The sequence below is a fragment of the Pinus tabuliformis genome, chromosome 4_1 (assembly GCF_031772625.1).
Source record: "Pinus tabuliformis cultivar Carrire ecotype Pingquan chromosome 4_1, CPIR1, whole genome shotgun sequence".
In the NCBI taxonomy this organism is placed as follows: domain Eukaryota; kingdom Viridiplantae; phylum Streptophyta; class Pinopsida; order Pinales; family Pinaceae; genus Pinus; species Pinus tabuliformis.
Window position 1 is genome coordinate 655318422 of NC_142303.1, and position 144179 is coordinate 655462600.

At 37.7% G+C, this 144179-nt stretch overlaps 1 protein-coding gene across 2 annotated transcripts; it reads right to left on the minus strand.

Annotated features, from left to right (window-relative positions):
* Window positions 1-8774: 8774 nt before the first annotated feature.
* Window positions 8775-86836, minus strand: LOC149177784 (fruit protein pKIWI502-like). Of its 2 annotated transcripts, XM_089420203.1 has the most exons (6): window positions 86067-86834; window positions 60784-60883; window positions 60551-60646; window positions 60292-60372; window positions 11749-11836; window positions 8775-9385 (listed from the first exon to the last, which is right to left on the minus strand). In XM_089420203.1, exons 1-5 carry the CDS (start codon window positions 86729-86731, stop codon window positions 11774-11776), a joined length of 1005 nt encoding a protein of 334 aa, XP_089276329.1. In that variant the 5' UTR covers window positions 86732-86834; the 3' UTR covers window positions 8775-9385; window positions 11749-11773. The 2 variants fall into 2 exon arrangements, with proteins under 2 accessions (XP_089276329.1, XP_089276330.1); XM_089420204.1 differs by lacking the exon at window positions 11749-11836 and having other exon boundaries at window positions 86067-86836.
* Window positions 86837-144179: the final 57343 nt, after the last annotated feature.

The following is a 144179-nucleotide window of genomic DNA, read 5'->3' on the forward strand; positions in this document are numbered from 1 at the left end:
AAGTGGTACTTCGTGAATTAAACATGACCTTGCAGTTTTGATACTATTTAGGGTGTTTATTGCATTTATTGTTATTTTATTATCATTATTAATTGTTTTAAAAGTTCTAAAGAAATATAGTATTTTTAAATTGAAAATGTTGCATTTTAGTTTACATAATTAAAGTAAATAAAAAAATTTATATTAAATTTTATTTATTTATTTATTTTATGCATTTTTTTCTTAAATTTATAATTATATTAGAGTTAGTTAATAAAACATTTTTTAGTACTATTACAAGTGCATGTTGGAACATTTAGAATAAAATACTCTATACTAAATATACATTCTTAAAAAAACAAAGTAAATTAATTATGTCATATTTAAGATAATCTAACTAATAGATGAAATGATCTTTTTTGCAATTTTACTCAAAATTATGTATAGATTTTTAAAGATCATAAGTTATGTCAAAACTTGGATATTCAACTTCATAAGTTTCTAAATGGAGTAACTTCAAAAAAACTCGTCTTATCAAATATAGCTAGAACTCAATAAAACTTGAGAGGAAAACTAAGTGATGTATTCAGAGTAACTTCAAAAAAAACTTGTCTTATCAAATATAGCTAGAACTCAATAGAACTTGAGAAGAAAACTTAGTGATGTATTCATAAAACTATGCATTCCTAAACCTTCCCCTGGATATCTACCTTTAAATCGTTGCAGATTTGCAAGATTGAATGGTATTGTAGATAATTCTCTCATCATTACTTACAATGTTCATGAATGCAAAGATTATGTAAATGTGTTATTTTCTTTTATATATATAGACAGAATTTTTTGTATTTATTTAAAAATAAACAACATAAGGAATCTTCCCAAGATCATTGCACTTCCAAATCAAGATAAATTTCAATTTAAAATAAAAATATAGTGGAATTAAGCAGAGATTTGTTGGAAAGATTTGTTGGAATCACAAGTTGCCAAGATTTTACAGGTTTGAATTTAACTCACTTTGGAGACTCACCTATGGCAATATGATATTGGGAAATCCTAAATTACCCGGCAATAGAATCCAAATTACTGACAGAATTGTGAAAATAGAGAAAATGGGGAGAGTTATCCATTATTCTAACTAGAAACAAGAGTCAAATCCAAATTACTGACAGAATTGTGAAAATAGAGAAAATAGGGAGAGTTATATAATGTTGATATATGTGGATAAGTTTCCATTATTCTAACTAGAAACAAGAGTCAAATTGGTTTAGGGTTGCCTCTGGAATTTATTGGAAATGAACAATCTTAGGAATTTGTTGAAACCGAAGAAGATGAATCATTCATTAATTTTTAATTATTTTTTTTAACCATGTTGGGGTGGAGAGAGGTAAATTGTTAAATAGGGATTATTAGACATCTTCTTAATTACCATGGTTGAGGAGGTTCACCACTAAAAAAAATTCTATTGTAGACAAACGACTTAAAATTATAGGGCCTTTATTTCATAGATTATATTTGTTTTATGTGAATAATAGAATGTATATAGAGATACATATAATATTGGACCCATTCAGTCTTTTTTAATGGACAATTTCAAATTATTTATCCAGCTTCTTTCCCAAAATCCAAATGTGGTTGTGTTTTATATATGTGGAATTCAAATAAGCATCCTAGTAATGCAATCAGTTTACAAAAGAGGGGATGGCATTGATGTGCTAAAGAGGGGAATGACATTGTTGTGCAATGAGGGCCCTAGTATCATTAAGAAAAATCAAAAGCAAAAAAAAATTGTCAAGTTTATCATGCTAAATTAAGAAAACCTTTGCAGGAAATATCGAATGTTCGGGATTTCCATTGACTGCCAACAAGTTTTCGCCAAGTCCCATGGTCAATTTTTGGGTATTTGGCACTGATGGAGTTCTAGGCAATGAGTTGGGAACAAAGTGCAAGTGCATCATAGGTTGATTGATTTAGGTGGGCTACTACTTTCACCGACATTGTCCTTCAAACCTTGATATCTTAACACAGTTATTCATAGATAATCCTATGTCACAGGGTTCAAATATTTTAGAAAATACAATTTATTATGATAAAACCCTATACCACAGGTTTTGAATGATTTTAAAAAATGCAATGTTTTGAACATTTCGTTGAACCTTTCATTCAATCTCTTATAATGTAAGACTAGAAGTTCTAAAGTGCCCTCTGTGGGTTAATTTCTTTCCAATGTGACATAAAATAGAAATAAGGTTAGCATGTTTAGCAACATGTATAATTACTCTAATCATATGTTGAATCTATGAAATGCCCACACTTAAAGCATTTTCTTTTACTTAAGCTTTAATTACTGATCAAGTTGTCTTCTGCTCAAATTAAACTCCAATGGTACAACCAAACTACCATAACATTGTGTAAACTACATACATTTATATCTCTAAAGGAATGTACCTTGATCATTCCAATGGATCAGATACCTTCAGCCATTACTTCCTAATTATATTCTTTAAAGAATTAGCGCATAAGGGATTAGAATAATAATTTTTGTTCAAGAACTTGAACAGATCACAGTTAGTATCAATTCAAACATTTGAGAGAATTCAAGAAAAAAAATTAAAACACAGATTACGGCAGATTTCATAAAAGAAGTTGTCCATACCAGACTAGAAATATCTTTCCCTGTGTGTGCTACATCATAGGTGGCATCATTTCCCACAAGGGTGCCATATTACAACTTTAATTCCCATTGAACATCTTATGGATTGTAGGCCATATCTACAGCTAGCAGAGCATTTCCTTTAAGTTGAATATGCTTGCTTTTCACTGTTACATTTTGTTATTCTAGAAAAATACGGATTTTTTACCACCTTGTCCCCCAACATACTCTCAAAAAAAAAAATTACTGCATTGACCGATTTCAATGATCTTTAAATTATGTCGAAACGCCTTGAAAGCGCGCTTCACAATTTCTCTCTCCAAGATTTTCCACAATTGAAGCTCGTTTGTCTCTTGCAATAGCGAATGGTTGAGGTATCGTAGTATTGGTGGATTGGGATCTCAAACTCAGTGAGATGTGCAAGGAAACAGGTGCGGGCTTTGGAGGTGTAGTGGCGTGACAATTTAACATATTTGGTGCAGATTCGATTTTGTTCTTCTTCATTTGAGCTTTGAAGGCCCTTCATCTGGTGAGCCTATAATAAGAGTACCTCTACCAACCATAACCCTTACATGACATTGGTGCCTGATTGCTTCTATCCCTTCAAGTTAAAAAAAGTCCATCCACACTCCACCAGTACATCTTCCAGTTGCCACATCCTAAAGAGACCCTGGCAAGTGATTTAACATATAAGATTTTCCCATGGATGATATCACCGTAATTTCTCCTTCCCGATTTATTAGAACTGTATCATACATTCCAAAAGTAATCAAATTTTCCAAAGATAAGTTATCTTCACACCTTAGTTCCAATGGTATATGAAGCTCCTCCTTGAGAGAAAGTAGTCCATTGTTTTCTGCTCGAGCTATTTGGATAGGAACAAGGCAATCAAGGGTGTGAATCCATGTTCCCATAGCCTTAGTTGTCAAACCCATTAGATCTCCAGTTGTTGACAAAGAGATCTCAATACATTCTGAAATGCACACTCGTTACAATTTTGATTGTTGTCTTGAAAAGAACATCCCTCTTATCTTCACTGAACGGGGCAAGACTGGTGACAAATTTGTCAAAAATATGGTATAAGCGAAGACGCTAAGGAGTGTGAAATGATGTATGCAGTGGCATAGCTTTCAAGCCACATCATCGCATAAACCAAACGCACAGGGTAAAATGACGTATGTAGTGACGCAATGGTAGGTCGAGGCATGTGTTGGAGCTTGGCGGAAATGGCGGGTATTACCACCCACATCTCACCCATAACTGAAAACAAATGCCACACGATCTAATTACCACCTGAAATGCATTTCAAATCAATGGCTAAAATTGGCTCTACAAATTCAACGGTGCGGGGCAAAAATGTAGTTGAATGCTTAGTTTGACCAATTTCGAGAAGAGACACCTATCAGCGTACATATAAGCATGTATGTACATATTGTAAATTTATTCCGGTGTAAAGGGAGCGTTTATGAAAAAGAAAAAGAACCAATAAGAAAAAACATGTGCTTAAACTGAATTGTAGAATTATATTAAAAAATATGTAAAAATGAAATTTTATTATCATAAAACTATATTAATATAAATTTTTTAAATTATATAAAAAATGAAATTTTATTAATATAAAACCATATTAATATAATTTTTATTTTAATTTAGAGTCTGAATATTATAATTTGAATAATTTTATATTTATGTGTGAACTACACTTCGAGTTATATACAATATTTTTGAATATATTATTTGCTATAATTTTTTCATATTTTATGTTTTTATATAAATATGATTTGAAATTATCAAAAAATATATATTTGAATGTGAAGTAATCCATATATTCGATATCAAGATGTATAATCAAAATATAGTTGAACATTATATGAAAACTCCACAAAAGTTTTAAATATGAGATTAAATTGATAATCAAATTTTAGCTTTGATATCAAGGCCTCTAGTGCAGCAATATAAAAGCTTTGAATTCAGTATTTACAAAGTATTTGATGCAGCCAATTCGAATTGAATTTTGAAGTAACAAATTTGACTTCAATTTCAATGCAACAAATTTGAACCCACTGCAGTTAGGCCAACTAAGTTCAATGATGTAGCAAAATCAACAATGAAAAAAGTGGTAAAGAAATAGACAAATGATAGGAAGTGAGCACATGATCAAAGTTATTTTTATTAAATTTATTAAAATCAACAAAAAAATACATAATTATCAATTAAATCTCGACCATCCACCTAATAATTATTCATAAATCAATTAGAATTCCACATGTAACTCAAATCCAGTGCATGTGTATCCACTCGGAATTGCAGTTTCAACTTTATTGTTTAGCTGTTTTTTCCTCTCTATTTCCATGGAATGGAATCCTTCCAACTGTAAATCCACATGAAGCCCTCCACATCTTGGAATTGCAATTTCTAATTATTGTTTCACTGCTTTTTTCCTCCCTATTTCCATAGAATGGAATCCTTCAACTATAAATCCACATGAAGACCTCCACATTTTCATGTGCATACGTTCATCTCTTTGTTTGTTGTTGCTTCATTCCACATGAAGACCTCCACATTTTCATGTGCATACGTTCATCTCTTTGTTTGTTGCTGCTTCATTGTAGCTTTGGTTTTTTTCCTCTCTATTTCCATAGAATGGAATCCTTCCAACTATAAATCCACATGAAGACCTCCACATTTTCATGTGCATATGTTCATCTCTTTGTTTGTTGTTGCTTCATTATAGCTTTGGTTTCTCTATTTGTCATCTTTGTTTTGTTGTTGCTTCGTTGTAGCTTTGGTTTCTCTATTTGCCATCCATTTTTTAGATGGACAATCACGGGAGTTCTGGAGGAGGTGAATGGCGACTCTATGTCCTAATCTTTAGAAATGGTTGCAGTCATTTCTTGTTGGACTCTCACGATAATTTAGAGTTGGGCCAGTGGCCTCTGTATATTGCACTACTCATCATTGTTGTCATTGTTGTTTTGGCCCCTGGTTGATGTTGGGAGGCTCTGCATGGGCCAAAAGACACAAGAGGTCTAGCCACTTACCCATCCCAGTCATGTCAATACCACCTTTAATGGCTAATAGTAAAAAGTATTCTATCATGTTTTATGACAATTAATAAGGAAACATGACCTAGAGAAAGATGGAGATGGCATGGAGGGTGTTGACCAATGAAATAATGTCACAAAGGATGCGTCACATGCTTGGTATGTAAACACACAAGTTTAGTTGTGGATATGTCATGGAATGTCAAAACTCAAATTTTTCATAAGTAACATTGTGAAAATATTGTTAGAAAAAGAGCGCTTATATTGAATTTTAAACCATTTCATTGCCAGCTCAATTAACAAATAAATTCAGAAAATTAAAATAAAAAACAAAAACAAAAAAAGGGTGCAAAGGGAATGGAATCCTTCCAACTATAAATCCACATCAAACCCTCCACATTTTCAAATGCATGGGCCCATCTCTTTGTTTGTTGATGCTTCATTGTAGCTTTGGTTTCTCTATTTGCCATTTATGTTTCGTTGTTGCTTTTTTGTAGCTTTGATTTCTCTATTTTCCATCTATTTTGGAGATGGAAAATCACTGCAGTTTTAGAGGTGGCAAATGGTGGCTCTACGCCCTCCTCTTTAGAAATGGTTGCAATCATTCTTGTTGGACTCTCACAATATTTTTGAGTTGGGTCAGTGGCCTATGTATATTACACTACTCATCATCGTTGACATTGTTGTCTAGGCCACCTGGTTGATGACGAGAGGTTGTGCGTGGCCGGAAGAAACATGAGGTCTAGCCACTTACCCATTCTTGGTCATGTCAATATTAACATTAATGGCTAATAGTAAAAATTGCTCTATCATGTTTTGTGACAATTAATAAGGAAACATGACCTAGAGGAAACTGGGGATGGCATGGAGGGTGTTGGCCAATGAAATAATGTTATGAAAGATGTGTCACATGCTTGTTATGTAAACACGCAAGTTTATTTGTTGATATGTCATGGAATGTCAAAACTCCAATTTTTCTCATGTTACATTATGAAAATATTGTTAGAAAAAAAAAAAGCACTTATATTGAATTTTAAACTATTTCATTGCCACCTTGAATAAAAAATAAATTAATTAAAAAAACCGGCTAAAAAAAACCAAAAGATGGGCAAAGGAAGAAGTTTTTCTTGGGTAATTTTTTAATTGCACTTTCAAATGGATTTGGAGTCCTTAAATGCATTAGTAAGGCTCCTATTTTGGTTGATTAGTTATATAAGGAAGAACATTGTTCATTACCACCTTGCCCATAGGCTTCTTTTTGGGTTGAAGTTGTTGAACATTGTAATAATAAAACTCATTAAGTTCCACAATTTGTGATCATGTTGATGATGTGATCTTTTTGCTTATTTTGTAACTGCACTAGGATAGAAGACACTAGGCAAAATGGTTGGAGATGTTTGATTTGGATGACTAGCTTGGTCAAGAACTTCAAATCAGCCAACACATCAAATATTTTTTATATATATCTAACTATAGTTAGAGATGAGAGACAAGTTTAATGATTATCATCAAATTCCACAGTTGTTTAAATTTCTATTAAGATTTACCAGTTCCTGAGAGGTCAAATATGTAAATTCCCTTTAAAAACAAGGAAGCGCCACCTTATAAAACGTGGGAACATATTCAAGCATCCTTGCTAAGAAGTACTTTGAAAAGCTTTATCAAAGCTTCTCACTAATAGAATTACCTAACAGTATTTCATTTAAGCTCTCACATATAATTCCCTTCCTCGTCCCAATTTCCATTGTTGATTTCACTACCTAACACTACTTCATTTAAGTTCTCACATATAATTCCCCTCCTAATCCCAATTTCCATCGTTGATTTAACTTCAAGCTGAATTTTTGTTCTTTCAATTTCCTGGACTTCGAAGTGATTTATTTTTAAAACAAGGTGATATAACCCCATAAAACTTAGAAACAAATGAAGTTCCTCAACTAACAAGCTTTCTAGAGGAGCTTTATCGAAACTTCCCAACAAAGTACCAACCTATGAAGGCTTCCTTTAGAGGAGCTTTATCGAAACTTCCCAACAAAGTACCAACCTATGAAGGCTTCCTTTCTAATTTAAGATAATATTTTCCCAATTACAAATGTTGAAATTTTTCTCTTTCAGTTGTGCCAATTATGCCAATTATGGCTTCAAGCCATTATCTGTATTAAATTTCTTTGTTTAACAAAAACTTTCTTCCCATAGCGAACTGGTAATAGATTTTGTTGAACTTCGGATCTTTTATTTGTCTGATGAGAATTTCTTTCATATAGCACATTGGTAACACAGTTCTCACTCAATTGTATATGAGAACTTATTTGAACTTTATATTTTCTGTAAATTATAAATTACATAAATTTCAAGGGAATACTTGCAAATCTAGCTTTTATTGGTTACGTATGGGTAATAGCTACATATATTTCCAACCTATTATTTCTTGATACTACAGCTGTATCCATTTTCAAGCCACCATCATCTCAAAAACTCTCTGCATTTTCAAGCCACCATTATTTCAAACAAATGTCTTGCTCGAATAATTATTCTTTAAATGCAAAAAAATCAGCCATCATTATTTCAAACAAATGTCTTGCTCAAATAATTATTCTTTAAATGCAAAAGTTCAGCCCATCTTTTTAGTAGGTGCATTAGAATGTGATAATTTCCTATCATATTTCACTATAATACAAAGAATCTAAAATTACTTTCCAACCAAAACCTCAAATGGATATATCAGTTTTCTTGTTCACCTCGAAATGTCACATTGTCTGCACTGATATTATTGCAGTATCACTGGTAAATTCTTGGATTCATTCTTAAACACTCAATTATAAACTGTGTTTCTGTGTGTAACATAATAAAATTAACGATCTCTGGTATGTAGCATACTCATGAAAGACAGCTTTTTATTTGCTTCACAACAAACTCGTTGTTTCAGAATACAGATAACCGCAACAAAATAGTCAACTGAAGTCGAGCAGCGACAAGATGAGCCTGAGAAAGAACTTCACTTGTGACAACATAACTCGTGATTCGGTTTACCATTGTTAGAACTTTAAAAATTGTACGAAGTGCCCTTACAAAGTGTGTCTTACAAAATGAAGCACAAAGACTGATACAATAAGAGCACCGATGCACGTTATTATTACTGAAAACTGAGGTTAGAACAAAATAATTATTAAAAACCGGCATGTTACATCGTGCCAGCTTTTGGCCGAAACTCCATCCAATACATTTTTGCCGAGAACAATGTAACCTCTGATGAAAAAAGATGGTGGAGAACATCAAATCAATGAACAATTCAGAAGAACCAAATGCTTCTGACGTTGGCTGTTGACATACGACATAATAAATTAAAACTAACAGAGACCTAAAACATTGAATAAATTGATCGGGCAAGATGACCAAATAAATCATTTTTCCTGAAAACTAAATGTGGCAGGGCAATTCCGCCCTTCATAAATATGGAAATCAGGTGCTAGAACTAAGCAAAGGATTTTGTGCACAACGGAGGGAGGACATATCCTTCGGTAGACTGCATTATTGTGCTTGAACTGAACTGGTAATAGAACATCTGTAGATTTACATGTCCATTTTTCATTGCTTCAGATCTTTTGGAAGAACATGCACAGCATAATTGCAAAAGAAAGTATTCTTTCCCTGGAGAAGTATCCAAATATTATTTAAAGAATGTATTTAATTCCGAACTGTGACTCCTCAATCTCTGCAAAAGTGCCGAAGTGCAAGCAAGTGAATTAGTGAAAAGACGCACCAAAGCACATTTTCATTATTCAAATGAACTCAATTCTCCATTTATCACTCCCCTTCAACAGAACGGTGTAAATTAAAAATCATAATACATAAAACATGGAAGATATGAAAAGCAAGTAAAAATAAACAAGACTGACTAAAATTTTAACTAAACCAATTCTGCCAGACACCCAGGGTCACATCATCCCAATAACTTTGATCTTTTAGTTTGGTCTTCAAAGCGGTACTCCATGAATTAGAGATAACCTGGCAGTTTTGATACTATTTATGGTGTTTATCGCATTTAGTTCGTTCTGATGGTGGCTTCCCTTCTAGCCCTTTTCTTTTTGTAAATAATAAATATAGACGTGTGTGTACATATTGTTTTATTCAATAGTGTAAAGGAAGCATTTATGGAGGAGGAAAAGAACCAAAAAAAAGACGTGCACAACCAAGCATTTTCCAAAAGATTATCAATTTCAAAAAATCAAGAACTAAATTCTCACATCGCAAATTAAGGAAGAATAGGCAGACCAATATTGAGCACCGTTTGCAACTCTAGAGGATTTTACTAAAGTTCTCATCAAATATTCTCGCATGTATTATTAAATTACAGAATATCTAGTAAACCCATTTATATCTTACAGACACAACTGGCAGTAGCAAGACACTCGGAAAGTTGAGATGAAATTTAAATGAAAGGAGTTTTAATGGTATTAGCGACCTCTTGTGTCTCAAGGGCAACTGCCTATATGCTAGCCGTAAAGACATCCAAAATACAGGCTGCATGGATGTTCTGACAGACCGTCAAGGTGAATTCTTACAGGCCCAGGAAGGGAATAATACTGTGAGATGCAAACCCACAAAATCATGAGGCCAAATAAAGGAGGAACACACTTTGGCAAGCAAGAAGTGGAGCCAACGCAAGAACTCAAGGTTCAAAGTTAAATTTTAACGAACGAAAATTCAAGCAATTAAGAGGAAAAGTTACAGTTAATTTCACAGGAAGACGGAAAGGAGACGATAAGTTCTCGAAGAGAAGGCATGTTAAAAGGAAAATTCAAGCAATTAAGAGGAAAAGTTACAGTTAATTTCACAGGAAGACGGGAAGGAGACAATAAGTTCTCGAAGAGAAGGCATCAAATTAAAAATCAGAGCACAAGCAACAAAGAAAGGAAACTTCCCAGAAGGGTAGGAACAGATGGTGAAAAGTGAGGATTTTTCACCATCGAGTAAAGTTCAATTCTCATGAGGTCTGCTTACTCTGGAAGCCAGGGGGACACCTCGAGGTAGTGGTTAAACATGTGGTTGCACCCAGAGAGATTATATCAATGGTCTTGTGACCCGTGCACACACATGTGGATAAAAGCACACCTCCATGTCCTTCATATAAGTCAAATATCATTAGCGTGATAGGATTTCAAGGGTTTCGATCTGTAAGTTGGCCAAATTTCAAAACTCACTGTGGTCGATAGGAGACACCCAAAAAATCCAGCCATGTTAAGGGTTGGTGTGGCCTAGGCCGGGTGCAGTCCTTAGGCGATTTTGATGGCTTAGCAAAAATCAAATAAAAAACAACAAAATAAAGAATGGCCACAGTTTGAAATAATGCAAACTCCTCTCAAAATCTGGCGTGCGAAGCAAAAAGAAAGTAAAATGCACATGATCCCAACAACTCCTGCAACACTTTAACCAATTCCTGAGAGACCATAGGCATGAATTCCTCAAATTACAAAACCAACTCAAACTTGATAAATTCCAATTGAGGATAAACTGGTTCAAATTAAGTTCTGATTTTGTGTCTATACAACTAAACAAGGTGAGGTATACAAAACCTTGGAAAAATCTGCATAATCGGACGCACATTTCATATTGCATGATACAATGAGAGATTCTAATTAACAAGATAAAGAAAGGCAATAAAAAGATGGTTATTACAAACGATTCAACTTCACTTCAGTATATAATATCAATCACAATCTCTAAACCATCCTAACAGATCCATAAGTTTACTTGAAAAAAAAAATGTGTCATGTGTGCATAAGTTTGGACAATAATAGCCCAGTGGGTTAGAAGAGATCAAGTGGTTGAGTGCTATGATTTACAAGGAGGTTGCACAATCAAGTCCCCATGCTGGCTGCTTCTGTGCATATCCTAGGCCTCACTCGATATCCCTGCCAGGTTAGGTTGCCGGAACTACAACCATCTGGTTTACTCTAGGTAACATCCTTGGAATGAAGGGAAATGCAAGGAGAGTTTCCCAGGGATGTGCATTTTAAAAGGAAAAAAATAATAGAGTGCAGAAAATTATAAGAAATATAGGTGAATGATTATTACCCAAAAATGTGTATCTTGCAAATTACTAAAAGTTTTTCAGGATCCTTTCCTTTGATACACCATTTGATGCAAGAAGGGACGTAACATCCTGCAAATGCCAAAAATGGTACCAATTAGAACCACTTTTCAGAAGGCAACTCCATTCAATCCCAACAGAAGAAAATTCAGTTAGTCATCCTAATTTTAATTATATTCATAGCATCCATGTAACCAATTCAGAATTTGTTTATGGGCAATGTCATTATAGGCTCATTAAAGTGGGGCAATTAAAAGTATGCCAGTTCTCATACCAAATTGATAGACATTAGTTGTTTAAAAACAAGTCTCAGAAAAATACACTCCATGTTCTCAGGAGCAACAGGATGATGAGAAAATATTTGACAGTCAAGAATAATTTTTTCATAAAGGAGGATAGTTGATGCCCACAACCACCCCTGCCCCCTCCAGCTAACACACCCACCTCAAAAAGGCTATCAGATTAGTCATTGGGCAAACCTCAACCAATCGTAAGTTCTGAACCATGTTGATCACAATCTCCCTTCTACCAATGTAGTTGATATACAATTTGTCACTATCTACGTCTGAGCCTATATGTGAAATCACTTAACCAATTTCTGTTTATTGTCTGTGAAATACCCATATTGCTTTTATGGAACGTTATTTAAAGAGGAAGAGATGAATGTTGAGAACATCTGTATCAAAATTCATTACAGAAAACATTGAGAAAACAATGCTCAAATCCATGAGCTATTGTAACACTTTCAGTAGCCATGTTTATTTTTTCATTGATTCTATACCCTGTTGAAGGATTCTACTTAAGTTACCATTTTCAAAATGGTGTAAGCACGTCAATAGAGACTTGGTTTGTTTGTTGATGAAGTAAAGGTGTTCTGTAAGTTTTAATCCTGTACAGTTTATTGCTGCAAATAAATTCTTAATAATACATAAAAGATGCAATGGTGCATACACATTAATACAGAGATTTTACCCTGGAAACTCAAACCAGGAAAACCAGAAAGAGTTTTCATTCTTTTTTACAATATTACAATACAATATATATGTATATATATATATATATATATATATATATCGTGGCATTCACAAACCACCAATTCTTTACCCTGGATTAAAATACAACCATAGTTCCTTAACCAAATTTACAAAACCATGTGCCACAAAATTGCTAAAAGTGAAAACCATGTTGAAAACCGCCAAAAATGGAGGGTAAAAAACTGTCCAAAAATATTTTTCGGGGCACTGCATCTAGCACAATTTACAGCGATTGGAAATTGTCGCACAAATAATATAACACATACCCAACATGTTTCATTTCCCACCACCAAGGTTCAAATCCCCCCATGTACATGTCAGCACTTCATGGGCTGGCATGCACGTGCAAGCAGGCTGCTTAATGGAGTTAGGACCAGGTGCAAGTGCTGCATGACTTTGGCAGAAGAGATAACCCCCCGCTGTGGCTGCTTACCCAAAGTGTAGCTTTCGGGGCACACGAGATGCTTCTGCTCATTGTAATACCTCATATAGGACAGTTGGCACTTGCTTGTGTTGATCAGAAGCCCCTCTCAAGGTGTAAAAATGTAATTCAATGATTAATTTGTTCATTATTTCCCAAGGGATGTGAACATGTATTATCAATGGTTGATGGCTATCCTCATAATATGTGGAGCAGACTCCCTTATACTGACAAAAACTCCTACCCAGTATTTTAACACTTCACATTAACGATGTTTATTATGTCACAGATTCAACACCCTTTTGACAGATTCTACACAAGTTACTGTTTTCAAAAGGGCGTAAACATGTAAATGTGATAACCAATTTGTTCATTATTCCCAAGTGATGTGAACGTGTACAATCAATGTTGATTGTTATACTTATGTGGAGTACAATTCATTATAGTGAAAAATAAGTTGGAAAATGTAAATAGTTTCGGTCTTAATAATTGTCTTTGTACTCATGTCAATATGTATATCTTATGTAACAAGCAAAAGAAGAAAGAAAAATTATTATTTTAGAGCATGGGTTTCAGTTTCTTGTTCATAGTCTTCTACGTAAAAGCATGTTCTTCATGCTTCTAGGGTTTTTTAGGTCATAGGATTTATTTTCACGAGTCAAAAGAGTCAATGTCATGATTATAAGACCCATCTGGGCAAGATGTACCTTGTAAAAGAATTTATTTTGAGTCAAAGAAGTCAAAATAAGCCTCCTAGCACAAGTCAGCCTTGACAGAGACAAGTCAGCCCAGAGAGGGCTATTCGACCCACACAGATGAGTATAAATAGAAGTTGTTTGACCTCATTTTCTCACCAATTCGATCTGCAATCAAGGAGCTCGATCTGAAGTGTGAATTTCAAGAAGAAGGTCAAGAAAGGCAAGGAAGGAGGAAGCAGAAGCTAGAAGGAAGAAAAATTGAAGTTTTGCCCTAGTTTTTCTCTCACACGTGCGAAATCACTGCTGCTGTAGGGGCCGAAGTTGCAGAACTACTGCAGGTCCGAAATCTTGAAGCTGGGGGCCAAAATTCTGAGTTTGGTGCAGTTCTGGAAGGATTTGTCTCTTGTTGACTTGGTTTGACTTTGACCTAATTGGAAGGTCTTCTTGGAGGGATGACTTGGTGCTACGAGGAGGTTTGGGTCTTGGTTTTCTCATTTGAATCAGATTCTACACGGGAAGAGATTTTTTTGGGTTTGCCCTGGCTTGGAGCCTAATTTTTGTGTCCATTGTCTTTACTATTTTTGCTCTTGATAATTGTTTGATGAAGAAGATCTAATAAAGAAACATAATAAGATAAATAAAGTTCACAAGCAATTGTTAAGGTTAAGGAGAAGTTGAATTAATAAGTTGCCATATTGCATTCTCCAACATGGTATCAGAGCTAAGGTGAACAAAGTAGCTAAAAAGATCATCTTGTGGACACAAAGAAGGGTGTGTTTGTCAAGGGGGATCATTTACAGAACGACACAAGGAAAGAAGAAAAAGTACCTATTGAAGATTATGTCAATACATCATCTTGAAAAAGAGGAAAGCATCAAGAAATTTTGGTATCAATCATCACTCTTTGAAGTTGTTGTTGAAGGCATCCTAGAAGCCATCTTTCTAGGGCATCATTGAAGTCTCTTTGGTTAACAAGTATCATATTGTTATTCTATGTATCAATCTACAGGGCATATGGGTTCTTTCTACAAGGAAAGCAATAAGCTCGTTGGTTCATCAAATTTACTTGCATGGAAGAAAAGAATTGACTTGGCATTCATAGAACAAGAGAATGGAATATGTTCTTGGTGAAGTTGTTGAACCTAGCAAAGAAAAGGCTCAAGAGTTAGCAATGTACAAGAAAGGAGAGATAAGGGCACAAATAATCATTGTTGAATCAATTAAGGATCATCTTGTTCCCTTTATTGTTGTTTTGAAGACATCTAAAGTTATGTATGATAAGTTGGTAAAGTTGTACTTTATAAGTACATCAGATGAAAAGATTTCATTGAGGAACCCACTATATAGAATAAGGAAATTGAAGGATGAAGACATGGCCTCCTATCTAATGAATGTTTCACAAATAAGAGATCAGTTACGTAGGCTTTGGGAAACTATTTCTGATTCTAAAATGACCATTTGTGTGCTAAATGCTTTGCCACCTTAATGGAGGAGTTTTGCAACTACCATCTATCCAAAGAAGAATTCTACACTCTGTTACACCGGAACCGCTCCCGAGAGGTGGGAACCCCGTTCCAATGGTTCCTGCGCTTCTGGGAGCTTTGGAACTGTATGGGAAGGTTACCTTTTCAATGGGAGTTGCCATGGGAGTTAGGGAAAGTTCGCGGAGATTTGAAGACTGTTTTTTTGGAGTTCCCTGGGGTTGGGGAATACAAAGCCTATAGAGAAATATGTTGCACTGCCCACAAAACACGAGCCTATGTTGAAACCTTGGCAGGAAGAAAGGCCAAAGACATCCTTAGCACCAATATCCTTAATTGAGAAATTGGAGCAATCTCTTGATGGGTTAAGGAAGCGTTTGGCACCCGAGGTAAGGGCGATATTTGGGATGTCATGCTAATTAGTATTTGTTTTGTTGTTTATGTATATAAATCGCAGAAGATTGTGTGTGCATATTGTATGTGGCAGTCAATGCTTAAGCATTAGAGTTATTTTTTCTCTTAAGAATAACTAGAGAAACATATCAGAGAACTGATAATGAACTTGATATTTTATATATATAAAAGGGAGAGACTCAGAGAAACACCAAGAGAATATATTTATATATAAGAGAGATTCTATATTTATTATTTATATATTTAAATTGATTTGAATATTTGAATATTTTGATTCAATATTGATTTTGATTATTATATAAATTATATAATAAAAAATTAAAAAATTAAATATATATATATATATATATATATTACTGCTCCCAATTAGTCGTTCCCTATAAATTTTGGGGAAACCTCTAGCCGTTTCGGACACTAGTACCCAAGTTCCCAACATTCCCTCGTTCTAGAAACTCATGCAACATAGATTCTACACCTTTCGATGACTCAATGCATCTTGGAAGAAACTAGGATCAAGCTATGAAACCGGATTCGTCCCCCAGGCCCATCGTGTCCCGAATCCGGCGAATTGGACACGATTAGAGCAGATTCGAATCTGAAAATCGGGATTCGTCGTGTCCGACCGGGACACGATCGAATCTGGATCGTGTCCCGATCGGACACGGCGAATCCCGACTTTCGGATTCAAATCCGGAAAAGGGGATGCCGAAAGGAAGTTTGCATATGCAGAGATGACTTTGGATACAAAGGAGGAGGATGTAGCAGAGAAGAGCAATGGTGACCATGATGATGAGGACAATGATGCTGATTTTGATGATGACTATGAGGATTGATGACTCGTGAGTCATGAGCTACCCACTGTCTTGAGGCTTGTATACTTGTAGTTGTTTTGTATTTGCTATTTCTATTTTCCATTGGCATTGCACTACCTACGTAAACAGTAACACATTTTGATTTTGATGACTTAATGAGAAAACTACAATATCTTTATCTTTTTATCTTGTCTTTCTACTATTGGATCATTGATGAATTGAATATGTATTATAATTTATCATTTATGTCACAATTGTATTTGTAATTTTGTGTGCATAATGTTACTTTATAAAACTTACATCGAGATGAAGATCTATGTTTCAATCAATGAATTTGTATCATGAATGAGAATGTGCAAAAATATCTAATTTATATATATATATATATATATATATATCCGAACGTGTCCTGTTCTGGGGGGTCAATGTGTCTGTATCTGACACGTGAATTCCCGTATCCGTCGAATCTCGAATCCCTGTGTCAGGTGACTTAGGGATCAAGGCAAAGGATGACATTGAATCAGATGAAAAATCTCAAGCTTTCACTGCAAGAACTAAAACTGAATAAGGGAAAGTTTGGAAAGTTCAAGAAGAAAGTAGATATGTCCAAGATTCAATGTTTTGGATGCAATGAGTATGGACACTATAAAAGGAATTGTCCTAACAAGCATAACAACAAAAGAAAGGAAAGAAGTGAACCTCACATAGCTGAAGAGAAGGGAGAACCTAAGAAAAAGCCAAAAGGAGAAGATCCAAAAGATCTTTATTATTAAAGGTCTCCACTCTGTCAGGTAGAAGTATTAGAGTCTACTTGATTGAGTTGCTTTGATAAAGAATCATCTAGTTTGCAAGAATGAAAAGGTTAGGACCATTTTGCAAATTACTATTCATCCAAGCATTATCTAACATTAAGTTAGAGGTAGTCATTTTGCTAAGAGGAATCATCAAGATCCTATAAGAACCATCATTTTGGAAGGTTCTTGGAAGAAGCATTATGACAAGGTTGGTATATATTCCATATAGTATGGAAACAATACTCTTGAAGGATGAAGGAATGCAGATGGTCAAGTTGCAGTCTTTTAGAAAGAAACCTATTTTCTATAAGATGCAAGCTCATTTAAGAACAATGGCTAGATGGTTATTTGAAGAAACTCTTCTCTAGGGTAGGATTCATATGTACAAAATCTTGCAAAAGAAGTTGGTCATAAAAATATGTTTGGTGAATCTTCCATATAGTTATATGATGCTTGAAAGAAGAATTTTGATTTTCTCAACATCTCGTATAGTCTATGAAGGAAAGAAAGGGAGTTAATAAGAACAAATCCAAGGAAGAAATTGTAATGTGGTAATCAAGTTCGATCCATGGGCACTCTGATAAATACATGAAGGAAGATTCATGTGGAGATGGGTCATGCAGAGGAATGTTGGTCTCAAAAAACTCAAGTAAGTTGATTTGATGAGAAGGCCATCATGATAAGGTAAGTCTGATATTACTATTTTAATATTAGTTATCTTGTTAACATATTGTTTTGCTACCTAGAAGGATATTGCAAAAATACATGATGGCAGCTAAGGAAAGTTCAACATATGTTTTTGGCAATGTTGTGGTCAAGATGTTTGCATTTTGGGATTAATAGGTAGCAAAGATAACCTGAAATTCGTGTTCGTACAACAAAGGTCACTTTCAGTAGGAGCTATGATTGGCTTGAAGATTGATAAGGCTCAATATAATGACGATAATGAAAGAAAAGTGATATAAAAAGGTCAATGGTCTGAACCCTGTCACAAGATTGAAGGAAGAGGATGCCTCCAAAGATACCAAGGAAGGAAGAAACCATGCAGCGATCTCCACAAAAAACAGGTAGTTGATACTCTTATGAAAACAAGCTAGAAAGATTGTGGTTATGACTTCACAATTGAAATGAAGTGAAAGGATCTCCTCTATGCCTTAGAAGAAGTATGAAGTCTCCTAATATTTGTAAACGAGTTAGCATCTATTCCAAGTGGGAATAGGGATCTCTTCCTTGGTTGAGGAGTGATGATAAACATCACATGTGCATTCTCTTCTTTGTGTGTCATGCACTTAACCAGGACTAACAATTGTAAGTCTAAGTGAAGGCCATGGAGAGAGAATGGTGGAGGATTGAATAAGCATCTACGGTTTCCTTGAGGATAGACAATCCAAGAAAGGAAAGGTACCAACACTCTTTGAGGATAGAACAAGTATCCAAGATAAGAGTGGTCGAAGAGGACCGATATTCTTTGAGGATTAAGGATTGGAAATCCAAGATAAGAATAGTCCTAAAAGTACATGCCCGGTGAACATCCAAATGGGGTATGTGCCTTAGAAGTAGTGTGGTATCTCACGTAAAGCCTCCCAGTATAATGCTCTAGAATGACATTGAGCTTGTCAAGTTAGGCCTCAATAACAGTGTTAATGAATGTTGATGCTTACAAATGACTTATCAATCCAACTCTTCTTATGAGAACTCTTCAGTTTGAGAATGGCGTTGTACTAGTTGTACAATTATAAATACCTCCCTAGTTAAGAGAGAGTGTTGGAAAATGTAACTAGTTTCAATCTTCAAAATTGTCTTTGTACTCATGTCAATATGTATATCTTATGTAACAAGCAAGAGAAGAAAGAAAATTTATTATTTTAGAGCATGGGTTTCATGCCTCTTGTTGATGGTATTCTAGGTAAAAGCGTGTTCTTCATGCTTCTAGGGTTTGTTAGGTCATAGGAGTTATTTTCATGACTCAAAAGAGTCACTGTCATGATTATAAGACCCATTTGGGCAAGATGTACTGTTAAAATTGGAAACTAGGGCCAAACTCCACATGTGTCATCTTATTTATGATGACTAATATTTTTCTTGGATTCCTCTCTCCGAAAGGTGTAGGATTGATCTAAAGATCATCCGATTCTAACATGTACAAATGAAGTTATGCATTTATTTTTATTATGGTCAAATTGTGAAGGTCGGCCAACAAACTTATGTAAGCTCAGAAGCCCAACAGTCACATCTATTCATCCTCAACGTTGCATATAAATAGAAGGTGACTTAGCCTCATTTGGACACACTCATCTTCACACTTCTCTCTATCTCTTCCTCATTGATTGGGTATGGATTTCTGGGCCTCTCTCTCTCCACACGTTCGAAATCTCAGGAGAGCGAAATTTCAAGAGGCCAAAATTTCAGGAGACCGAATTTCTGGACAGTTTGACCAAGAGTTGACCAGCATGCATTGACCTCCTTTCACTGCATTTTTGTGAGGGTTATCTCTGTTTGGGAAGGCCGCATTTTTGGGCACAGAAATCGAGGCTAAACGTTGATTGTTGACCAGCATTGACTGCAGCTAGGGTTGATCAAGGGTTTCCCCACATTGGGGTTTGTCCTTGGTTGTGCCACATCTTGTGTCCTCTTGTCTTGGCTTGTCTTCTACTGTTTATGTTTATGTTCTATCAACATTTTACTTACATGTTTATGTGATTGCTAAACTGAAATTGATGTTGGGCTCATAAAAAAATTGAAGTAAAATTGCTCTAAAGCATAGAACATACCATTGTTGCCTACAATTAACATGGTATTAGAGCTGAGGTGAAGACAAAGCCCAAGCAAGAGTGAAAGAGAAATCACCAAAGACAGTGGGACAAGGACAAAAGGTTGAATGGGTTCCTCATCCTACTTCCCAACCTAAGACAAGCTCCATGATAAATCGGACTATCATGGATGGAATATGTCTCTTGATATGACCTTGGAAGAAAAAGAAGTGATGGATTATGTCCAGGGTAAAATCCTTGAACCTCCTTCAAATGCACCCACTGCTGTGAAGACCAAGTACAATAAGGCTGAAGTCAGAGCGAAGAAGATTATCAGGGATTCCATTGACAAGCATCTGGTGGCCTGTATATTTGAATTGAAGACCTCCAAGGAGATCTACGACAGGTTGGTCAGCATGTTCAAGGTTTGTAATTCTAATCAAATTCTATTTCTCAAATATAAGTTGAAGGCTATTAAGAAGGGAAAGGACGAGGATATTCAATCCTATTTCTTGAGAATCACTGAGATCAAGAATGATCTACTCTAGATTGGAGAAGTCATTCCTGACAGGGAACTTACTCTCACCACCCTTGGAGGACTCCCCCCTGAGTGGTATGTATTTAGAACCACCGTCCTCAACAATGATCGAATTCCAGGGTTTGAAGAATTGATGTCGAGATGCATTCAAGAAAAAACAAGAATGGTGGAGCAAGAAATGCCTTCTAATAGAAACAACCCCACTGCATTCTCCGCTCATGCCAAAAGGAGAAATAATGCAGGGTCTAAAGGTCATTTCCATGGAAAGTTTGGATCTAAGGGAGGTAGGAAGGGCAAGTGCTTTGTTTGCAATAAGTTTGGCCACTATGTAAGGCAGAGTCCAAATAGAAGGGACACATCGCATGAGCCGTGTATGTTCAAAACCAATGCCCTCATCAAGCATTGGACTCCAACACTCCGAAAGAAATGTTCACTGGTAAGAAACCCGATGTCTCTCATTTTAGAATTTTTGGAAGTCTTGTATATTTTCATCTGCCGAAAGAGAAAAAAACAAATTGGGTGCATCTGGGAAGAAAGGAATCTTTGTGGGCTATAATGAAAATTCTAAGGAATATAGAATTTATGTGGCTGGTCAAAAAGAAGTTGAGATAAGTCATGATGTCACCTTCGACGAAGATATGGCCCTCAGGAAGCTAAACAACCTTCCTATCCTAAGGAAGGACAAAGAAGCTGACACCAGAAACCAGGGTGCAAAAGAAGACGAAACGATGCCTGATGTTGATGAACCTATGGATCCTATTGATCCTCCTCCTCATGAGCCCTCATCCTCCACAAGGAGACCCTCATGGCTTAGGGAGACTCTAGAAGATGTCGAGAGACACATTGCATCAAGGGGGACTTTCCGTGAAAGCAAGAAGCAGAATTGATATCAAGGATATTTGACCGCCATGAGCACTATCATTCAAAATGAGCCTTCATCATTCGAAGAAGTCGTGAAGCAACAAGTATGGAAGGATGCTATGAATGAAGAATACGAGTCAATTATGAAGAATGATGTCTGGGATGTGGTCCCTAGACCCCAGGACAAATCAGTTGTCACCTCTAAGTGGCTCTACAAAATCAAGCATGGAGTTGATGGAAGTGCAGAAAAGTTCAAGGCTCGCTTTGTTGCTCGAGGCTTCTCTCAAAAGGAAGGTGTAGATTACGATGAGATATTTGCACCTGTTGCCCGATACAACACCATTCGCTCGATAATAGCCCCGGCTGCCTCGCAAGGATGGAACCTACATCAGATGGATGTCAAGACCGCTTTCTTGGAAGTCTATGTCGAACAACCCGAGGGGTTTCAAATTCATGATCAGGAATCTCATGTATGCAGGTTGAAGAAAGCTCTCTATGGGTTGAAGCAAGCACCCTGGGCACTCTATGGGTATCGTCAACTCATAGGAGAATTGATGTTCTTGGTGAACTCCCGTCCGGACATATGTTTTGTAGTTAACACATTGAGCCAATATGTGGTTGAGCCTCATCATATACATTAGATTGGTGCCAAGAATCTTCCGAGATATCTTTGGGGCACAATCACTCATGGACTGAGATACACTGCCGGAGATGTGAGGCTGCATGGTTATTCTAATGTTGATTGGGCTGGCAGTGTGGTGTATCACAAGAGCACTTCTGGATGTTGTTTTCTTTAGGTTCTGCTTCGATATCCTAGATGAGCAGGAAGCAAAAATTGGTTGCCTTGAGCACCGCCATGGCCGAATACATAGCTGCTAGTATGGCCTCCTGTGAAGTTGTCTAGTTGAGGAAGCTCTTTAGTGCATTGTTTGGACATGTATTGGATACCACCGTGATCCTCTGCGACAACCAGAGTGGGATCTGATTATCAGAGAATCTCGTGTTTCATGATCGCTCCAAGCATATAGATATCAAGTACCACTTTATCCAGGATATGGTACAACGAGGAGCAATAAGGCTCCATCACATTGGGACTGATGAGCAGGTCACCGATATTCTGACAAAGCCCCTAGGGAAGGTCAAGTTCTTGGCCTTCCGAGAACAACTTGGAGTCGTGGAGAGACCCTCTTACGAGGGTCCTGTATGAGATGGACATTGAGCTCTGGGAGCTCCGAGGGGCTTGGGATACTTCTTGAAGCGATGAGCAACCATAGGGTGAGTGGTTCAGCCTTCCCCTAGTGGTTTGTTGTGTACAAGGTGAGTGGTTCAACCTTCCCCTGTGATACCCCTTGGCGACATGTAGGCAAGATGAGTGGTTCATCCTTCTCCTACACAAACATCCTACCCATGCAGTCTAAGACTCGTTGGAAGTACCTCTCATCTGGCCAATGAGTAGAGAAATGAGGACATGGACCATAGTACTACCGATGGACGCATCGTGTAATAACGTACTCCCTGTGCTAGGATGAACGATATTGATCTGGGATCAATTGGAACTAACTTCGGGTCAGTAAGAGTGGTATGAGACACTCTCTTTTGATTGGGACAAACTTCGGGTCAGTAAGAGTGGTATGACACACTCTCCTTTGATTGGGACTGACTTCGGGCCAATAGAGAATGGGATGATACATTCTCGATCACTTCTTCTTCTTCATAGTTTAGCAAAGCAGAGCAGTTGCATTGATGGCAGAGATAGTACAGATTGGCAAATGGATTAGTACATGGAGTTCTCCCTAGTTGACAGGGAGTGTTAAAATTGGCAACTAGGGCCAAACTCCACATGGGTCATCTTATTTATGATCACGGATATTTTTCTTGGATTCCTCTCTCTGAGAAGTGTAGGATTGATCTAAAGATCATCTGATTCTGACATGTACAAATGAAGTTATGCATTTATTTTGATTATGGTCAAATTGTCAAGGTCGGCCAACAAACTTATGTAGGCTCAGAAGCCCAACAGTGACATCTATTCATCCTCAACGTTGCATATAAATAGAAGGTGACTTAGCCTCATTTGGACACCACTCATCTTCACACTTCTATCTCTCTCTCCTCATTGATTGGGTACAGATTTCTGGGCCTCTCTCTCGCCACATGTTCAAACTTTCAAGAGAGCGAAATTTTAGGAGGCCGAAATTTACGGAGAGCAAAATTTTAGGAGGCCGAAATTTTTGGAGACCAGATTTCTGGACAGTTTGACCAAGCATTGACCAGCATGCGTTGACCTACTTTGACTGTGTTTTTGTGAGGGCTATCTCTATTTGGGCAGGGCGCATTTTTGGGCACGGAAATCGAGGCTAAACATTGACTGTTGACCAGAGTTGACAACAGCTAGGGTTGACCGCAAGTGGGTTGTTTGACCAGACTTTGATTGGGCTGAATTTGACTGTTTTGAGGGCTATTTTATCGTTCATGTTTGGAGGCCGAAGTTGATTGAAGTTGACCAATTTGTTGATGGTCAAATCTGCCCTGTTGACCAGCATTGACTTTTCTCGTTAGGGCTCTTTTGCTGATGTTATAAATTATCAAATTTGTAAATTGTACTCTCTCTCTCTCTACTGAACTATTGAAGACTAAAAGAAGATTTGATCAAGGGTTTCCCCATAATAGGGTTTGTCCCTGGCTGGTGCCACATCTTGTGTCCACCTGTCTTGGCTTGTCTTCTACTGTTTATGTTTATGTTCTATCTACATTTTACTATCATGTTGATGTGATTGCTAATCTAAATATTGTTGGGCTAATAAAGAAATTGAAGTAAAATCGATCTAAAGCATAGAACATACGATTGTTGCCTAAAATTAACATGTACCTTGTAAAAGAATTTGTTTTGAGTTAAAGAAGTCAAAATAAGCCTCCTAGCACAAGTTGGCCCTGCTAGAGACAAGTCGGCCCAGAGACTGCTACTCAACCCATACAGATGAGTATAAATAGAAGTTGTTCGACCTCATTTTCTCACCAAATCGATCTGCAATCAAGGAGCTCGAACTCAAGTGAGAATTTCAAAAAGGTCAAGAAAGGCAAGGAAGGAGGAAGTAGAAGCTAGAAGGAAGAAAAATCGAAGTTTTTCCCTAGTTTTCTCTCACACGTGTGAAGTAGTTGTGCTGCTGCAGGAGCTGAAGTTGCAGAACTATTGCAAGTCCGAAATATTGAAGCTGCGGGCCGAAATTCTGAATTTGGTGCTAGGACAAGGTTTTGGTCTTGAGGTTTGGGTCTTGGTTTTCTCATTTGAAGCAGATTCTATAAGAAGAGGAGATTTTACTGGATTTTCCCCTTGGAGGGGTTTTGCCCTAGCTTGGAGCCTAATTTCTGTGTCCATTGCCTTTACTATTTTTGCTCTTGATAATTTTTTGATGAGGAAGATCTAAAAAGAAACATAAAAAGATAAATAAAGCTCACAAGCAATTGTTAAGGTTAAGGAGAAGTTGTTTTTATTGCTTCCATTTGCATTCTCCGACAAAAAAGTTGTCGAAAACTCATACGCATTAAATGATTAAAGTAGTCACTAAGGGTTCTTTAGTTTTTTATTTCCTTTTTTATAGTTCATATTGCATAACTGACCATAAACAAAACAGTTGTCTCTGACTTATAATCAATATCATTATCGACAATGCTAAGCTAATAAATTGTCAATATTTAATAACTGGCAATAGACAAAAGTGGATGTCTGATTTATTATCAAGATCATCGTGTTTACAAAGCTAAGCTAATCTGTACTGTATGAAAATGACTGCATCATTAGCACCACAATACATGTTCCTCAAGGAAATCTCAATAAACATTCCAAAACTGTTGTATTAGAGGAACTATCAACTATACTCTCTTTTTTGGAGACAATTAATAACTGTTACTGCAATGGTTGCTATGACAATCCTGTCCTTTTGATGTGGCTAACTTCCTCATGGCTGTACTTTACAGTTGTTGGTAATGGCAATATTTACTACTTTTGAGGTGATGTTCTATCGTCTACTTAGTGTCGGCCTTTGCCATCAAAAAACTATACTGATGTATCTTCCAAGATGCAGAAGGACCATTCACTACCTTCCTCATGGACCCAATTTATTTATTCAAACTTCAAACATGCCACCTCGAGTTGAGAGGGACACAGGACCAACTGATTCACATCATTTCTCTGGCTGAGTCCCACACCTTTGGTAGGATAAAAAAATCTGTCTGATTATACTTGTAGATCTCCAAAATCAGCTAACAACCAACATCGTATTAGACCCACTCAAAGAGTAGCTAAAGCTTAATGCCATGGAAATCTTAACCAGGGTCTCTCAACAAAGAATTTGGGATGGTTGATGAAATGCATATATAACTAATTTTTCTTCCTTCAGAAGCTTTACCAAATTACTAGAAAAGTACCATTGCTTGAAAAGCTTCTGCATGATGACATCCTTTAAAATTTGATAGGTATTCAAAGAAAACATTTTTGGAGGATGAGAAGATCCCCACTAACAAATATATTGCACTGTGACTTACACAATCTAAATCTCTGCATTTGACTCTGTCCAAATTACATTCTACATCTTCAAATTTAGTTTTCTATGTATTTAACATGATTTCAATGTTGGTCATAAACGAAAACTGATATCATAATATCATGCTTAAGATCTAAGTTGCACAAATGCTGGTACAGAAAAAGTTCACTATGGGTACATGATGGCAGTTCCAAAATTTCAAAAAAACAGGAAACATAGTGATATTAAAAAATAGAAAATATATCTGAAAAAGATAAAGAAAATTATAGCCATCATTATTAATATAATTCATACTTAATACCATGTAAAAGTATGTATAGTTTAGTTGAAAACCCAAATACGTCTTCATATATAAGACAACATGCCAAGTAGAGAAGTTATAAATGACTTATCATGTGGTTTTATCATAAAATTTTGAAAACCCTGCTAACTTCAAACCTAAGTCACATGACTCGGGGACAAGTAAACACATGGACGCAAGTCTCCGACATGGGATACGTAAACCACCCAAAACATGACCTAGGAGACAAATAAATAAATGTGTGCGCACGATTTTAAAAAATAAAATAAAATAACAGAGATAGAATATAGACATAAAGATGTGATTTTTTCAACAATTAGAAAATGGAACTACATCAATCAACTCGAAACAGGGTATTTTGAAATTTTCACACAAGTCAAACACCTTAAGCAACCACTCACACAAACAGATCAAAAATCAGTACCCCAGCATTAGAGTGGTTAAAACCTCAAAAATGGAAACAGTTCATAGCCCCAGCTAACACGACCACTTGGGGAAATAAATGCACAAGGAAAAAAATTATGAGTTTCTCACAATCAATCACCAGAAAATATCTCTCCTTTCTCTTTAAATATAAATCATGGACCAATGGAGTGTTAAGCCACGTATCAACATAGTCATTAGTATCAAGAAGAAGATAACCATTGGAACATTTTATGTCAATAACATATTGTTACCATCAAATTAAATAACTGCAAATGCACACTAATGCACACTAAGGAAACACAAATTCAGGATCTCAATCAATGACAGGAATGGGTCTGCAGCCATGAACCCCAAGTAACTTACCTAGGCATTACAAGAGGCACAAGGACAACTTGGAGCCATAAAGACTTAGTTTCAGGTGAGTCATCCTACTAAGAAGTCCCCCAATTATGCTGCACTGATGTCTTCCATCATTGATGTAGAGCCTTCCATCATTGAAGAAGGCTAATTCAGAGCAAGTGTTGTGAGATGCCATGGCAAAGGAGTGTCACTCTATTTTGCACAATGATGTTTGGGAGATTGTGCCAAGACCAAAGGGGAAGTCAATTATTGATTTCAAGTGGTTGTACAAGGTGAACCATGCAACTAATGGAAGTGTAGAGAGTCCAAGGGCAGAGCCACTACACAAAGGTTCTCCCATAAAGAGAGCTGACTATGACAACATTTGCTCCAATTGCAAGATACACTTTTATCAAGGTAGTTATATCTCTTGCATTTGATATTGGTTGTCTCAATATCAGATGGTTGTAAAAACAACATTTCTGAATGGAAAGATTGATGAGGAAGCTTATACCCATGCATGTAGGTTGAAGAACGTTGGAGATCCTAACCTTTACTATTTGTTTAATAAAATTGATTTGTCAATTTTTGTCCTATATGGGATATTCTAATCCTTACAGCTCGTGTTGAATTTCGTAACTATGGTCGGTCTTCATAATGTACATTTTGGTCCTTAATGTATTTGTAGACATGTTCTTCATGTCGGTTGAAAAAGAAATGAATTCAATTTTTTTAATTTAAATATTTTGACTCCTAAAAACTCAAGTCGGCCCAGCTTCATTGTGGCACCCATTCGGCCCAAGAAAAGACTATAAATATGTGACATTTCGTCCTCCTCCAAGGCCAAGCAACTCGCATCATCTGAGGCAATTCACATCTTTTCTATTCATGGATAATTCGGATGGTCTGAGGCAAGAGAAGAGCAAGGATCATCTTTCAAGGAAGCAATATGAGGGGTTGAGGCATAGTTGCGGGGGAGCACCTCCCCCCCCACCCGATCCCGCTCCCAATCCGCGCTCCAGGCGGGAGCGACTCGGGAGCGGGTAGGGAGCGTGCTCCCTAAAAAAAAATCGCTCCCTGCATTTTTGGGAGCGTTTTCGGGAGCGTTTTGCCTTTTTTGCAATGATGTTCCAAATGCAATTGTTTTTCAAAGAAACAAATGTTAAATTCATGGTAATGTTAAATTCTTAAAGTAAAAGTGACATTCTCTTTAATCTTCATTTTCATCCTTTTACTTAAATTTTTAACATTACCATGAAATGACTTAGGATGTTTGAGAGTGGTTCCAACCTCACTGGATTTCATATGCAAAAAGTAGAATTTTAGATTTCATTCAAAATCCAGCAGACTTATCAGTTTTTCAGGATTTCAGGATTGCATTGTTTCCATTGAATTTTGTCATGTATTAGGGTATGGAACTCGTATTTAATCAAGAGCACCAATCCCTCTATGTACCTTGATGTTAGTGACATTGGTTTTCGAACTCCTCTATCATGACCCTCCTAAAAATGTATGCATCACTCAAACAAAATCTTGACTTGACATGCTATGCTTTATCTATCTTATGTTAATGCTTAGAGGGTGATATTAATGACAAAGATCCCTATACAGATACAGAGGTAATGACAAAGATACCTCTGGATATTAATGCTTAAAGGGTGATATTAATGATAAAGATCCTGATTTTCCAACAAGACTAAAAAATTAGACATTTCTCGTTGTGGCAAGAGGCCCAAGCATAAGCAATAGATAATAGATTTACTTGTCTTTTCTAGTTTCTAGTAGCTTTTATAACTATTGACTCTTTCATATTTATTATGATATTTTTTTAAACAATATAAGACAATTTAAGTTTGAAGTTGGCAATTATAACTCAGTAGTAATGAATTATGAATATGATGCTTCGTGAAAGTTGAAAGTTGTTTCATTTCATGTTAGATATTATTTGTTGTAATGGCTACACTTAGTTTACAAGTACAACTTTGGTGATCAATGATGATAAATGTTATATATTGGATTTTGAAAGCTTGAAACTTTAAGATTGATGAATCATGACTCAATATGTTGTATGTTACTATGTTACTAACTTGTGGACATGGTTGATGAAGATTATAACTTCTAGATGATTGTCGTTATATGGTTCAATCTATGGTTTTTTATGTTTTTTATATCTAATTCATTATTCTACATGTTTTTGTTGACATATATGTATCAAAATATAAAAATATAAAAAACGCTCCGGGATTCGCTCCCAAACCGGGAGCTTTTGAAAATGTCGCTCCCGCACCCGTTTTCACTCCCGCTCCCAAGTAACACTAGGTTGAGGCAAGCATGCGGAGGTCTGAGGCAAGCAAAAGGTCAGCAAAGGATGATAGCACTCTTTGTGATGAAGGTTGAATCTTTGTGGTGTTGAGATTTGGGGTACCTATGGGATGAATTTCCCCATAGGAACCCAACTACCCCAAAGGAAAGCCCATCTTGCCCCAAAGAGAATTTATATTGGATAAAGGAAAATATTATTAATGATGTATTCTTGGCACTCCTTAATGTGACAACTTTACTTGGGCAAGCCATCATCTAAAAGAATTCATATTAATATATTATGTGGCAAATAATAATTTATTGTGGCACATCTTCAAGTCGGCTAGGCTTGTAAAGGCCCTTTGGAGGGCTAGTCGTTGCATCAAGAAAAGGTTACAGGTGTAAATAAAGGTGGATGAGACCTCATTTGAGATTAACCTAGAGAAACATCTCTTATGTGACATCTGCCCAAAGGAAAAGGAGTTAACTTCAGATTGAGCCGCGGGACTAAAGAACAGACAAAGTTGAGAAATGTATGGTCTTTCTTGTGTTAGATTGGAACCTGAGTTTGCTTGGTATATGCGCAGGACTATCCAGAGTTCTCATTGTGATTCACTTAAGTATCTTGTACCCCTTTTGATGAGGTCGAGACCCTAAAAATGGAGGACTATACATAGATCTATATCTCTGTGATTCGCATTGCTTTTCTGAGGCTCGAATTATTTCTCTGTGGCTTGATCTATATCTCTGTAATTCACATTGTGTTTCTGAGGTTTGCTATTTATCTGTGGCTCACTATGAATCTCTGTATCTAATCCTTGTGGCTCGCAACATCTCTGTGGCACACAATAATTACAGTGGCTCGCATTATAATGGCTCACATACATTATTTATCAGTGGCTCACATTAATGATTAATCTATTTATGGCTTGCATCTATGGCTCATTGACAGATTTCAGTGGCTCGCTTTTGTTTTGTGGCTCAGATCATATCTGTGGTGGGTTGCATCTCTTATGGCTCACATCTTTTGTGGTTCACATTATCTATCTGGAGGTTTGTATTAAATCTCAATAGCTCGCATCCTTTCTGTGATTCACATTGCAATCTGTGACTCACATTCTTTAAGGATTGCCTTCCCTGTGGCACGCATTGTCTCTGTGGCTCGCATTGTATCTGTGGGCTTGCATATGTTCCTCTGGATCGCATTTATTCTCTATGGTTCGTAATTTTCTGTGGATCGCATTGGTTCATATTTGTTCTCTATGGCTCACATTTACTTTTCTATGGCTCGCAATCATTTTTCTATTTCTTGCATATCTCTGTGACTCACATACTTTTTGGTATGGCTCGTATTCTCTGTGGTGTGGCTCGCATTCTTTGTACTTCTCTGTATCTATATCTATGGAAGGACAAGATTTATGGCAGTTCTATACATGCTAGCAGTGTTAATTGTGTTTATGGAAAACCTCACAACAGTATGACTGTGATAAAGATATATGGCAAGAATGACCTTGAGTGATAATCTTGATAACAATATGACAGCAGTAATAGCAGTGACCTGTGATATGACAATAACCTTTTACATGGTAGCACATTGACATGGCAGTAACTTTGATATGGCAATAACCCCGATATGACATTTAATGATATGGCAGTGAAACTCTGATATATGCAAGTGTATCTGTGATGTATGGCTTGTCTCTATGACATTGACTTGACAGAGAAATATGTTACTTGGAGATCTACCTCCCTATACTTGTCTGCTGCCAGGTTTGGCCTAAGAGGCCTAATGCGTATTGAATGTTGAAAGATGTGTCTCATGCTGATTGTGCTTTGCATCACAGCTAAACATTTGATGAATATCTAAGAAGAAAAATCTGGTTGGGTTTTTCACCTTGTGGGTTTTGTCCTGATCTCTGACCTAAATCCTGGCGTCTCTATTGTGTATGTTTTTCTTCTATTTTTCCTTATTGTTCCACTGCATTATTATTGTTATTGTTCTCTCTACATAATGGCTAATGATGATATGATATTTTGGGGTGAATATAATGTGAAAATGTTGAAAAAGTTTTAAAAAAATGCAAATATCTACAGCAGAGAACAATCTAGCCCTAAAATTAACATGTGGAAGATTTCTGTTGAAGGACGAATCTGTGTTGAAGGTCGAATCTATCTCTGTGACAGCCTTGATCTTTGTGCTGAACTGAACCTCTGTGAAGAGACTAACTTTTCTGAGGAAGGCAGAAGACCTTATTCCAAGCAGACATGATCAGACACAGTCCTTGAGGGCAGAGGACTTGACTAGGAGGTTATTGGACTAGGTTTGACCAAGTTTCTCTGATGGTCATTTGACCTAGTATTTGAATTGGATGCACCTTCGTGGAACTTAATAATTTCTCTAAGAAGGGTTGTTGGGTTTTCCCCCATGTGGGTTTTCCCAGGATAAAATGTTGTGTTCTTGTGTGGCTGTCTCTTTATGATCCTACTGGCTTCTTGTTTATTGTTGAGATCCTCTGTATAATTTCTTTATGATAAATATAATTGCAAGAAAAAGGGTTAACCTAATAAGATCATAAGAAGTAATTATCAGTTTAAGAGGATGCTTGTAAAAATCAATATGGTACCAGAGCCATGGTGAGAGAGCAGCCCTGAGGAAGAAGTCATGTCTCTTGCCCTAGTTCAAGAATCAAAAATTTGTCCTCCTATTTATAGAAAACCTATATTCTGCCAAAGTCAATACAAGACCGAAATCTGACCTATAGAAAGAATCCCTAATTCTTGAGAAGACCGAAAGTCTCACAAGGCTGAAGAGCCTCAGAAGTAACCTCAAGCCGAAAATCTCAGAGCTTCAGAGGTCTGAATTATCTCCAAGGAAAAGATGGCTGATCATATCATAAATGCAAAGGTTTCAAAATTTAATCTCAGATAGGCCAAAGTCCTTATCTTACCTTAGGAAGTTTGTTTGCAAGGAGTAGGACAACATTTATCTAAACCAAAAGGACTCAAAGATAATCTCAGGACCGAGCCTCATGAGCTTTTCAATGATCAAGAAACCTCAGGAGCCTTAAACTGTGACCAAAAAATGGTGGAAAAGCCAGCCTATAACTGTTTTTGTCACAAGAAGACATTGGATCATTAAGGGATAGGCCGCAGATCCAAAAATAGTTTGTCTCAATATTATTAATGACAAAGAGGTCTCATGAATGACCTCAGAAAATCCTAAGATCGTGGAAAAGCCTGCCTTCAATTTATGTTTTGATTTGTAACTTGTCCTTGTGATTCGTCGAGTCACCGTTTTGATCATGAATCATTAGAGCCTAAGAAAACTGATTCGTCCTCCCCCCCCCCTCTCCCTCCTCGTGTCCTGAATCCCACGTGTTGGACACGGTTCCCGAACACACATGTCTGATTCATGACTCGAGTGTGTTCTAGCACATGGGATTCGATGGGCATGCGAACCCAAATTCGATGGGCCAGCAAGCCCTGATTTCAGGACATGTGCCCCACTGAAAACCGTGTCACATGGCTTTTAAAGCCCGATTTGGACCCATTTTTCACTCATTCTTGAGTGTCTCTCTTGTTGTGGGTGTGCGGGAGCGACTAGCAAAGGGTTTGGGAGCATTTTGGAAGTGATTCAAGCAACAGGTAAGTGCATATTGCTTCTATTCTTTTTGCATTTTTGCTACAACATTTTCCATGTCCATTTTTTTACATGTTTGTGCATTTTTCTTTATTTTTTTACAGCATTCATGGTTCAATCAAGGGCAGCAGGGAAGGGGCAAAGGAAGGGAAAGAATGTCCCCATTGGTGATGCCCCTCTTATTCCAATTTCATCAGGGTCTGCAAGTGTTCCCTCTATTGGAAGTGGGGCTGCAACAGAAATTTCAAATGTTGGGGGCAAAATAAATTTAGAAAGGCAGCAAGCTCAAGAAAGCAAATATCTCTTGTGGAAGTATGTCAGAAGAGATCAAGGGCCAGGCAGCAAGTTGAAGGGAAGAGGCAATGTTTCTTGGAATTTGGAAATGCAACTATTGCAGCAATCATTTCAAGAGCACTTATTTCCGTGTGGAAGCTCATTTGTTGGGCTTACCAGGTTGTGGAATTGGAGCATGTGCAAATGTGTTTGTAGCTAAGAGGAAAGAAATGGGAAAAAAGGCCAATGTTGGTGTGGCAAGGGTGGTTGCATCATCTAAAAAACAAGAATGATGATCCCCTTCCATTCTTGAGAAAAAGCAGCAGCAAATTTCCATTTGAGAGTTTTGGTGGGGGTGTGGGTCAAGCAGCAAAAGGAAAGGCAGTGGCACTTGGTCCAATGGACAAGATTTTTCAGAAAGAGAGACAGGAAGAGCTTGATATCACCATTGACTCTTTTCTATTTGAACTTCATATCCTTTAATGTTGCACACTCACCTTTATTTCTTGAGACGTATCGAGCTCTAACTGAAGGGGCTCCATCAAGGTATATGCCACCTTGTTCAGAGAAGCTTAAAATCACATTGTTGACTAAGAAAAAGAAAGAGGTGGACAAAATGCTTGAGCCTATTAAATCAACATGGCCAACATCCGGGGTTAATATTATTTCTTATGGATGGACATATCCAGTACGCCACCCACCCATCAACTTCATGGTGTCTTCCTTGAATGGACCAGTTTTCTTGAACTCAGTGGATGCACTTGGACAATACAAGGATGCATAATATATTGGTGATTTGTTCATTAAAGTTATTGAAGATGTAGGTGTTGATTATTGTGTGCAAATCATTACAGACAATGCACATGTTTGCAAGGTTGTTGGCATGATTGTGGAAGCTAAATATCCACAAGTATTTTGGACACCCTGGATTGTCCATTCCTTGAATTTAGCACTTAAAACTATTGCTTCTGATGTGCCTTGGATTGGAAGTGTTATTGAGGATGCATAGCATATCCGCAACTTTGTACAAAATCATACAAATGCCCTCACAATATACAAGGAGTACACCCATCTATCATTGTTGAAGATTGCAGATACACGGTTTGCCTCTTCATTCATCATGTTGAAGAGGTTGAGGGAGGTCAAGACCGCTCCTGGGGCCATGGCTATTTCAAAGTTTTGGTCTTTTTGGAGAAAGACACATCAAGCAACCTCAAAAAGAGCCAATGACACAGTGTTAGATGATGCTTGGTGGGAGAGGGTAGACCTCACTATTTAGATCATGGACCCTATCATTGCATTGCTACAATTTGCGGATACAGACCAACCCATCCTAGGAGAGGTTTATGAGGGATGGGATTCCATTATTGAGTCCATGAGGACCATTATTTTACAGAGTGAGTGCCATAAGTATGAGAAATTATTAGAGGCCTTCTTCACCACCATACATGATATTCTTGTCGGCAGATGGGGTAAGAATTGCACACCTTTGCATTGTTTGGCTCACTCATTGAACCCAAACTACTACAGCCATGAGTAGTTGAATGGTGGACCTTCCCACAAATTCCCTCCTCACATGGATGGTGAAATTTCACAAGGGATGAAGGATGCATTGAGGCAGATATTTTAGGATAGAGCATCCATTGATAAGGTGGAAGATGCCTTCACAGAGTTTTCCACTGGCACTGGGCGATTTGCAAGCCATGATGTGATTAGAGACAAGGGAGCTAAGAAGCCCTATTCTTGGTGGGCAACTCATGGGGCAACAAGCCCTCCTCTACAACAGTTAGCCATGAGGATCCTCTCTCAGGTGACTTCATCCTCTTGTTGCGAGAGGAATTGGTGCACATATGGGAATTTGTATAGCATCAAGAAGAGCAGGCTTGAGCAATGCAGGGCAGAGACAATGGTGTATGTGCACACCAACCTTCGTCTTATTTACAGGCAGAGGGATGAGTGGTTGAACGGAAAGACAAAGATGTGGGATGTCTTTCCTAATGATATGGGTTTGTACAGAAGTGTTGAGTTGGGATTGGCCAACTTAGATCTTAATGACCCAGTGCCAGAGCATGTCACTTTTAATGATGGTGATACTCTTGAGAGTTCATCCTCCACACCAGCGGATGCAGAGATTACATTGGATACAGAGGAGAAGGATGCAGCAGAGCAGAGCAGTGGTGACGATGACAGTGATGTTGATTTTGATGATGATGATGATTGATGAGCTACCTACTACCTTGTAGTTGTTTTGCATTTTCTATTTCTATTTGCCATTGTCATTGCTGCTAGCCTACGAACTACCACCTATGTAACACGTTTTGATTTTGATGACTTAATGAGAAAACTGCAGTTTCTTGTCTTTCTCCTATTGGATCATTAATGAACCTGTCACAATTGTATATATATGCATAATGTTACATTGTACAACTTACAAATTTTAAATTTTAAATGTAGAATCTATGTCTATGTCTGAATTTGTATCATGAATGAGAATTTGTGTAAGAAATATCTATTCAGTATTAATTTTTAATAATATATATATATTAATAAAATAATATATAATGTGTCCTATGTGTCATGTTCTGATGGGTCTACGTGCCCCCTGTCGGACACTTGAATTTGTGTGTCATGTCCTGTGTCCCCGTGTCAGGTGACTTAAAAGGAGCCTATTTTGTTTATAAAGACAAATTTGTGATGAAAGATGCACTATCTATCGTGATCATTCTAGAAGTTCAAGCCTTTGAGACTAAGACCGTGAATCTCAACCAGCAAGTCATCCTTATAATCTTTGTGGTATGAAAGACATTGTACAGGAAAGAAAGGGTTTGGACTGACATTTCAGTTTGAAGTGCCTTTCTCTTAAAGTTTTTCCATGGCTACTGAAACTAACATTGTCTAAAAAGTAGAACTAATACTACAATTCAAGTGATGAAGATCTACAGTGATTAGGAATGAAGATCTACAAAAAGACCAGTGAAGTTAATGCTTAAGAGGTACGTATCATTAGTAATTTTTGTCTAAAGTATATTCTTGATCCAAATAATTTTTTGTTAAGGAACTCTGTAAAGACCAAGTATAAGTCTATAGAAAAACTTGGAGCTATTGAGTTTGGTGTATCTTGAAGATTAAGAACTCATTACAATTTAGTCATGGGACTGTTAGGTATTCTTGTAGAATCCCTTACAGATGCGCATTGAAGGAGTCCATTCTTTAATAAATTGACATGGCAAGGAGAAATGACATCATTATTATGGCTCAACATAGTCACATATTTCAACATAGTCACATAAGTGAAATATGTGACTTGTTCTCATGAACTGAAAGATTGGAGTGTGATGATGTTGTATTATGTACAGAAGCAACATATGTCTCTGCATCGTATAGAATTACTAACATGAAATTTTGAAGAACTATATATATATATATATATATATATATTTCATGGACTGTAAACGCTCAACATTGAAAGAAAAGAAAAGGGGATCATTGTCACTAAAGCACACCTTAATAAAAGAAGTTCGCTTCAATGTAAAAGAGGTCGATTCTCTCTTCAAGGTTAAGGATCAAAGTTCAAGTCACATGCAAATCTAACATGCCAAGGATATTGGATTAAATGAACCTATTGTTGCTAAGATATGAGCCTCTTAAAGAATTGATGCCATGTGTGCTCTTATGGAAAACCTTACTACTAGTATAAATACTTGGGTGCATGAATCTATCTTGATAAAATCTCTTAAGACGCTGAGTAACTTGGTTTGGTGAAACCAACAATGATTATTGATTGTTCAAAAAATCAAGCCTAGGGTTTTGGATATTTGGATATCAAGGGTTTGTTAAACCCTAGCAAACTAAAAATGGCTTGAATAACCTAGGGTTTACGAACAAAACCCTAGGAGTGAACATTTCCATTGGAAGAAGAAGACCTAGTTCTTGCAAGAAAGGAACGACACCATAATGATGATGTGGATGAGATTGATAAAGGTGCAAGATTGATGCAAGAAGACTAAAGATCAAGAGGGAGTTGACATTCTTCAAGAGATAAGTATTTTATATCTCTCTTATTTGATTATTACTATTGTTTTTATTTTTACTGATAGTTAGTCTCTTGTCTTTGAATTCTTTGCTTGGTTGTAATTGTTCTTCCATGGCCTCCTAGTGAGGATTGCAGGTACATATTAAACGTTGCCTAGACTTTGGTAGTACGTGGAAGAACAAAGCAAAGTTGTGACAAGGACTCTCCCAGAAATAGGGATTTGTGATGATAGATATTGTACTATATGAGATCTGGACTCAGAGGGAGCAGACAGATCAGCAAGATTAAAATATGCCTCACTCTATACCAGAAAGTAGTCAATGGTGACTTCCAAGACAAAGTATGATTGGATGACAAGAAGTACAAAGCAAAGGATTACCTCAATAAGAGGGAAGAAGACTATGAAAGGACATCTTGTCAAGTACACTTTTGTTAAAATTTATTATCTTTATGATTTCTATTGAAAACTACATCAGATGGATGTAGAGATTGTCTTCCTCAATGAAAGAAGAAGTGTACATAAGAGCTACCTCAAGCTTGTGAGGTACATGAAGAAGTCTTATACTTGTAAGCAGAAAGAAGGCTTTGTACAGGCTCCTCAGATTTGATACACTTGGATCAAGGTTGATCCTATATATGATTTGTTTTCTGACGATAGCAGAAGAAACCATGTGTCAAAGAGAGTAGCTTTGACCAAAAAGATATGTTTTAGAGAGAGCAATCAAGGCTTTCTCAGGAAACCTTGCTTTAGCTTCAGAGGGAGCCAATCTATGGATTCAAAGTGAAGGATTTTGACTAGATAGTCGATGCACTTTAATAGCATCAGTGGCAAAGGGAGCAACCAAGATTGCCATGACAGGATTTGTTCCAGAAAGAACTCCCAATTAGGGTAACCTGAAAGTAGCCAAGATGATGGATCAAGAAAAGGTAGCAAATCAGTCTATGGTTCAACATGTGTAACCAACATGGTACAATTGGTCATGGCACAATCACTTTGAGATATATCTCAAACAGTGAAGTATAGTTGCAGGGATATACAAATTATGACTAGACAGGGAGTGCAAATGACAGGAAGTACTTCAAGAGGATGCCTATTTTGAGCTCTATTATGATTTCTTGGACAAGCAGGAAGCAGAAATTTGTTGCACTCAACACTGTAGAAGCAAAGTATATCGTAGCTCGTGAAGGTTGTACTGACGTAGTGTGGCTTCAGAAGTCGATTGCAGGATTGTTTGATCAAATGAAAATGACAACATGATGACAAGTCAGGGCAACTTGAGATCTAGAGCCAAGACATGGTACAAGAAGAGAACAATATGGCTCTAGTAATATCAAGCAAATTGTCCCAGACAAGCTTGAAGAAATTATGTCTCTCAGCAAGAGGGCATGATGAGACAGCAACATCAGTGGAGAGTCATTCTCCCTAGGTCAAAGATGTTGACCAATTGGGGAAAATGGTCCAGCAGAGGACAATCGTTCTCCCTGTGTCAAAGATGTTGACCAATTGGGGAAAATGGTCCAACAGAGTACAATCATTCTCCCTGTGTCAAAGATATTGACCAGTTGGGGAGAATGGCCTAGGAGCCCAGGATCACTCAATTGAGTGTGTGGCTCTCCGCATCAGGCTCAGTCTCTCCAAATAGTATGAAGAGCTCATTTAACATCAGGCCCAGTTGCTCATGTAGAGTGTGGCCTATGGAGTTTCACCACGAGTCAAAGAGATTGACCAGGATGGTGAACTAAGACTAGTCTAGGTCAGGAGTACTGATCAAGATTATGGTTTAGTGGTACCAACCAAAGTTATCATGACTAGTTGATGCTAAATGCTTTTCCATGTGTCAGGGGTACCGGCCAGAATGGGTCAAGAGTACCAACTAGTTGTGGCAACTTGATTGATGTTGATGATTTACCATATGTCAAAGTTGTTGACAAGATTATGATAATTGGATGATGATGTTATATGTCAGAGTTGTTGACTAAACTATAGATGATGATGATGTTGATGATGTTGATACTGATAATGAACTGTTCTAACCCTTTCTTAGAGAAATTTGTCAACATGACAACATCTTGATAGCCATTATGAATACCTCCCTAGTTAAGAGGGAGGTGTTGAATTTCGTAACTATGGTCGATCTTCATAATGTACATTTTGGTCCTTAATGTATTTGTAGACATGTTCTTCATGTCGGTTGAAAAAAAAAAGAATTCAAAATTTTGAATTTAAAAATTTTGGCTCCTAAAAGGTCAGGTCAGCCTACTCCTAGTCAAGTCAGACCAGCTTCATTGTGGCACCGATTCAGCCCAAGAGAAAAACTATAAATATGTGACATTTCGTCCTCCTCCAAGGCCAAGAAACTTGCATCATTTGAGGCAAATCACATATTTTCTGTTCATGAATAATTCGAATGGTCTAAGGCAAGAGAAGAGCAAGGATCATCTTTCAAGGAAGCAATACGAGGGGTTGAGGCAAGCATGAGGAGGTCCAAGGGAAGCAAGAGGTCAGCGAAGGATGATAGCACTCTCTGTGATGAAGGTCAAATCTTTGTGGAAGATTTATGTTGAAGGATGAATCTATGTTGAAGGTCGAACCTATCTCTATGAAAAAGCCTTGATCTCTGTGTTGAACCGAACCTCTGTGGAGGATCAAATTCTGGGGAAGGCAGAAGGCCTTATTCTAAGCAGACCTAATCAAACACAGACCTTGAGGGCAGATGACTTGACTATGAGGTGATTGGACCAAGTTTGACCAAGTTTCTTTGATGGTCAATTGACCTAGTATTTGACTCGGATGTATCTTTGTTGAACTTAATAATTTCTCTAAGAAGGATTGTTGGGTTTTTCCCCCATGTGGCTTTTCCCAAGGTAAAATGTTGTGTTCTCGTGTGGCTCTCTCTTTATGATCTTACTAGTTTCTTGTTTATTGTTGAGATCCTCTGTATAATTGATTTATGATAAATATAATTGTAAGAAAAAGGATTAACCTAGTAAGATCATAAGAAGTAATTATCAGTTTAAGTGGATGCTTGTAAAAATCAACAGCTCATAGTAAGAAGCCTATGGTATGGTGCAAGAAGTTGGGCCTCCAAGTTTGATATGAAGGACATTTGCCTTTTGCACCTTTTTTTGGGTCTTGAGGTATGGTAAGGTACTAGTGAGATCTTCGTTGGTAAGGGGAAGTACATAGTAGAAATTCTAAAGAGATTTCAAATGATCAATTACAAGCCTTTAGTTACTCCAATGGTTCCAAGTCCTAAGTTGATTGTGGATTCAAATTTAGATTTCATGGATCCTTCAATGTATAAACAATTGATAGGTTCCCTTGTGTATTTGGAAAACACCCAACCTTGTATTTTCTTTGCAATAAATACACTATGCCAATGCACAAAATGAGATGAGGCAAATTCATTGCATTACTGCAAAGCATGTGCAACAATACTTGAAGAGCAAAATTCATTATGGGCTGAGGTATATTGAGGATAGAGAGTTGATGTTGAATGGCTTTGTTGATTCAAACTAGGCAGGTGATGTTAGTGCTAAGAAGAGCACTTTAGGTTTTATTTGAGCTTGAGCTCAATTGTGACATCAATGCACAAAATGAGATGAGGCAAATTCATTGCATTATTGCAAAGCATGTGCAACAATACTTGAAGAGCAAAATTCATTATGGGCTGAGGTATATTGAGGATAGAGAGTTGATGTTGAATGGCTTTGTTGATTCAAACTAGGCAGGTGATGTTAGTGCTAAGAAGAGCACTTTAGGTTTTATATGAGCTTGAGCTCAATTATGACATCATGGTTCAACGAGAAGCAGGCAATAGTGCTATTGAGTTCATTATAGGCATAAGTACATAGCAACTTCTTTTGCTAGTTGTCGATTATATGGCTGCATATGTTGATCATAAAAGTGACAAATTAAATGTTCCTATAATTGAATACTATGACAAAAAAGTCCAATTAGGGTCTCTAAGAATCCAGTGTTTCGTAATCACTCCATGCATATAGGCATTCAATAGGATTCCCTCAAATGCAAATTTCAAAAGGGCATAGTGATTCTTGAGTATGTTCTCCAGAATTCACAGGTGGCAAACATTTTGACTACGACAGAAACAAAGGGGAATTTTGTGATGCTAAGGGAGGGAAGAAGCTTGGTGGAGAACACCTTCCTAGCAAAAAGGGATGTTAGAACATTTTACCTTGTTTTCTCAATAGTCAGTTCTCCTTATTCATGGCATAGCAATGGCAGGAGATTTATACCTGGGTGCAACAAATCTATACATCGAAATGTGTTCATTGATGGGATATGGTGCTCGGCATAGCATTAGATTGCTTTGGGAGGAGCATTATTGTTATGTAGATAGGTTGGTAGAGGTCACATGCACCATTAGTTATAATCTTGATTCAGATTTAGAGAAGGCATAGTGCTATAGGAGCAAATAGCATATTGCATTATGAGATTGATCTATTCTAGGAGGGGCACAAATCCTAGGGTGGTCATGCAACATTTTCCCTTCATTAAGAAGGCTCAATGCATGCATATGATGAATTAGTATTCTCTAATTTGGTGCTTTATTCCTAACGACATTACCCAAGCATGAGGGCATAGTCACCTAGGAGATCAGCCACTATTGTCACCTTAGTAGTTGTTCCCATGTTATTTTGTGGATGGATATTATCCCACAAGAGAGGCTTTCCCAACAAGTCTCAAAGATTAAGTAACCCACGAATTCCCAAGCTAAATACCCTCTAAATACTGTTAATATTGTTATTAAAGTGTGTTTCTTTACTATGTACTTTTGTAACTTACAATCCGACGGTCACGATATGTTCTAGACATGAAGTGATCCGACGGTTCATTCTCTCCTCGGTATTATCGACACTTGATCCGTGGCTTAACACCCAATTGGTCCATGATCTCTATTTAAAGAGCGTGGAGGATCATTTGTAGGGTAACCGTTCATGAGAGAAGCTTATGTAAATTTTCTTTCTTTTATTAATAAATTGCCTGAAGTGGCCGCGTTGACTCAGGCCGTGGATTGTTTCTCTCTTTTGAGGGTTTTAACCACGTCAAGAATACCGGTGTATTGATTTGTGATATGTTTGTGAGCAGTGTCCTTTGGTGTTCTGTCTGAGGAACTTACCCTGTAAATTCCTACATTTTATACTATTCAATGCAGATTTTGTTGTAACCTAACCCTAGGTTGGCATAAAAAAAAATAATAATATTAAAATTTTTAGGAGATGACACACAAAGACTAATGCCTTTATCAATAATGGGTATATGGAGTCAAAAAGGGTGAGGTTAAATGCGAAAGACCTCAATTGGAGCGAGTAAGAAAGAGAAAAACCTCTCAATCAAACCCTAGTAATTTTCAATCAATTGGAGATTTAAGGTCAAAGAATGTTATTCAAAGTTTCCTTGATAAATATTAGGTGACAAATCTTGCAAAAGAGATTTTCGAGTAATAAAATATTCAGCATATCATGAAAACTTTTAAAAACCCCTATTTCCACAACATTACAAAATGGAAGAAGATAAATAAAATAGCAAAATTCACCATAGCACCACTTCATCAATCCAAGAGAAAATCCCTCTAAGTAATTTCATCCTCCCCAAGACAATTTGTTATTTTTAGTGATCCATTGCTTCCAAAAGACAAGAACAACTAGTGCACACTCCCCCACAAGAGAAATAATGAGTGTGTGTGACAATGATCCTCCTAAATCAACTCCCCTCTACTTATATAAGGGAAACAAAGTCAATTTAGGGCAAAATTAGACTAAAATCCTAAGTTGCACAAAACGGGGAAACAGGTACGAGTTTCCAAAACGGGTATGAGTTTCCGAAACAGGCACGAGTTTCCAAAACGGGCACGGGTACGAAACGTGACCCCCCAAATTTCGGAAATGGGGAAACGCGATATATATATATATCTATATATCTATATATATATATATATAAGAATTTAGGACATTTAAGAAATGTTATGTGCAATCATAAAGGATACATGATACATTATAATTTATTACATTTAAAATTTAAATAGTATGATTAAATTTACATCACATTTACTCATCAATGATCACATAATGAAAATAGCAATATTGGAATATCCAAAATCAACCTTTATTATATATCCAAATCTCAAAATCAGCCTTTATTATATATACGAGGTTGCAAGTACAATAAAGACTATGTGGCTGCAAGAACTATAAAGACAAAATACCATTGCTCTCTTCCTCTTTTCTCCCTTGCTAAAATCATCTGTCTCCAAGAGAAACGACTTGCTCAATTGTGTGATGAGGGAATGAGGCGAGTCTTTTTATAACTTGAGAGAGGCATCTAGAAGCATCCACAAGATACTTTATTCGCCCAATAAAAAATTAGAACTGAAAAAACAAAAAAAATAAAAGAAAAACCGCAAAATGAAGTGGAAACTCCATCGTACGATCTGGAAACTCGTTTTCGACCGTACTAGCCATGTTTCCCCATGCCGGAAACTCGTTTCTAGGTCATACGGTACGCATTTCCACGTTTTTGTTTTGTTTCCTGGTTGAAACGGCCCTGGGGTCAACGTTTCTTGCAACATAGCTAAAAGCCCTAAAAATAATATCTCAAGTGATTACAAGTTAAGTAGGTCACAACCCGACCTAAAAGATTGTTATCTCAATGATAAAACATAACAAAAAGCCTCCTTTTAGCCCACAAGTGTGAGAGAAAAGGTCCTCCAAGGGTTGACATCATTCTCCAATGGTGGAGAGATCTCCATTAAAAAGGTGTTAATGATGGGTCAAAGAATGATCCCCACTCCAAGCCATCTCCTCATCAACAAATGTGCATCATCAAGCTACCCCACCCTCATCATCATGTCGTCATCAATCGTGTCCACGTCATCACTCTAGGCTTCATGAGGGTGATGTCACAAGCCTAGAGCATGACATCATTATCCAAAAAGGTGTACCATTCCTTCCAAAGAGATCTCAAGTCTTCTTTATCATCAAACTAGTCCAAGAATAGGGCAATGTCCATCAAGGTGGTGTAATGCCAACCAGGGGTCATACTGTGGTTTCTAGGGTACATTTCTTTCTAAGTAATGTGCTAGCCTCAATGCGTAGCATTTCAAGATCTAGAGGGAGAGGAGAATGTCATCATCAATGTTGCATCCATCCCAAGGTCAACACTCTTCTCAAAGCGATCAACATCCTATCTATAGTGCCTTGAAGCATCATCAAGTGGGCTTGGACATCCTCTCTGAAGTGTTGGAGAAGTCTCAATCAATCTCTTAAAGAATAGCAAGTGTACCTAGAAGAAAACATCTAAAACATATTCTCAAAATCAAGTGACATCATCATCGTAGGTAAAGTAACCATAAGAGAATCACAGTGGGCCAGATTTAATGCAAGGCACAAGCATCAAATGTCTTTCTATCTTAGGGTTTGTAAATAAGTTACCATGCTTATATATGGGTGGGTTATCCAAAGGCCCTGTTAGAGGCTTCCAACCCTAAAGGGGGGAACAATTCCTAGGTCGACCCATTAATCAGCGGGTGCAAATGTACAGTGGTATGGTGGGGGTTTTCTTCATGGAAGATTGTTAATTTTAGATAACAATGGTATGTTCTATGCTTAAGTGCAATTTACTTCAATTTTTCTTATTACCCCAATATCCATTTCCAGATTAGCAATCACATTAACATTGATAGTCAATGCAGATAGAACATAAACAATAAGCAGAAGACAAGCTAAGACAAGAGGACACAATATTGGCGGATGCCAGGGAAAAACCCCAACGTGGGGAAAACCCTTTGATCAAATCTTCTTATTATTCTTCAAAAGTTTAATAAAAAGAGTACAATATACAAAATCTACTTGCCCAAACACTGTCAAAAACAGTGCAGTCAAATTGCAGTGAACAAGAGGCCCTAACTAGAAAGTCAACATTGGTCAACCCAACAAAAAGTCTCCTCCAAATTAGCTCGGTCAAACCCCGTCAACTCGGCCTCTAAAGACAGTACAAATCAACCCAAAACAGTACTGAAAAATCCAATCGAACCTAGTCAATGCACAATCAACTTCTACAGTCAAACGATTGTAGTCAACGTTGGTCAACCTACTCAGAAAATCTCAATTTATGTGCCAGAATATGTGGCCTGCCCTAACAGAGAATTTCCCACAAAAAAACACAGTCAGACGAAGTCCAACAATCCCTGATCAATTCTAGTCAAAGTTGGCCACAACTCGGTCAACGCAAAAAACAAAAATGCCAGTCAAACCTTCGCGAGGAACAGACTGCCTGTAATTTTGTACGACCCAATCAGATGTAGAGAGAGAAAGATGTGTAATGATGAGTGACCAAATGAGGAAAATGACTCCTATATATATACACAACTTTGAGGGTGAAGAGACATGTTTGTTGGGCTTCATGAGCCTACATTAGACTTTCGGTCGACCTTGACAATTTGTCCATAGAAGAAATAAATTCATAATTCCATTTATACTTGTCAAAATGAGATGATCTTTAGATCAATCCTGCACCTCTCGGAAAGAGGAATCCAATAAAAATATCATCTCCATCATATTATGTTAATTTTAGGATAGCAATGGTATGTTCTATGCTTAGAGCAATTTTACTTCAATTTCTTTATTATCCCAATATCAATATCCAGTTTAGCAATCACATCAACATGATAGTAAAATGCAGATAGAACATAAACAATAACAGTAGAAGACTAGCCAAGACAAGAGGACACAAGATATGGCACCAACCAGGGGCACACCCCAAAGTGGGGAAACCCTTGATCAATTCTTCTTATAATTCTTCAAAAGTTCAGCACAGGGAGAGAGTACAATGTATAATATTCACTTGTCCAATTACAGTGAAAATCTGATCAGTCAAACAGCAAAAACAAAAAGCCCTAACCAGAAAGTCAACATTGGTCAACATGGCAAAATTCTTCCTTAATTCAGCTCAATCAAACCCAGTCAACTTCAACCTCCAACAGCAAGTCTAATCAGCCCAAAAACAGTGTGAAAAAGTCTAGTCAAACCTAGTCAACAAAGTTCAACACTGCATCCAGCCCTAGCACAGTCAACAGTGGTCAAGCTACCTCGGATTTCGTGCCCAAAACTGCGGCCTGCTCAAACAGAAATCCTCCACCCAAAACCGTAGCAAAACAAGTCAAGCTTGTCAACACAAGTCAAAACAGCGTCTGCAATTTCGATCAACTCTGGTCAAAGGCTGGAACAAAAAACCCTTCCTTTCCTTCGCACATGTGGAGAGCAACCTCTGAATTTCATACCCGATCAATGAAGGAGAGAGAAGATGTGAGTGAGTGAAGTGTCCAAATGAGGAGGCATCATGTATTTATAGCCAAATGTTGAGGATGAATAGACGTGACTATTAGGCTTCTGAGCCTACATGAGTTTGTTGGCCGACCTTGACAATTTGTCCATAATCAATATTATTCATTATTCCATTTGTACATGTCAGAATGGGATGATCTTTAGATCAATCCCACACCTCTCGAAGAGAGGAATCCAAGGAAAATATGAGATGCTTCATATAAGCTGTCCAATGTGAAGTTTGGCCCTAGTTGCCAAATTTAACACTCCCTCTCAACTAGGGAGAACTTCACCTGCCAAACTGTCTGACAATCTGTACCATCACCGTCTATGCTCTGCTCTACTCTATTGAACTATGAAGAAAGAAGAAATAATCGAGAATGTAACATACCATTCTCCACTGACCCGAAGTTGGTCTCCAATAGTAGAGAGTGTGTCATACTACTATTAACCGACCCGAAGTCAGTTTCCATTGATCCCAGATCAATATCAACATCCTAGCATAGGGAGTACGATAGTACATGATGCGTCCATCGGTAGTACTATGGTCCCTATCCTCATTTCCCTACTCATTGGCTAGATGAGAGGTACTTCCCATGAGTCTCGGACTGCATGGGTAGGATGTGCCAGCAGGAAAAGGTGAACCACTCATCCTATGCATATGCCACCATGGGGTATCACAAGGGAAGGTGAACCACCCACCCTGTACATCGCGCACCATTAGGGGCAGGTGAACCACTAACCATGTACATCGTGCACCATTTGGGGAAGGTAAACCACTCACCCTATGGTCGTTCATCGCTCTAAGAAGTACCCCGAGCCCCCCAAAGCTCCCAGAGCTCAACATCCATCTCGTACGAGACCCTCATAAGAGGGTCTCTCCACGACTCCAAGTCGGTTACGGAAGGTTAAGAATTTGACCTTCCCCGGGGACCTCGTAAGAATATCGGCAACCTAATCATCAGTCCAAATGTGCTAGAGCTTTATTGCTCCCCATTGTACCATATCCCTAATAAAGTGGTACCTGATATCAATATGCTTGGAGTAGTCATGAAACATGAGATTCCCCGAAAGATGAATCCCACTCTGGTTGTTGCAGAAGATCACAGTGGTATCTAGCACATGTCCAAACAGCTCACTAAAGAGCTTCCTCAACCAAACAACTTCACAGGAGGCCAAACTAGCAGCAATGTATTCAGCCTCAGCGGTGCTCAAGGCAACTGACTTCTACTTCCTGCTCATCCATGATATTGAAGCAGAACCTAGAGAGAAGCAACATCCAGATGTGCTTTTACGATCCACCACACTGTCAACCCAGTCTGCATCAGAGTAACCATGGAGCCTCACATTCCCGACAGTGTATCTCAGTCCATAAGTGATTGTGCCCTGAAGATATCTCAAGATATTCTTGGCAGTAATCCAATGTATGTGATGAGGCTCGACCATAAACTGACTCAATGTATTTGCTGCAAAACAGATGTCCGGACAAGAGTTCACCAAGAACATCAGGGCCCCCACGAGTTGACGATACTCAGAAGGCTTTCCCAAATTGGGCCCAACAGCACTTCCGCACTTCTTGAAGTTAAGTTCCATTGGAGTAGTCAAGGACTTGCAGTCCACCATCCCAAATCTTTCAAGTATCTTCACAATATATTTTCCTTGAGAAAGGAAAATCTCACCTAGCTTTTGCCAGACCTCCAACCCTAGGAAGTAATGCATCATTCCTAGGTCCTTCATCTCGAATTCGGAAGCCAACTCCCTCTTATATTGATGAATAAGACTGTTTGTACCTATCAGAAAGAGATCGTCCACATAAAGTACCAAGATGAGAGGTCTATCATTCTCAACCTTAAAGTAAAGGTTCGGATCAGCTTCACTTCTCGTAAATCCCAGCTTCATTAGATAGCTATCGATCCTCTCATACCAAGCTCGAGGAGCTTGCTTCAACCCATAGAGGGCTTTCTTCAACTTGCAAACATGTGTCTTTCGATCCTGAACTTCGAACCCCTCAGGTTGTTCAACATAGACTTCCTCCTTAAGTGAACCATGCAAGAAGGCGGTCTTGACATCCATTTGATGTAAATTCCATCATTAAGAGGCAGCAAGAGCAATGATTGAACAGAGGGTGGTATATCGGGCAACTGGTGCAAATATCTCATCAAGTCCACACCTTCCTTTTGAGAGAAGCCTCGAGCAACAAACCTAGCCTTAAACTTTTTAACACCTCCATCAGCTCCATACTTGATCTTGTAGAGCCATTTCGAGGTGACAACAAATTTGTCCTTAGGTCTAGGAACCACATCCCAAACATCATTCTTCATAATCGACTCATACTCTTTATTCATTGCATCCTTCCAAACTTGGTGTTTGGAAGCGTCTTCGAATGTGCAAGGCTTAGATTGAACAACGATGCTCATTGCAGTTAAGTACCCTCGGTACCTATTCAGCTTCTTGCTTTCACGAAATGTACCCCTAGGTGCAACATGTCTCTCAACATCTTCGAGAGTCTCCCTAAGCCATGAGGGTCTCCTTTTCGAGGAGGAGGGCTCATGAGGGGGTGAATCAATGGGAACCCATTGGTCCTTCAGCATCAGACATCTGCTCATCCTGCGGCTCTCCCTTCTTTCTGGAATTTGCTTCTTTGTCCTTCCTTGGAAGAGGAAGGTTACTAATCTTCCCAAGAGCAGCATCCTCATCGAAAGTGACATCATGACTTATCTCCACTTCTCTTTGACCAGGCACATAGATTTTATATTCCTTAAAAGTTTCATTGTAGCCCACAAATGTTCCTTTCTTCCTAGAAGCGTTCAATTTGCTTCTCTTTTCTTTCGGCACATGAAAATATACGGGGCTACCAACACTTGATGAGGGCATCTATTTTGAACATACACGGCGGTGTTTGCAGCTTTGGCCCATAAAAACTTCGGAAGGCTTTGATCATGAAGAATGGCACGAGCGGCTTCTACGATAGAACAGTTCTTCCTTTTAGCAACACCATTTTGCACAGGAGTATATGTGGTAGTAGTCTCCCTCTTAATGCCAGCTTCTCTACAATAATCTTTGAACTCATTTGATTCATATTCGGTTCCATTATCGGTCCTCAATATTTTGATTTTCTTCCCGTTTTGATTTTCGACCAAAGCTTTGAAAGAACGGAACCCTGACGATGAACCACACTGGTTGGTTCGAAACGCGTCGACAAATGATTTCTCATGTGATTTTCGCCGAAAAATCTATCATAAACTTGTTATGGATCACAGAAGCCTCAACTCTACAACCATGAGAATACTTCGTCCTTCTTCTTCAAGAAATATATCCAAGCCTTGTGAGAGAAGTCATCCATAAAGATAGCATAATATAAATATCCTCCCAATGAGTTCACAAGCATTGCACCAGATAGATCAGAATGAATCAATTGCAATATGTCAATAGTCTTACTATCACTTGAGGGGAATGGCCCCCTTATATGCTTTCCTTCAGCACACCCCTGACAAACACCTTCATGTTCTACTTTAAATTCGGGCATACTTGTCATCATCTTCCTTGCATCGGGTAGAGCCTTATAATGTAGATGAGCAAACCTCCGGTGCCATAATTCAGATTGAAGTGATGTGTCACAAAACATAGCTCCCAATGGGCTTCCTCCAACTTGATATAGTCTATCAACCCTAAAGCCAAGTGTAAATGCATCTTTGAAATTTTTATTCCACACAAATACCTTTCCATCAATGAATGCCACCGTGAATCCTTTGTCCTCCATCGTCGAGACAGATACCAGGTTCTTCTTTAGATCGGGTACATATAGTACTTCTTGTAAATGAATGGTGTTACCCTGATTCAATTGAAGAGTAACATTCCCAACTCCCTTCACGGGATAGGTGGCATTGTCTCCAAGGATAATTTCTAAATTTTTATCCCTTTCAATCAGATTTGAAAGAGCTTCCTTGTACCCAGTGAAGTACATTGAGGCACCACTATCAATCAACCAATTTCCCAAAGTGTCTGGAGGAGATGCAGCAGAAAGGGCAGATATAAGGTAGAATAATTACTTTTGCTTGTTATCAACAACATTAGATTCATCATACCTGGTGTTTCTTGATCTCTTGGGAGGGCAACCATTTCCTTTATGAGAAGCGGGAGAATTCCTTTTTCCTTGGTTGTTGAATCTGACATTTCTTTGATTGTTGTTGCCATTGAAATTGTTGTTGTTTTGGTTGTCATCATCCTGAGGTGTATCCCTTTTATTAGGACACTCCCTAGCATAGTGACCAAACATGTTACAAATGAAACATCTTCCCTTCCTTCCATTTTTGAAACCCAACCTTCCTTGACATTGCTTCTTTAAACCTGTATTGTTCTTCTTTTTAGCATGAGCAGAGAATGCAGTAGGATCATTCCTATTTGAAGGCATATCTAGTTCCATCATCCTTGTTTCTTCTTGAGAGCATCTAGTCAGCGATTCTTCAGAACCTGGAATCTTGCCGTTGTTAAGAATAGTAGTGTTGAACACGTGCCATTCATGAGGGAGTCCTCCCAGGGCAATGAGGGTAAGCTCCTTATTAGCAATAGCTTCTCCAATTGAAAGAAGATCATTTTTTATCTCAGTAATCCTCATGAAGTAGGATTGAATATCTTCATTTCTTCCTTTCTTTATATCCTTCAGCTTGTTCTTGAGGAAAAGAATTTGATTTGCATTGCTAGATTTGAACATGCCAACCAACCTGTCATATATCTCCTTTGATGTGTTCAAATCAGAAATGTAAGCAACTAAATGCTTATGAATAGAATCCTTGATGATCTTCTTGGCTTTGACTTCACCCTTCTTGTATTTGATCTTAGCAGCAGTCGATGCATTAGAAGGAGGTTCTGAAATCTTTCCCTGCACATAATCCATCACATCTTGCTCTTCTAATGTCAAATCAAGAGACATCTTCTATGCATGATAATCAGACTTATCATGAAGCTTATCATCAGACTTGAAGTAGGATGTGGAAGCCATTGAATCTTGTCTTTGATCAATGATTGCTCCTCTTGGTGATTGCTCTTCTCACTCTTGCTTGGGATTTGTCTTCAACTTGGCTCTGAGACCATGTTAATTTTAAGATAACAATGGTATGTTCTATGCTTAAAGCAATTTTACTTCAATTTCTTTATTAGCCCAATATCAATACCCAGTTTAGCAATCACATCATCGTGATAGTAAAATGCAGATAGAACATAAACAATAACAGTAGAAGACTAGCCAAGACAAGAGGACACAAGATATGGCACCAGCCAAGGACAAACCCCAATGTGGGGAAACCCTTGATCAATTCTTCTTATAATTCTTCAAAAGTTCAGCAAAGAGAGAGAGTACAATGTATAATATTCACATGTTCAATTACAGTGAAAATCTGATGAGGCAAACAGCAGAAACAGAAAGCCCTAACCAAAAAGTCAAAGTTGGTCAAAAGGGCAGAATTCTTCCTCAATTCAGCTCGATCAAACCCAATCAACTTCGACCTCCAATAGCAAGTCTAATTAGCCCAAAAACAGTCTGAAAAAGTCTAGTCAAACTTGGTCAACAAAGGTCAACGTTGCAGCCAACCCTAGCACAATCAACACCGGTCAAAAAGGGTTCAAACTGCCTTGGATTTCGTGCCTAGAACTGCGGCATGCTCAAATAGAAATCCTCCACCCAAAACCGCACCAAAACAAGTCAACGCAAGTCGAAACAGCCTCTGTAATTTTGGTCAACTCTGGTCAAAGGCTAGAACAGAAAACCCTTCCTTTCCTTCACACGTGTGGAGAGCAGCCTCTAAATTTCGTACCCAATCAATGAAGGAGAGAGAAGATGTGAGTGAGTGAAGTGTCCAAATGACGAGGAGGCATCATGTATTTATAGGCAAAATTTGAGGATGAATAGACGTCACTGTTGGGCTTCTAAGCCTACATGAGTTTGTTGGCCGACCTTGACAATTTGTCCATAATCAAAACAAATTCATAATTCCATTTGTATATGTGAGAATGGGATGATCTTTAGATCAATCCTACCCCTCTCAGAGAGAGAAATCCAAGAAAAATATGAGATGCCTCATATAAGTTGTCCAATGTGAAATTTGGCCCTAGTTGCCAAATTTAACATATGAGTTGTCCAAGGTGGAGTTTGGCCCTAGTTAACAAATTTAACAAAGATGCCACCCATCTGTGTACCGGCTATAAAATAGCATCATTCTTGAGTGTTATAATGTGAAGAGGGAGTAATCGTGGGACCTGAGTTACCCCTTTCCTCAATCTATTTTTACCACCCCTCTTGTGCACCTTTTTCTTCATAAGTTTTCCTTTTTAAGCATTGCTTGGGTTACAAACTTTCATTCATACATCATTTGCCCCTTAAAGATTAACAGTTTATTACTCATTAGGGTTGGATATCAAATCAAAGTTCATGCATTAGCCAGGAATTGGGTGAGAGCTAACGAGGGGGGTAGAACTCATGTTAGGCTTTTGTCCATGCACTTTATTATATCCCAGCCAAGATTTTGCATTTTATCATTATGGTTAATGCTCTTTTCTTTCTGTTGCATCAACCTCTTAGGGCAAAGTTTCCAAGCCCCTACTCAAGAATGAGGAACACAAGGAACCAATATTGGTATTAGATGACAATCAAATTGAAGATGGGAAGTGGAATAGGTGATAGGTGGAAAGTGTTATGTATGGATTACCATGTACACACAAGATCAATCAGTGCCCTCCTATTTGTGCCCATCTTGGACATTGGAATGTAAAGGTCTCAAGGAAATTCACAGTAGACTGGGAACACGGGATAACCACCAAGGTGAAGCATGGGAACAAGAATTCAACCAAAAGAAGTCAATCATCCAATTCAACCTATGATCCATGCTAATATACTCTTAAACATTAAATGAAAGCACTTGATTACAAAAATGGCTAATCTACCTTATAATGGATGACCCACCTTCATATGATAAGTAAGCTAAATGTCACAAGGTCACAAGGCACTTACTGGAGCATAGATGGAGGACCCTTGAGGCTAGCTATATGTAGATCACATAGGGTTGTTGGTTGGCAAGCTGAACAAAATGGGAGAAAAAAATCTCTTAGGGGTTACTCACTTGGGTGGGTAACAGTCCTCACGAACTCTGTGTGTATCAAACTGTGCAAAACACCTAGCAATGGCCAGTAATCATGGTCAGTTTGATCATTGTGTTATGTACGAATTATCAAATGTGAACACAGGACAAGGGAGTGTGAGCATCATATTTCAAAGGCACAATGTGAATTGTCAAATTCTTCTAGAAGATGGTCAAGATGGCAGGATGACATGTTCATCTCAGGTTAACAAGGAAGCCTCTAAACGTTATTGTCAATACAAGGCATCCCAGCACTATGTTGCAGAAGAGGACATTGCAGAGTCGTCAGCAAATGTGAACATGCAACCATCTGAGCATGTCATAGAGAACCAGGTTGGCCTTAATGAAGTAGCTCTTCAAGGACCAAAGTTAATTTAGTTCGTTGTTTTTATCGAGTTTCATCGTGTAGTCTTTTTGCTAAACCACTACGCACAACAATGTACTTGCCAGATATATAGGATTAGAGCTTGGGAAGGGTAGATAGAACAGTTTTAGGTAAAAACTTTGGTTTTTCTTTACTTTTAGACCAGTTAGACTTCCCAGATTTTGTATTATCACCTTTTTAATATAAATTTTAACATTTATTGTTTAAAAATAATAATATTTATATATCCAGGGCAGGTTCCCCAATGTATTACCCCCACCATAGCCTGTCGTCGCCTGAAATTACTTTTAGGGGGTTTCTCTAGACCAGTGTTGCGAACATCGCAAATTTTTGAAAAAATTGCAATCCAGTTGTTAAAAACATGGACGACGTAAACAGTAAGTTTAAAGGACCGATTTTTGGTTTTTTGTGTCATTTTTTCAGACAGTGGGCAAGTTTGAGAGCTGAGGAGGAGAAGAAGTCATCTACAAGTAAAGGAGAGGAGATAAGCGAAGGAATTTAGCATCCCAAGCAAGAAAAAATCGAGTTTGGTCCGAGTTTCTTCAGCAAATGTGGTTTCCAAGTGTGGCTATCAAATTTGGCCATTTTCTTGTTTTTTTCTTGTTTTTTCTTGGGTTCCTATAACCCGTTGATTTTCAATGATTTTTTAGTGGATTTGATTTTTTTTTCATTTTTGTTGCATATAGTGGAGAGGGTTCATTTTGGTCAAAAATGCAAAAACTTGATTGTTAGATTTATAAGTTTAATTTCTTCTTGTGCCCTAGTTTTTTTGCATCATTTTCACTTGGGTTTGAATGTGCATCTTTCCCATTATTATTGCATTGAGTTGAGGTTTTTTTGTCAAAAATTCAATGTTTTGTATGTTAATAAAATAATAATTTCACAAACAAAAACAAAAAAAAGATAACTTGCAATTCTTCTTGTGCCCTAGGTTCAACTTCAAACTTCCTCTTACATTAAAACTCAAGAGTTCAACAAAGTTACAAACATGCCAAGGAAATTGGACCCTCTGTGGGAATTTGGTGAACTTGATGGAGGGTTTGACAGATCAAACTTGACTTGCAAGTTATGTGGGCATCATATGACAGGGGGCTATACAGATTGAAGTATCACCTTGCACAAATCCCTAGACATGAGGTAGGGCCTTACTCAAATACAAATCCGGAAATCATCCGAAGAGCCCTCAGATCATTGGAAGAAATAGAGCAAACCAAATTGTCCAAGTCAGCTCTGAAGAGTCAACTAGCAGGGAGTAGAGTTTTAGGAGGTGAACATGAGAGTGCCACTGGTTCTACTTCAGCATTAGTATCTACAACCAACCCTGTCGTTGCCTCATCATATTTTGTTCCTAGAACCACACCTGGTTCACAACCATCTATCTCTTCAATTATTAAAAAAAAAGAGAAAGAAGTTGAAAAGTTGTTGGGCAAATTTCTTCTTTGGAGTGATATTCCTTTCAGCGTTGCAAGCAGGGAAAATTTTAAGAACCCCCCCTAAATTTACATGTATAATAAATGGGGAATCTCCATGGTATAAAGGAAAAATGGAAGGCGATTTTATCAATAATATGATATGTATATATAATTTCTTGGCGAATCTCTGACCAAGCATGGCGAATATTTTACTCAATTATAAAATCTTGTGTTTATTGAATACACAAATGAAATCATTGCATTTCTTTAAAATATCTTTTGAAATCAAAATTACTGAAATTACATATCAATAACCTATTGGGTGTAGGATAAAATCCACCCATGCCATTCACAGAAAACATGAGAAAAAACCTAATACTATATATAAAACCAAGAAAAATTCAAATTCATCACTTCTAGGGATCTCGTAACCACCCTGCCAATACACAAGTATGTTCCTGTTTGCAATTAGAAAAATTACCCAAATTACAATCTGTTTACTCCAGCATATGTTGGAAAGTTATAGAAGGATGACTAGTGCAATCAATCCATTCCTTTTAGCCTTGGATTTGTTTCAGTTTAAAACAAAAGTATACAAATATACTTGTCCAATGTCTATGTTTTAGCCATTCACCTTAAGATGTTTTTACAATATAATTTCCTAAGTCTATTTAATATCTTCATTATCATAAAAACCAACCTATATCCATCTTAACTCCACATCTACCACTCTTAGGGGGATGAAATCTATTTATCCCTCTGAGCACTTGGTAGACCTAGAATTAAGATGGATCTAAGATGATAGAATTTCCCCTTTAAATAGTCTATGCTCACATGAATACCATGGTATTACCATGGGTCAATACCATGGGTTATCATAAACTTGGAGCTTAAAAATTACTATTAGTAATTTATAAAAATTAATAAAATTAATAATTGATTTTTATTTTATTTTTTATTTTAACCAAGCTAAAATGTTTAAACATACATTAAATCACAACATCCATTTTTACTCTTGATCTGATCAAATATTTTTTCACTCTATGCTAGTTTGCATATCACGATATTTGATACCTCTCGGGGGTTAGTAGATCCAGAGTAAAGATGGACCTATGCTGGTTTAATTCCCCTATTTAAATAGGCTACATTCCGAGTGAATACCATGGGTCAATACCATGTGCTATTTTGGTGAATACCATGGGTGAATATCATGTGACATTTTTATTTTTATTAATACTAATATTAGGGTTAATAATGTTTTTTTGCATGTTATTAATAACAATCTAGTCCATGGTATTTGTCCCATAGTATTTTGCCCATAGGTTTCACTTAAATATAACGCATTTTTTGAGTGTTCGTAAATAAAGGTGACTTATGGAGTAAATATAAAAAAAATGTTTTATTTGTTTACCATACCTCTCGTTTATTTATATTTTTATTAATTTACCATACCTCTTTTACAAATATGGTATTTAGCCCATAGGATTCACTTAAATAAAACCTCTTTCTTGAGCCTTCATAAATAAAACGAGGGTTATGGACTAAATATAAAAAGAGGCTTTATTTATTTACCATGCGTCTAGTTTATTTATATTTTTATTTATTTACCATACCTTTTGAGTAAGTATAAAAAGACGTTTTATTTATTTACCATACCTCCACTTATATTTTTATTTGTTTACACCCTTGCATGTATATAAGGTGACTTATGGAGTAAATATAAAAAATGTTTTATTTATTTACCATACCTCTCATTTATTTGTATTTTTATTAATTTACCATACCTCTTTTATAATTATGGTATTTGGGTCTTTGACCCATAGGATTCACTTAGATAAAACCTATTCTTGAAAATGGGCGAATGGATTCACTTAAATAAAACCTATTCTTGAAAATGGGTGAATGGAAAGTTGTAACTCCTAATTTCAAGGGCTAAATTTACCTTTTTCACCCTCTCCCTTAAAATAAGGTGGACTATTTGAGGTGATTTGTAAAAATGTATTATGATACAAAATATTCGCCCACTAAAAATTTAAAACCCCTTAATTTCACCAAAGGGCGAACATTCGCCCCTAAAATTTTCTATGGTTGCAAGGAACAATCCATTTTTCCAACCCGTTGTTGATGTTATTGCAGTTGTTGGCCCGGGTTACAAAGTCCATTCTTATGATGACTTTAGATGGTGCATTCTTCAAAACGAAAAGGTTCACTGCACCAAGAGATTGGAGGAGTTTAGGGCATCATGGGCACACACAGGATGCACTATGATGTCAGATGGTTGGACCGATCAAAATGGTAGAATCCTTATAAATTTATTGGTTAATTGTCCCAAGGAGGCACTGTTTATAAAATATGTTGATGCATCTGCACATATCAAAGATGGATTATTATGTGATTTGCTAGATGTGTTTATTCTGGAGGTGGGTCCAAAACATGTTGTCCAAGTCATAATGGACAATGTTGCAAATTATGTTGTTGCGCCCTGCCATTACAAAGAGTTGGTGTCCCCTGCCATTACAAAGTTTGCCATCAATTTCATATCTCTTCAATCCCTCTTGAATTTTGTGGGATGTGAAGAGAATGTTTCTTTTAAATGAGTGGCGTGCTTTGGCATTTAGCTGCAAACCAGAGGGAGAGGCCGTATGCAGATTAGTTTCATACCAAGAAAGCTTCTGGGCGAGAGTGCAAAAGGTGTGCAACATCACTGAACCTTTGGTAAAGGTTCTTCGATTAGTTGATGGTGACAAGCTAGCAATGGGCTACTTATATGAAGCGATGGACAGGGCCAAAGAATCCATTCGGACCTACTATGATGATAAGGGCGATGAGGGGTTTCAGAAACAACTCCTCCTATGGGAAGTAACTGATGAACAATGGAACAATACATTCCATCATCCCATTCATGCTGCAAGGATCTAAATGAACCCCGCATTTGCTTACTCCTGTGGGTTCTTATTTGATGCTGAGGTCATAGATGGATTCTTCACCTGTGTTCAGAGGATGTTGCCATCTCCAACAACACGTGCAGAAATCTCCAAAAAAATGGAGATATACAAGATGGCAGGTGGCACATTTAACTTTGACATGGTTGTGGTTGATAGAAAGACTAAAATGCTAGGTATGCTTTAGTTTGTTTCAAATTTCATTGTCTCTTCAAGTTCATAACTTCATACTTTGCTTCAACTTTAAAATTTCATTTTTTTCTTATGTTTATCTTATTTGTAATTTTGTTGTAGATGCATGGTGGAGAAGCTATGGTGGCAAAGTACCCAATCTGCAAAGGCTTGCCATTCGAGTGCTCAGCCAAACATGTAGCTCCTCAGGATGCGAGCGCAACTAGAGTGTATTTGAAAAAATATACACCAAGAAGCGCAACAAGTTAAAACTTAAAATATTCCAGATTTCTAATTAATTTTTTGAATTCATTAAATAATATTTTTTTTTTAATTATTATTGTATGAACCTTGTACAAGTTGGAGTCCCAACGACTTAATGACATGGTCTGCGTCTACTACAATCTTCGATTGTGAGTGAGGCAGCTTGAGAGGACACCTGATATGGAGGCCATCTCATTGGATGGGATTGACACCACTGCTACATGGAGGGTTGAGGTCGAGAGGCCTCTCATGGAGTCTGTTGTTGATTGGTTAGAGCAAGAGGTAGTGGAGGGGGTACAGGAGGAAGTGACACCACCTTCCCAAGCTACCCCTGTCACTAGTAAAGGATGTGGTCTACCTCCTGTAGCTCCTAGTTCTTTAGCTTCTAGAGCATAGCAAAGTCCACTGCCAACTCCACCGCCATCTACATCAAGAGGGAAAGCTATTGCATTTTCTCGCAAGAGGGGCAGAGGAAATCAGTGGTATTAGTTATTTGGTCCATTTCATTGTATATGACATTATGACTCATGATAGGAGATACATTAATAGATTTTTTGTTGATATTTTGACGCTGAGTTGGGACTCATGACTTACTATTCAGGGCATGATTCACTGTTATGTGTGATGTAGCACTAGAAATGATATTACACATCTTATATATTAGTTCTTTTATCATATTTATGTGTCTGCATTTATTTTATGTTGTAGATGCTTTAGATATTAAAAATTAAAAAAAAATGAATTTTTTTGTATTTGCCGATTTTTTCCCTTCACCGATTTAATCCTGATCGCGGCGTTCGCAACATTTCTCTAGACAAACTAGGTATGGGTTCCACCATAATGCATACCCATGTATCGAAAGGTTGGTTTAACACAATGTTGCGAACATCGACATCGGGATAAAATCGACAAGGGTCCGGAAAACCAAAAAATCGGGAAAATCGGGAAAATATCAGTATAAATTGGCAAACATTGGCAAAATCAAGATACCATCAAAATATCAGTAAAAATCGACAAACATCAGCGAGACCAAAAAATCGTGATTTCAAGATAAAATCGGGATGTCATCGAGATGTTCGCAACACTGGTTTAACATCTGTTTTTAATCACAAATCTTATGAAATTTTATCTAACAAATTCCAAATTTTCTAAGCAATGCTCCTATGCATTGGTGCCATAGAGTTCACTCTCCATGCAGTTATGGATCTAAAAGTGTTAGCCTACCTCTGCCATTCCGTTGTGCCCACATAAGACTGCACCACTGGCTGAAGGATTTTGTATTTGTTTGGCTCTGGCAAATGCCTCCTGTGAAGGTAAGAAGCAAACACATTATGTTGGCAATTAGATTATTGTAACCTGAATAGAATACAATTTTTTACCAAGAACAAATATTTCGCTAGGGCTGTGCTTCATTTTGCAAAGATTTTTCAAGAAAAAATACATTCAAGGTGGAATAGCAATTCAGCCTAATGGGATAAAATACCTGTACATAACCTCGTTCTCCAGTCCAATAATCATCAGGTTGAGATAAAACAGGAACTATTTTCACCCCAGATGATTCCCATTCCTTAAATCTTTCCTGCAGATATTAACTGGATAATAAGAAATCTGCAAATAATTTATTTCAGCTTTTGCCATAGGGCATGCATAGCTAAGAAAGATAGGAAAAATAATAGAACTACCAAAAGGCTATGGTCTCTGGTTTAAAATCCATGCCTGGTAAGCCATCCTTTGAAGATTACGGGCCCCATAATAAAGCGTCACATCAGATCTCTTGCTCGCTTCTAATCCAGATTCCAAAAGTGAGCGAATGGGGCTACAAAAGAAAATACTTATTGTAAGTGAACAAAATTTTAACAATTATTCTTAAATTACAACTGTTATATCCCCTACAAGCTCCTTAACAATTAATTCTTAGAGGCTAGTAAAATTAAATTTCAGCCTCCTTATTATTCTTATCAGCTAGATAAGAAACTTGATTAATTTTGAGCTGGCTGTTATTCTGATTTTTCCCATTCTGAACTAGCACAGAATGTGGAGAAATTAGTTATCACTAAAATAGCAGATATTGCAGTGGGATATAATAAGAAATTTCATAGAACTTCATAGGAGCCTTATGTCTATTGAACAATATGTGAAAGAAAGTAATTTGATGAGTTTCTCTTAAAGCTTTTCATATGAAAATGAGCATTTAATCTGTGGTTCTGACTGCTTTGATGAGCTTCTCTTAAAGCTTTTCATATGAAAATGGGCATTTAATCTGTGGTTCTCACTGCTTTGATGAGCTTTTCATATGAAAATGGGCATTTAATCTGTGGTTCTCACTGCTTTTGCAACATTCCAATGGAACTCTGGGGCATAGGCACTAGAAAGTGAAATTTAAGTCAGGATCTAAAGCAAAACGAAGTCACCTAAGGACAACCCCACTGGTGCCTATCATTGAAATTTGGTAATACCTAATGTTTCCAAGACATTTCAATCAATGTTGTACAACTAAATATCATATTGGTGAGTATATGGCCGACCGTCCATAGAAAAACTTTTTGGAAATATTGGAATATAAATCAACCTTTCTAAAATATTCATTTTTCTCCCTTTTGAAAATTTTGAGGCGACTCCCTCCCTCAAACTCTTTCACAGGCAAAAGTAACAGTGAGTAAACCTTTTGCTATCAATCCCTTGCTTTTCCTCTCCAAACTGAGCAAAATATCCATAATTTTCAAAAAACAACTGTCCCAGCCATTATTTCTATAATCTGGCAATATGTTGATGATTTATACCGATATCTTCATACCATTTGAGATATCGCAGTTTTTTGGAACAACAATATTGGGAAGGTGAAACACTCACAATATATCTCCGATATTTTTAACAATTTATATTTTTCTAAAATGACATTTCAGAACTAGTGCCTATGTATTTTCTAAGCAAGTGTAAAATATTGCATTCATATTTTATCAAGAATCGTTATTTTTCGGGACAAATATTTCTATCTAGACCATGTTGTGGGGTCATCAAGTTAATCATTTTCATAACTTGTACCTTTTGGCAGAATAGTTACTAAACAGGATATAAAATAATTAAAATACACGTCTCCCAGTGCTTCATGGATGCCCAAATGGCTTGGATGGCCTATGGCCACTTTCAGTTATTGTGTGTATATATTCTATCTAGACCATGTTGTGGAGTCATCAAGTTAATCATTTTCATAACTTGTACTTTTTTTGGGGAATAGATATTAAGCAAGATATAGAATATTTAAAATACAAGTCTCCCCCTGTTAAAATTGGCAACTAGGGCCAAACTCCACATGGGTCATCTCATTTATGACAGCTGATATTTTTCTTGGATTTCTCTCTCCGAGAGGTGTAAGATTGATCTAAAGATCATCCCATTCTAACATTTACAAATGAATTTATGAATTTATTCTGATTATGGACAAATTGTCAAGGTCGGCCAGCAAACTCATGTAGGCTCAGAAGCCCAACAGTCACGTCTATTCAAATTTCATCCTCAAAGTTAGCCTATAAATACATGATGCCTCATCCTCATTTGGAAATCACTCATCATCTCACATCTCTCTCTCCTCATCTAATTGGGTACGCATTTCTGGGAAGCTTCTCTCTTCAAACGTGCGAAGGAAAGGACAGTCTTTTTCTGTTTCAGCATTGACCGGGTTTGACCAAATTTCCAGAAGGTTGTTTTGACTGTGTTGACCATCTTTGACTGTGGTTTTGTGTGAGAAATTTCTGTTTGGGCGGCCACAGTTCTAGGCATGAAATCCGAGGCTGTTTGACCTCTGTTTGACCAGCATTGACTGTGGTTAGGGCTGACCGCAGGTTGACTGTTTAACCAGACTTTGACTGGCCTGAATTTGACTATTTCATCTCGCTGTTTGGAAGCCGAAGTTGACCGAATCTTTGAGGGTCAAATCTGCCATGTTGACCAGCGTTGACTTTGTTGGTAGGGCTCTTTCGCTACTGTCATAAACTATCAGAATTTGTAAATTGTACTCTCTCCCACTGAACTATTGAAGACTAAAAGAAGATTTGATCAAGGGTTTCCCCACATTGGGGTTTGTCCCTGGCTGGTGCCACATCTTGTGTCCTCTTGTCTTGGCTTGTCTTCTACTGTTTATGCTTATGTTCTATCAGCATTTTACTTACATGTTTATGTGATTGCTAAACTAAAATTGATATTGGGCTCATAAAAATATTGAAGTAAAATAGCTCATAGAACATACCATTGTTGCCTACAATTAACTTGGTATCAAAGCTGAGGTGAAGACAAAGCCCAAGCAAGAGTGAAAGAGCAATCACCAAAGACAGTTGGACAAGGACAAAAGACTCAATGGGCTCCTCATCCTACTTCCCAGTTGAAGACAAGCTCCATGATAAATGTGCCTATCATGAATGGAAAATGTCTCTTGATTTGACCTTCGAAGAGAAGGAAGTGATAGATTATGCGCTAAGTAAAATCCCTGAGCCTCCTTCAAATGCCCCGGCTGCTACAAAGACCAAGTACAAAAAGGTTGAAGTCAAAGCAAAGAAGATTATCAGGGATTCTATTGACAAGCATCTGGTGGCTTATATCTCTGAATTGAAGACCTCCAAGGAGATATACGACAGGTTGGTCGGCATGTTCAAGGTTAGTAACACTAATCAAATTCTCTTTCTCAAAAATAAGTTGAAGGATATTAAGAAGGGCAAGGACGAGGACATTCAATCCTATTTCTTGAGGATTACTAAGATCAAGAATGATCTACTCTCGATTAAATAAGTCATTCCTGACAGGGAACTTACTCTCACCACCCTTGGAGGACTCCCACTTGAGTGGTATGTATTTAGAACCATTATACTCAACAATGATTGAATTCCAGGGTTTGAAGAATTGATGTCAAGATGCATTCAAGAAGAAACAAGAATGGTGGAGCAAGAAATGCCTTCTAATAGACTGCATTCTCCACTCATGCCAAGAGGAAGAACAATGCAAGTTCAAAGAAGCAAAGTCAAGGAAGACCAGGATTCAAAAATGGATGGAATGCCCAAATTCAAAGTAGAGCATGAAGGTGTATGTCCGCGATGTGCCGAAGGAAAACTTACAAGGGGGCCATTCCCCTCAAGTAATAGCAAGACCACAAACATAATGCAATTGATCCACTCTGACATATCTGGTATGATGCTCGTAAACTCCTTGGGAGGATACTTATACTATCTCACCTTTGTGGATGGTTATTCTCGCAAGACCTGGATCTACTTCTTGAAAAAAAAGGATGAAGTGTTCACCTGGTTCCGACACTTCAAGTAATAGCAAGACCACAGACATAATGTAATTGATCCACTCTGACATATCTGGTATGATGCTCGTAAACTCCTTGGAAGGATACTTACACTATCTCACCTTTATGGATAATTATTCTCGCAAGACCTGGATATACTTCTTGAAAAAAAAAGGATGAAGTGTTCACCTGGTTCCAACACTTCAAAGCCTTGATTGAAAACCAATTCGAGAAGAAAATCAAGATATTGAGGACTGATAATGGGACCGAGTATGACCAAGATTATTGCAGAGAAGCTGGCATTAAGAAGGAGACTACAACGCCATACACTCCCGAGCAAAATGGTGTGGCTGAAAGGAAGAATCGCTCTATTGTAGAAGTTGTCCATGCCATGCTTCATGATCAAGGCCTTTCGAAGTTTCTATGGGGTGAAGCTAAAAATACCGTCGTGTATGTTCAAAACGGATGCACTCATCAAGCATTGGACTCCAAGACTCCGGAAGAAATGTTCACTGGTAAGAAACCCGATGTCTCTCATTTTAAGATTTTTGCAAGCCCGGTATATTTTCATGTGTCGAAAGAGAAAAGAAGCAAATTGGGTGCATCTGAGAAGAAAGGAATCTTTGTGGACTATAGTGAAAATGCTAAGGGATATAGAATTTATGTGGTTGGTCAAAAGGAAGTTGAGATAAATCATGATGTCACCTTAGACAAAGATATGGCCCTCAAGAAAATCAACAACCTTCCCATCCTAAGGAAGGACAAACAAGCTCACACAGGAAATCAGGGTGAAAAAGAGGACAAAACAATCCCTGATGTTGACGAAACTATGGATCCTATTGATCCACTCCCTCATGAGCCTTCCTCTTCCAAGAGGAGACACTCATGGCTTAGAGAGACTCTCGAAGATGCTGAGAGGCACATTGCACCAAGGGGGACCTTCTGTGAAAGCAAGAAGTTGAACAGGTATCAAGGATATTTGACCGCCATGAGCACTATCATTCGAAGAAGTCGTGAAGCAACAAGTATGGAAGGATGCTATGAATGAAGAATACGAGTCAATTATGAAGAATGATGTATGGGATGTGGTCCCTAGACCCCAGGACAAATCGGTTATCAGTTCTAAGTGGCTCTACAAAATCAAGCATGGAGCTTATGGAAGTGCAAAAAAGTTCAAGGCTCGCTTTGTTGCTCGAGGTTTCTCTCAAAAGGAAGATGTAGATTACAATGACCGATGCACTATTTCCTAGGGTTGGAGATCTAGCAAAAGCCAAGTGAAATTTTCCTCTCTTAAGGAAAATATGTTGTGAAGATATTGGAAAGATTTGGAATGGTGGACTGCAAGCCTATGACTACTCCGATGGAACTTAACTTTAAGAAGTTATGTGGCAGTGCTGCTAGACCTGAATTGGGAAATGCTTCAGAGTATCATCAACTCATAAGAGCACTGATGTTCTTGGTGAACTCCCATCCAGACATATGTTTTGCAGTTGACACATTAAGCCAATACATGGTTGAGCCTCATCATATACATTGGATTGCCGCCAAGAATCTTCTGAGATATCTTCGAGCACAATCACTCATGAACTGAGATACACTGCCGAAAATGTGAGGCTGCATGGTTATTTTGATGTTGATTGGGTTGGCAGTGTGGTGGATCACAAGAGCACGTCTGGATGTTGTTTTTCTTTGGGCTCTGCTTTGATATCCTGGATGACCAGGAAGCAGAAATCAGTTGCCTTGAGCACCACCGAGGCTAAATACATAGCTGCTAGTATGGCCTCTTGTGAAGCTATCTGGTTGAGGAAGCTCTTTAGTGAGCTATTTGGACATGTGTTGGATACCACCGTGATCCTCTATGACAACCAGAGTGGGATCTGATTATCAGGAAATCCCATGTTTCATGATCGCTCCAAGCATATAGATATCAGGTACCACTTTATCCGGGATATGGTACAACGAGGAGAAATAAGGCAATAAGGGACTAATGAGCAGGTCGCCAATATTCTGACAAAGCCCCCGGGGAAGGTCAAATTCTTGGCCTTCCGAGAACAACTTGGAGTCGTGGAGAGACCCTCTTATGAGGGTCCCATATGAGATGTACATCGAGCTCTGGGAGCTCCGGGGGGCTTGGGGTACTTCTTGGAGCAATGAGCAACCATAGGGTGAGTGGTTCAACCTTCTCCTAGTGGTTTGCTATGTACAGGGTGAGTGGTTCATCCTTCCCCTGTGATACCCCTCGGCGACATGTGAGCAGGACAAGTGGTTCATCCTTCTCCTGTCGAGACATCCTACCCATGCAGTTTGGGACTCATGGGAAGTACCTCTCATCTGGCCAATGAGTAGGGAAATGAGGATAGAGACCATAGTACTACCGATGGACACATCGTGTACTACCATACTCCCTATGCTAGGATGTCTGATATTGATCTGGGATCAATGGGACCTAACTTCAGGTCAATAACAGTGGTATGAGACGCTCTCTTTTGATTGGAACTGACTTTGGGTCAGTAAAGAGTGGTATGAGACACTCTCTTTTGGTTGGGACTGACTTCGGGTCAATAGAGAATGGTATGATACATTCTCGATCACTTCTTCTCCATAGTTTAGCAGAGTAGTGTGGCGCAATGCATGGATGGCAGAGATAGTACAAATTGGCAGATGGATTAGCAAGTGGAGTTCTCCCTAGTTGAGAGGGAGTGTTAAAATTGGCAACTGTTGAAATTTGGTACCGGAGGACAGGTGGTTCCCTTAGGCTTTGATCTTTGGCCTAGGGAAAAGTGTCCAAAAGAATTTAATTTTTCTCCTAAAGTGACTTTATAATTTTATAAAGTTAAATCTAATTTAAAAGTGACTTTAAGTGATAAAGTTATTAAGTCTAATTTTAAAGTGACTTTTATAAAGTCAATGAAAAATTAGAAAGGAAAAGTGACTTTGGAAATAAATAACTAAGTGGGTCTTTATTAAAGTGGGGTGAATTAAAAAATAGAAAGTGAGATTTAAATGAGCATTTAATCTCAACCATTGATCTAAATCTATTTCAGCCATTGGATTTAGAGATCACCCAAAAGTCACTTGGAGTTATATTAAAGGAGGAAAAGGTCATTCATTCTTTCATGAGCAGATTGGGAGAAGGAGAGCAAGAGAGCAAGAGAGATTTCTGAGCAGGGAGGAGAAGGAGACAGCAGCTTGGCACACATTCCAAGGCAGCAGTTGAGCAGATTTGTACAGCTGATTCAGCACATAGTGAAAGGCAGATTTTTGCACAAAAATCGAGGAGCAGTTTGCTGATTTTTCTGCACACAAAACGGAGGTCGTACAGCATTTATTGCTGTCCTGTTTGCTGTAATTTCCAGATTGTTGTGAGGCACGGGAAAGGAGATAAGTTGTAAATTTGCTTGCTGATTTTTTGCTGAATAATTCTCACTGTAAAAAGACAATTTTCAGAAATAAAGAAGAGCTCTCAAACTGGTTTTCCCCAAGAGTTGTAGGGGGTTTTTCCAGGGTCAAGTTGACCAAAAATATCAGTGTTTTAATGTGTTTTAATGGCTGTTTTTAATTGCTGATTTTTAATTCTGCAATTTCCAGCATTCTGAAAAATTTCCAGAATTTGTGTTTTCAGCAATATTTATTTTTTTCAGTCTGTTAAATGTATGGTTATGGGAATGGGCATTTAACTACATGGGAGAAATAAGAAGAAACTGAAAACCGGGGTGGGAAAACAGAAATTTTTACATGGTATCAGAGCTTGAGTGCTAAAGGGCAGTTTGGGAAAGCAAAAAGGAAAAATTACAGTTGCTGATTTTTCACTCAGAAAATTCCAGCAAGCTGATTTTTTCATAAACAGCAGTTTTATCTTTACTACAGCAGTGCTATTTTTCAGTTTTAGGACAGCAGGATGTCATTGGGATTGAGGGTGGAGGATAGGCTGGATGGGCATATAAATTACAGCGTTTGGAAGGAGAAAATGCAGAGTAGCTTTGAGGAGGCAGAAGTATGGGATATCATGGTGCATACCGCACAGAACCCTGTTGTTGTGCCCACTGATGTTACTCAGTTGGCTGAGTATAAAAAGAAGAACAATAAGGGTAAGAGGCTGATTCCAGACGGAATCAAAGACCATTGCATTCCTCATGTGAGAGGAAAGAGCAATGCCCATGAGATGTGGACAGCATTGTCCAATCTCTACCAGAGTACCAATGAGAACCGGAAGATGGTCCTGAAGGAGAAGCTGAAGAACATTAAGATGGGGAACGATAGTGCAGCTGGATATCTCACAAAGATTACCAATGTGAGAGATGAGTTGGCAGCGATTGGAGAGGCCATTCCATCCACTGAGTTGGTGCGGATTGCAGTGAATGGCCTCCCCCGTTCATGGTTGAACTTTGCTTATGGGGTTTGTGCACGTGAGACCCTTCCCACATGGGAGAGGTTTTGGGATGATTGTATTCAGACAGAGATCAGGAAAGGACAGCTTGGGGCAGCCAAGCCAGTTGAGCAGGATGAGGACGTAGCACTGGTGGCAGGAGGCAAGAAAGGCAAAGGGAAGAAGCAGGCTTCCACAAGCGGTGGTGGGGGCAAAGGCAAAGGTAAAGGTAAACAGGGGAACACACAGAAGGACTATTCCAAGGTGAAGTGTTGGAATTGTCAAAAGATGGGACACTATGCAGTTGTGTGTCCGGAGAAGAAGAAGAAGAAGGGGAAGAACCAGGACGTGGCAGCTTCAGCAGAGATTGAGGACTTTGCAGGTCGTTTTGACCGGGAGTTTGCGTTCACTATGTGTGAGTCCTCTAGTGCAGGATCACCTGCCACACAGGTTCAGAGGGAGCATGCTTTTCCCTCGATTAGCGGAGCATCTTCAGGTATCTGGTATGTGGACAGTGGGGCTTCACGTCATATGACAGGAGTCCGTGAGTACTTCTCAGAGCTTTCAGAGAGTGGCACTGATATTGAGGTAGTACTTGGTGATGACAGAGTTGTTAGAGCAGTCGGGGTGGGGACAGTGACATTTCAGAGGGAGTCCAAACCTCCCTTGAAGGTGTCAGAGGTTCTTTATGTGCCAGGGATGAGAAGAACCTCATATCCGTCTCAGCTTTGGAGGACAGAGGATATGAGGTACTGTTCAGGGGAGGACAGGTGTTGATGTATCCCAGGGGCACTCCAGCTGATTCAGCTAGAGTGATAGGTGTACGCCATGCAAAGGTGTACAAGTTTGCATTCCAACCCCTTTTGGCATTGAGCAATAGTACCGACAGCAGAGCTAGCAGTTCTGAGCTGTGTGAGATTTGGTACCGCAGGATGGGACATATGTATCATGGAGCCTTGAGGACATTGCGGGAGATCACTACAGGTGTGCCAGATTTCAGTACTGATCACTTTGATACTTGCAGAGGTTGTGCGATGGGCAAGTTTGCCAAATCCCCTTTTCCCAGCAGTGACAGCAGAGCGACGGGGATACTTGATTTGATTCATTCCGATGTGAGCGGTCGGATGTCTCATGTTTCCTTGAGTGGATATGAGTACTATGTGTTATTCATTGATGATCACTCCAGGAGGACCTGGATTTATTTTTTGAAGACCAAGAGTGAGGTCTTCAAGCGGTTTCAGGAGTTTAGAGCTCTTGTGGAGACTCAGACAGGTCGAAAGATCAAGTCCTTGAGGTCGGACAATGGAGGAGAGTACACCCTTGGAGAGTTTGTTGACTATTGTGCGGAGGCAGGCATTAGGAGGGAGTTTACTGTTCCTTACAACCCCCAGCAGAACGGAGTTGCAGAGAGGAAGAACAGATCCATCATAGGGGCTGCCAAAGCCATGATACATGATCAGGGGTTGCCATTGTTCTTGTGGGCAGAGGCCTGCAACACAGCTGTTTACTTGCAGAACAGGAGTCTGCATCGTGCCTTGGGGCACATGACTCCTGAGGAGGCTTTCTCTGGGAAGAAACCTGATCTTGGTCATCTTCATATCTTTGGATGCATTACATACTCCTATATACCCAAGGAGGAGAGGACCAAACTAGAGCCCACCGCAGAGAAGGGTATCTTTGTGGGCTACAGTGAGACCTCAAAGGCCTTTCGGATTTACATTCCTGCACAGAGGAGAGTTGTTGTCAGACGGGATGTGAAGTTCGAGGAGGACAGGGCCTTTAGGAGGTCACGGGAGTTAGAGTATCTGGATCAGCCAGACCCTCAGCAGCAGTTGAGTCAGTCGCAAGGATCCAGTGGGCAGGGATCAGGAGGATCCGGAGGTACATCTATGAGGATGTCAGGTCCATCAGTGAGCAGTGGCTCGCCGAGCCAGAGGGGTGGTGCTCCGGGCAGCATGCAGAGCAGTTCACTAGGGAGTCCACTGATGGACAGTTCACACGGTACCTCAGCTTCTACAGGTTCAGGTGCAGGCAGGAGGACAGCAGACAGACAGTCAGGAGTTCAGGCTACTGATGGTGATGAGGAGGAGGAGTTTCATTCTCCTATGGGAGAAGCATGCTCAGGGAAGAGGAAGCCCAAGTGGCTTCAGGACACCTTGAGAGATGCCACATCTGTTGCTGAGCCGAAGAGGTCGGTCAGAGAGAGTAGACCACCTGAGAGGTTCTGTAGCTATATGGCGATGGTTACCAGCATCCTTGACTCTGAGCCTTCTAGCTATGAGGAGGCAGCTAGCCAGCAGGTCTGGAGAGAGGCCATGCAGGAAGAGTATTCTTCTATCATGAAGAATGATGTTTGGGAGGTGGTGCCGAGGCCTGAGGGCAAATCCGTGGTTACTTCCAGATGGCTTTACAAGGTAAAGCATGCTGCAGATGGCAGCATTGAGAAATTCAAAGCGAGGTTTGTGGCTAGAGGGTTCTCCCAGGTAGAGGGAGTTGATTATGAGGAGACCTTCGCTCCCGTGGCTCGATATACTTCGATCTGCTCCATTATATCGATAGCAGCAGAGATGGGTTGGAAGATCCACCAGATGGATGTGAAGACCGCATTTCTCAATGGCTTCATACAGGAGGAGGTGTACATTGAGCAGCCACAGGGCTTTGAGGTGCATGGGAAGGAGTCCCATGTGTGCAGGTTGAAGAAGGCCCTTTATGGCCTGAAGCAAGCTCCCAGAGCTTGGTACTCCAGGATAGATGCATACTTGCAGGGGATGGGTTTCACAAAGAGTGAGGCAGATCCGAACCTTTACTTTATTGTGATTGGTGAGGAGCCTCTCATTCTGGTGCTGTATGTGGATGACTTGATCATTACAGGTGCAGAGAGACTCATAGAGCACTGCAAGAGAGATCTTGCGGCGGAGTTTGAGATGAAGGACATCGGCTTGATGCATTACTTTTTGGGTTTGGAGGTGTGGCAGGAGGAGGGGCATTTCTTCTTGGGGCAGGGGAAGTATATTGTGGACATCCTTAGCAGATTCCACATGGAGGATTGTAGACCCATGTCGACACCGATGATCACCAACTGGAAGAAGCTTCGTGCTTCGGATTCCGAGTTGGTGGATCCCACATTGTACAGGCAGTTGATTGGTTCCTTGATGTATTTGGTCAACACTAGACCAGATATCTGTTTTGCAGTCAACACGATGAGTCAGTTTATGTGTGAGCCTAGGAAGGTTCACTGGGTGGCTGCAAAACACATTTTGCGGTACTTGCAGGGGACAGTGGATTATGGTCTGGACTACAGGCAGGGAGATGGAGTGAGATTGGCAGGATACACTGATTCTGATTGGGCAGGTTGTGCTTCTGATAGGAAGAGCACTTCAGGGTGTTGTTTTGGGTTGGGTTCAGCAGTAGTGTCATGGTTCAGCCGGAAGCAGCAGTCAGTAGCACTGAGTTCAGCGGAAGCGGAGTATATGGCAGCCAGTCTAGCTAGTTGTGAGGCCATCTGGCTTCGCAAGATGTTGTTTGGCTTATTTGGTCAGCCGTTGAGACCTTCAGTGATTTACTGTGATAATCAGAGTTGCAATAAACTCACGGAGAATCCAATATTTCATGACAGGTCAAAGCATATCGGGATCAGATATCATTTCATCAGAGACTATGTTCAGAAGGGAGCTGTGAAGCTTGAGTATATTTCCACTGATGAGCAGGTTGCAGATATCCTTACCAAAGCCTTACCACGGGGCAAGCATGTCTACTTCAGAGACAAGATGGGTGTGGTGAGGAACACCTTCCTCGGTAAGAGGGAGTGTTGAAATTTGGTACCGGAGGACAGGTGGTTCCCTTAGGCTTTGATCTTTGGCCTAGGGAAAAGTGTCCAAAAGAATTTAATTTTTCTCCTAAAGTGACTTTATAATTTTATAAAGTTAAATCTAATTTAAAAGTGACTTTAAGTGATAAAGTTATTAAGTCTAATTTTAAAGTGACTTTTATAAAGTCAATGAAAAATTAGAAAGGAAAAGTGACTTTGGAAATAAATGACTAAGTGGGTCTTTATTAAAGTGGGGTGAATTAAAAAATAGAAAGTGAGATTTAAATAAGCATTTAATCTCAACCATTGATCTAAATCTATTTCAGCCATTGGATTTAGAGATCACCCAAAAGTCACTTGGAGTTATATTAAAGGAGGAAAAGGAGGAAAAGGTCATTCATTCTTTCATGAGCAGATTGGGAGAAGGAGAGCAAGAGAGCAAGAGAGATTTCTGAGCAGGGAGGAGAAGGAGACAGCAGCTTGGCACACATTCCAAGGCAGCAGTTGAGCAGATTTGTACAGCTGATTCAGCACATAGTGAAAGGCAGATTTTTGCACAAAAATCGAGGAGCAGTTTGCTGATTTTTCTGCACACAAAACGGAGGTCGTACAGCATTTATTGCTGTCCTGTTTGCTGTAATTTCCAGATTGCTGTGAGGCACGGGAAAGGAGATAAGTTGTAAATTTGCTTGCTGATTTTTTGCTGAATAATTCTCACTGTAAAAAGACAATTTTCAGAAATAAAGAAGAGCTCTCAAACTGGTTTTCCCCAAGAGTTGTAGGGGGTTTTTCCAGGGTCAAGTTGACCAAAAATATCAGTGTTTTAATGTGTTTTAATGGCTGTTTTTAATTGCTGATTTTTAATTCTGCAATTTCCAGCATTCTGAAAAATTTCCAGAATTTGTGTTTTCAGCAATATTTATTTTTTTCAGTCTGTTAAATGTATGATTATGGGAATGGGCATTTAACTACATGGGAGAAATAAGGAGAAACTGAAAACCGAGGTGGGAAAACAGAAATTTTTACAGCAACCAGGCCAAACTCCACATAGGTCATCTAATTTATGACAGCTGATATTTTTCTTGGATTCCTCTCTCCGAGAGGTGTAGGATTGATCTAAAGATCCTCGCATTCTGACATGGACAAACGAAGTTACGAATTTATTTTGATTATTGACAAATTGTCAAGGTCAGCCAACAAACTCACGTAGGCTCAGAAGCCCAACAATCACATCTATTCAACCTCAACGTTAGCCTATAAATACATGATGCCTCATCCTCATTTGGACATCACTCATCATCTCACATTTCTCTCTCCTCATCTGATTGGGTACGCATTTCAAGGCAGCTTCTCTCTCCACACGTGCAAAGGAAAGGACAGTCTTTTTTCTTGTTTCAGCGTTGACCAGGTTTGACCAAATTTCCAGAAGGTTGTTTTGACTGTGTTGACCATATCTAACTGCGGTTTTGTGTGAGGAATTTCTGTTTGCGCGGGCCGCAGTTCTGGGCACGAAATCCGAGGTTGTTTGACCTTTGTTTAACCAGCGTTGACTGTGGTAATTTCCAGAAGGTTGTTTTGACTGTGTTGACCATATCTAACTGCGGTTTTGTGTGAGGAATTTCTGTTTGCGCAGGCCGCAGTTCTGGGCACGAAATCCGAGGTTGTTTGACCTTTGTTTAACCAGCGTTGACTGTGGTTAGGGCTAACCACAGTTTGATTGTTTGACCAGGCATGGACTAGGCTGAATTTGACTGTTTTGAGGATTGTTTCATCTTGTTGTTTGGAGGCCAAAGTTGATTGAAGTTGACCGAATCTTTGAGGGTCAAATCTGCCATGTTGACCAGCGTTGACTTTTCTGGTTAGGGCTCTTTTGTTGTTGTCATAAATTATCAGAATTTGTAAATTTTACTATCTCTCTCTGCTGAACTATTGAAGACTAAAAGAAGATTTAATCAAGGGTTTCCCCACATTGGGGTGTCCCTAGCTTGTGCCACATCTTGTGTCCCCTCTTGTCTTGGCTTGTCTTCTACTGTTTATGCTTATGTTCTATCAGCATTTTACTTACATGTTTATGTGATTGCTAAACTGAAATTGATATTGGGCTCATAAAGAAATTGAAGTAAAATTGCTCTAAAGCATAGAACATATCATCGTTGCCTAAAATTAACACCCCCAAATGCTTAGAGGATTCCATTGTAGAATACCTAGTTCCCTCAATGACTTACAGAGGTTATGGGTACCAAAAATTTTCTCTTTCCTTTCACTAGCTTAACAATAAGCTCTGATACCACTTTGTCACATACTCCTATTAAATTTATCCTAACCACATTTGCAAAAACCCTATTTCATCTCTCGTACATTTTGTCAAACACTTTAAATGTAAACCTTTCTTCAAATACTTTGATATATCCAACCAATTGAGTAGTATTTTTCTTGTATACATTTTCCCAAACATTTTGTATGAAATCAAATTGAAGGCATGGCTCTAATTTCGCTTGTAACATACTAACTAAAATATACCACTCAATCATGCAACTTTTGATTTTTGTTTTTAAGGTATTTTATCAAGTAGTTTGTGTGCAAATTCTAATAAAACACCTTAACACATTTCTTCAAAGTCTTTGCGTGCAATTAGGCATATATTAGCTACAACAATATTATCATACACCAATACTATCCCCAACCACAAAACAACAGTTTCATTGGGGCATTTCATCAAACAAGATTAATGCAATGGGTCATTAAACCATTTAGGCATTTCTTCAAACACTTTGCATGCAAACTAATATAGCAAATTCTTTAGGACATATCTCCTAAATTATAGTAGTCCAAGTTCTAAAAATTGAACCAGATGATCAGTGGGAGTTCCCCTCACTATGGTTAAAGTTTCAACTTTTGGAACCTCCGAGATGAAAAATTATGGCGAAAATGCTAGCATGATTTGTTTGATGCACGATTTAGGAGCATTCAAGAAGCTTGACTTCCTCTGATCATATCTCCTAAAATATCACAACCCAAAACCTGAAAGTTGGACCAGATGATTAGCAAGATTTCCCCCCGTTATGGACCAAGTTTTAGCTTCTAGAACCTCCCAAAAGAAAAGTTATAGCAGAAATGTCAACATGACCTATTTGAAGCAAGATGTTAGGAGCATTCACGAAGCTCGACTTCCTCTTATTATATCTCCTAAAATATCGCGACCCAAGATTTGAAATTGGACTAAATGATCAGCGGGATTTCCCCTTACTATGGACCAAGTTTCAACTCATGGAACCTCCCAGAAGAAAAGTTATAGTAAGAATGCCAACATCACTTGTTTAAAGATGCATTTGGGAAGCCCAACTTCCTCTGATCATATTTCCTAAAATTTCGCAACCCAAAATCTAAAACTTGGACCAGAGGATCAACATGATTTCCCCTCACCATGGTCCAAGCTTCAGCATCTAGAACCTCATTGAAGAAAGGTTATAGCAAAAAAGTGAGCAATAGTAATCACAAAGCCTTGCATATCCACATGCAACATATTAACTTGCACATAAAAATCAAGACATCTTTCTCACAGCCTCTAGGTAGAATTTCAATATAATCCACAAAACAATCAAGGAATTTTTCTAATTGATTCCATGCAACAGTTTCCTATAACCATGTAAAATTATCACAGAGCTATATATTAATTTCAATAAAAGACTAATCATCATATTCATAGTTCACAATTAATAACACTATCTGAGATCTAGCAATGGTTGAAACTGAAGGTGGGACCTCGATTTTCCACCCAACGATAGACTAACTGCAACCTACATTTCTCGTGACAGTCACCCCTGAGCTAGATCCTCAATCAAAGGGGATTTTTCAAGCAAATTCAGTTGGAACTCATGATCACAAGTTTGGCTCCTTGCCCCAAAAATCCAATTATGCCCTCAAACTTCTTTCATTCAACAAAAATCCAAACAACTCTTGTTGGTCGAATGCCTTTTTATACTTTTTCTTGTGTATCTCTTTAGGTTCCTCATGGAACGTTCTTCCAGATCTTTCTTGCTAACTGCACATTCGATTAAGCAGTGTGTCAACTAACACCAATCAGGGTCTTCTTCCTTTTCTACCTTAGATCATGGATTTGTGGTCCCACTCTTCAAGCCATTCAAATAAATTTATAATCATTTATAATTGAAGTAAAATTATATTACAAAAATCAAGGGGAGTACACCAGGGGTGTTACAAATCCCACCCCCTTAAGGGGAACACCATTCTTGGTGTTCTTAGCAGCAAAATACTAAAACAAAAATGTGTTTTATAAACAGTTCTTACATATTTACAATTACATTTATAGTTACTTACTCAGCTCCCAAAAATGGGTATAACACCCTCATTTGATCAGCCATCTCCCATGTGGCTTCATTTGGTCTACCGTGCTTCAATTGCACCTTCACCTACTCGGTAACTTGACTCCAAAGGGCAATCCACCGCCAATATTCAGCCATGTCATCTAATGTGCTCAGTGCCCCTTCAAGGACAATTTTAGCTCATTGCTTTCCGCGACACACCCAATGCACTCTTGATTCCAAAAGGTATATCCATGACTCTATGAAACCAATTCAATTTTCAATTTTGTCATTCCCTTCTCTACTTTATCATTCCATCAAGTGATTTGGTTCTTCTTCTGTGCAGTCACATGTCTTCCAAATTCAGAGGCATCCCCTTCTCTGTTTCCAAGTCACTCAGGTAATCCATCCCTTGGCAAGGCTTCCTCACACAGAAAGAGTCTTCATAGCCAAGGCACCCCTCTGCCTGGCTTCAATAACACAGCATATCAATCATGTTATATCTCATGGCAATCAGTGCATATCACTTGATTCCAGCATCACCACAATGGCCACGTTCCTGAGGTCTTCATGACCAGTATGTCACTGTGCATTTTGATATCATCAAGTTGTTGTTGTTTGCCGTGTACTCAACCCCATATGTTATTGTTGGACAACTCAATATTTCACCTATATCACAAACATATATGTCATGAGAGATAATCATAGAATTTTAAACCAATTTAGAACATAATATAATTATTACAGCATAAACATAACTCAAATCATTACAAATCAAAACTTTAAATCAAATTAAATCATAATCTTACCAGAAATTTCTTTAAATTGATAACCAATACTTATCTTTGTGGCTTCCTCTTTACTTCTGCATTGAATGGTTTATTAACCGAAGCAAGCACTCAGTGTTGTGTGTGCTCCACACAGTTTCGAGTCGGCTTCGTCTTCAATTACATCTCACAAAGTGGTTCTCAATCGATGAAAGCACTCAATGGTAGTTATACTGCTCCACGCAGTCTTTTCGTACAGGTCCAGATAAGCCCCCCCCCCTCGTCGCCTACCAGTGAGTGTGGGCACTACCAATCCCAGTATTCTTTTGTCGATAGGAATATTATTTACCACCACAACTCTGTTATCATCACAACTTCCTCGTCATCACAACTCCAAAGCCCAGGCAGCCCCCAATTCTAGATAGTTTGCTTGTCCCTATATCATCACACCTCCAACAAGGCAAGTGTCCTTTTCGGCAAGTATATAAGTTGCTAGTTAGCACTTTGGTGGTGGTAATAGCCAAACTATATGCACTGAGTGGTTTCCTAGCCGAAGGTAGCACCCAGTGGCATATGTGGCTCATGATTTGACCAAAGGATCAAGTTACTAGTTATTATACCTATTGATCTAACCTTCAACATTTCCTTGTCATAACATAATATAAACATGGGCACATAAATGTCATAATCACGTGATCCCTTACATGACAAGGGATCTCATTGGATAACCTCATTATATTATCCCAAACATGTCATTCATATATTCATCAGATTTTTATGAGCATTAACCAATCATCCTTCCACAAGAATGATTCCCAACAATAACTTGTCAAATAAAATGGTATTGCATGCATTCATTTCATAATTAACATGTTCACGAAATGTAGCACATTCACGTGTCAGACAGTGTTAAGGTTAGAATATAAAGCTTTGCCTTTCTACGTTATGTGGGGTTTATGGAGGGCAAGAAATGCTCGGATCTTTGAGAACACTTAGTTAACAGCTATAGGGTGGCATGCCTTAAGATCCTGGCATATTTCTTGGAGATTGGCCCGATTAAGGAGAAGCCACCCAACAGAAGGTGCATTCTTAAGGACATATGGGCCTCTTTCCCAATTCGCTTTTTCGATGATGCGTCAACGTCAAAGGTATGTGGTAGTGGGATGTTTATTGTTATCAAGCCCCGTGATTACTATCATTTTATATGGTTCAGTGGTAAGGGTTCAAATAACAGAGCAGAGTTTCTTGCTCTGTGGGGAGTCCTCTTATGCATCAACTGGCTTGCCATTGATGAAATAGTAGTCTTTGGGGACTCTAAATGATCATTGACTGGGTTAACAAGGCTAACATTCTCGAGATTCCCGAGCTCTATAACTGGATGAATAGGATCAGGTTGTTGATCAGGACATTTTTAAGGATATCTATTTGTCATATTTATCGCGTACAAAATCAGGTTGCAGATCATGTCAAAAGAAGGGTGCAGCTCTGTTCTAGGTATGATCAAGTATACTACATATGAAAAAGACACTTTTCAGCTCTTGGGACACATTCAGATATCAAGGAAAAATATTAAGCCTGTCGTAATGTATTCTCTTTCTGAATGGACATTACAGGTTTGTTTATCTTTTGTAGTGATATGAGTCAGTCCTTTAATGAAACAGCAACATTATGTTTTCTAATTTTTGAGGTACAGGATAGAGACAGGAGAAGGATAGCAAATAGAGATAATTTTCATATTTACAAGTGGATAAGTTAATAGTTATTTTATTAGGATACATGTGTGCCACAGTAGCTAAAAACATATGTATATGGAACTTATTTTATAATGAAAGCAAGTCATTTTTTCTTTTCTGAAAAAAAGGTTAAAAACCTCCTAGTATCCATGCAGAGCATGCGTTAATTTGAAAACAACAATTTCCAAACTCAGCCAAAGGAATTTTTCACCCAAATCCTTTCTTTTACTTTTTTCCTTGTTGCCATCATCAGCGCTATCAGCTGATATTTCTAATGTTGCAATATTTAGCAATTTATTCAACTTAGCATGTCCTCATCCATCATGTTCATAAGTTATCAGTTTTCAGCCTTTGTCCTTTTTCATTCATGTTCACCACAATTGTCAGGATCATAAATATAACATAAACATCAACAATGGCCATCCCTGCCCACTTGCCCAACGATGTTCCACGCAACCTGGAACCCATTAAATAACCTTGTTGCATTACCCAATTGTGGAAAATACAAACTCTGCTTCCATGTCATTCACACAGTGATCATATTTTTAGAGATTGATCACTTACCGTGCTACTATGATGGTTTTCAACTAATGACCTGTCAAGCCACACAATGTCATTATGCCTTACATATTTCAGCCATGTTGTATTAAAGTTTAGGAAAACTTTCCTTTTTGTGCCATTTCCATGGTTGTTACATTGCTGCCCATTTTATTACAAGTGGACTCAGTCAGGCCCATCTTAGTCATTCTATCATCTTCTTCTGCCCTTTTACTGCCATTTATCTATGCACAAGGTTTAAACCAAAATCTTGCACTTTTGGCTGGGTTCTACTTCAACTCTTCTCCAGAGCTCCTTTTCTTTCCTTTCCCCACACTCAACAACCACTAAGACAAAAACACAAAGACAAGAATAAAGAAGAAGCAAGGAAAAATAAAAAGTTCACAACAACACAAACAGCATGGCCATGCTCAAGGGCAACAGTGAAAACAAAAAAAAGAAAATATGAAGCCAATCAATAAAATAGAAAACATATAAAACATTCATTAACCCACAACAACTCAATCCCATGAGTTCTAGTGTTTAGTGTGTCCTTCACCGCCCTATATATATATATATATATATATAAGACCAAGTCTCTTCCAAGGTTTTATGGCAACCTTAAAATTTTAACATCCCTCGAAATAACTCCTGGAGGGATCTACTCTTTCAAGGGAATTTCCCCTTTCTTGTTCATGATGGACTTGGTCCATGCTATGTTGTACCATACCACTGTCCATACTTTTACTTCTTGCTGCAATTGAGTCTTCTTATGTGCTGTCACACACACCCAGTTGTTAGATATATCAACATAAACAAATCATGTCAGTGACATGTTCCAAGAATCGGGAATACACATAAGCATGTTTATAACCATGTTATCACAAGATTGGAAATCAACCCTTTACCAAGACTAGCATCATATAATTTTGAAATCAGCCTTTTACCAAGGCTAGCAACCATGACATAGTTTGCAATCAGCTCATAGTCATCAGCCATAGTGCTACAACTAGCACACACTTGCACTGTTGTGCATATTAGTTGTCTCAACACACATTCTGTTAGTGCCATTGTCTTAAAACATTATCATTCCTTCATGCAATCTCATAAGCACATACTCATATCATGTACTTAATCAAGCATTCAAACAAGACTTTAAGTGTGCATAAAGTTCAATAATCATAATCAATAATTTCTAGAACACTTATCTGGAAAAGACCACTGAATGGTAGCAAACCTCTTATTAATGTACTCACCACATTGTCACAACATGTATATCAACAGGCATAGATATCACCTATGTCATTCTCTCATCAGCACCTTATTTTCCATAATCTCGGTCCCTCAAGACTACATACAACACTTTCATTTGCTTCCCAATTGTGCTATCAACCTGCTCCTGGTTAAATGTTTATCATTAACCACTATTAATCAAACTATGACAACGGACTAGTCGGAGTCTCTATGCCTTCACATCCATTACTGTGTGCACTTAGCATACCCTCATGCATCTTGGCATATCATTATTTAATATCTATTTGATGGACATGCCTTTCTACACTATTCCATCTCTTGCATTTTATTATGCCTATGCTATTATTCATCAACGTATGACAACTTCTCAAAACATCAAAAAAAAAGTATAAGCCAGCAAGGGATAAGTTAAGATATCCCCCCTCAGAAAAGAAAAAATGACTTGCTTTCATTATAAAATAAGTTCCATATACATATGTTTTTAGCTACTGTGGCACACATGTATCCTAATAAAATAACTATTAACTTATCCACTTGTAAATATGAAAATTATCTCTATTTGCTATCCTTCTCCTGTCTCTATCCTGTACCTTAAAAATTAGAAAACATGATGTTATTTTGAAGGCAAATCATCAAGCCTATTGCTGTTTTATCTAAAACACCTCATTCAAAGATGCTGGATTCTCAGTTTATGAGATTCGACCAAAGTCGTATTTGGAGGAGAGATTCTCTGTTAGAGGCAGCTGAGTAGCTTGTTTTTTCCAAAGTCCCTATGGTGAAAATCATTTTCCTGCCATAGACAAGGTGAGTGGTGGGCACGATTGTTTAGCTTTGAAGTTCACCTTAACTCGCAAATCATGTTAAATCATGCTCCTTATCAAAGTTAGCAGCCTCAATGCCGAGGATGGCCCGGAAAGGCTGAGTCAGAGTTGGTACGGACTGGGGAAAAGCTCAGGGGGTTCACTGAAGCAATTGAAAAAACACAAAATACACTAGAATTCAGGACAAAATGATATTTTCATTAAACTAAAACTTTACAATGTTCATATAATGCAAAAATTTCAATAATAATTTATTTCAAAGTACATAGATCTTACTACAAACTGCAAAACGTCATGGATTCTGCACTGTTGACAGCTCTTATTGGCAATCTGCTGTGAAATCAGGTCAGAAAAACAAGCAAAATGAGTGTTGCTTCTTCTCTTCATGCCTTTTATACATGTACTATTGAGTCTGGTTGCTGAGGCTCTCTGATCAGACTTACTGAGTTGATCTGATTTCGTTCGATTTCCTCAAAGAGCAGCATCAGAATCTGGAGTTCACTCGGACTTGAAAGAGTCTGGCAACACTGCTTATATCACAATAATTAAAGTGATACCCAGAGTCTGATCTCCCATTACTATAATGTCACCTTCTGCTGGTGCTCATGCATGACTGAACAGGCCATTGTGCATCATTATGATGCCACCTTGTGCTGGTGCATCTGTAGCATCAGCACACAATAGACAGGTGATTGCTTTGTCTTTCATCATTGTAATGTCACCTCATGCTGCTATGCATGCCACATCCACCTAGTGAACAACATGCAATTGGGCCACCTTTTTATTTGCTGCAAATCCAAGGCAGAATGAGAGTGCAGTTGTACACGCAACATAAAGTTGACATTTTGGAGCAGATGGAGCTGGGAGCAAGGGCTCATCTTCTTTGGTTGCAAGACGAAATTGATTATGCTCAACGAGTTACCGAACATGCGATTAGAAGACTGCTTGGGACCTTGCCAACTATTTGACTTGTCAAACATGAGATAACCAAATGTTCCAATTTTTGTTGCTAAGTTAGTGCAGGAAATGGGGTAGTCATATGCACTATACACTATACATACAAGAGGTCAGTCAAGTAGATCACCAAACTCCAATTCACGTAGAGTGCTCAAATATCAATGAGAATATCCCTCTACACCTGTATATCAACCTCAAGTGGAGACATTGTTGTTTATATATATATATATATATATATATATTAGTGAGTTGAAAGTGGTCATAGGCTCACTCAAGCTGTGTGGGCATCCTCCAAGCCCTTGGATATTTTCTATCTTGCTTAATATCTATTTCCAAAAAGGTACAAGGTATGAAAATGATTAAATTAATGTCCCACAACACGGTCTCTCTCTCTATATATTAGCTAATTGAATGTCCACCCAAATCATGTGCGCTGTGTAACACTCCTGGTAAATTCCCCCTTATTTTTGTAATATAATTGTACTTTGATTATAAATGATTATAAATTTATTTGAATGGCTTGAAGAGTTGAGCCACAGATCCACGATCTGAGGGGGGAAAGGAAGAGGAACCCGAGTGGTGTTAGTTGGCACCACTGCTTAATCAAATGTGCAGTTAGCAAGAAAGATTTGGAAGAACGTTCCATGCGGAACATGAAGAGACACACAAGGAAAAGCATAAAAAGGCATTCAAACAACAAGAGTTGGTTGACTTTTTGTTGAATGAAAGAAGTTTGAGGTCAAAATTGGATTTTGGGAGCAAGGAGCCAAACTTGTGAGCATGATTTCTAGTCGAGTTTGCTTGAAAAATCCCCTTGGATCATGGACTTGGCTCCTACTACAAGAAATGCAAGCTGCAACCAGTCTATGGTTGGGTGGAAAATCGAAGTCCCACCTTTAGTTTTAGCCATTGTTAGTCCCACCTTTAGGTAGATCCACCCTAAGGGATCACCTTCTGCTGGTTTATTAGCAAAGCCTAACCTTGAGGGCGTGTTGAAGAGCATTGACCCCGTGACCTCCCATTGGCGAGGTTCTTTAGCGACGAGAACTCGACCAATTGAGCTAACCCCTGAGGCTTGTTCTTTATTGAAATTAATGTATAGCTCTGTGATAATTTTGCATGGTTGTAGGAAATCGTTGTATGGAATCAATAGGCAAAATGCCTTGACTATTTTTGGATCGTATTGAAATTCTACCTTGAGGCTGTTAGAAAGATGTCTTGATTTTTAGGTGCAAGTTAATATGTTGCACGTGGACATGCAAGGCTTTGGAATTACTATTGCTCACTTTTCTGCTATAACCTTTCTTCTGGGAGGTTCTAGAAGCTGAAACTTGGACCATGGTGAGGGGAAATCCTGCTGATCCTCTAGTCTAGTTTTTAGATCTTGGGTCACAAAATTTTAGGAAATATGATCAAAGGAAGTTGGACTTCCTAAATGCATCTTTAAATAGGTCATGTTGGCATTCTTGCTATAACTTTTCTTTTGGGAGTACCAAACGCTGAAACTTGGTCCATAGTGAGGGGAAATCTTGCTGATCATCTGGTCCAACTTTCAGATTTTGGGACGCAATATTTTAGGAGATATGATAAGAGGAACTTGAGCTTCTTGAATGCTCCTAAAATCGAGCATCAAACATGTCATGTTGACATTTCTGCTATAACTTTTTTTCTAGGAGGTTCTAGAAGCTAAAACTTGATCCATAGTGAGGGGAAATCTCTCTGATCTTTTAGTCTAACTTTTAGATCTTGGGTCACGATATTTTCGGAGATATGATCATAGGAAGTCGAATTTCTTGAATTCTCTTAAAATCGTGCATCAAACAGGTCATGTTAGCATTTCTGCCATAACTTTTCATCTAGGTGGTTCCAAAAGTTGAAATCTGAACCATAGTGAGGGGAACTCCCATTGATCATTTGGTTCAGTTTTTAGAACTTGGATTGCTATAATTTAGGAGATATGCCCTAAAGAATTTGCTATATTAGTTTGCATGCAAAGTGTTTGAAGAAATGCCTAAATGGTTTAATGATCCATTGCATTCATTTTGTTTGATGAAATGCCCCAATGAAATTGTTGTTTTGTGGTTGGGGATATTATTGGAGCAATGTCTCTGATTTGATTTCATACAAAATGTTTGACAAAATGTATATAAGAAAAATAATACTCAATTGGTTGTGTACAAAGCATTTGAAGACATGTTTCCATGTAAAGTGTTTGACAAAATGTGTGAGATAAAAATCAAGTTTTTGCAAGTGTGTTGAGGATAAATTTAATAAGGGTATGTGGCAAAGTGGTATCAAAGCTTATTGTCAAGCTAGTAAAAGGAAGGAGAAAATTTTGGGTACCTTGTAACCTATGTAAGTCATTAAGGGAACTGAATATGTTACAAACTGGTATTAGAGCGTCTAGGTTCAACATTTGGATTGAATGAGCTATATTACAGATGAAATGAAGAGCGAAGGTTTTATACTAGAGCTTTGGAGATTAAAAATTTGGAACTTTGTGTTATTTAAAGAATGATTGTTAGTTGAATTTTGCTGGTGATTATTTACTACATGCATATGTGGTTATGTGAGATTATTTTTTGTAATGAGGGGGGATATCTTAACTTATCCCTATGCTTATTTTATAATGAAAGCAAGTCATTTTTAGCTATGGCATCTGGACAACTAGATTTAAATAGTTTGCATAAGTGAAGTTCTGTTTAATGCTTACATTTGCATAAATAGTTTGCATAAGTGAAGTTCTGTTTAATGCTTACATTTGCATTAAAGTTTTCCATCAGATTTACATGACATAAAATAGATCTATAATATAAATCACGGATCGATCAACATGGACCTTAAAACTTTATTTAACAGAAAAATTTGAGCCCACTCAAAATCGTTACTTCAATGGAAACATACCTAGATCTTGCAGGCATTCAACATAAGCACATAAAAGAATAAATCGTACATTTAGAACATTCAACAAAGAAATCAAGATTTTGCAGGCATTTGACACAAACGCTAGAAACAAGCAAACAATTAAAACATAAAACGCTTAAAATCATCACTTTTCAACAAAATAAACCATATTTTTGCAGAATTTTAACATAAAAGACAAACCAAAAACGAAAAAGAAATGGAAAAAAAAAAAACAGTAAAGGAATAACAAACCTGATGCCAGAGCCGGTAGCAAAAAGTAAAACTGTTGAATACTTCTCGGGGGGCGAAATTTGGCGAATATCGAAACCATTGCCTAAAACCTGACTCAACTCCACCGTATCCCCTTTACGAAGATTGCACAGAGACCCTGCCGTGGATCCCTCGACATACTTAATCAAAAACTCTAGAGAACCTCCGCTAGATGTAGCGGGCGGTGAAGCTATCGCTAGAAACGCAGGTTTGCTATCTCCAACCCTAACCTGCACGAACTGCCCTGGGGTTGTGTGCCCCTCCATGAGCTCCGGATTGTCGCTGATATCTAAAACCACATGGTACAGGCTCTCGGCCGCCCTCTCAACCTCCACCAGCGGGGCCTCCGCCCATAGAACCTCCTGCTTCCAGGCCGCTAGAGCGACGGTTCGAGCCCTGGGGAACCTCTGTGTGGTGATGGCCCTGCGGCTGGATACGGCTTTGTTTAGTAGAGGTAGGCCAAATCTCCGGGCTAGCATGTGACCGACGGCCATGGAGTTGCAGCGAGCGGGAGCATAGGAATTGCGTTCATGTGGCGGGGAAAAGCGGTCCGGGGGGCTGAGTTTTGCATGTGTCGCGGTCCAGAGGGGCTGAGAGGTGGAGGGACAGAGAGGGCAGACAGTTTGGAAAGAGAGAAGCACCGCCATTAATATGAAGACGCGGAATAATAGTGTGTTCTTAGTCGACCCAGAAAGGTCGAAGTATTTGACTTCAAATATTCAACTCGAACTGCATGCCATGTGCCTAAATATAAACAAAAAGCATATGTGGATCTGATGGTGTTATCTTGGAAATTGTTCAAATAATTTGGCGATCGGATTTTGCTGTTCAAAATATTCACGATATCTAATGTCAAAGTATACATTTATATTAAAATAATATAATTTAATTATGAGACTTAAAACACTTTAAATTGATAGTTGAAAATTATTTCCAATTTATAATGGTAATTTAAAATTCTTTATTGATTGATATATATAGGTATATAATTGCCGGGAAAGCAACTAGTTGATAAAAAGAATTCAAAAACCTAAATTTCTTAGGAAATAAGATTGATAGTAATGTTTTATTATAATTAAGAAAAATAACTAATTATGATTTTTTTTGTAATGGTAGTAGATTAGTAAATAGAGCTGAATTTTGTAAGGGTAGAAAATTGGTAACTAGAGGAATCATTATTATGTAGTATAGTTCATGTCTTTGTTATTTCTTAATTGATTAAAGGTTGTGTTTTTTATAATGAAAGTTGTTAGGGAAAGGAAAAATGGAAACAATGGTCTCTTCGAAATACTAAAGAGTTCGGAGAAACAAATCCATTGTTCTTCTGATGTGATGACATTTCGAGAGTTGAAGGTGAAGAGGCTCTATTTGCTCGACCCGTTACCAGCTGTTAGAACTATAAGTTCGTTCCCTGGAAGTCAGAATTGGATCCCTGCATGTTGTCAATCTATTTTCCCTCGGATTTGGAAGAATCTCTCGTTCTATAACCCTAATCTAAATCTAATAATGAGGAAGATTTATAGGAGGTCAGACACAAATATGCTGGTTACTCTCGGACGTACCGGGTATCATTTTCGATAAATGACCCTTTGTGAAGACTAAGTTCCATAGCTTTGCGCTATCCCAATCATATCATAATCTCCCTGCCCCCGAAAGGCCTCCCTTTTGTCCCCTTTTTGCATAATGAAAGTTTTTCGTACGAGCATTTGCTAATAACATATATAAGTGTGTTGTGATGTTTCGCATTTTAGTATATATATTATTGGTAATATTTTAATATCTTCATGCTATGTCTATTGTTAGTTAATCTTCACACTTCTGTATGCATTCTCTCTCTGCACAGTTCTTTAGCATCATTGTTATTATATAGTATTGGTAATATTTTAATATTAAATAATCAATATCTCTGTAATTTGAATGTCGCTAGTCAATTGAGTAAAGGTTGTGTGGAGAGCGGACAAAACTCTACACAATGAAAGTTTTCTGCACAATGAAATCTCTTCACACAAAACTCTCCACGGAAACACAAATGTTGGCAAACACCTCTCACAGATCAAGTGCGGAAAAGCTCTTCATACAATGAAATATCTCTCTACGTGGTGAAAATTATCTGCTCAAATCTCTCTGCACAATGAAAACTCTCCGCACAAAACTCTCTGCATAATGAAAGTTTTTTGTGGAAGTGCAAAGAATAGTGATTTTCCTGCGTTGTAGGAGAATCAACTTCTTTTGCACTGAAGACTCCGCACTCTAGATTTTTCCTTGGAACATGTGCGGGAGTGTGGAATTTTATTTAATTGTGCAGAGTGAGTATGGAAAAGTTGAGAGCCAACATACAATGCCACACAATCAATTTCTTTGTACTTCAAAGCTAGAACAAATATATACGTAATAGGCAACTGTGAAATATCATTACATTACGAATTAAAGTTATAAAGTTCCCTCATATCTCGTCCTATGCACATCCTTCATTCCGCACAACGAAATCTGTAAAAGTTTTAAATGGAAAATAGTTTAAAATTAATTTTCCCTTTGCACCCTCGTTCTCCTACACATTCCTCGTCCTTCGAACAGTAAAAGCTTCGCACAAGGACAACTTCACGCAAGGAAACATAATAATATTAATTCGAAATTTGTTCATAGTTAAATTAATTATGCATCAACAGTATAAATTTCTCTCTACATTCTCGTTTTCCCGCACATACCCCATCTTCGCATGTCCTTCGGACAATGAACATTTACATTGTGCAGAGTTTCCATTATCACCTCTAGTTTTCTTGATTGTTTGGTACCTGTGGATGGAGTCGACATTAATGGCGAAGACAGAGGCTTAAAATCAAGGAAAGTTAGATAAGTGGTATATTTAGATTGCTCGAGCAACTTTACAAGCATTGAGTCATATATTAGAGCTATAATTCGCCGAGTTTATTAGTAGGTGTGGCACAGTTTGAAGTTTATGGAGTGCGGTCATGGAGTTACAGAGCAGGATCTCAACATTTCTTTAGTTAAAATGGCTAGTGCTATAGAATTTCCCATTGCTTTGGTCTCAAAACATGTTGAGATGATTCTATCTTAACCACATGTTCGTTTAGAGCTTTTAAATAATAAAAAAACGACAATATTGGAGGTGAAGCTAGAGCGACTACAATTGGAAAATGAAATGTTGAGTTTTCATGTGGATAAATTGGTTCAGGAAAAGGACATCAATGTTGAGGAGGACGATAATGAAGTAGATGACGATATCATGGCGCAACATGGGATTTTAGCGCACCACGAGGAGAGTAGATTTGTCTCCACCATTGACTAAGCTTCCTCTCCTTATGAGCTTAAGCCAAAAGTTAATGAAGTTTAAGTCACTTATGTTATGGACAATATCTAGTGATTTAGACCACTGTTCACTGTTGTTGTTGTTGATTTTTTTTTTTTTGGCAAATATATTTGTGATTGTAGATGTGTTTTGTAAATTGTATTAGGGTATTTGGACATTAGAAGAAGAAATTTAAGTTGTGGCCTTTCACCTTAGTTCCTCATCGAATTCAAAAATAACAAAATTAATTTCCATGTGTGACATTTATCTATACCACTCTATTTAATCCATTGGTTATACCTTACCTCAAAGTAAATCATTGTTGATTTAGTTGTTGATTTACTTTAGGTGTAAAATCTTATCTTGCTAATCTTTTTGCAAACCAAAAAATATTTCCTTAATTTAAAAATATTTTCGTAGCTTAATTTGCAGATTTATCTATTTTCTTTTTCGGTCAATGTAAGCACTTATTTGGAAAATCGACATTGTATAATGATTATTGCTTTTTAGCAAATCGATCAGTATTATAAAATACTATTTTCATTGTTTATTCAACAAATGCATGCATAAACATTTTCCCGCAACCAGTTTTTGTTATGGCAAAGTAAAGTGATGCGTGGAAAGTAATTTGTGCAGTAAAATCTTCGTTCATTGTTTTTTACACTTTTGTATACATTGTCCATCTGCACATAACAACATACTGGAGCATAGATTACTAATATTAAAATGTTAATCAACGCTAATAATGAAATCGTTATGCTACAATAAAAACTTTGACTTTATCTCTGCACTCCACAATAATGACAAAGTATTGTGTGCAGAGAATGGGTATGTGTGGAGATAAGGGAGTATGGAGAATCATTTCGCATAATAAAACTTTGGCTATACCTCCGCACTCTGTAATAATGACAAATTGTAGAAACGCGAGCATTCTCGAATAACGAGAAAAGGCGAGTTCTACATAAAGAAGCATGATCTTAAACAAGTAATTAATGATAGAGGTAGGGCCAATGAATGATCTGAGATTGTTATGACTGAGATTGTTAATGCATTATCCAATGATTCCAAAGCTCACGGGGATTCCAAATATGTAGAAATAGTTTCGAAATGGTGTATTATGTGTGGAGAATGCGTATGTGCAGAGATAACCAGAATGCATGCAATAAGAACAAAGTCCATAATCCATGCAATTTAAACAAATAACAATAGATGCTTTATATGGTTACATTGTTTAGATATATGATTTTGATTAAATGTATCCATGACAAAAGAAATATCCAAATAGAAGTGTATGAAGGAATTATGACAATAGTCATATTAGCTGCGGAAACCTATGCACATGCTTGAATTCACTGAATAAATGTCGAAAAGATTATTTTTATAATATCGATAGATACATTTTATTGGTATTAGAGTGAATGTTATTTAACATTTCAGCGATAACGTGATTATGTATCATTTTGTTGAAAAGCTATTAATATCACCACTAAGAATTAATTAATTATTCATTGTTAAGTGTGATTTTGTTTGTAATGTAGTCAATATTTGCATGCTCTCTCTACACAACTCTTCCGCATCATTATTATTATAGATTATTGGTAATATTTTAATACTAAATTGTAATATGAATACCGCTAGTTAATTTATTAAAGGTTGTGTCGAGTGTGGAAAAAACTTTGCACAATGAAATCTCTTTGCATAATGAAAGCTTTCTAAAAAAGTGTGGAGAGTAGTGATTTTCCCACGCTACCACAAAATCAACTTCTTCTGCAATGAAGACTTTGCACTCTAGATTTTTCCTCGGAACACATGCGGGAGTGCGAAGCTTTGTTTGAGTGTGCAGAGTGAGTGTAGAAAAGTTGAAAGCTAACATACAATGCCGCACAATTAACTTCTCCATACTTCAAAGCCAACATACAATATCAAATCGCATTTATCAAATTTAATGTCACATATTGTACTCGTTATTTGTGTAATTTAACATTAGTGTTTATAACATATTCTATTACGTAATCATTTTAATGATAACAGGAAACATACAAATTGTTGAAAGCATTTAGTTCTAAATCAGGTGAAAAGGACAAGTGTGTTATATGCAAAAGCATTGTCCAGTAAGTGATGTTTACGAAGATGTGGAAACTTGGAATTCACACTTAGCATTGAAGAATTAATCAATGCTTAGTAGTGATATTAATATCTATTTAGCAAATTAACACACAATTACATTATCGTTCAAGTTCTTAATAGGATTTTTTTTATATAAATTGTGTAATGATTACTAATTGTAAACATATCAATATTATAAAATGATATTTTCAATATTTATTTAGTGAATTCAAGTATACATAATGCTTTTAAAAGAGAAACTTTGGTTGGAGATATTGTTGGTGATGGCTAGGTTGTATCTACATGTGACCAGTCAGAGAGGTTAGTCATAGATGGAGGATACATGGAGGAGGTATGGTTTATGAGTTAGAGATTAGGTTGGAGTCCAAGTGATGGTTATGTGAATGGACCTGCATCTATTTTTCGATGGCAGATTGAATCTATTTCTTAAGCTATTTCTCGACTAAATAGTTTGAGACTCATTTCTATTATGTTATGTCAATATGAAGGTGCAACATGGAGATGGATGATGCTATATAGTCTTAGCTTTGTGATCATGTAATGATCTTAAAAATTTTATGGATCCTAAAAGTTTTGTTAAGTTGTTATAGATACTGCAATCTTCGCTTCCAACATAGTCGATTGTTTAATCTTTTCTTTTTTCAATCTATTTGATTCTTTTGGTCAATTAAAAGCAATGTTGAAATGCACGAGCAAATAGATAAACATAAATACAAATGTCTGTTGCTAATGTCTAATCCATTTATAATAGTAAACTTTTGCAATTTGACATAAAACGGTGGAAACCATACCAAGTTACGAATTGTTACTTAATTGACTTAGTTGAGTGAACAAAGTTTATTTAATATTTGGATAATGCGTGAAAGGCGATAAAGCATCTAAGTCATGAATTGACATATAAGATCTGAAGTCACTTCGTTCTCCACACATAAAAATTTGGTCGATAGCAAAACAATTTTACATAATACTAAATAAATGCCAAAAAGACTTGTTTTCATTAGCAAATGTTAGGTCCCTATAATACTAGTGTATTCCCTTATTATTATTATTATTTATTTATTTAATTTTATTTTTTTGTGCGTGGTTCACAGACACCTTCGGTCAACGGGTGGCGCTACGTCCACTGGAAAATCTGGGCTTGACGCCCTGTGGCCTACTGCAAGACCTGACCCCAAGAGCTTTCGAGAATTGATCCTCTGACTTCCCATCTAGCGAGGCCCCGTCTTGATCGATTGGGCTAACTCTTGGGGCTAGTGTATTCCCTTATTATTATTGTCATTGTGGCCCCTTATTGTTATTGTTGTGCCCATGTTGTCCCCATATTGTTATTATTGTGCCCTATAGAAACCCACTATTATTATTGTTGTGCCTTTATATTATTATTGTTACGTTGGCTATGATTATATTGTGACCTCTTAGACTCCTATATATAGAAAGGAGGTATTGTCATTTGTATCATCCAAGAATTATTCATTTTTGTAATGTAAAGGAGGTTACCCCCTTGAAAAGGCTTATTTGAAGTCGTTGATCTATATTTTCTATATTTTTGTGAGCTGGTTGCATAACATTGGGTATTAGAGCTTTGGATTCTAGGGTTTCGTTGCTTCAAATAGGACATCATCGAATTTTCGATATAACTTTTTTCTACAAAGCTTCAAAAGCTTAAATTAAAGCCCATTTGAGACAACATCATGATGAACCTCGTGACCAAATTTCAAACCTTGTCTCGCTATGTTTTTGGAGATATGAACTAAGAAAGTTATGGTTTTTGTAGGCTTCCAAATTCGATCTCAAACAGGTCACGAGGAAAATCGTTATCACTTTCTCTCTGAGCATCAGATTCAAATTTCGTAAAAAGTGACAGAAAGAGGATAGATCGTAGTTTGTTGGGTATCGTTTTCAGAGCCAAAGGTCAAAACAATAACATGTGGCATGTCGTACAAGTTCAGTCTACTGAAATAGTATATAATTAGATCATCACAAAAAATTGGGCATAACTCTTTCTTGGAGAAGACAATCACAATCAGACTGGTGGGGTTGGAAAGAGGACTCATAGGTATATCACAGGCCGAAATTTTAGAAGTTGGAGATCCGAAATTACAGAGTTACAATAGTTTCAAGATCGAGCTCATACAAAAAAAAATAAAAAAAAAACAAAACAACTAAACTAAAACAAAACAAAAAAAGGTGTGTAGTTTTGTTTTTGTTTTTGTTTTTTGTTTTGTTTTGTTTTTGCATAAGTTTTGTTTGAGAAAGTAGTTTGAAGTGATTAAAAGGGAATTGTGAAGCATAGTTATCATTCATTTATGAACCGAAGAAAGAAAATGGAAACACCTAGTAAGCAACCTAAAATCTCTACTATGACACATGAAGAAGAGGAAGAAATGCAACATGATATATCAAAATTACAAGACCAAGTGCAACAAATTCCGCTCTCACAAAAAGTAACTGAAGCTAAGATAGATGGTTTAAGGAATGGAATGGAAGCTAATATGGATGGCATGGAAGTTAAGATAGATGGTATAGAAGCAAAACTTAAAGGCAACATGGAAGATTTGAAGATGGAATTGACAAAGTTACTACATGAAATGTTTACTAATGGCGAAAGGGTAGTAAAGGAAACTCATGACGAGAACAAAAGAAATGTTAGTCATGATTTCATAGACTCTAACGTTGGATTGAAGACCCACCATGTTCCAAATATCGATATGAGGAAGTTTGATGGTAAGGATCTCGTAACATGGATACTATAGATGGAGCAATATTTCGATCTTCATAATGTGCAAAACACATAAAAGGTACACATTGTAACTTTATATTTGGAACCCAATCAATTTGTATGGTATCGATGACTTTGTTCTCGTAAACAAATTGTCACTTGGGAAATTTTTACGGAAGAAATGACAGCACATTATGAGGATACAAAAAGTAACACCTTTTTTAGGCAATTGATAAATCTCAAACAAAAGAGTTCAATGGTGGAGCACATTGAGGACTTCCAAAAGTTGAATATAAGGGTAAAAGATATTCCAGAGGAGCATAGGATTGATCTGTTCATAGGGACTTTAAAGGATAACATCCAACATGAGGTTCGCCTTTGGGAACTTGATTCATTGGAGAAGGCATTCAGGTTGGCAAGAAAAATTGAAAGAAAAATTATGGCAACAGGGAAGCCTACCACTCAAAACTACAAATATGGAAGTGTTGTTGCCCAATGTTATGAAACCAACTCACAAAAAGATAGAAAAGATAGATCAACACCTTAGAAATAAGCCTCTTCGAGGGGGCAACCTCCTTTACATTACACAAATGAACAATTCTTAGATGATTCAAATGACAAAACCTCCTTTCTATATATAGGAGTCTACGGGGTCACAATATAACCAAGCCGACTTAACAATAATAATATAAAGGCACAAAAATAATAATAGAGGGATTCTATGGGGCACAATAATAACAATATGGGGACAATAGGGGCACAATAATAACAATAAGGATACAACGACAATAGTAATGGGGGGATCACTAATACTATAGGGACCTAACATGCCCCTCTCCTTGAAAAAAGTGTTGTCCTCAATGCTTGAGTAGTTTTGGATGCTTCGAGGGTAAGTTCTTCCACTCGATGAGATACTTTGAAATTGATCTATTTCGTGGCTGTCGAGTTCTTGTTTCTTTGACTGCTTCAGGTTCCAATATGATTTTTCCTTCCTCATCAAGTTCTCCTAATATTGTTTGAACTGGAAGCTTGTCACCTATAACCTTCTTTAAGCATGAAACATGGAAAACTGGGTGCACTCAAGAAGCTGCAGGAAGCTCCAATTTGTATGCCATAGTACCTACCTTTTGCAACACCTTGTACAGACCATAATACTTTGGTGATAATTTGTTATCCTTCCTAGCTTGCTTGAGGGACATTTGTTTATATGGTTGTAGCCATAGGAATATCCAATCACCTACATCAAAACTTCTTTCGCTGCGATGTTGATCTGCATGTTGTTTCATTCTATTATGTGCCAAGGTTAAGTTATCCTTTTAGAGTTGGAGAACTTGTTGCTGATGCTCGATGTGATCTTCCACTACTTGAACCTTAGAATTTTCTCTTAAATATGATGTGATGGATGGTGGATGATATCCATAAAGTGCCATAAATGGGGTCATTTTTGTTGCAGTGTGGAAGGAAGTGTTATACCACCATTCAACCAGAGGCAACCATTTGACCCATTGTGTCTGTTTATCATAAACAAAGCAAGGAAGATATCCTTCCAAACATTTGTTTACTATCTCAGTTTTCCCATCAGATTGAGGATGATAAGATGAGCTATGAGCTAACTGAGTACCAAGACAATAAAATAATTCTGTCCAAAAATTTCCAGTGAAAATGGGATCTCCGTCACTTACAATAATCTTTGGGTTTCCATGTAGCTTTTGAATTGTTTCCATAAATGTAGTAGAAACTGTACTCGCTTTAAATGGATGAGATAATGCACAAAAGTGTGCATACTTGGTAAGTTTGTCCACTACCACCATGATAACACTCTTTCCTTCGGACTTGGGTAAACCTATGATAAAATCCATTGAAACCTCCTCCCAACGTTGGCTTGGAATGGATAAAGGTTGTAATAGTCCTGGAGTCTTAATTGTTTCAACTTTATTTTGTTGGCAAACCAAACATTCCGCCACAAACTTTTGAATATCTGATTTAAGACCATCCCAAAAAAAATCCTTCTTAACCCTGTGGTAGGTTTTTAGAAATCCTAAGTGCCCTCCTAAGGGAGAGGTGTGCAATTCCCTAAGAATCTTTTGTTTGAGTTGGGAATTCTTACATAGGTATACCCGATCCTTGTACCATAACGAATCATTTTTCCAGATAAATGTATCAGATGTACTGGGATCTTGTTGTATCTTTTGAATGAGTGCCCACACTTCCTCGTCATTCTTCCATTCATCCCTTGCTTCGTTTATCCAATCTGGTTGGATAATAGAAATAACGCAAAGAAATGCTTCCACATCCTCATCCTTTCTTGAGAGTGCATCTGCCACAACATTTTGCTTCCCTTTTTTGTAGATGATTTCAATGTCACAACCCAACATCTTTGTGACCCATTTTTGTTGCTCTTCTGAAGATAATATTTGTTCTAAAAGGTATTTAAGACTATGATGATTTGTTTTTACCTTAAAGTGTATTCCCATTAGGTAGGGTCGTCATTCCTTAAGTGCATGTAGTATTGCCAACATTTCCTTCTCATAGATAGCTTTGTGTAAATACTTTCCTTTGATTGGATGACTTTCGAAAGCAATGGGTCTTTCTTCTTGCATTAAAATAGCACCAATTCCATTTCCTGAGGCATCACATTCCACAATAAAGGTTTTGTGAAGTCTGGTGTAGCTAAGACTGGTGCTTGGCACATTGCCTCTTTAAGATGTTCAAAGGCCTTCATTTCTTCTGGAGTCCATGAAAATTCATCTTTCTTCAATAATGTTGTTAGAGGCGCTGCTATTCTCCCATAATTCTTAACAAACTTGCGATAATACCCTATCAACCCGAGAAATCCTCGTAGATGCTTTATGGATGTGGGGATTTTCCATTCCTTAATGGTTTTAATTTTGCTAGGGTCTACCTTAACACCTTCACGAGATAAAATATGAGCCAGATATTCCACCTCTTGTACTCCAAAGAAACATTTGGAGATTTTTGCATATAATTGTTTCTCCTCCAATAGTTTGAGCACCATGTCAACATGTTGGACATGATCCTTCCAAGAATTGTTGTAGATTAGTATATCATCAAAAAATACTAACACAAATTTTCTAAGGAAGGGTTTGAAAATGGAATTCATCAAACCTTGAAATGTAGAAGGCGCATTAGTAAGGCCAAAAGGCATGACCAAAAATTCATAATGACCCTCATGAGTTCTAAATATTGTTTTTGGAATGTCTTCAGTCTTCATTCTGATTTGATGATATCCTGAACAAAGATCCAACTTGGTGAAGTAAATTGATCCATGCAATTCATCAATGACAGGAATGGGAAATTTATCTTTAATAGTGAGTGTTGAGCTCCCTATAATCTGGACACATGCGCCATTGATACATCCTTCTTGTGAACTACTACTGGAGCAGAGAAAGAACTTTGACTAGGTTTAATTATACCAGCCTCTAGCATTTATGCAACCATACGTTCAATTTCACTCTTTTGGGCATAGGGATATCTGTACGGCCTGATGTTTGGAGGAACACTTCCTGGAATCAAATGAATAGCATGATCATGATAAAAAATAGGTGGGAGACCTTTGAGAGTCTCAAATACCTTGGAATTATTGTCCAAGACTTTTTGGAGATTTGGAGAAATAGATGATTTCAATGTGGGAACCTCTAGCGAACATAATTGTGCAATTACACCTCATTGTTCCTTCTTTAGAAGCTTTGTCATACCATTATAGCTGATTATCTTTCCCGGTTTCCCTGCAATACCCCTTAATTCAACTTCCTTTCCTTTCGCAAAAAAATTCATGAAAAGTTCTTGAAAATTAAAAGCTATTGTACCCAAAGATTGTAGTCATTGGACTCCTAGTACAACATTAGCACCACCCACTGGAATGGAAAGCATTGGGCTATTCAATGCATATTCTCCCATGGATAACTTGATATTATGGCACTTTCCAGAGCAATTTATGGTTCCTCCACTTGCAACCATCACTTGACACTCTGGTGCTGGATATAAGAAGCAATTCAATTCCTTTGTTATCTTACAATGAATAAAATTATGGGTACTTCCCGAATCAATCAACACTATTACCTTTTTCTTTTTGATATGTCCTACTATCTTGATAGTTTGAGGATTGGTAATTCCAGCCAATGCATTACAAGATATGGTTGGATTCATTTCTTCTCTATCTAGAGTTTGTTCCTGGAGTATATCCTCTTCTTTTAACATTTCTTGTTCCTTTTCTTCCTCCTCTTCACAATCTATGTAGAATAATTTCTTCTCAGCACACTTATGACCTTTAGTGTATTTGCTATCACAACTGTAACAAAGCCCTTTTGCTCTTTTTTCTTCCAATTGTTGTGGTGTCAACCTTGTAGGTTGTGGAAGGCTAGGGGCAGCAACACTTCCATCTTTATAACTGTGAGTGGTAGGCTTCTTGGTTGCCATAATTTTGCTTTCCATTTTTCTTGCCAACCTGAATGCCTTATCCAATGAATCAAGTTCCCAAAGGCGAACCTCATGTTGGATAGTATCCTTTAAAGTCCCTATGAACACATCAATCCTATGCTCCTCTGGAATATCTTTTACCCTTATGTTCAATTTTTGGAAGTCCTCAATGTGCTCCATCATTAAACCCTTTTGTTTGAGATTTATCAATCGGCTAAAAATGTGTTGCTTTTTGTATCCTCATAATGTGCTATCATTTTTTCCGTAAAAATTGCCCAAGTGACAATTTGTTTACAAGAGCAAAGCCATCAGTACCATACAAACTGATTTGGTTCCAAATATAAAGTTGCAATATGTACCTTTTGTGTGTTTTGCACATTATGGACTCCATCTGTAGTATCCATGTTTCGATATCCTTGCAATCAAACTTCCTCATATCAATTTTTGGAACATGGTGGGTCTTCACTCCAACATTAGAGTCTATGAAATCATTATTAACATTTATTTTGTTCTCATCATGAGTTTCCTTTACTACTCTTTCACCATTAGTGACCATTTCTTGTAGCAACTTATTCAAATTTATCTTCAATTCTTCCATCTTATCGTCCATGCCATTCATCTTAGCATCCATGCCATTCATCTTAGCTTCCATCTTAGCATCCATGCCATCCATCTTAGTTTCCACGTCGTCCATCTTAGCTTCCAAGTCATTCATCTTAGCTTCTATGCCTTTCTTTAAACCATCCATCTTAGCTTCTACGTCTTTCTTTAAAGCATCCATCTTATTTTCTGTTACCTTTTGTGCGAGTGAAATTTGTTGCACTTAGTTTCATAATATTGATATATGATGTTGCATTTCTTCCTCTTCTTCATGAGTCATACTAGAGCTTTTAGGTTGCTTAGTAAGTGTTTCCATTTTCTCTCTTCGGGGCATCAATTACGGATAATAATGCTTCACTATGCCCTTTGAATTCCTTCAAACTAATTTTTCAAACCAAGCTTATGCAAAAATTCAAAAAATACACACCTTTTTTCACTTGTAGGAGCTCGATATTGAATTTTATGTACCTTTGTAATTTTGGATCTCCCAGTTCTGAAATCGTGACCTACAGTAGCCCTCTGTGTCCTCTTTCCAATGCCACCAGTCTAACCAAAATTGGATTCTCCAAGGAAGAGTTATGCCAAATCTCCCATGGTGACCTGATTATAGACTAGTTCAGTAGAGCGAACTTGTACGACTTGCCACATGTCATTGTTTTGATCTTAGTACCTAAAACTGATACACATAAAACTAGAGGATGTCCTCTTTCTGAAACTTCTTACGATATTTCAATATGATTCTCAAAACAAAAGTTATGACGATTTTCCCTAGGTCACCTGCTTGGAATGTAATTCAGGAGTTTCCAAAAATGCCAACTTCCTCATATCATATCTCCACAAATATAGCGAGAAAAGCTTTGAAATTTGGACCCGAAGTTCAGAACTATTTCGGTTGGTTTTTTTTAGCTTTTGAAACATCGCAAAAAAAAAAATTAAAAAAAAAATAAAAATTATAGCGAAAATGGCACGATGGCTTGTTTGGAGCAGCGAAACCTTATAATCCAAAGCTCTGATACCAAATGTTATGAAACCCGCTCACAAAAAGATAGAAAAGATAGATCAACGCCTTAGAAATAAGCCTCTTTGAGGGGGAAACCTCCTTTACATTACACAAATGAACAATTCTTAGATGATTCAAATGACAAAACCTCCTTTCTATATATAGGAGTCTACGTGGTCACAATATAACTAAGACGACCTAACAATAATAATATAAAGGCACAAAAATAAATATAGAGGGATTCTATGGGGCACAATAATAACAATATGGGGACAATAGGGGCACAATAATAACAATAAGGGATACAACGACAATAGTAATAGAGGGATCACTAATATTATAGGGACCTAACACTTGCCTTCCATGACCTACAAGGTTGACACCACAACAATTGGAAGAAAACAGAGCAAAAGGTTTTTGTTATAGTTGTGATAGAAAATACACTAAAGGTCATAAGTGCGCTGAGAAGAAATTATTTGACATAGATTGTGAAGAGGAGGAAGAAAAGGAACAACAAAAATCAAAAGAAGAGGATACACACCAGGAACAACCCTAGAGAAAGAAGAAATGAATTCGACCATATCTTGTAATGCAGTGGTCGTAATTACCACTCCTCAAATTATCAATATAGAAGGACATGTCAAGAAGAAAAAGGTAATAGTGTTGATTGATTCGGGAAGTACCCATAATTTTATTCATTATAAGATAGCCAAGGAATTGAATTGCTTCCTATATCCAGCACCAAAGTGTCAAGTGATGGTTGCAAATGGAGGAACCATAAATTGCTCTAGAAAGTGCCATAATATCAAGTTATCCATGGGATAATATGTGTTGAATAGTCTAATTATTTCCATTCCAATGGGTGGTGTTGATGTTGTACTAGGAGTCCAATGGCTACAATCTTTGGGTATGATAGCTTTTAATTCTCAAGAACTTCTCTTAATTTTTTTTCGAAAGGAAAGGAAGCTGAATTGAGGGGTATCATAGGGAAACCGGGAAAGATAATTAGCTCTAACATCATGACAAAGCTTCTAAATAATGAACAACGAGGCATAATTACACAATTATGTTCGCTAAAGGTTCCCACATTGAAATCATCTATTTATCTAGATCTCCAAAAAGTCTTGGACAATCATTCCAAAATATTTGAGACTCACAATCGCCTCCCACCTATTCGTGATCATGATCATGCTATTCATTTGATTCCAGGAAGTGTTCCTCCAAACATTAGGCCTTACAGATATCCCTATGCCCAAAAGAGTGAAATTGAACTTATGGTTGCAGAAATGCTAGAGGCTGGTATAATTCAACCTAGTCAAAGTTCTTTCTTTGCTCCAGTAGTATTGGTGCACAAGAAGGATGGATCATGGCGCATGTGTCGGGATTATAGGGAGCTCAACAAGCTCACTATTAAAGATAAATTTCCCATTCATGTCATTGATGAATTATTGGATGAATTGCATGTAGCAATTTACTTCACCAAGTTGGACCTTCGTTTAGGATATCATCAGATCATAATGAAGACTAAAGACATTCTGGAAACAACATTTAGAACTCATGAGGGTTATTATGAATTTTTGGTCATGCCTTTTGGCCTTACTAATGCACCTTCTACATTTCAAGGTTTGATGAATTCCATTTTCAAACCCTTCCTTAGAAAATTTGTGTTAGTACTTTTTTATGATATACTAATCTACAACAAGTCTTGAAAGGATCATGTTCAACATGTTGACAGAGTGCTCAAACTATTGGAGGAGAAACAACTATATGCAAAAACCTCCAAATGTTTCTTTGGAGTACAAGAGGTGGAATATTTGGGTCATGTTGTATCTCATGAAGGTGTTAAGGTAGACCCTAGCAAAATTAAAGCCATTAAGGAATGGAAAATCCCCACATCCATAAAGCATCTGCGAGGATTTCTTGGGTTGACAGGGTATTATCACAACTTTGTTAAGAATCATGGGATAATAGCAGCACTTCTAACAACATTACTGAAGAAAGATGCATTTTCTTGGACTCTAAAAGTAACAAAGGCCTTTGAACATCTTAAAGAGGTAATGTGCCAAGCACCGGTCTTAGCTACGCCAGAGTTCACAAAAACCTTTATTGTGGAATGTGACACCTCAAGAAATGGAATTGGTGTTGTTTTAATGCAAGAAGAAAGACCCAATGCTTTCGAAAGTCGTCCATCAAAGGAAAGTATTTACACAAAGCTATTTATAAGAAGGAAACGTTGGAAATACTACATGCACTTAAGAAATGGTGACTTTACCTAATGGGAAGACACTTCAAGGTAAAAACAAATCATGATAGTCTTAAATAATTTTTAGAACAAAGATTATCTTCGAGAGAGCAACAAAAATGGGTCACAAATATGTTGGGTTATGACTTTGAAATCATATACAAAAAAGGGAAGCAAAATGTTGTTGCAGATGCACTCTCAAGAAAGGATGAGGATGTGGAAGCATTTCTTTGTGCCATTTCTATTATCCAACTAGATTGGATAAATGAAGCAAGGGGTGAATGGAAGAATGACGAAGAAGTGTGGGCACTCATTCAAAAGTTGCAGTAAGATCCCAGTACATCTGATACATTTAGCTGGAAAAATGATTCATTATGGTACAAATATCGCTTATACCTTTGTAAGAATTCCCAACTCAAACCAAAAATTATTTTGGAATTGCACACCTCTCCCTTAGGAGGGCATTCAGTAGTTTTAAAAACTTACCATAGGGTTTAGAAGGAATTTTTTTGGGATGGCCTTAAATATGATATTCAAAAGTTTGTGGTGGAATGTTTGGTTTTCCAATAAAATTTAATTGAGACAATTAAGACCCCATGTATATTACAACCTTTATCTATTCCAAGTCAACGTTGGGAGGAGGTTTCAATGGATTTTATCATAGGTTTATCCAAGTCCGAAGGAAAGAGTGTCATCATGGTGGTAGTTGATAGACTTACCAAGTATGCACACTTTTGTGCATTATCTCATCAATTTAAAGCCAATACAGTTACTACTGAATTTATGGAAACAATTCAAAAGCTACATGGAAACCCAAAGATTATTGTAAGCGACAGAGATCCTATTTTCACTTTAAACAGACACAATGGGTCAAATGGTTGCCTCTGGTTGAATGGTGGTATAACACTTCCTTCCGTACTGCAGCAAAAATGACCCCATTTATGGATATAATTCACCACCCATCACATCATATTTAAGAGAAAATTATAAGGTTCATGCAATGGAATATCACATCGAGCATCAACAAATAGTTCTCCAACTCATAAAGGATAACCTCACTTTGGCACAAAATAGAATGAAACAACAAGCAGATCAACATCGTAGCGAAAGAATTTTTTATGTAGGTGACTGGGTATTTCTACGACTACAACCATACAAACAAATGTCCCTCAAGAAAGCTAAGAAGGATAATAAATTATCATCAAAGTATTATGGTCAGTACAAGGTGTTGCAAAAGATTGGTACTATGGCAACCAAATTGGAGCTTCCTGCATCTTCCTAAGTGCACCTAGTTTTCCATGTTTCATGCTTAAAGAAGGTTATAGGTGATAAGCTCCCAGTTCAAACAATACTGCCAGAACTTGACAAGGAAGGAAAAATCATATTGGAACCTAAAGTAGTCACAGAAACAAGAACTCAACAGCTACGAAATCGATTAATTTCAGAGTATCTCATCAAGTGGAAGAACTTACCCGCTGAATATTCCACATGACAGGATGAGAATTTTATACAGAAACATCCATAACTACTCAAGCATTGAGGACAACATTTTTTTGAAGGAGAGGGGCATGTTAGGTCCCTATAATACTAGTGTATTCCCTTATTATTATTGTCATTGTGCCCCCTTATTGTTATTGTTGTGCCCTTACATTATTATTGTTATGTCGGCTCTGCTTATATTATGACCCCTTAGACTCCTATATATAGAAAGGAGGTCTTGTCATTTGTATCATCCAATAATTGTTAATTTGTGTAATGTAAAGGGGGTTACCCCCTTGAAAAGGTTGACTTTGAAGTCGTTGATCTATCTTTTCAAAAAGACTTGTTTTCATTGCCAAAAGAGCGTTAGTTAATCAAAATACAATGAAGTTTAGGATATTAATAAAATAATATCTCGATATCGATTTATAAAGCATATGAAAGAGATCAATCGTGAAACTTAATCGTATCAATTGGACTCTCGAGTTGGAATTTAAGTGAAACGTATATGATTTAAAATAATTGATTTCATAGGAGTCTTTTCTTATAAAGATAAGGTAAATTATTATTACCCATATTGAGGACGATCATTGGTTAGTGAATACCATTAAAATCAATAGTAGTTAAATGTTGTTTCAGAACTTAGATGTCAATTCGTGATTTAGATGACTTATCGTATTTAACACATTATATGTAGGTTTCTTGGTTATGAAAGCAATTCGTTAATGTCCATTATGTTGTAGACTTGTTAGTATTTGAGTTGGCACTCAATGTTTTAGGCAACCGACTTTCTTTGTTTGTTCTAAAACTATTAAGTGTTTTCAAGATTTGCTTTATAATTTGTCTATTGTTTTTTGAATTTGTCACTAAGAATTAAACAACTGGCCCAAATAAACAATGGCAGAAGTGCATAGGAAGAGGTACATGTAGAGAGCCAATATATCTTAATGCTCAGCTAAGATATCTTAATGCTTAGTCAAGATATTTTAATGCTAATGGATAACATATTGGAACTTCAACAAACACTTAGGCAGTTTCAAGAAGAACTAGACATTGTAAGAACGTTGTTAGAAGAGTTCTCGCAAAACAGTAACAAAGCAATCAGATCTCCATTTTGGCAGCATAATCAGTGGAAGCGTTAATCTCTATAAATAATGGTTGTTCAATAAAGAAACCGTTAACAAAATTTGTTATTTGATCAACCAATTTTGAAATTCAATGTATGTTAAAGGCCATGTATTGTAATATTCCTCGCACAGTAAAAAAAGAAAAAGAAAAAGAAAACGTATCAGACTATTCTGGAATACACACATATGTATAGATGCAAGATATTTTATAAATTATATCATAGTCTTGCTTATTTGATTTACAATTTTTTTTCAACTCTATATGATAATGATTTATTTAGATATTTGTTTAAATCTTGCATGAAATAGTTTTTTTTTTAAAGAAAGAATTGCAAATATGATAAATCAATAAAATAATCTAAGAAATCACATTGGAAAGAAGCACACATGACACATGACAATGAAAAACATAGTAAATGATATTAGTAAGTAGCATAGTACAAATATGAATAGTCGATAGCAGGGAGGGTGGTTTAAAGGGGTAGGAGAGTATTATGTGGAGTGTTATGTGTCAACGTTAATAGTTCACCTGTCCACTTGGGGTAGCTCAATTGGCAGTGGCTGTGGAAATGAAGTCTCATTGAACTGGAAGTCGTGGGTTCAAATCTTGTGCTATCCCCCCCCGATCGGGGTGAGAAGTTGGGCATGATGAAGCTATAGCCCTACCAATCTTAAAACAAAAAAAACGTTAACAGGTCACCCAACAATGCAAAAAGGCTATAAATATTATGGAATATACACGTATGTGTGCATGCAAAGTATTTTGTAAGTTATGTGGTATTGTTCCATACAACGCTTGTTCAAATAAGTATCATTTACAAATTTGTTTAAGTTCTATATGATAATGATCTGTTTAGAAATTTCAAATCACAAAAAAACAGATATGACATAAAACAATGAACTAGTTAGACATTAGAGTCAAACTAAAAAGCACCACAGTCTTTGACAAATATTATTACACATCACTTTTGCTTTATAGAGACATAAAACAAGTATCAATGATGCATATTCCCTAGATTAATAATTGCAATAGGAATTGCCATAAGGAGAAATGGATTGGTTTAAGCAAGGCACAAAAATTGAAATTCCATTTGTTGTGGATGTGGATTACGTGTTAAAGCAAGAAAATTGTAAGTATGGAAGATGTGATTTCATTGTGGTGAGTGGAGTACTTATGCGGAATGCAGAGGCATCTGTGTTTCATAAAATCTTCTACACAATTGTTCACCTCCACACATTTTCACTTATGACACCATACAAAAGGCAAAATCTTCATTAATTACAAGCAATGCCACTGGCACAACTCCACTAATTAACAACATTGTCACTAATTAAGGATCAAGTTGTAATATTGTCTAACTAATTATAGAATTTATTGTTCCTGATTGTGTCTTGATTCCTTCATTTTCCAAAAGAATACTGAACCATTAATTTCACTATCTTGAATACGAAAATAAGGAAAGCGTACTTCGTAGGCATTCAAGCACATATTCAAGCTACTGAATCCGGATATATGCTTAAAATTATTAGAAGAAAATATTTTTTTAGAGTTAGAGGCAAGTGACACGAACATCACGCTATAGGAAAGTAGACACGACACAACATATTGAACCAGTTACACATAATAATCAAAACATGGTAAATAATATTAGTAAATAACATAGTACAAAACATAGAGCTTGAACAAAGAAATTCAGTGAAATATGTTCTTATACAATATAATCATATCCCACTTCGTTGTTAAAAACTTTGTAGCAATGCTCAAATTCTTGAACCAAAAAGTAGAAGACGATGTTAAGATTGTAAGTACGGATATACAGAAGCACAAAAATACACATGGTGCTCCACCTTTTGCCAGTAGTTAATAGTGCATTGCTTGACAATGCGAGCAAAGAGAATAGTAGATGAACTAATTATAAAATGAAACAAGATTCCAATCATCCAATAAACTGGAAAAGTTGTTTGACAATAGTCAAATTCTTCAACCAAAAAGTATAAGGTAATGTTAAGATTGCTCAATAATGTAAGCAATGAGAACTGGACCATTCCTGGATTGGTCGACAATGTAAAAAAAAAACCGTCATTGTAAACTCCATTAATTAACAACAATGTCACTAAAAAATTATTCATCGATTATATTGTGTAACCAAGTTGTAATATTGTGATAAATAAATAAAACAATATAAGAAATGAATCTGCAAGAAAGCAAACATGACATAGCATAATAAACTAACTACACATAACAATCAAAATATAGTAAATAGCATAGTACAAAACATAGAACCTGAACAAAATAGTTCTTTGAAATACATTCTTGGACAACGTCATATTAGCATTTGCATTAGTAGAAGCAATCACCTTATTTGCTCTCATGATTGCATTCATAATCTTGTTCTCATAAGTATAGTATATTGCTTGAAAATGTTAAATTAGATCCCAATCATCCAACAAAGCGAAAGGGTTGCTTGACAAAAGTCCAATTCTTGAACTAGAAAGCTTAAGGTAATGTTAAGATGCTTGACAATGCAAGCAACAAAAATTCTATTGTTGCTAGATTGCTCGACAATGTAAACAAAGATAATTGCCATTGTATACAAATAATCATGTTTTGATGGTTTATTGTAAATGTGCCACGTGTTTTGAAATTGGACAACAAATCAATAACAACTAATTTGTTCATACAATAGTGCTCATAGGAAACTTTTCATAGTTCAAGTAATACTTTTTCTAGTTCCACGCCTCTCAAAGCACAGTGTATTTTAGTCTTGTCATTTGCATGTATGATACAGTTTAATTGATGGAAATAAACAAAGTAGGAGTCTTGGTTGCAAGTGGTGCAATAAAGCATAATTTTATTCATAGTTTTGTTACTCATAATTGGACTACTACATTTCACACATACAACCTCAAATGGATTTGTATATGCACTAGTCATTGTCAGGTGTCCTTGGAAGTACTGTAAAATTGATATAGAAAACAAAGGCTTAGTAACATGAAATCAAATGCCTTTTTATCATTTTTCCTATATCTATGTCTATATAAACAATATAATAAAGTTTATTGTGCATATTCCACTTGTTGAAGAAAGTAGTTTTGTTAGATTTTCGACTTTCTTTCCTATTTTCAATGGACATATGAATGTTGATTATGAAGTTCGAAAAAGTCTTTCTTGTTTTCTAACTATATAATTTAGTAGGATCAACAGAAAACCATTTTCTTGCAATTGTCTTTGAATTGAAACACATGTTAAAACAAGTTTATCATGTACTTGAACCTGTTATATATGCAACATTTATAAAACAATACAAGAAAATTGTATAGTATATAGACAATAACTTTGTAACAATGAAACATTGAATTAAATCTTATTGTTCCCCTATCTTGTTCTGCATTAACGTTCTTGATTTCCAGTACATTTTGCATTGTTGTGTGTGCTACCGAAATTGCAATAACATTGATTGTGCCAACTGGAAATGGATCTTCATTACAGGACATATTTGCAATCGTCATATTTGGAAAGAATCAGTACTCTGCGCAAATAGGACAAATGTTTTCTACAATGCTAAAGTTATTTAGAAAAATAGTTTTTTCACAATCATCACTGCCATATTTATGCTTTGGAATTATTTTGAAATCTCTAATAGAAACATCAACATTCTAAATAAGTTTTGTCTCATGTTGTTTGATAAATTGTGTTGGCACAATCAATGTTATTGTCATTTTCGTTTTCTTATATGTTAAATCTCCACAGAGTATTGTTTTTTTCTTGTTTGCTTTGTCAAAAAACATTCAATATGTAACCAAGACAACACCATGAAAAATGGTCCCAGTTATATTGTCATTGATATCTTCGATCGACAATGGCATAGACTCAATCTCTTTTTGCCTAGTCATGAGGGAATTGAAATCAACTTAAAGAAGAAGAAAAAACACAAAAAAGAAATATGATATACAGTTAACTAAACCTGCACAAAACTGCCTATTTTCTTTTGTTTCTTTGTTGGTTTATGTTCCTTTCATTTTGTTTGTTGCTATATCTATTTCTGTAGTACTGCTCATTCTTATCTCTACACTCTCATCCATCTCTAATGTGACATCATTTGAATTCAATATGTTTTGCATGTTCACAAATTATACATTGAAATCATTGCTTAAAAGGACGTTATAATTAATACGAAGTAAGAACTCACTAATGAAAAAATAACTAGATAACGTAAAGCCATTGGTAATGTACATTCTAATATCCAGTTCATAGTTACAAATGTTTTATAGAAATGTTCAAAGTACTTTTTTCCTTGTAATTGTTGTCTTGGATCCAAATCTCTAAGTGTTATATGTTTCCTGAAAATTGCAAAAGTCTTCCTTTAGTTATAGTACATTAAAAATATAGCAAAAAACAAACACTAAATTGTATAATGCAAAGATAATGAAATGATAATAAACAGAAAAGAAACACACCTCTTAGCAAAGTTATCGTTGCCTTTAACAATATTTGTTATGCTTGTTTTTTTTTTTTTTTTTTGCTTCGACTATATGATTTAGATTAAATATATAAAAATAAGAAAAATAAGAGGTTTCTAATATCATAACACATAAGTAATTAAGAGGTACCAGCGATAGCACAATAACGTATCATGTGTAAATGTGTTTAATACTATCACATTATCCGGTTTATGAACTTTGTATCTCATTGCTACAAGGTTGTATCATATATTGTATAAATGTTTTGAGTACTCATATATAAAAGAAACAATGTGTTGTTTACTTGACAAAAATGCTACACATTTTGCACTTTTGTTTGAAAGCAGTTTGCATAGATAATCCCTCATGGCATGCAACTATCAAAACAACACCGTACAACTCGGATAAGGAATCTATTTATAACCAACTCACCCAAAAAGTGATGTAACATGCATTCATAACGTGTATGTTAAAAATATTGCACGGTGAACACTTGGTGAATGCTTCTACGAACAACATAACAAAAATTAGTGGTTACAATTGTCACATTACCTGATAGATATTCAACATATGTATTAGATAGTCAATTGACTTTGACGTGCACATAGAGAAAATTGTAGTAAAAAATAATCGATAGTCAATGGACTTTGACCACAAAGCAAGTGCTTTAGTCTCCAACGAGGTAGGGAGTAATAATAAACTGTGCAAAATAGTGAACAACTAACACATTTCGTCCACGAAACCAAGCAAAATCAAAGCTACATGGAAAAATAAGAGCTACCAATGTTACATTGTTATTTGTTTAATTAGGCTAGTTTTGTGATATGCAGAAAAAAGACAAACATTGTGGGAGAACTACATAAGAAAGATTGTGCGAGCAAAATTGGGAAGAAATATGCGGAAGTAGTTTTGAAATATTAATTTAATGTGAAATATGTAAAAATGAACACAAGTATAACAAATACAGTTATAGATAATGGCACACAATGATAACTTTGCCAATATATGTGCTTCTATTCGATTTATTAAAATAAATCTTAAAATAAGCAAATTTGTAAAAAATTTAAATGGAAAAGAGTTTAAATTAGTTCTATGTTTTTTAAATAAAATCACCTTTGCACACTCGTTCTTCTGCACATATCTTGTCCTTTGCACATTCTTCATTCTATATAGACTCACAACTGTATGCAACCCCCATTCTCCGCACATATCGCATCCTCCACACATGATTTGTTGCACAACTAAATCTGTAAAATAATAAAAGATAGACATAGAAGCAATGGTTGTCTTGTTATCAGTGACAAACCATTAATTGAAGAAACACTCCCTGCTCTTTTTAGTTTTGTGTATTGCATTTAGAATTAAAGTTTTTGTTCCTAGTCAAATTAAATTCATGCCTAAAGAGTAAAATTCCCTTTGCACCTCGGTTCTTGCACACATATCCTGTACTTCACACATCCTTCAGTCCACAAAGATTCATAACTCTATGCAACTACTCTTCCGCACAACTAAATCCGTAAAAGTCTTAAATGGAAAAGAGTTTAAAAATAATTTCGTGTCATTCAATTATTATTATCACATTATACAACTCTTTTTTCTTTGTTGTATCTTTTATGTACTCTGTAACATCTTATGTTGCATACAACAAGGCACGTGAAAATGTATACAGACATATGACACATTATGAAACAATATTTCTGTTGCCTATCTCACAAAACCATCCTTCCACACAAAATAAGTGGTTCACTTAATATTGCATAAAATTCCGAATAAAAGCATCGTCGTTCCATTTATGATAAGCAGTAGCAAATGTACATTTTTCAATAGCCTTACGTCAACGTTTCCTGAATAGATTTTCATGACTACATCCCGATTTGAAAGTCTTGCCACTCAACACCTTGCTATGTTTTCATCAAATCTACTATTAGTATTAATTAATTATACATATTCATATTAATTATGTTTTTAGAAAACTGAAATGAATCTTTCTACTCCAAAGCTTGTTGGGAAAAATATAGAGGGGGGTGAATCAATATTTAAAATTCACTTAAACTTTTCCTTTTCATGCTCATATTTTTGTACACGACTTTACTGAAAGAAACCTGTGTATATACGCGATTGTTATGCAGACAAGTAGTGTACATCCAGTTAACTTATTTTTCATTCAATTCATCATATGTTTGTCTTGAACCAATATATCAAAACCTCATTAAGCATTAGTTAATAATAATTATGTGCAGTAAGAACAAAATAAACCATCACACATAAGCAACACATATGAACATCGAGATTTTAGGCAGAAACCCAATGTAGGAAAAAACCATCGTTGTTGTTGTCTCTGTCTTCTTTTGTTATCAAGAAAAACTTCTTACAATATTGTACTGGCGCAGACTCATACCAGCATGCAAGCACCCACTTGCAGAAGGCTACAGTCTTCTCTCATTCTCCAGCACCCACTAGAAGGGAACTCCAACACCCTGATCAAATTTACCAACTACTACTGGAAGGAAGCTTCGACTTCCTCACTGAAGGCTCCAACCCTCAACACCACCGTGGACCACATTTCATAAATTTTCACACTGGATCCACCTGACCTAAAACATCACAACTTTTTGGCTACTTTTCATCAAATTTTCAGACTGGACCCACTACCATCATGTAAGCCCAATACCAGATATCAAAACTGAAACTGATCACGACAACAAATCACTCAATTATTGAACCAACCTAATCAACCAATCACTGACCCAACTGAGACCCAGATCAATCAACTTATTCACAAACAACCAAAGCAGTTAGATCACTATAATCAAAATACCAATACTGAACCCAAACACTGCATCAACTCACTAAACCAACTGAAAACCCTGATCACTAAAATGTAAAAATATATACGCTACTTTACTTTAGCAAGCTCGCGTGTATACACAATTTCCTTGAAGCATACCTGAATATAGATCTCAAAACATTGAACCCTGAAACTAAACCATTGTCATTCTGAAATAAACTCCGAGTCACACACAAAACCACTTAATCATTCTGAAATAATCACATAACCATCACTGATCTTCAATCACAAACAACTAGTAGCATCATCACTCTTTAACATACATCAATTCATATTCAAACATCAGTACTAAGTCGAGGTCATCAAGTAAGACTTCATTGATAGACAACAGAAACACAACAAGACTGATTAGACTGGTCATACATCTTATTTAGCAAAACCCTAACTTTTATACGCACTTTTCACAAAACACTTATGAGTGTATACGCGTTTTTCAGGAATCAAACCCACGTACATATATAAATAGATACGTGACTTACCAACATTAATCCCATGTATGTACGCGCCTTTTAGGTTATCAAACCCACTGACAAATATGCAATTATTGACACAAACCTTCGTTGTGCACAACATAACTTCAGACATACCCATATCTTGGTATACATAAAATAGTCAGACATCAAAACATTATCATCATAGATCAAATCAACCCATGAGCACATTATTCAATAATAGTCATTTCAGATCTATTGGATCTTATCCACCATCATATTCCCAGGTGCATATTTAGTTTCATTAATAGCCCATTACATGCACACTTGATTTCGATTTAACTATTCATGAAATCTTCATCACTTGCACACCCAAGTACTCTGATCTTCATATCCTTATATAGCTTAGCTCTTATCCAATACCACAGGTCAAAATCACACTAATGTCGATGGTATTCTTTGATAAGATCAAATATTCGTTGTTGGGTTCAATACCATCGGTCAATACTATGGTAAAGGCCCTTGGTATTTAGAATACCATAGTGTGGAAACTGTACGTGCATTTTGTTCTTTATACCTGCATATGTATGCGACTTTATTTCATAGAACCCGCGTATACTTCTTCAAACTTCATCTTTAGCATTCCTCTGTCTTTGAACTGCTATGTGTTGGAAATAATACTAAGAGGGGGGCTGAATCAGTATTAGTCAAGTCAATAATCTTTTTCCTTTTCATACTCAAATTCATATACGCTACTTCAATGGAGGTAACTCGTGTGTACACGCAACTGTGTTTAAGGAAACAAGCGCATATCCAACAAACTAATGATTCAGTTAATTCATCATATGTTGATCTTTAATCTGTGCATCAGTACTTTATTAAACATTAAACAGTAACCATGTGTAGTTAATAATAGAAAGAACCATCACACAAGCAACACACATGAACACCAAGATTTAAGGTGGAAACTCAATGTGGGTGAAAACCACCTACTGCTATCGTCTCTGTCTTCTTTTAATAATAAGAAAATATTTTTACAACATTGTACTGATGCAAACTCATACCAGCATGCAGGCTTCTATCTACAGAAAGTTACTACCTTCTCTCGTTCTCTAGCTTCTACTGGAAGGGAGCTACAACCCCCTAGCTCTGGTACTAGCTGATATGTTTACTAGTACGTAGGCGCTGACCTACAGAAGGCTACAACCTTCTCTCTTCCTCCAGGGACCACGTTTAATAAATTTTCAGACTAGATGCTCCTGGTACACAACAATACACATGAAGGCCTCGTTTCATCTAATTTTCATAATGGACCCATTATCAACATTGAAACTCAAAAGCAATCACCATTGCACTACAACCATTAAATACATCTGCATTAACCAATCACTGAAACTCAATCATCGCTCTCTGAATCAACCAACCTCAATCAATCACTAACAACCTCTAAACCTTTGACACAACTGAATCAACCATTCATTCATACTTAGTCAACTTCAACAAATCTACTGGAATAGATAGATCACTGTAACTAGTACACAGATCTGAATCCAAAACACTGCATCATCATTTAGAACTAGCTATAACCTCAAAACCATGCATCAGAGTGTATACGCAACTTGGAAGAGCTGAACTAGCATGTATACGCAACTTCATCAAAGCGAACCAACGTACAGATCTGCAAATACTTACTTATAACTTTGCTGCACTTCCCGACTTCAGACATACCCAGATCATCACATATAAAGGATACAAAATGCATTAGCAATCAGATCTAGCCCATCAGATCACATAATGATAAGTCATTATGATCCTGATCCATCATTAGATCTCATCCATCATCACTGAAGCAAATCACAATCAATCAATCTGAACACTGTCACCAGAATGCAGTCACCTGAACATAAAGCAAAACCCAGAACTCTGCATCAACAACCAGAACCAACTGTAACTTCAAACATCATAGTTCATAAGGTATACGCTATTTCGATGTGTCAAACTAGCATGTATACACGCTTTTACTAAAGCGAAACAATGTACATATCTGCAAATACTAACTTAAAGCTTCACAAACATTCCAAACTTCAGTCATACCCAGATCATATCATTTACAGAATAAAACATGCGTCAATATTTAGATCTAGACTGTCCATGATCAAACCACATAATGATAATACATCTAAGGCTTTATGATCCTGATCCATCAACCATCATCAACCACATAGGTGCATCCTTATATCAGATCAAGCAACGCATCAGAAGCTCATAATGTGCATATATGATCTAACACTTCAGAAGATATTCAATACTTGCACCACTTAGCCTAATGATCTTCTCCTTCTTCTATAGTCTTAGGCCTTCCTCAATACCATGGACCAAAACCACTTAGGACTAATACCTTGGACCAAATACCTAGGGTCAATATCTCGGACCTGATACCTTGGACCAATACCATGGATCAAAATACCATGGACCAAATACTTCGGCCCAAAAACTTAGTTTTCCAAGGTATACGCGCTTTTCCTTCTGTGAAAGTGCATGTGTACGTTATACGCTCCTTTTGTTCTGTTAACCTGCGTGTATACGCATCTTAGTTAAGGTGAACCTGCGTATACCTCTCTTTCTTCATTATTTGTAGTCTGAACTGTAATTCTATGTTGTATTTTGATCTTTCATCTGAGTGAGTTGCCTTCTGAATTGATTTCTTAAAACTTCCCTGCATTTCATCACATCTGTAAACACAACTGTCATGCATTCTGTCACATCTGATATCTCTTTTATAAATTCATCTAGTTACCATATACAAGTGAGTTGTTTTGCTACAAGCGGGTTGCCATCAAGTACAACACATGCATCATAATGCCAACAATCTCCCCCTTTGAACTTGATGGCAACTATGTTGGTGTTGATTATCGCAAGCTGTAGAAACTGTTAGAGATAACAAGCAACTCCAAAATACTCTCCCCCTTTGACATCAAGGGCAAAGGGCGTACCAAGATATTCTCCCCCTTTGATATCAAGGGCAAATGGCTGACTAAAAAGAAGACTTTCATGTCTGAACAACTGAATATAAACATTGATCATGCTCCCCCTAAGCACATGCTAAATTCTCTTATTAAACTCCCCCTTTGTACATGCTGAGATGCACTATATCATCCATGCTCCCCCTGAGAACATGCAGAGTCTGCAAATATTTTAATAACATGACTCTATAACTCAACTAAGTGACTTTGACCTTCCTATCACCAACGACTCATACATGTATCAATCTCCCAAGTGGGGATATACGGAATTTGACTCATCCTCCCAACCAAGTGGGGATATACCATTTGTTTATACATGACAGAAATATAATTACATCATCCATCCCATGCAAATTGGGGATACACATTACATCATATGACCAAAAAAGGACTCATCAAAAGACAAATTATTACATCATGGGCCTTTATATTACCTTTACATCGAATGATATACATGACATTTATAACAGAGACCAAGACCATGATAGTCATCAGCAAATATCATGCACCATGTATGATCTGTACTATAAGCATTTTTCAACAGCATCCAGACCAGCAACCTGTATATCTCCATCATTAGTTCTGTAAATATCATCAACCTGTGACAAAGTATGCCGTATATAGGTATCAACTCATCCTCTTGATCTCATCAAGATCAACTTGCTTCGTTTCCTTAGTAGAAAGAGCCTTATCATAACCTTCCATGAATCAACTACGCATATGTCATAACACAAAATTATTCACACCATATCATATGTGAAAACACCATAGTCATCACATCATCATCAAGAATTGCATGATATTTCACAAGAACCCTTAATATATCAACCATGTTACATCACTAGGGAACATCCCACATCTGATAAGCATCAACCATGATAATCCATATATGTGAGTATCAATTTATCATCATAAGGTAAGAACTCATCATCATTATGTGTCTAAGTAAGCCATGTCTTCAAATAGCTATGTCTTCATGCGACCTGCAATAACACCATTCTCTTGGCCATCCAACAATATTTATCAATATGCATCTTAAGTAATCATCCATGTATCCAACATACTGTATATCCATCAAAGAGATAGCAATATGTATCTAGAAAACAATCAGCTCATGGTCATTTGTCAAGATTTCTTGATCTCATCAACAGCAACAATCCTCAACCATGTGAGAGCTAAGAACTATAGAAATCTTGCATCATAACTGCACCATATGAACTTTATGCATCTTTGAAGGCATGATGACAACATCATAAAGGAAATGAGTGGCTCATCATCAAATAATGAGTTGTGTACTCAATATTTGTTCTCCTTGTCCTTATGAAGATCATCATGTAAGCAACATATATGTACTATATGCATCATCAACGAGTTATCCACAATCATCCATAAATCTAATCTGAATACCAACTATGTGACCCCAAGTATCATATGAGATTTTATCATAATCGTAACATAGCGAGATGTATCATAAGCATCATCATCATTGATTAGGTACCAAATACTTCTAAACATAATGCCAACAATGCTTTATTAGAAGCATAGCATGTTCTCCCCTTGAACTTGTTCCTCCTATTCATTGTCAAATCTTATCATTGCATATATCAGTAAGAAGTATCAAGGAATCATCATCAATCATATATACATCAAGTTATCAACAACTTGTGAGGATAAAAAATACTTCTAAATAATATCCACAGACTGTAGTCATCTATCATCACGACAGAAAAGATAACTGATAATTGTTTGAATCATATATCAGTTTTTCTGAGTCCGTCCCACTGCATTTTTCTCAAACCACATATACGCAACTGTGCAGCTTCGAACTCACGTATATATGCGACTTGTCTTCATGAAAATTGCGTATGAGATTTAGAACATTGAAGTTTCACATTTTTAGCTCCCCCTGAGTCTGTTATGTCTGTACACTATGCCATGCCACATTTTTCTAACTTTACTTCCTTCTTCTTCCATATCTTCAACTGCGATGATGTTTTCTTGGTATGGTGCTCGAAATTTCCTCCTGCTTGTTACATGCATAACATCTTACATGTTTCATATTTCTTCTATAGCAGTCAATGGCTTTGTGACCAAACATATTGCAAGAAAAACAATATCCCTTGAAGTACTTGAAAGCTGATGATCTTTCTGTGTGATGGTCTTGATCCATTCTGATTCCGCATCTTGCTGCTACATGTCCAAGTTTATGACATATAAAACATTCAACATTATTCATTTGAGGAAATCGTCGACTATCACTTCCATATTTAGGAGTAAAAGATTTTCTTTGAAGAATTTATTTCCTTGGTTGTTGATGGAGTTGACCTCTAATCTCCTTGTTGAGCATTTCAGGTTTTACATTAGAGTTCATTGCCTTAGCTTGTGAGCTAGATTCACCTTCAACAGATTCATGGAAACCAAGACTAGATTTGATGGCAGGAGACCTTTGACTACTAAGAATATCATCCAAAGTCTTAGTACTATCTTGAAATCATAAGAGCTTATCCTTTTCTTCTAATTTACCTTTTAGTATATTTACCTCAACCTGATATTGCTCTTCCTTTTCAAGATACTTCTTCTTCATGATTTCTTTAGCTTTTCTTCCTTCTTCCACTTTTTGCCTTAATTCGAGAACTTCGTTTTCTTGTTCTTCAAGAGCTTGGAGTAGTTCTTCATTCTGCTTATTTGATTTTTCAAGATCTTCTTTTAGAGAGAGGATCTTAGCTTCAAGAATTCCATAGTAACTGGATCTATCTTTGAGTTTCTTGATAGTTGAGCTCCTTTTATTTACTTCATTTCTTAATGATGTCACTTCATCCTGCAACTTTTGACATTGATCTTCCTTTTCTTTGTTTCCTTCTTCTAGTTGAGCTTTTAGATTGGTGGCTTCTTCTTTGAAAGCATATTTCCTTTTGTCCAACAGATCTTGTTGATCTCTAATTTTGTCTGTAAGCCTTTTAAATTCTGCCTCTATTTGATATCTTTCTTTCTCACCGATAAGAGAAAATTCAGTTGTTTCGCTATCAATTTCATCATCTTCAAATGGATGGAGAAATGTATCACCAAAGGATAACAAATTCATACTTGATAGTTCTTTTGCTTGTTCATATTCATTCTGAGGTGATTATGAATCTGAAGAGTTGCTTCCACATAATCCCCAATTGATTCTCCCACTGTTATAGTTCCTTTGAGATGTCTTCTTCTTCTGAGGCACTTTCTTCTTTAGCTTCTCTCCCATTGTTCCACGAATCTCCTTCAAGCGATCAAGCTTCTACCAAAGGATCTGCTCTGATACCAATTGATGGAAATAATACTTAGGGGGGGGGGGGTGAATCAGTATTAGTCAAGTCAATAATCTTTTTCCTTTTCATACTCAAATTCATATATGTTACTTCAATGAAGGTAACCCGCGTGTACATGCAACTGTGTTTAAGGAAACAAGCGTATATCCAGCAAACTAATGATTCAGTTAATTCATCATATGTTGATCTTAATATGTGCATCAGTACTTTATTAAACATTAAACAGTAACCATGTGTAGTTAATAATAGAAAGAACCATCACACATAAGCAACGCACATGAACACCAACATTTAAGGTGGAAACCCAATGTGGGTGAAAACCACCAGTTGCTGTCGTCTCTGTTTTCTTTTAATAATAAGAAAATCTGTTTACAACATTGTACTGGTGCAGACTCATACCAGCATGCAGGCTTCTACCTGCAGAAGGTTACTACCTTCTCTCATTCTCCAGCTTCTACTGGAAGGGAGCTACAACCCCCTAGCTCTTGTACTAGCCAATATGTTTACTAGTATGTAGGCGCTGACCTACAGAAGGCTACAACCTTCTCTCTTCCTCCAGGGACCACGTTTCATAAATTTTCAGACTGGATGCTCCTGGTACACAACAATACACATGAAGGCCTCGTTTCATCTAATTTTCATACTAGACCCATTATCAACATTGAAGCTCAAAATCAATCACCACTGCACTACAACCATTAAATACATCTGCATTAACCAATCACTGAAACTCAATCATCACTCTCTGAATCAACCAACCTCAATCAATCACTGACAACCTCTGAACCTATGACACAACTGAATCAACCATTCATTCATACTTAATCAACTTCAACAAATCTACTGGAACAGATAGATCACTGTAACCAGTACACAAATCTGAACCCAGAACACTGCATCATCATTCAGAACCAGCTATAACCTCAAAACCATGCATCAGAGTGTATACGCAACTTGGAAGAGCCGAACTAGTGTGTATATGCAACTTCATCAAAGCGAACCAGTGTATAGATCTGCAAATACTTACTTATAACTTCGCTGCACTTCCCGACTTCAGACATACCCAGATCATCACATATAAAGGATAAAACATGTGTTAGCAATCAAATCTAGCCCATTAGATCACATAATGATAAGTCATTATGATCCTGATCCATCATTAGATCTCATCGATCATCACTGAAGCAAATCACAATCAATCAATCTAAATATTTTCACCAGAATGCAGTCACCATAACATAAAGCAAAACCCAGAACTCTGCATCAACAACCAGAACCAACTGTAACTTCAAACATCATAGTTCGTAAGGTACACGCTACTTCGATGTGTCGAACCAGCGTGTATATGCGCTTTTACCAAAGCGAAACAGCGTACATATCTGCAAATACTAACTTAAAGCTTCACAGACATTTCAAACTTCAATCATACCCAGATCATATCATTTACAGAATAAAACATGCGTCAGTATTCAGATATAGACTGTCCATGATAAAACCACATAATGATAATACATTTAAGGCTTTATGATCTTGATCCATCAACCATCATCAACCACATAGATGCATCTTTAGATCAGATCAAGCAACGCATCAGAAGCTCATAACCTGCATATATGATCTAACACTTCAGAAGATATTCAATACTTGCACCACTTGGCCTAATGATCTTCTCCTCCTTTTATAGTTTTAGACCTTCCTCAATACCATGGACCAAAACCACTTAGGACCAATACCTTGGACAAAATACCTAGGGTCAATACCGCGGACCAGATACCTTGTACCAATACCATGGACCAAATACTTCGGACCAAAAACTTAATTTTCCAAGGTATACACGCTTTTCCTTCTATGAAAGTGCGTGTGTACATTATACGCTCCTTTTGTTCTGTTAACCTGCGTGTATACACACCTTAGTCAAGGTGAACCTACGTATACCTCTCTTTCTTCACTATTTGTAGTCTGAACTGTAATTCTATGCTGTACTGTGATCTTTCATCTGAGTGAGTTGCCTTCTGAACTGATTCCTTGAAACTGCCCTGCATTTCATCACATCTGTAAACACAACTGTCATGCATTCTATCACATCTGATATCTCTTTTTTAGATTCATCTAGTTACCATATACAAGTGAGTTGTTCTGCTACAAGTGGTTTTCCATCAAGTACAACACATGCATCATAATGCCAACACTATGCCTTTTACCAAAATCGCTATCATATGTAGACACATCTTGTTGACATCTGCATCAAGTAGGTTGTCATGAAAAGACAACTCATCAGGTTGGTTACCATCAAGGACAACACATTAGTCATAATGCTAACAATCTCCCCATTTGGACTTGATGGCAACCACTTTCGTGTTTGGTCACCACAACCTGTAAATACTTGTAAAACACATCAAGCTAATAACCAAGCTTTTAAAACACCAAGTTACTCTCCCCCTTTAACATCAAGGGAAAAGAGCTAACCAATGATGAATGAAGGATTCTCTTCCTTTGTTGACATGAGCGTTGTAGATATGATCTGTTGAGTATGAATATTTAATACTGACCATGCTCCCCCTGAGCACATGCTGAATATATAAAAATAAGTACATGACTCTATGACTCAACTGAATATGACTTTTTCTATCACCAAGGACTTAAACTTACATCAATCACTAAATCACAACGCGGTTACAGATTTGACTTCATTATTACATCGACCACCCAAGATATGATTATATTCATAATTGATTTGACCTCAATAGTTCAATCATGACTGAATATTACAATTACATCATAGGTCTTTACATGACCTTTACATCAAGAGACATATATGACATTTATAACTATGACCAAAGGGCCAAGATAGTTTTTAGCAACCATCATATACTATGTAGGATTTGCACCATAAGCATCTGTTAGTAACAACATGAACATTTTCATCATCAATTTGTAATATCAACTTGTGACCAAGTATGCAACATCAACATGTAGATATAAGTTATCAACTCATCCTCTTGATCTTATCAAGGTCAACTTGCTCTTTCCCTTTGTAGGAATAGCCTCAATCAATGTTCATCAAAGCAACATATCTTTTCATGCATCTACCATAATTAGCAACTCATGCATCATCATTCAAGAACTTCAACAACATAAGCATCATGACCATTGATAAGCATCATTATGTACTAAGGAATTCTAAAGAAAACATAATGCCAACAATGCATTATTAGAAGCATAGAAAATGCTCCGCCTAAAGCCTGTGCCAACACTTATAAGTAACATCCACAGACTGTAACCATCAATCATCAGAACATGAGAGCCAAATAATAATTGTTTGAAGCGTATCAGAGCATTTTCCTGAGTCTGTCCCACTGCTTCTTCATCGTAGCAATACATACACGACTGTTCAGATTAGAACTTGTGTATATACACAACTTGTTTTTATAATATCCACGTACAGAAAGAAAAATATTGAAACTTCACAACTTCAACTCCCCTTGAGCTCGTATTTTCTATACCTGTTCACTGTTACTACATCAGAGGCACTGTCACTAATGTACACAATATGAAGATAAAAAACAACCATGGGAGTCATAATCAAGACAACATATGTATTACTGCCCTTGAACTTGAAGGATTAACAAAGTGATGAAGCAGGGACCATTCGAAATTTCTGTCTGAGATATTCAAATGCATCACGTGGAAGTGGTTTTGTAATTATGTCAGAAACTTGTTTTTTTGAGGGAACATATTCTAGTTTTACCTTTTGTTCAAGCACATGTTCTCTTAGAAAATGATATTTAATTGGAATATGCTTGGTCTTGGAGTGCATAACAAGATTTTTAAAAATACTAATGACACTTGTATTATCACTTAGAATGGAAATGGGTGGAGAACAATTGATTTGAATATCTTGAAAAGTTTGCATCATCCAAAGAAGTTGTGTGTAGCAAGATGCAGTAACAAAATATTTTGCTTTTGTAGTAGATAAAGCAATTAAGCTTTGTTTTTTGTTGAACCATGATACCAAGCGGGGCCCAATATATTTTGCTCCTTCACTAGTGCTTTTTTTATCATCAACATTTCCTATCCAATTTGCATTTGTATAAACATGAAGAGTAAGATTTGCATCTTTGGGATACCATAAACCAAAGTCTTGAGTGCCTTGTAGATATTTGAATATCCTTTTGACTGCATGAAGATGGGCTTCTTTTGAATTAGCTTGGAATTGTCCAACAATCCCAACTGTATGCATGATATCTAATCTCATTCTTGTAAGATAAAGTAGACTTCCGATCATGGATCTGTATTCTGGTTGGTTGACTGTGTGAGAATCATCATGTGAACTAAGACTACATCCTGTCACCATTGGTGTGCATACCGGTTTGCAATATTCCATTCCATATTTCTTTAGAATATGCTTGAGGTACTTTGTTTGTGAGAGAAAGATGGCATTATTTTCTTGTTGTACTTGTAAACTAAGGAAGTATCTTAGTTCACCAAGTAAAGACATTTCAAATTCTTGTTACATAAAAGAGGCAAAACTTTGACTCACGGATTCTTCATTGCTACAAAAGATGATATAATCCATGTAAACAACAACAATTAAAAGTTTACCATCATCCACCTTTATAATTAGGTTGCTATCTGCAGACCCCTTAGTGAAGCCTTGTTGTTGAAGATACCTATCAAGGCGATAATACCATGCACACGGGGATTATTTTAGCCCATATAATGCCTTCTTGAGTTTGCAAACAAGTTTTTCATCATTTCCTAGAATGAACCCTTCAGGTTGTTCAATATAGACTTATTCTTCTAGGTTCCCATTTAAAAATGCAGATTTAACATCCATTTGATAGACTTTGAAATGATGAAATCTTGAAAATGAAAGAAACATTATTATGGCTTCAAGTCCAGCTACATGTGAAAATGTTTCTTCAAAGTCTATTCCTTCTTGTTGAGCATAACCTTTGCAAACGAGTCTTGCTTTATTTCTAATTACTTCTCCATTCTCGTTCAATTTATTTTTGAATACCCATTTTGTCCCAATAACATTCTTATCATGAGGTCTAGGTACTAATTCCCATGTATGATTCTTTTCTATTTGGTCAGGTTCTTCATTCATAGCCCTAACCCAACATTCGTCTTTGCCAGCTTGATTTACATTTTGTGGTTCAATTATGGATAGTAAGGTTAGATGACTAGAAGTTCCAACAAGAGTTCTTCTAGTTTGTACTCTAGTCACTTCCTTCATCTGATGCTTCATTGATTCTTTCTCCCACATTCTTTTGGCTTGTTGTAGGAGTATCTTCGTCATTTGATGGTGCTTCCTTTTTGGTACCTGTGGATGCTTCATCAATCACAATGTCAATGTATTCAACAAACTTTTGAAGTCTTTTATTGTAACATTTATATCATTTTCTTCTAAAGGAGTATCCAAGGGGAATTCCTTCATTAGCTCTAGCTTCAAACTTTCCAAGTTTACCATCATTATTCTTAATGTAACATTTACTTCCAAAAACTCTAAAATGCTTAATAGTTGGAGGTTTACCGAACCAAAGTTCATAAGGCGTTTTATCACTGTTTACATGGATATGTGCTTTGTTGAGAATAATTATCGTTGTATGTGTTGCTTCGCCCTAGAAGGTACGAGGTGTCCCGAACTCATCAAGCATGGCACATGCCATTTGTTGAATTGTTCTGTTCATTCTCTCTGCTACCCCATTTTGTTGAGGAGTCTTAGCTATATAGAACTACCTCTTGATGCCATGTTGTTCACAAAAATCAAAAATTTCATATTATATGAATTCTCCTCCCTTATCTCACCTGAGACATTTGATTTTTAAGTCTAACTCATTCTCTACTAAATATTTGAAGACTTTAAATTTATCAAATGCTTCATCTTTATGTTTTAATAAACCATTCCAACACATTCTAAGTCATCAATAAATAAGATGAAATATTGTTCACCTCTAGGTGAATTTTTCTTCATTGGCCCACACAAATTAGTATGAATAAGTTCAAGGGGCCTACTTGCGGAACCTTCTTTGGCATTGAATTTTACCCTAGTTTTCTTACCAAATTGAGATGATTTGAATATAGTACTTTTTGGTAGAGAGATGTTGGGAAAATCACGAACTTCTCCTAGCTTGCTTGACTTATGTATTTGAGTGAAGCTTAGATGTCCCAATCTTTTGTGCCACAACCAACTTTCTTCTGCTTTGCTTAAGTAACATTGTTCTAGACCACCTTCCAAGACATAGACATTACCTGGAGTTCTTGTTCCTTTTATTACGGTTTTTCCTGTATCGAGATTTCGAACCACACAATTCTTTGATCTGAAAACAACTTCATTCCCTTGGTCACACATCTGGCTAACACTTAACAAGTTATGCTTCAACCCATCAACAAATAAAACATTTCCAGCTTTAACTTTTTCTTTTAGCAAAACAATTCCTTTTCCTTTGATAGCAGCAGGTGAATTATTTCCAAAGGTTACATTCTTTTATTTCTTTATTTCATTAAAAGACATAAACTTATCTTTATCACATGTCATGTGTTTTGAGCATCCACTATCAATGTACCACAAGTTTTCTTGATCTCCTGCATACAAAGTTAGACCAGAGTTCTCAGATTCGTTGGTCTTCTTATTCCATACCTTAGATGTTGTTTTCGTTTTCTTATTCTGAGGTATTGATCGTCCTTTTTTCCTGCATTCAGAGTCTTTATGCCCAAATTTATTGCAAAAAGAGCATTCAGTTTCATATTAAATAGGAGAGAAGGCATTGCAAGAGTATTTCTTTACCCTAATGTCATTCTTTTTGTTTTCTTGCTTCTCTAGTCATGATAGTTTTGTAAGCAACACATTGAACAACCTTATAACCAAAATTGTGACAAGTGAAACATTATCCATTGAAGTAGAAGTTTATGGGAGTATAATACCTTCTAGTGTTGTTTTCTTTTTTATTGAATCGAGTAGAGTTTACCTGAGAAGTATTCGGTGCTTTATTATTTTGTTGTAGGCTGGAGTTTTGTTGACTGCTTCTTTTTACTGCATTGAAATAGTTTCCTGTTTTGTAGAATACTTTACATCCTTTGATGTTTCTTCACTGTATCCAAGACCTATTTTTATAAGATGAGACCGTTGAAATTTGATGATTTCATCTAAGGTTTCATATCCTTTAGCAAACCTAAGATTAAGACTCTTTGCTTTCTCAAATTCTTTCCTTAGACTTACTATTTCACATTCTAGATTTTCATTACTCTCTTCCTTTTGTATGATTTGTTTCTTCAAAGTTTCTTCTGCTAATTTAGCTTCTTATAAACAAATATTAAGCTGAGTCATTTCTTTAATAAAAATATCCTTTTCTTCTAGGGCATCCATGAAATTATCATTAGACTCATTACTACTTCTATATTCACATGCCATAAGTAGTTGAATTTCTTGATTAAATTCACCTTCTTCACCATTTGAAAGACCATCACTATCATTATCCAATAGACAAGGAATTGGACCAAAGTTAGAACAAAAGCCCATACTTGATAATTGTTTATTACCGTCTTCTTCATTCTTGATTAATAAAAAGTGAGGTTCTCCCAAACTTGAATATTTGCTGACATCTATAACTGTCACTGCATCTGATATATCACTCTCACAGTTTTTTGAATCCCTTCTTCGAGCAACCTTCTTATTTCCCATCATCTTGTCGGATTTCCTTTAAGCGATCAAGCTTCTTCTGAAGGACTTGCTATGATTCCAATTGTTGGGAAAATTACTGACGGGGGGAGGGGGTTGAATCAGTGTTTAAAATTCACTTAAATTTTTCCTTTTCATACTCATATTTATGTATGCGACTTTACTGAAAGAAACATGCGTATATACATGATTTTTATGTAGACAACTAACGTACATCCAGTTACTTGTTTTTAATTAATTCATCATCTATTTGTCTTGAGCCAGTATATAAAAACCTCATTAAGCATTAATTAAACAACAACTATGCGCAGTAAGAACAAAATAAACCATCACACATAAGAAACATACATGAACACCAAGATTTTAGGTGGAAACCCAATGTGGGAAAAAACCATCGTTGTTTTCATCTTTGTCTTCTTTTATTATTAAGAAAAAATTCTTACAATCTTGTACTGGCGCAGACTCATACCAGCACGTAGGCACCCACCTGCAGAAGGCTACAACCTTCTCTTGTTCTCCAACACCCATTGGAAGGGAGCTCCAACCCCCTGGTCAAATTTACCAGCTACCACTGGAAGGAAGCTTCGACTTCCTCACTGAAGGCTCCAACCTTCAACACCACCATGGACCACGTTTCATAAATTTTCACACTAGATCCACTTGAATCAAAATATCACAACTTGTAGGCCACTTTTCATCAAATGTTCAGACTGGACCCACTACCATCATTTAAGGCCAATACCAAATATCAAAACTGAAACTGATCACTGCAACAAATCACTCAATCATTGAACCAATTAAATCAACCAATCACTGACCCAACTAAGAACTAAATCAATCAACTTATTCACAAACAACCAAAGTAGTTAGACCACTATAATCAGAATAGCAATACTGAACCCAAACACTGCATCAACTCACTGAACCAACTGAAAATCCCAATCAATAAAATTTCATAATATATACATTACTTTACTTTAGCAAGCCCGCGTGAATACACAATTTCCTTGAAGCATATTCGTGTACAAATCTAAAAACATTGAACTCTGAAACTGAACCATTGTCATTATGAAATAAAATATGAGTTACACACATAACCACTAAATCATTCTGAAATAATCACAGAACCATCACTAATATTCAATCACAAACAACTAGTAGCATCTTCACTCTTCAACATACCAATCCTCAATCAATTCATCTACAAACATCACTATTAAGTCAAACCATCAAGTAAAACTTCATTGACAAACAATAGAAACATATAAAGATTGATTAGACTGATCAAACATCTTATTCAACAAAACCTTAGTTTTTATACACGTTTTTTCTACAAAACACTTTCGTGTGTATATATGTTTTTCAGGAATCAAACCTGTGTACAGATTTGAATAGATACGCGACTTACCAACGTTATTCCCGCATATGTACGCGCCTTTCAGGTTATCAAAACTGCGTACAGATATGCAATTATTGGCATAAACCTTCATTTCACAACAAAACCTCAGGCATAACCATATCTTGGCATACACAGAATAGTCACACGTCAAAACATTATTATCACAGATCAAATCAACCCATAAGCAGATTATTAAATACATAGTCATTTCATATTTATTGGATCTGATCCATCATCATATTCCCTGGTGCATGCTTAGTTTCATTAATAGCCCATTACATGCATTCTTGCTTCTCATTTAACTATTCATGAAATATTCATCACTTGCACACCCAAGTACTTTGATCTTCATCTCCTTATATAACTTAGTCCTTATCCAATACCACAAGTCAAAACCACACCAATGTCGAGAATATTCTTTAATATGATCAAATATATGTTGTTGGGCTCAATACAATGGGTCAATATTATGGTAAAGGCCCTTGGTATATAGAATACCATGGTGCGGAAATTGTATGCGCCTTTTCTTCTTAATACTCACGTATGTACGCGACTTTACTTCATAGAACCCGCATATACCTCTTCAAACTTCATCTTTATCATTCCTTTGTCTCTGAACTGCTATGCATTTGACCAAACTCTCTGTCATATGTAGACACATCCTGTTGACATCTGCATCAAGTAGGTTGCCATCAAAAGACAACTCATCAGGTAGGTTGCCATTAAGGACAACACATTAGTCATAATGCCAACAGAGCTTGCCTCGTGTCCTTCAAATATGTTTTTTTTTTTTTTTTTTTTCACTTCTGGTTCACGAATACCATGGTCAGTGGTCCGCTACGTCCAGGACCGAAAGTCTCTAGGGTGGACCCCACCCGAAGGGGGTCACACCTCTCGGCCATCACAGACCTAACCCCAAGGGCTTTCGGGTTTCGACCCTGTGACCTCCCATTGGCGAGGCCTCGGCTTGACCGATTGAGCTAACCCTTGGGGCTATCCTTCAAATATGTTATATCCAACTAATATTCATATATCAAATAGAACAAACAATTGTATTAAGGATCCACATATTATTTAAGCACTCCACATAATGTTCTGCACCTCCGCTTAATGTGCCAACATTACTTGTTGTGCACCTACGCACAATTATATTAGCAAATTTGTATAAGTGATAATGTTAAAGTTAAAGTTAAATTTGATTTCGTTATAATCAAAGTTTCATTACGCAACTCTAGCTTCCTTGCAACCTTAGCTTCCCTCTCAGAATTATAATGAAACAAAAATATTTTTTGATACATTGTACGAAATGCGGAAGTGTTGATTCATACATTGTACTGAACATAGTTAATAGTTAAAAGGAGACTTCATTTGATATTAGATACTAAGGCTACAAGGCAAAAGCACAGTCAACATTTTCTTTGTATGTAGTGCGGAAGTGGAGTCGAATTTTCTTATCTCTGCACATAGCTTTTGTTGCAACCTCCACGCTTGGCACATGTAGCTCTTCAACAATGTCTCTCAGATAGTAAGGCTATTTTTCTTTTTGCGAGGTAGAAGTGCGGAATGTAGAGGGGCTATGTCCAAAATGCTAATGTGTGAATCCGTACATTGTACTGAACATATTTAATAACAACACATTAAAAGGAGAGTTCATTTAATATTAGAGCAAGGCCCACATTTTATCGTGCACAGTGAAAAAGGGCAGGGAATATTTTCTTTGTTCAAAGTGCAGAAGTGGAGTCAAATTTTTTATTATATGAAAATATCTTGTGCTTTTTCTTATCTTCGCACATAGCTCTTGTTGACACCTCTGCACTTCGCATATGTGGCTACTCAACAATATGTCTTAGAAGTATAAGGAAATGCGCGGGTGCGGAAGCTTTCATTATGCAGAGGGATAATCAATGTTTTCATTGTACGGAATGCATATCTCCATTATGGAAGATCCAAGTGGATATTGGTGGCCACCCTCCTATTCCACGTAGACCTCCAGTCGGTTTGGTTAGTTTCCTTGTTTATAGTAGCATTTACTATTTTTAGAAAATTTTCAGGTCCTAAATTTTCGAAGAAGTTTTCATCCCCTAAACGACATTTTTTTGAGGTCTGCAGTAGACTCATATCCATAAGCAAGGGCATATGACAAATCTTATAGTACTTAGAGAGATATTTATAATGAGGTATCATACACACGAAACAAAGATAATATGACCAAGTCACGATCCTGGGAAGTTGGTTGCCCAACTAACCCCAATGCGGCCCACAAACTCTTGGCGTTCCATCTTCTGGGGTTAGGGTTTTGGTTGTTTAGGGTTTTCCCTTGTTGCTTAATAATAAAAAGGCCCTTGAGCTTCATTGTAACACAGCTTAGAGGCATGTAGCTGCCACATCTCTTCTCATAGATAAGTTACCATTGCCTGAGCAAGTTTATTACCATTTATGTATGTAAGCATATTTCAGATCTTTGATATTAATGAATTGAAGTTTTATTTCTGTTGCATCTCTGTGGTTATGTGTATATCCATATTTTGTTTCATCCTTGCATAAGTTTGGATCAGTGGTATCAGAGTGGTCTACTCTTTCTCTGTTTTTCTTTGCATCTCCCCAACGAGGTTAGGGTATAAGGAGTTAAGGCTCGAATTGGTTGAAGCTTTGCAAGACAAACCTCGCAAACCCCAACAAACTCCCATGGAAGAAGAAAAGAAAGACGAGGTGGCTGGAGATCTGATGAGCCCCAATTTTTGTACAATTTGGGCTCATTTTGGCCTATTCTACTTGCTCAAACCATTCATTTTTTATTGCTTATGCATACATTTCTTAGTTTATTCATGTTGTTTGTAGGAAGAAGGGTAGGCACTCTCTCTACGTGACTGATGCATTTTGATTCCAGGTTTTGGAATTAAAAGGGAGCAAAAGACAACGAAAAAGGAGTTAAGGAGACAACGAGGTGGCACTGCGGGTTTTGGGAGAGGATGTCCACGGTTCTAGGGACATCCCTCGTGATTCCCATCAAGAACTCCGAGCTCTAATCCATCTCCCCTCCGAGCTTAAAAAACGGCCAACTGTTCTACAGGAACAACAGTTATAAACTGCTCTACAGGAACAACAATTATGACCACCCTACAGGATCAGCAGTTAGACTCCAGTTGGACAGCCAAGCTCCTAAAATGTAGGACACTTGTTGGATCATCGTTTTTGTATAAGTATGAAGGCTTTAGCCTTAGATAGGTTGTTGAAACTCTCGTATTGCTATTGTAATTTTGGAGCACAACTCAGTTTTCGTTCCTTTTTGTAAGCCAATTTGGTATGATATCAGTTATGAATAAAGGAGGCAGTTTGTGATCTAGTTCTGAGTTTTTCTTAAGGAGACTATAGCTCTCAGGTTAGGGCCCAACCTGAGAGCCATAGGTCCCCTCTGCTGTAGTGTTGTTTCCATTTCATTTCAGCACTTTGAGCTTTCCATTTACACATGCAATTCGAATTACAGGTTGTTGAGTTGGTCTTTTTCATGAGTTAGATAGGAGATTGCTTATAGTGAATTTGTTTCCATTTGCTTAGTGTAGCAGAGGATAGATATAATCGACTGGAGCTCCAACAAAAAGGTTGTTAAGGCTCACTGCCGTCTCATCTGGGATTGGAGTGAAGTCCATGATTGACCACCAAAAATACGCATTTCTTCATTCCATGATTGCTGCAAACACAGTCACGTTAAGTTAGATGCTTCCACATGATTCACACCTGCACCACACTTCCTTACCACAGCTTCATGCACGTTCTCTTTCACGTTTAGATTGCTGCTCATTGAATTTACAAGCACAAGTAGTTTAGGTTGATGCATTTTTGGTTAAGTGACAGTCATAAGCATTTGTTTCACTTACACTGCTCTCTCTCGTTCCATCACTTTGTCCTCCATCTTGATCACGCATGCAGACATCTCTTTGACCCCTTCTCCGCTCTGTTACCTCACAAAGCCTTTCACTCCTCACGTACTTCCATTCTCTAGCCTTTCATTGACATAGCCCTTTACCTTCCATCCTCCTCCCTACACTCACTTCCCATCCTAATCTTCCACTTCTAAAGCCATCACCAGCCTCATCCCTACCTTACACATCTCCCTCTACCATTTCATCATCCCTCCATCACTCCAACCACTCACGGTAGGTCATCCTGTAGCCATTTATAGACATCCTGTAGAAAACAGAGTATCCTGTAGGATTCTCCACAACCATCCTGTAGGAGGCCACTCTCTCGGTTGCTGAGCATCTGAATGCGAGGAACCTCTGTGGATGGGTGCTAAGGATCCCTAGGGACCTCTCCTAGCCTCCCCAACCTATCCCACGCTTTCCTTCCTTCTCCATCCCATCTGCACAACCAAACCCTAGTTAGCACAAGATCACCATCACTCCACACACTTAAAAGAAAAATACAAAAACATAACTTCCATGATGCAAGTAGTTTAGATCCATGCCTTTTCATTTATTAGAGGTAGTGATAGCATTGGTAGAAGTTGCATTTACATTCCATGCATTGTAGAAGTCAGACTAGTTAAATTAGGGTTTCCTAGGTTTACATGCTTTGATTTGCTTTCAGTTCATTTTTGTCAAGTAGAGTAGCTTCCCTTTGAGATTAGCTTTCGTCCATCAATTAGCAAGCTTCTTCTGAGAGCCTATAGAAGTTGGCTTGAGGCCTAGCGGACTTGTGCCAGCTGACCAAGTGACAGTTGCGACAAGAGCTAGTACTTGTGCATATAGCACCGTCGCTTCCAAGTTTGTACGAACTACCGGGTTGATAAAATGAGAGACATGAAGCCCCAGGAGTTGTAGCATTATTGCTACAATACTGGAGCTCACCAAGATCCTTTCAAAATATTGCTCGAGGAAGCCCTCGAGCGACAAAGGAATGTGATGATGGATAAATTTGCCCAGATCCTTTGACGACTACCCATAAGAAACACATCTTCATCCAACAACCACTCTGGAGGTGCCACTCCTTTTAAGGTACAAGTTAACTTTGACATTCCTGTATTTGAAGGCCAAATAGATGCAAATGTCATAGATAGATGGTTAAATTTGTTGGAAGGATGTTTTTCAGTTCATGACATTTCTAATCAGTGAAAAATTACTTTTGCACTCCTCAAAGCTGCCCCACACGTCAAGGACTGGTGGGAAACCTACTGTGAACAAAAGTATGAGAGGGAATCCTCACTGTTTTCATTCGCACCCACTTGGAATTCTTTTCGAGACACCATTAAGGAATAATATTGCCCTGTTGGGAGCTATGAAGATAAATACATAAAGTGGACCACATTGTGACAGGGAAGGGACCAAGATGTGTCGGAGTTCACAAATGTTTTCTATACACTTCGCATGAAGATGGGTATCAAGTATTATGAGCAGAATTTGGTACTCAAGTACTGCAGCTATATACACAAGTACATCCATGACTAAATGGAGTTCCTGGACATCTCCTCGCTTGGCATCGCTTATCGATACTCTATCAAGATCAAGCAGAAGTTCAAACAGAAGAAGCGAGACTTTGGATTTGTGAATCCAAAGCAAGGGAAAGGCACCCCAAAACCGCAGAACAAAGGACAAATCTAAGGCAGGGTGAGCCAGGTCAACCTGTTGAAGTCGCAAGCAAAGAACAACACCATGAAGACAAAGAAGGACATAGGGAAATGGTGTGAGTTTCATAAGATCACCACTCACAACACAAGTGAGTGTCAAGCCAAGCAGTCACTGGTGGTCGAGCTGAAGGCTTCTGAGTCAAATGCATTTTCTGACTCTAGGTTAGAATACAACAAGGGGAATGACAAAGGGAAGCAAATTATCGATGTGAAGCCTAGTGCCATTGTTGCCACCACTAAGATCCAAAAGGATGAGCCCAAAGATCCAGAGGAGGGGGAGTGGCTCTTCCACTCACAGATGTGGGTGAAGGGCTCTCTGTTGCAGTTGATTGTTGACAGGGGGAGCCAAAAGAACCTCATTTCAACAGAGGTCATGAAGCAGTAGGGCCTATTGACCACACCACACTCGCAACCGTACACCATCAGGTGGCTTCACCAAGGGCGAGATCTCTGCGTCAGCCAACAATGTCGCCTTCCCTACAACATTAATCCCTTCACAGATGAGGTACATAGTGATGTTGTTCCTCTTGAAGTTTATGATGTATTATTAGGTCAACCATACTTTTGGAAGCGACATGATGTGTACGAGTTTAGGCCTTGCACTGTTATTATTACTTTGGGCAATAAGTTGTATAGGATACCAGAGGTAGCACTACCTACCGTCATTTCTTTGATCATTGCAAAGCAATGCAGTAAGATCATTTCCCAGACTAGGAAATTTGTTTTCCTTATGATTCGCCCTCAAGGCAAGAAGAAGATTGTGGCCATGACCTCTAGATAAGGCTCCTATGCACGACAACAGTATATGGAAAAGGTCATGGAGGAGTACAGGGACATCTTCACCTCATCCATAGGGGTACCTCTACACTGCCAGGTCAAGCACTCCATCGATTTGACCCTAGGCGTGTCACTACCCAATGGACCGATCTATCGACTCTTTATTATGGAGAACGATGAAATAAAGAGGCAAATTCAAGAGTTGTTGCATAAAGGGAACATTAGGCCAAGTTCATCACCCTGTGGGAGCCCAATCATGTTGGTGCAGAAGAAGGACGAGACCTGGAGACTCTGTATTAACTATTAGGTGTTGAACAAGATTATTGTTTGGAATAGGTATCCAATCCTACAGATTTATGACCTTCTGGACTAGCTCAAGGGGGCCAAATATTTCAGTAAGATTGACTTTAAGTCTAGTTATCACCAGATACCGATCAAATCCTATGATGTGTGGAAGACTACCTTCAAATTCAAGGAGGGCCTTTTCGAATGCTTGGTCATGCCTTTCGGGTTGATGAATGCCCCCGCAACCTTCATGAGGATGATGGATGACATCTTGCGACCCTTCACCAACTCTTTCGTCGTGGTGTATTTGGATTACATTTTGATCTTCAGCCAGAGTTGGGAAGAGCACCTCCACCATATTCAACAGGGCCTCTAGACCCTACGACAACACAAGTTGTGTGCCAATTTGGAGAAATGCACTTTTGGTATGACCATGTTCAATATCTAGGGTACATTATTGATGAGTGGGGTGTGCATGCATACCCATCCAAGATACAAGTAATTTGGGATTAGCCAATCCCAACCACTCTAATAGAGCTCCGTAACTTTCCGGGTCTTGCCAACTTCTGCCGCAGGTTCGTGTTGGGTTCTTTCATATCACTTGGCCTTTTAGTCAAGTCACTAAGGGAGGAGTGAAAGCAAAGCTCTTTTGGTCCGAATCTCAATAAGAGGCATTTTCCGAGTTGAAGCATCGCCTCTACTCTGCACCAGTGTTCATATTACCAGACCTGCAACAACCATTTGAGATCGACACAAATGCCTCTGACTATGTTATTGGTGCAGTTCTTACTCTATAGGGGTATCCAATGGCATATCACAGTGAGACACTTTTAGACATAGTCCGAAAGTATCCCACCTATGATAAATATATGTATTCCATTGTGCAGGCTTGCTAAAAATGGAAGCATTACATTATGGAGAAGGAAACGACCATCCACATAGATCACTAACCCTTGTAGTTCCTACAAAAACAGGGGAAGTTGTAGAATGATCGCTATTAGCAATGGTCCACGTACCTGCAAAAATTCCATCTGAACATTAAATACAAGAAGGGAAGCATCAACAATGTTGCAGACTGCCATAGCCGACCGCCGGTCATGGCGCTGACCACTGTGCTCAACTCATGTGGGCACAAGACTACGGGGTTGCCTCATCTTTACAAGAGAGGTCTAGAATTTGGCAACATATACTAGACGCTCCTGGAAGGCAAGCAAGTTCAAAATTTTCACCTCTAGGATGCATTGTTATGCCACCTGGGACACGTATGTGTTCCTTCAAGTGAGCATGCCAAGATGGTTTGGAAATCACTCTATAGTCGGGTCACTAGACATTTCAGGGTAGAGAAAACAATGGAAGTGCTACAGAAGTATTTTTATTAGTCGAACCTTCGACAAGATGTTGGGAAGTACATCAGATCATGCATTTCCTACGCCATTACCAAACCGACCATCAAGAAGCAAGCCATATATACTCCTCTGCCTACTCCTAGTTGACCTTGGGAATCCATCTACATGGATTACATGTCAGGCATTCCTTTTACTAAGCATGGCAACAACTACATTTTCGTGGCTGTCGATAGATTCTGTAAGATGGCCATTCTGACGGCCTGCAAGAAGAGTATCACAACAAAAGCCACTGCTAAGCTCTTTTTTGAACGAGTGTGGGTACACTTTGGGATCCCACAATCCTTTATCTCATATCGAGACAACAGGTTCCTAAGTATATTTTGGTCAAGTTTTTGGTCGATGCTGGATACCAATCTCACTAAGTCCACAGATTTCCACTCCCAAACTGATGGTCAAACGAAGGTCGTCAACAGGATGATTGTACACATTCTATGCATGTACAACTCAAAGCATGACACACATGGGATGAAAGCCTCCCTTATGTCCAACACAATTACAATAGAGCTCTCCATAGCTCAATTGGCGACAACCCTTTTTAGGTGGGATTGGGATTCCAACCACTATGTCCCATTGATGTGGCCATATCATTTGTAGCTACTCAGGCAGATTCGACTCATGTCCAGTTCCAAGCTGACATGGCTAACAACTTCATTGAGCACATTTAGCACATCCACCAACAATTTCATGACATCTTGGATAAATCCAATGCTAAGTACAAGAAGCAACATGAACAACATCATGTGCCACACAAGTTCTAGGTGGGCAACAAAGTTTGGCTACATCTACAGAAAGAATGCTTCGCTGGGCCCTACAACAAGCTTCTCCTGCTCTGATATGGGTCGTACACCATCACCAAGGCTATCAAGGAAAATTCCGTCTAGCTCAACATTAGGCCTCAACTTTCGTAGTTTACTTTTGGAACTATTGTTATTTTTGCACTATAGTGCTGTCATTTTGCTCAGCTTGTTTTACTGTAGGTACTGCTGTACAACTTTCATATGATGTTTATTTTTAAATAATGAGAAGCAGCTTTACTTGCCCACAGATCTGAGTTCTTTATAGGAGCCTGCAGCTCTTGGGGTTGGGCCCAACCCAAGTGCTAAGGCCTCCTTTATGTATTGTTATTTGTTCTTTATGCATTTGCAAAAACATTTCTGTTAAGTAGATTAAAGTTTGCTGATTAACTAGGTCACTGTTAATGGTTAGAAAGACTTTTGAATGCTCAGATTTAGTTGATAGGTTGTTAACAGGAAAAAGCTTCAAAAAGAGCCATCAAACATCTCTGGTTTCACCTCTCCTTCAGTAGGATCAGGATGACTTTGCTGCCCACAAAAACACTGATTTTGCTTTGCCATGCAATCACTAGTCTTTGATTTCCACGTGTAGAAGTTGGTTACGAGTCCATACTTTTGCTTGCTTAGTTGCATGAGTTAAAATACATGGTTTCATCGTAGGTCACACATGTGTTCATTCTCTTTGCTGGCAGCTAGCAGATTAGGTCAACGTAATTAGGTTTTTGAATTTGCAAGTCTTTGTTGGATCAGTTGGAAAAATGCCTTGCAGAGCATCTGTACCACTCCTTCATCTGCTTATTCTCCATCAGCACCATCCACTCCACCCTCTACTTAGAATCCTTGCCTCCTGTTCACCATTTGCTCCCATAACCCTAGTTTTGTGTGTAACATTGTTGTAGTCTTCCTTGAACCAAATCCATCCATCCACACCTGTCCACAACTCCATCCACCAAGTCCTAGACCATCTCCAACCCTCACCCTACCTCCACACTCAATCCTTCTCCTGTTCCTCTTCATTCATCCACAAAAAACCTCATTTCTGAACATCCTGTAGAAAATCATAGACATCCTGTAGAAAATCACAGACATTCTATAGAACCCCTGCAGACTTCCTGTAGAGGCTCACGAATGAGGTTTCTTGATAGCCAAACTCGGTGAAACTCTATGGAAGGGTGTTAGGGACCCCTTAGGCCCTCTCTCAACCTTCTTGACCTCCTCCAAGCATTCCTTCTTGCACATCCACCTCTGCATAGCCAAAAACAGTCAAATCATATGCATAATAGCTCTGGCAACTTATTCAAAAATACAAAAAGATGTTTTTTTTTCATATGTTATGGTGGAAGTAGCTTAGATACATGTGTTTATCTTTCTAGACATCAATGGCATTCCTTTCAGTAGCTTGCATCCGCTTTCTTGCATCAGTAGGGTTAGCTGGTAGAATTAGGGTTTTCTAGGATTTACGTTTCCTTTTTGCTTTCCAGTTTCTTTCTGCAAGTAGATCAGCCTTCTTGAAGATAGCTTTCGTCCATCAGTTAAAAAGCTTCTTCTCAGAGCTCATAGAAGTTGGCTTAAGCCCCAAGCGGACTTGTGCCAGCTGCCTAAGTGACAATTGCGGCAAGAACTAGTACTTGTGCATACAACACCGTCGCTTCCAAGTTTGTTACGAACTACCGGGTTGATAAAAGTAAAGAAGGGAGTCCCAGGAGTGCAGCATTATTGCTGCAATACTGGAGCTCACCACTCTTTTTGGCACCGTTTCCGGGGAAGCGTCAGAGTATTTGTGATTGCTGCTTTTCTTTTATTTTCCTACTCTAACCTTCTGCTAAGTAGTTTATTTCATTTCCATTCTGCAATTTCATTTCTGCAAAAGTAAATTAGACATTTCCTGCTTTTATAGATTAACCTTTCAATTCTGGAAACGTAAAATATAATTTCCATTTTGCAAGCGTAGTCTAGTATTTCCTTCTCACAATTTGATTTCAGCAGAGTAGATTAGTCCTTTCCTGCTTTTATTTCAATTCCACATTTTCATTTCTGCAAGATAGATTCTAGTTAGTTCCAATTCCATTTGTTTCAATTTTAAAGGTACAAGCAGAGAAAAAAAAGCAAAAACTACTAAAAATCCTTTCATGCCTCGTAGGAACAGAGATAATATCGGAAAATTCCTACCCAACACCCCCACCACTTCACTGAGTCACCCTTCTCTCTTCTTTGGTGGTAGTGATCCAGAAGAATCTATAGGTGAACCTCCTGAGATATACGAAGATCCTATAACAGAAGAAGAGCAAGAAAACATTCCTTTTGAGACCATGGCTGACAACAAAAACGATAGAGACGATGACGAGAGAATAGAAGGTACCTTCCCCATTCGAGAGACTAACGGGGACATGAAAATGAAGAACATAAGTCCCTTAGCCTTACCTCATTTCCATGGATTGACCACTGAAGACCCTGATACCTTCCTGTTTGAGTTTGCTGTCCTTTGTAGAACTTATAACTATACAGAGGACGAGCAAAAGTTGAAACTCTTTCCCTCTACCCTCAAGGATGCAGCATTACGCTGGTTCATGGGGTTACCTGGAAACAATATCACTACTTGGGCTCAGATGCAGCAAGCCTTTAACAACAAATACCGAGATTATTGTAGGTCAAAGGAAACCAAGGGAGAAATCTTTCGGATGACCATGGGAATGATGAGTCTTTAGAGGACTACGAGGAAAGGTTCCAACTCAGCTATAAACAGGCCAGGTGCACACTTGACCCTGAATCTCTAAAGCTGGTTCTGCTCCGAGGAGTCCCTGAAGACCTTCTAGATAACCTTCACATGCTAGCTGGAGGAGACATTTACCAACTACCTTATGAGGACATAAAGACTGTGTTTAGAAACCACTCTAGGGCAGCTCGGAAAAGAGGTAGGGGGAATCCACTTTCAGCTAGTACTACCTTCTCCAAGCATGAGTTTGCTAATCACATGGAAGACCTCAAAAGTGAGATGAGACAGACCATTTCCATGCAACTTGATACTTTCTGAATCCAACAAAAGAAAGAGGAAGCTGAGAGGGCTTTGGCCATCTTCTGTCCCAGATGTACAAGGAAGCACCCTAAGAACGAGTGTCCATTGCACTCAGTAGAGGTATGTTTCATTTGTGAGGAGGACCACCCCACAAACCAATGCCCAACCTTACCCGGATTCAAAGCCATGTACCAAGGGACTGAGGCACCCACTGAACCTCTCTAATTCCTCAACCAAAGGAGGTCGCATGGATCCAGACCTTACTAGCAGGGGATGCAAGGGACATCCCAAGCTTACTATAGCCCCAACCAATCTGCTCACATGCCGTCATGGGGTCCCCCTACTCATCCTTCCTAGTCTGCACCTCCTCCCTGGTCTTATCCACCTCAATGCCATACTCAACCCACTGCTCATTCGTTTCACTCACATGTCCAATTGTAGCCTCAGTGGAATGCACCTCAACCAGGGTGGAGGCCCCAATACAACTCTCCTCCCACCATTCTGCCTCCACCACCAACTCAACCACAACCATTACCTCCTGCTCCTCCAAGACAACCCCAAATGCCTGCTCAACCGAACCCGAACCCCAACAACCGACAAGCCCAACAGGTATACACTAGGGAGACAACATGTCCTACCTATGCTGTGGAGATCCAGGAGATCAACCTGCGATCCGGGAAGACCCTTCCAGATCGCCAACCTCCTCCCCCAGAGGACGAGGAAGACAAACAGGAAAGTGAACCCAAAGCCATTCCACCCTTTCCTGAGCGACAAACAGTAACCACACAACCAAACCTCGAGGAGACTGAACTTCTAGGGGAACTGAAACAGTTGTGTGTGAAAATACCACTTCTCCAGGTCATCAAAGATGTACCAATATACAACAAATTGATAAAGGAGAAGTGTTTTAGGCATCCAGGCCAGAGAAAGAGAGATGCCTTGACTATCAATGTCACAGGAAAACTGTCTGATCTAATGTTGGGACAAGTAATATGTACAAAGTATTTGGACCTTGGGAGTCCTGTAGTTGATGTCCACATCAATGGCACCATTATCCCCCATACATTGATTGATCTAGGGGCTGCCATTAATGTGATGACTAGGGACACTATGCTTAAACTCAACCTTCGGAGTTCTTTAAGGAAGACCTCGACAGTCCTGCAATTGGCAGATCGCTCCACCGTGACTCCCGAAGGGATTGTGGAGGATGTCTTGGTCTCTGTTGACTCTTGGGAGTATCCTGCAGACTTCTTGGTCCTTCAGCCAAAGGCAAAGCTTATTGGATACCCCCTAATTTTGGGAAGACATTGGTTAGCCACTGCGGATGCTTACATCAGTTGCCGAGCTGGAAACATGACCATAAAAAATGGTCCTATGTCCAAGCAGCTAGTCCTATACCCTCCTGCCCAACCTCTGCTAGAACATGACTTACCACTCTGGTTGGAAGAAGGAGATGAGGATGAGGTCTACTCTGCACCCATGTGCACAATAGAAACCACTAGGGGAGGTCCTCAAACCAAGGATGATTTGATTGAGACTTTGATTCTAAATCCACCTCCCAGTGCACTCTCCTTAGAGGAATTGGTGGAAGATACCCAAGACAGCACCTTAGTGGACCTCTGTGTGACTGATCCAATCTCTCCCAAAGTTAAGAATGTGGAGTTTGGTCCCGAAAGAACCTTAAAAATCAGCTCCTCCTTATCTCCTTCCCAGGAGAAGGAGCTGTGTAGCTTACTGAACAATCATTTAGATGCTTTCGCTTGGAGCTATAAGGAAATGAAAGGAGTCCATCCTTCGGTCTGTACCCATCACATCTACATCAAAGAATATTGTAAACCAGTCAGACAGCCTCAGAGGAGAATGAATCCAGCCCTTAAAGACATTGTCAAAGACAAATTGCAAAAATTATTGGATGCAGGATTTATCTACCCTATCTCCAATAGTGAGTGGGTTTCGCCTCTAGTGCTTGTGCCCAAAAAGAACGGGAAGTGGAGAATCTGTGTAGATTACCGAGAACTTAACAAAGCCACCAAGAAAGACCATTTCCCTTTGCCTTTCATAGATCAGGTGTTGGACGGGCTGGCAGGGAAGAAGTTCTTCTCTTTCCTAGATGGGTTCAACGGGTATAACCAGATCCAAATCAGCCCGAAAGACTAAGATAAAACCACCTTCACCTGTTCTTGGGGTACCTTTGCCTACCGAGTCCTTCTTTTTGGGCTATGCAACACTCCTGCCACTTTTCAGAGAGTAGTGTTAAGCATCTTTTCTTAGTTGGTCCATGATTCGGTAGAAATCTACATGGATGACTTTACTCCTTATGGGTTTAACTCCCATGAAGCATTGACTAATCTGGGAAAAGTTATAACCAAGTCCATTGAGATGAACCTGCCCCTCAGTCCCGAAAAATGTGAATTCATGATGACTGAAGGGATGGTGCTAGGACATGCCATTTCTTGCCAACGATTACAGGTGGATCCTAACAAAATTGCTATCATCCAAAAGGTTCCACCTCCTCAGAAGGTAAGGGATGTCCGGAGTTTCCTAGGCTTAGCAAGATATTATCGAAGATTCATTAAAGACTTCAGTAAGCTAGCCTCGCCTTCGTTTGGACTCTTAGGGAAAGATGTTGAGTTTAAATGGACTGATAACTGTCAAGGGGCACTGGATGAGTTGAAAAATAAGTTGGTGTCCGCCCCGATCTTGAGAGGTCCAAACTGGGCCCTACCTTTCCACATCCGCACGGATGCCTCGAACAAAGCCATAGGGGCAGCCTTAGGACAAGTTGAGGAGAAACTCCCGTATGCCATATACTTCGTCAACAAAAAACTGTCCAAGGCAGAAATGAACTATACTGTAACCGAGAAAGAGTTCCTGGCTGTAGTCCATTCCCTAAACAAGTTCAGACACTACATCACTGGTTATCAAACATTTGTAGACACTGATCATGCTGCGATTAGATATTTAATGAATAAGCCCGATGTCAATGCTAGTATTATTAGATAGTTACTTTTGTTACAACAATTTGATTTGACGATTGTCGACAAGCCAGGTAAGGAAAATGTTGTTGCTAACTTCTTGTCTAGATTGGACCTGCCTGTAGGTGAAGAAGAAACAGTGGATGACCAGATGCTAGATGAACATCTATTTGCTATCTCAGTTTTCTCTCCATGGTTTGGTGATTTAGCAAATTACTTGGTCTCGGCACAGTTCCCTCCACATCTATCCTCAAAAGAGAAGAGCAGAATCGTAAGGAAGAGCGCCTCGTTCACTTAGATCGGGGGCAACCTGTTCAAGCTTGGCCCAGATCAGATCTTGAGACGTTGTGTTAGGGAGGAGGAAATCTTTGACATCCTCCTAACCTGTCATGATGGACCTTGTGGAGGTCACTTTGCAGCAAAGAGGACCGCCTTCAAAATTCTACAGACAGGCTACTACTGGCCTACTCTTCATCAAGATGTCAGAAGATACATCAGCCAGTGTGATCGATGTCAGAGGATGGGGAAACTGACTCTAAGGGATGAAATGCCTCTCCAACCTCAAGTGAACTTCAAGCCATTTGAGAAGTGGGGCATGGATTTTGTGGGTCCTATCAACACTCCTTCAAAGCAACGGTCTTACATCATTGTGTGCACCGACTATCTGACCAAGTGGGCAGAAACGAAAGTAATCAAAGCAGCAACAGAAGAAAAGGTGGCTGAGTTTTTGAGGGAAAATATCTTCTACAAGTTTGGCTACCCAAGGGAGTTAGTCACCGATCAAGGAAGCCAGTTCAGCTCCAACTTGATTGAAGATTTGCTCACTCATCACAAGATCAAGCACAAGACTTCCACCCCCTATCATCCTCAAGCAAATGGGCAGGTGGAAGTCACTAATAGAGCATTGGAAGGGATTTTGACTAAGGTTGTGAGCAGCAGCAGAAAGGATTGGGAAGATCACCTGGTTGAGGCTACCTGGGCCTACAACACCACTTGGAAGACTACAACTGGTTTCACACCTTATGAGCTGGTCTATGGG

Coding starts and splice junctions, on each gene's coding strand:
- LOC149177784 (XM_089420203.1), bottom strand. CDS start 86,731: ATGGCGGTGCTTCTCTCTTTCCAAACTGTCTGCCCTCTCTGTCCCTCC. Junction 60,884..86,066: donor GCTACCGGCTCTGGCATCAG/GTTTGTTATTCC, acceptor TTTCTTTTGTAG/CCCCATTCGCTCACTTTTGG. Junction 11,837..60,291: donor GGCACAACGGAATGGCAGAG/GTAGGCTAACAC, acceptor TGGCATTTGCAG/GATGTTACGTCCCTTCTTGC.